Source organism: Thunnus albacares, chromosome 13, assembly GCF_914725855.1.
Source record: "Thunnus albacares chromosome 13, fThuAlb1.1, whole genome shotgun sequence".
Classification (NCBI taxonomy): Eukaryota; Metazoa; Chordata; class Actinopteri; order Scombriformes; family Scombridae; genus Thunnus; species Thunnus albacares.
The window spans coordinates 21,991,424-22,106,479 of record NC_058118.1 but is presented as its reverse complement, the minus strand read 5'-3'; the positions used below and the strand labels follow the sequence as shown (position 1 = coordinate 22,106,479).

General features: G+C 39.3%; 3 protein-coding genes across 7 annotated transcripts in view; 2 read left to right on the top strand and 1 right to left on the bottom strand.

The window, feature by feature from the left end:
• The first annotated feature begins 13,024 nt into the window (after window positions 1–13,024).
• larp1 (La ribonucleoprotein 1, translational regulator) lies at window positions 13,025–71,112 on the top strand. Of its 2 annotated transcripts, none has more exons than XM_044370049.1 (21): window positions 13,025–13,702; window positions 34,233–34,297; window positions 37,103–37,168; window positions 43,565–43,636; window positions 47,323–47,473; window positions 51,416–51,550; window positions 52,085–52,234; window positions 54,405–54,567; window positions 55,621–55,765; window positions 55,884–56,058; window positions 58,505–58,671; window positions 59,516–59,629; window positions 59,983–60,309; window positions 62,510–62,633; window positions 63,310–63,515; window positions 63,670–63,776; window positions 65,102–65,259; window positions 65,464–65,608; window positions 66,161–66,270; window positions 66,550–66,677; window positions 67,239–71,112. In XM_044370049.1, the coding sequence occupies exons 1-21, from the start codon at window positions 13,312–13,314 to the stop codon at window positions 67,461–67,463; spliced, it is 3,324 nt and encodes a 1,107-aa protein (XP_044225984.1). In that variant the 5' UTR covers window positions 13,025–13,311; the 3' UTR covers window positions 67,464–71,112. The 2 variants fall into 2 exon arrangements, with proteins under 2 accessions (XP_044225984.1, XP_044225983.1); XM_044370048.1 differs by having other exon boundaries at window positions 58,505–58,686.
• A 98-nt stretch (window positions 71,113–71,210) lies between these two features.
• Window positions 71,211–89,404, bottom strand: faxdc2 (fatty acid hydroxylase domain containing 2). Its single transcript, XM_044371539.1, has 9 exons — window positions 89,198–89,404; window positions 84,422–84,465; window positions 81,503–81,597; window positions 80,432–80,535; window positions 79,428–79,549; window positions 76,323–76,528; window positions 75,318–75,423; window positions 73,411–73,577; window positions 71,211–72,773 (listed from the first exon to the last, which is right to left on the bottom strand). Exons 1-9 carry the CDS (start codon window positions 89,220–89,222, stop codon window positions 72,617–72,619), a joined length of 1,026 nt encoding a protein of 341 aa, XP_044227474.1. The 5' UTR covers window positions 89,223–89,404; the 3' UTR covers window positions 71,211–72,616.
• Window positions 89,405–95,660: 6,256 nt separating this feature from the next.
• LOC122995204 (core histone macro-H2A.1) overlaps window positions 95,661–115,056 on the top strand; it is a 23,236-nt gene continuing 3,840 nt past the window's right edge. The window contains exons 1-8 of one of the 4 annotated variants that reach the window (XM_044370248.1): window positions 95,661–95,833; window positions 98,008–98,208; window positions 98,885–98,991; window positions 99,213–99,404; window positions 100,463–100,570; window positions 106,780–106,870; window positions 109,328–109,417; window positions 114,698–114,872. In XM_044370248.1, coding sequence (XP_044226183.1) covers window positions 98,037–98,208; window positions 98,885–98,991; window positions 99,213–99,404; window positions 100,463–100,570; window positions 106,780–106,870; window positions 109,328–109,417; window positions 114,698–114,872 — 935 coding nt within the window. In that variant the 5' untranslated portion in view covers window positions 95,661–95,833; window positions 98,008–98,036. Of the gene's footprint in view, window positions 95,834–95,858; window positions 96,001–96,986; window positions 97,054–98,007; window positions 98,209–98,884; window positions 98,992–99,212; window positions 99,405–100,462; window positions 100,571–104,963; window positions 105,064–106,779; window positions 106,871–109,327; window positions 109,418–114,697; window positions 114,873–115,056 lie in introns of those variants that run through there. The other 3 variants (XM_044370245.1, XM_044370247.1, XM_044370246.1) reach the window with 3 other exon arrangements.

The following is a 115,056-nucleotide window of genomic DNA, read 5'->3' as shown; positions in this document are numbered from 1 at the left end:
AACAACTTAAACAAGTACTTAAATGCAAAATCTGTGTGTGTGTGTGTGTGTGTGTGTGTGTGTGTGTGTGTGTGTGTGTGTGTGTGTGTGTGTGTCATAGGCTACTTTCAGGGTCATATTTCAGACTTAAGACCGGTTAATTGGAGATGGCATGTCCAACTGGGGGCAAAAGCCGTGTCCCCAATTTGGAAAAAAGCTGATTTTTGGGTCAGTGGTTAAGGTCAGGGTTAGGTTAAGGAACTTTTTTTTCTTTTCTCTCTTATTTCTTTTTCTTTGTCTTTTTTCTCTCTTTTCTTTCCTTCTTCAGTTTTCTTTTTATCTCTCTGATTCTCTCTCCTCTTCTTCTTCTTCTTCCTCTTTTTCTTTTCCTTTCTTTCTATTTCCTTTTCTTAGTAGCCTAGAGGTTGTTAAGGTAATTTCTAATAATTTGAGGACTTCCTTATCAGGGCGCCGAGGGTCCAGTGAGAGCTGGAACGCCTTAGTAACTGCTCTCAGGCCTAAAGTGGTGTCTATGTTGGTGTATAAAGAGTCTATATCGATAGAGAATAGAGGTTAGGGTTAGGGTTAGGGTTGGTCTCCAGAAAATTAATGTAAGTCAATGTAATGTCCCCAAAAGTGATCTAGGACAACATGCGTGTGTGCCATTGTCTGATCACTACATAGTGTTTTTTTTATTTTCTGTGGGGTGAGTGAGTGATCAACAGCACTATCAGCCGGTCTCAGCTTTGGCACACCCTGTCCTGATAGCCGAGCTTGCTCTGACTGGGACACACTGACAATAATCTGGTGTTCCACACTGGTTTTACTCAGATAATGTTTGGAGTTGAGCTTTGTGGACATGAAACGAGACGAGCAGAGCTGAGTCAAATACTATACATGACTTACGTTTAATTTGTTAATTTTGTTTGAGTATAAGTAAGTAATATTTAATAAAGCCCTCAAAAACCAGGGTTACAGTCCTTCACAATTATAAATATCTATTGAATCCATATCTAAATGACAAGCAAGACAAACAATAATTGTTTTATGAGTACAAATTGATGCATCAATAAAACACTTCTGATAATAAATGTCTTGATATGAGATTTAAACCTCCAGAGGGAGACTGTTCCATAACTTAGGAGCTGAAAGCTCAGCCACCGCAAGTCTTTAAACCTGCATTAACATTATTTTTTGGCCACTTGGAGGCAGCGGAAACAAGTTGTGACCACAACATGTCACATGACACCTTTTAGCTGATTTGTTGTACCTGTAGCAACCAGTAGCTTATTTCCACATCCAACAGTTACGGAGACACATTATCATTCATTTGGAGTCATGCTTCTATCCACCTTTGGACTGCGTTAAACCATCACCCACTACGACCTCAATAACAAACATAATGTAGAATTATCACCTTTTTGACAATGTCAACAGAAAAAGAAAATGTATAAGCTTCGTAAATGTAGAATTTATGGCAGAGCTGTTGTATTAGATTGCATCAGATTGCACAGGTGTTCCTAATAAAGTGCTCAGTGAGTGTATAAATATACATTTACAGTATATGGCACACTGTTTGAGGGAGAGGTTTTAACTGAGTGTACAGTATTTATACTTGTGGAAACAGAGGAGCACCTCCCCCCTCTCTAGGTACAGTAGCAACGTGTGTTGTAACTCTTCCACGCATGAAGTGTGTGTTCAGAACGACTGTTGCTTAAAGCGTTTTTGATAAGCATACTTGGCAAGACTGTGCATGCTGTTGTAACTTTAGAGCTTACTGAGGGAAATACGGTGTGGTAGTCTGGCCAGAGAGCTCTGTCACAACCACATGAAATGAGCCTCAAACTGTTGCAACTACTACTATTACAACATAGCTGATTAATTATGCAGATAATGCTGAATATTTGAAACATTATTAATTTTTTGTTCAGCCCCTTCAGCAGGAAGGTCAGAGGTCACCCTGGAAGTTACAAACACAAACTTAAACTGTATGTGGTAATGAGAGATTATGTTTATTCTACTGGTGCATTCATCTTAAAACAGTCTGGATAAGAATAAGTCACAACAATATAATGTTTTGTTCACCTGACCATGCCATGGAGAGGAGCTCTGTGTCCTGACCTGCCACTAGGTGGAGCGTAGAGTTACCACATGGTGGCATATTGCCTCTTTCACTGAGTCCATTACATCATATTTGCCCAGATGCATCAAGTTTAAACACATGGACAAAGAGAGGAAGTCCTTTTCCTCATGTGTGGGTGTTCTTCTTCTTCTTCTGCCCTTTGAACAGAAGCTGTAATGCGTTTGTGTACTTATTATATTCTTCCATGACTAGATCAGGTTTCTAATTTGTTTTGTCCACTCTTTCATGTTCATGATGCTGTTGCTTCCATGTTGCAGCCTGTGATGAAGCAGAGTAAAGTAATAGGAACAAAAATCATAAAAACAGCAACTTATGTAAACAAAACATAGATTTTTTTTTAATTATCAAAATATATTTTCTTGAAATTACAGGGTTTTTAACTGTATTGAATAAAGGTACAGATTTTTATGTAAAATCATATCACAACATATGAAAAGTTTCTGTTTGTTTTTACATTCATTCATATGTAGCAATAATATTTTGCATGTACCGTTAATTGTTTTATTTCTTATTCCTTCAATCTTGCATCCTTTTCAAAACATTTTGTAATACTTTTGCCACTGATTATGTTTTTTAAACACCCTTTAAAGTATGTCATATGAATAACTATTATTATTATAAAACTGTTATTCAATATTGCTGTTATAGCAATGATTACTAATGAAATAACATGTTTTACACTAAAAATCACCAGCTTCCAGCCAATACCAGCATAAAGGAAAAAAGGAAATCTAGGCTGTATATTTTAAATCCATCATTTTCATTGAAATGTACTTAAAAAACTACTTTTCCTAATCAGAATTGAACTTTTCTTAGATTTTAGAGGTACCTTAAACCAATTCTGGTAACAGTTTGGGGTGTGAGAACATGTCTGTGTCTGAGATTAATTACACATTTTAAAGTTTTGTCAAGTGAAATTAAATTCACACTGCACTCTGTTGATGAGATATACGGAAAGTTCAGAAGCTTGTTCTCACGAGCTATGAATCTAACCGATATCAGTGCTAATGAAAAAAGTCTCTCCTTCAAACTCTGTGCACTCATAGACCGGGTCCACAAAGGCCCCCCGAGCTCGTCTTGCTTACGGGGCAAATCCACCATTTAACGGCTTTCAACTGTGATTTGCTGACCAGCTGCTGACTTGTGTTTTCATCCCAGTGGCCCATTGCCATTTCACTGGTGATTACACTGCTAAAGAGCTCCAGAGAGCTGGACAATGCCAGAGAGCTTTACATGTCACCAGTGTCATCGGCCACAAAGAATAGGACGCCGCCATTGATCGAAATATCAGCCTGTTTACAGTGAGGGGCCGCGATGGGAGGCAGGCAGAGGGAGAATGTGTGTGTGTGGTGTATGCCTACAGGGCAATACCTACAAGAGACGATGTCTGTGAATGCAACAGCTTTAGTGTGTGTGTGTGTGTGTGTGTGTGTGTGTGTGTGTGTGCGGAGATTATGTGGTCTGAGGGTGTGTGACTAGTGATACAACTTAGCAGAGAAGGATGTTTGTTGGCAACAATAACGGTGATACACCTCTCTGCTCATACACTCAGACACGCTCATGGAGTTTCATTCAACTATACAAAAACAAACTTTGGTGTGTTGAAAAACCCACAAGACAACGAATAAAGCAACAGATACACAACAGACAATGTGTGTTATCAAGCCAAAACCACTATTGTGCTATTTAAGTGCTTCACTTGGTACATTCATGTCTGTTTAAATACTGTTAATGACAAAGGTCAAGTGTAACGCTTAAAGATCCCCTCCAGACATGCTTTTGGACACATGAAAATCATCAGCCTGCCATGTTTTTCCACAAAAAATGTTCAGGTACCCTGTTTAAAATCCTTAAAATTACATCTACTCCTCCCTCATTGAAAAATTCAGAAACCATGAATATGTAAATATTTTTAATTGCTGGACACAAGAGGTCTCCTACTTCACAAAAAAAGTCTATTCTCAGTGTATGTGCACTTTAAATTTCCACATCACACTTGTGTAAGTTAAATACTGGACCAGGATTGACTGTCATAAATCATGCTTATAGGCACACCCATGAAATTCAGATTAACTTTCCCTCTTCAGCAGATGAATGTGAAAACAGCTTTCAATGGTCAAACTCAGCACATGCATCATTCTGCACAGTGCAGCTCAAATATTCAACTGAAAGAACAAGAAGTAAAACATTTTTTGACTAGAGGGGGACTTGTCTAAGCCAAGAGTGTAGTTTCACTTTATAATAAGAGATGTACCAGAACAAAATCAAAACTCTCACAAAAATGATTTTTAAGCAATAAACAACCAAATTAATATCATATTTTTCAAGGCTTCAAAATCATTCACATAGTTTATCAATGCGGCGACTCTCAGATCTCAGATGTACACAAGCATTTGAATGCACCAATAAAGGAGAACTTTCAAACGATCCCTCTACTGCCACCGGCATCACCATGTAACAAAAAGTTTGTTGAAAAGTAAAGGTTATAAAATCTTTATGGTGATGAATCTCAGGCAAATATAAAGTCTGTAAAAGTACAAAATGCACTAAAATCGATTGCAGTCTGGATGTAGGAAAATACATCATCAACTCACAAACACAGAGCCAAGTTTGAAAAATCCTGCAGTTTGTTTTGATATCATTTACTGCCATTTGAAGACATGCACTTATTTATTTATTTGTAAAAGTTTTTTAGGACACGTACTTGGCATGGACAAATGCCACATACCAAAGCTAGTCTGCAACACCCGTTCCTAGATGGGCCTTTATACAAAATCACACAACTCAGTAGGAAATCACATAAGAGGCAATACAAAACACAAACATGAATATACCATACAAACGTAATGCAAAGCAGCTGAAGAATGCTACTGTGTCAAAGATGAAATCCAAGATACGATTTGATAAATACACATGAATGTTATGACAAACCTCAAAAGATTAGAGGAGAGTAAAGAGGCCATCACAAAAAACAATTTAAGCAATTCAAAATAAATGGAAAAAAATAAGTAAATGCATACAAAGACAGCATCTGGCAAAAACCAAAGTTTTAAAATAAATCTATTCTTACAGAGAATCACATCATATACAGTATTTGTATCTATACTGTATTTCATCCTCCTATCTTCAGCAGCAGCCTGTGAACACAGTCTGAATCAGTCAGCCTTATCCCTCAATGAACGAAGAAACTGATCCAGTGTGGGATCGCCTCAAGGTAACAGACATTTGCACCGCAGTTTGTGTACGTGTGTCTCGTCAGCGGTGTGTTGTGTCGATGTTGTTATGGACAGGGCCCAACAGTAGCCAGGCAGGTACAAAAGAGAGAGACACACACAGAAAGAAGGATGCAGAACAGTAGGATTAGAAGTTATTGTCACCCTGATCTGACACTGACGTGTCATGACTTGTTTTTGACCAAAAACACAAACACACCACTGCCATGCCAAAGCAAATTTTCAGCATTTTACTGTCCAAATATGACTTTTAAAATGGGGAAACAATAACATTTCTGCTATGAAAATAACAATCTTTAATTGGACAATAGCATTACTACTTCATATATTGCATTGTCTTTCTAAATATAAAGCAGGCACCTCTCCATTGTGTAATTGTTACAAAAAAATGTGGGGAGATGCCCACTGCGAAATGTGAAATCCATAATCATCTGGAAATTACATCCCCAGATCCTCCTGTCCACTACCTGAGGTGGTTTGAATCTTACCTCACAGGGCAATCGTTCAAAGTGGCATGGCAAGTGTCCACTTTCTTTCCACAGGAGTACCTCAAGGATCAATGCTTGGTCTGCTTCTCTTCTCAGTATACACCACTTCCAAAGATCCGATTATCCGCTCACATATTCTCTCTGTCCATTGCTATGCAGATGATAACCAGCTCTATCTTAAACCTCCAATGGTGTAATTTCTCACCTCTCTGCAGTGATGTATAGGTGAACTTGAGGACACAGTGGCATCACTTTTAGGTGTGGTTAAAAGTGCAATAAAGCATATTTCTTACCACACCCAACCAGCACCCACCTACTTGAACTCCTTCATTGAAGTTTATGCATCTGCTTGGAATCAAAATATCTTGAATCCAAACCTGAATCATTTCAAAACAACATAAACAGGAGGTCAAACAAGATAATGCTTATACATTTTTCCATTAAAGAGGAAAAAAGCAAATATTCTAAAAACAAAAAACGTTAAGCATTGCGGAGATTACGCACCTCTACATTCATGTTAAACCACATTTGTGTCAAATAGAAACTTAAGACTCCAGCAGGAGCAGGATGATGAAGCAAGTAATGACTGCCATGAGGTGTTGTTTTCCGCTGACAGTCACATTAATACTAAAAAAACATCTTTGAATGTGCAAACAAACCAACTTCCATCATCACTACAGTCAAAAGTGCACAGGCTGAAGATGTCAGTAGTTTAAGATTCCTATTGAACTGTGAAACTACATTTTGCCAGATTTTTTAAATTGACAAATACAACAGAAAATCAGACAGCACAGCAATAGTTTATATCTTATACAGACAACCAGTCAAACTATTCCAAAGAGCAAATACTGTCAGGTAAAAGCCCTAATAGTAATAAAAAAAAAAAGCAATAACAAAATGAAAATATACTCTGCAGGCCTTGAAAAACACAAGTCAGGAGTGAAACTTAAGATCAAAAACTGCAATATCTAACCTGGAGCCAGACTGATGCACCAGGCTAATACCATGTCAGGTTAAAGAAACAAACTCACTGACTGTAGATTAAATAAACAAAGGAAGAGGAACTGAAATACACGCTGTGTTTACTCACAGGGTATGAATGAAGTAAATAGCTTAAGATTTTAGTAGTTTGTTAGTCACACATGACAAGAAACACGTGTGCTCTCAACATACTTTCAGACACACAAACACACACAGCCTTTATAATTACACAAGGACAATTATTTGGCACAAAAAGTCTCCCCACAGACATTTTACACAAGTAATAAGGTGTGTACTCCTGCATAAACAGGATATCTTTAACACCAGGGATGCACCACTCTGATTATTTTCTCTTGATTTTGATACCTAAACTCAGGTATCTGCGGATACAGAGCATGATAGCAGTGCTCTCTCTTTCCTAAATTTAAAATCTGTATAATGCTATGTTACTCTTTCGAATCAGTCATTACATGATTGTAACGTCACATCGCTTCTTAATTATAACTGGAGACATCCACACGCCATCGTTATTTTTAGGCTTATTGTTTTCCCCAAGTATTTTTATTGATTTTTTAGAGTCTTAGAACAGTCAGTACAGTACAAACAGTATGAGGCAAGACAGAACATTTCCAGACCCTCATCCCTTCACCCCCCACCAGCACCCAACTCATGAAACATATAGAGGGAAGAGAGAGAGAGATAAATGAGGGGGTTGGAAGGGGGAGGGTTGTTCAATCCTCTTCCGTGTCTGGTGATGAATACATGCAATTTTGAAATTGATTTGGTGTCTCTTCTCCCACAGTGAGTTTGTCCAGATGTGAACACAAGAAAAAGAGATCATGTTTAAACATTCTGCACAAGGAAAAACATAACGTCAGTGGATCTCCAATGCATAAAATATTAAAGGAACATATTCTGACTTGCCGGATGCATTCAAAGACAAATCTTTTCATTAGAACATTAAATCTTTTACTGGATTATGTGGATATAAACATATCTGCTGTTGTAACCTGCAGCTTTTGGAAGAAATGGGTTGATGAGACTCTACTATAGCGTTACTGTTACCACTCTTGACTCCTAAAGTAACTATTTTGTAGATGCACCTTTACAGAATGGTTTCATAAATGTTGTGAATGCATTTAAGTTTTTTTTTTATCATGATTTAATCTGAACGTATAGCTGCCAACAAGCACTCATGCATTTGTGTTGTCTTTTTAATCTTTTCAGTTAAATGAAGAATTACAAAATTCAATGAACATTTTAATAACAATATAATGATAATAAACTTAATTTAGCACTTATAAAGTGTTTTACATGGTTTAAACATTTAAGTACTACAATTAGGCAGTACAATCAGACAATTAAAATGAAACAAAATAACATATAAGATACCCTAAAATACCCTAGTATAAGATTTAAAACAAACAAACAGTAAAAACAACAGTAATAATAAAACAGATAAGACATGTTGGAAATAAAACAGTGTGACATCATTAAATAAAGGCCTTTAAAAAAAAGTAATTTAAAAGACAGATGATCTTAAACCTACCAACATTTATTTTGCACAGATTCAACACCCGAACATTCCTTTTCATTACATTGTGTTCAGGCAGGAAAATGACATTTGACTGTTTGCTTTTCTCACTTGCAGCACTGATTTGTCTGACCGTCACGTGATTAAAATGTGAGTAACAGCCAGAGGCTTTACAGCAGCCAGAGGATGGCGGCTGGTCCGGTCTGGTCCACCACATCCATTCAGCTGGGGGACTTTGGCTCTAATATGTGAGGTTTTTAAGATTTTTGAGGTTTTCTCAGTTTCTGATGCTACTACAAGTTTTATGTTGTATTGAAATGTATGTCGTAACAGTTATTTTTAACTGTGTGTTTCATGTGGTGAACCATTGCCTGGAAACAGGAGAAATCAAATATCACATCTTGTGTGCCATGTTAGTGATTTGCAGATCAAATTTTCTACCTGTAGTTGAAAAATTAACTTTTTTTTAGACCTCTAAGTTACAAATAACTGTTGTTACAATGACAAGTGACCTGTTCTGCTTTGAAATATAATAATTATAGTAATTGTCCTTTCTTTTTACATTCTAGGAAAGTTCTCTTTTGCTTCTGCAAGGAATCGACATGTAATCACAGATTGATAAAGCTGCTCTGCCTCTGAATCATGGATCAGTTTATTAGTAGCATATTTATACACATTCATATACAGTGAAATCAAGTGTACAGGCAGAGTTCCAGTAATAATGAGTACTCCTTCTTTCTTTCTTTCTTTCTTTTTCCTTTCATTCTCAACACAATTTTCTCCTGCACACCCCCTGACACGCCCGTCATTCACACACAGAGTTGTGGCAGCGCCCTTCACAACCATTTACAGTGCATAGTGAGAAAACTACACACAGGTAATGATCAGTACCGACGGCATATTTTAAGCTTTAGTCATGAATACACGAGGAATCCTGCAAGATATGTGCAGCAGCGGGAGCTCCTGTGATGTTTGTCAGCATTTTTTGATACTTTAAGTCACATCTGGTATAATTCTCATTTGTCTGTCCTATGTCAAACTTTACAGTGGTGGAAAGGAACTAAGTACATTTACTACTAGTACTGTACTTTATTTAACTCTACTTAACTTATTGTACAATCTTGAGGTATTTGTACTTTACTTGAGTATTTCCATTTTATGCTACTTTATTCTTCCACTCCACGACATTTCAGAGAGAAATATTGTACTTTCTACTCCACTACATTTATTTGACAGCTTTAGTTACTTTTCAGATGAAGATTTGACATAATGGATAATATAACAAGCTTTTAAAATACACATTGTTAAAGATGAAACCAGTGGTTTCCAACCTTTTTGGCTTTTAATTTCATACAAAAAGCAGTGTGTAGTCGGGGTCACATTTCAGATGTCTATGAGTTGTTAACAGCTCCACCAAATAGTGATTTTTCCCTCTAAACTTCTCACATGGTTTCATTTAAATAAATATTCAAATGATCCAATATTTCACCAAAAATCAAAGATTAGAGAAAAAGTCCAAAAACTGAAAATGTATTTGTGTTTCAGAACTTTGTTTTTTCTTCTTTCCTCTCCCGTTAATCATCTCACAACCCCTCAGATTTCTCTTGTGACCCTTTGGAGGGGCCTGACCCCTAGGTTGGGAACCACTGGACTAAACTAGCTAACTGTATATAAAGTAGTTGAAACTAGCTCCACCTCCAACAGCTACAACTTGATGCTTACACACTGATATTATAATAATAATAATAATAATAATAATAATAATAATGTCATATATAAAAATATATCAGTCAGAGAGACCAAACCACTACTTTTACTGTAACATTTTGCAGGACTTACTTGTAATGGAGTATTTTTACATTGCTGTACTGGTACTTTTACTTAAGTTAAGGATCTGAATACTTCTTCCACCACTGTAGGCTGTAAAAGCAGAGTCAACTCATGTGGAGTCAAACTTTCTTTCTCAAACATAAATAGACCTTTTCTCTCTCAAACACACTCTCACAAACACACACACACACACACACACACACACACACACACACACACACACACACACACACACACACACACACACAGTATCAAATGGCAAGTCCGACGTGAACTCCTATGGCTATTATATAATCAACCACACAAACTAAAAAAGACCTTTTAATGGATGCCACTACAGACACAACACACACATTTTCTCTCTCACACACAAACAATCTCACACAACCGACATGGACTCAACACTGACACAAACTTAAACTCACAGTCTGTTATGGTAAAAGTGTGACGCTACAAGAAAAAAAAAAAAAAAAAAAAAAAAAAACTCGTTTGGTGAATTTCTCTGGAAAACTCCACTGAGGGCGTGAGCGCACACGTGCAGCTCCGGTATGGACACGTGTATAGCGTGTAGGAACAGTGCGGAGGGACTTTAAGTACATTTTCCCTCATTCTTTTACAGATAATTTAAAGCAGAGTAACATGAAATACGTGAATGAATGACAAACAAACGACATGTCATATCCATAAGGTTTTGTGGGCTGGTGGTTACGATAGAAACTGGTGTTTTCAACAGATGTTTAATGAGTTAACGGTGATTTGCGGAGTTCAGAGGGCGACACCGACGTCATGCAGGACTCCAGGCTGCGTTCAGGTGTTTTCCGGAAAAAAAATGATTTAAGCCTAGAAATACATTAAGTAAGAAAATAAATAAATAAACGCAGTGAAAGGACTAAAAAAGGACAAAATGTTTTGTTATTATTTGTTTTATTGATGTATGTCATCTATGTATACATGGTCCAGAATTTATGTTTAATATATTGAATGCATGGTCACTCACAAATTAATGGTATAAAAATAAAATAAAATAAAATTGAATAAAATAAAATTAGGTCGCTTAGAAAAATGCTGACTGATAAATTACATTGTTTAACTAGTTGCACACACTTGTTGTTGTGACTGGTAGTGGTAAAAAAAAAACAACAATTTTTTACTTAAACTTACTTAAAATGCCTATTTGTATTTCCACTATACACTATGCTATTCTGTACTTCAACTCCATTACATCTATTTGACAGCTATAGTTGCTATAGTTAGGATGTTTCCATTAAAACATATGATCAACCTATAAAATGTGATTCATTGTTATAGATTAATCTACACAGCAATTAAATAGTTAAAATTACCTCCAACTCAACCTGATAGATCATTAAAATGCTGCTTACATGTTAATGTATCACATAATGATAACCCAGTGATTTATGTAATAGCATGCTATCATGTTATGGTTGTACAACTTTTACTTAAGTAAAGGATCTGAATACCTTTTCCACCACTGCTGACTGATGTTAAGTTAAATGTTTTACTGAACAGGCAGCAAATACAATGAATGTGAGACTATCTCTTTGAGTTTGATATTGTGACTAATTGTCTTCCTGTCATGTGTTACTGTGAGAGGTTACTGTTCATGTTATGTAGGCCTATTTGTGTATCTCATTGGCTATAGAAAGCAATCAGCTCCTCTGGAACAAAGAAAGCTGTAATTTAATCAAGCCATACATAAAAGATATGACATGGTTCACTTACAACCAGTAAATTTTTGATTATCTGGTAACCAAGCAGGAAGCTGTGCTGCATGGAAAATTTTATATAAAATTTTGTTTGAAATGGTGTGTTTTATTGGAGTGCTATGTGGTAAATAAAATTATATGTTTTAATTCCATCTGTTGTTGATGGAGCTTTGGTTTTAAGTCAAATTATACTCTTGTTGAGGACAGTTATGTTTTTGTCCAGATCTACTGCTGCAGAATATTTACAAAAAAAAAAAAAACATACACAGTGAGCATTTTGCCCTTTACTGCCACACAAAACTGGGCCGATTCCACATACACACTCACTTAATACAAATATTTACCTGTGATGAATTTTGTCACTAAAAGCACTGGAAAGCGCCTGACAAAGTGGCACTTTATTATAATACCTGAAATTGGAAATTAAAGAATTTAAAACAAGCCCAAATGGAAACAGGTTTTTCTTGCCATAATCATTCCTTCTTTTCATATTGACTATTAGAAGATCCCTTCAAAATGCACTTACAATGTAAGTGATGGGGGACAAAATCCACAGTCCTTGTCCTGAGCCAAAATGTATTTAAAAGCTAATATGAAGCTTCAAGTAGATATCTTTCTACGTTACAGTTTTTTTAGTGCCAAAGTCCCTCTTTTTGTTACTATACTTCCACCGCAGCTCAACAGGGAAACACTGTCCGGGGAAACACAAAGAGGGAATTTGATGCTAAAAAGACTGTAAATGTGTCAGATATCCACTTGATATGACTAACTCACACTGCTGAAGCCTCATATAAACTTCAGATAAACTTTTAAATGTATTTTTGCACAAAATGAGTGTGTGGACACACTGTGGATTTTGGCCCCATCAAAGCACATTTTAAAGGGATCTTTTAATAGCCAGTATGAACGGGAGGAATGATTACAGCGAGAAAACCTCTTTCAGTGTTCATTTGGGCACCTGGCTGTTGTTTTAAGACAGACTTGAAAAGCTGTGAACCTATCCTTTAAAAGAGTTTTACGACGGGGATGCACTTGAAAGCAGCACCGGCTTGCTTTGACTCAAAAGCGCGCTCCCGGCTTTACGTCGCTACACACTGTACGTGCGCGCACCCCTCTATCGCGTGGTGGGGATCATCCATATTGCTGCTAGTGGTGGAGATAAGGTTGTAATCCTGAGAGGCCCTCGGACACGTTTCTTTATTTTTATATATGTTTTAATCCAGCGCGGACTGCTCTGCGTCTTAGACCGAAGCTCTTTTGGTCTGGGAGCGACAGAGGAGCGGCACACGACGCGGAATAACTTCACGTTTCCTTGAATTGAAGGCGAATTCGGGCCGGGGAGGGGGGGGAGAGAGGACTGGTAATCCTGAGGGGGGAAGAAAGACGGTGGTGGGAAATGGCCACTCAGGTGGAGGCTCTCCTGCCCGGCAACCCGCTTGCCAAAGCGGAGGAGCACGGCAAAGTGATCCGCGGCGAGCCGGAGGAAGAGGAGGGCGGCCGGGGCGACGGGGCCAAGCGGCAGACGGGTGTCGCCGAGCAAGGGAGCAGCGGCGGCGGCAGCCCTGGGCAGGGAGGGACCCCCGGCGACACGGCGGAGGAGCAGACCCCAAAACAGGCGACAGAGGGGAGCAAGGAGGGTTGTGACAGCGACGACAAGCAAAACGAGGAGGGTGTTAAAAGCAGCAGCAGAAAGGAGTTTACTGAAGCTCCCCCGCCCAAGGTGAACCCGTGGACAAGGAAAATGAATGCGGTGACCGTGGTCAGCGTGAATGGACAAGCACACCACGGTTTGTACCCTCCCTACATGTTTATTTTCTGGCTGTCAGTGTCCTGTTCTGTGTGTGTGTCCGTCCAGGTGTGGTCACACGGGATGACCGAGCAGCTGTCATCGGTATCGTGTAGCATTTGTTGAACCAAAAGAGCCAAGTGAGTGCATAATAAACAAGCCCTCTTGTTGCTCCCCTGCAAGCTGGATATATTTGGAGTGAAAGCCTCCCCTTCCTCCTCCTCTAAGTGAAGGCTATTCCTGGAGTTCAGGGTGGCAAAGTGGATGTATAGGTGGATGATTGCACAAGGGATCACACCCTTAAATTAGTTAAAATGATCCTTCATCACACCTTTTTTTTTGTTTTTATAACATTGAAAGGGCTGAATTGGCTCTTCTGCTTTAAGTGGTGATATTAACTTGACTTTCGGTCAATTTAAAGATGCAGTTCTGGTGTGTCTGTAGTTAGAGGCGTTATTAAGGGGAAGAAAATAGACATATGCTTGCTTGCTTGCTCTGCACGTTTATGGACACGTTGTGTTATCGTGCAGTGCTGGTGAACTTACTGTGCTTGTGTCATCACACCAGACAATCTGTGTGCATTTTAGAAGATGAGGTTTTGGTGTTTGTGGATGAATTTTTTTGGCTTTTTTGGGAGGGGGAGGGGAGGGAGAGCATCCTCCTTTTTAAAGTTAGGAGAGTGACTTCATCACCGTGTCCTTCTAGCATGACACACTCCCCGCACTTGCCAAAGGTTTAAACCAGTGTTTACTACTGTTTATAGGCTTGTTTTTGAGACGTGTTTCGACGTACAGTCAGGCCAGACACTAATGTGACATCCGCCCTTGTCTCGCATTGCATCAATTAGCAGAAAAGCCACGAACAGCTTGGCCGGCTGTGTGGCTGCTCAGCCAGCTAACAATAGCGCACACAGACAGACTCCTTTTTGGCCTAGTCCGTCGTCAAAGCCCTTCCCATTCAGATGGCAAGTTAGCTTAGCCTCTGGGATGCTACCGTCCGTATCCAGACACCCTGTGAGAAACATGTCAGCTTTTTTTAGCCTTTCTAGGATCAATTCTCGACACCGAAACACGACCAAACACGAAACATCTGCTCGTTTTAATCTGTTAAAACGAGCAGGTTTGTTGTGAGACGTCACGTGTTCACTCCACGTGTTCCCCGAGAGAGAGAAAAGGCATGGCCGCTGCTAGCAGGCTAGCTACACCGGATCAAACTCAAGAGACCTGGGATAATTTCAGGTTGTCCCGTGGAAGACAGTCTGGTTGTTCCGCGGTTAATAACCCGGTTGTCACATCGTGTATTTGTTGTCAGCTCAAACCCGGCGTCTGCCTGCTTATCCATCCAGCTAGTTAATGTTAGCATGGGAGCTAGCAGGCAGGCAGTGTGCAAGAGTCATCATGGCTCCTGCATGATCTCACACTGATCCACTAATTATGTTCTGTCATAAATAGAATAGAAAATACTTTACTGTCTACTTTTTGCATTCAAAAGGCAGAAATTTGTCTTTGACTTGAATGTGCAAAAATCTGCTATCAAGCGTTAATACATTAAAACATTATGTCACATCCAGACAAGACACATTAAAACACATTCACATAAAAACATGTCAAATACACATCTGACTCATCTCTAATTAAGGGGATGATTGCAACCAAAGCAAAGCCACAATAATCAATTGTGTGGTGTGAGACAACTGCTTGCTGTGTGAAGACAAGGTGGTTTCTTGTCTCTCAGCCATGTGTGTGTGTGTGTTTTTTGTCCTGTCTGTTTTACAGTTACACAGCCAGGTCATCATGAGTCTGTTCTGACAGCAGTCTGTCTGTATTTTGTGATGTCTTTTTGTTTGCCAGGCAGTTTGTTTGCTGTGCTGCAGCATGTGTAACTAACGCCCACATTCAGGGTACAGGTTGTACCCTGAATGTGGACCAGCCTGGGTGGATTTGGATAAATGTGCTCCTGAAGCTGTCAAATCAGCAAGTAACAATGGCTTGGAGCCAAAGGTTGAGATAACCAGGCAGTGCTGCTCTGTTTTCAAGCTGAATTCAAAGACGGATATTGGTTAAATGCTAATTGTAAGCTGGATAGTGAATTTGTGTGTTTAGAGTAGCAATTTCAAACTTTTTTTTTTTGCTTGTGACCCCATAATGCAACAAAATGTCTGCCTTGGACTCGTGGTTGAAAATCGTATGTCCATGACTTGTGAACAGTATAATCTAGGGCTGCAACTAACAGTTATTTTCATTATCGATTGATCTGTTTATTTTCTCATTTCATCTTGCTGTTTGATCTATAAAATGTCAGAAAATGGTGAAAAGTGTCGCTCACTGTCTCCCAAAACCAAAACTGACGTCCTCAAATGTCTTGTTTTGTCCTGACCAACAGTCAACAACAGTTTGAGTTTAATTTCATAGTTGGCAACTAATCAATCATCTGATTGTTGCAGCTCTAGTTCAAACAAAGAGTGACTTTTCCTTCCTCTGATTGGATCAATTGAATAATTTGTAGATCCCCAAAGAACAAACACCCCAAAACTCACCTTTTGTTAAATATCTTGAAGCCAATAATGTTGGACAAATGGGACTGTATCTTGAGGAAATCTGCCAGATGTTGATGTGCGAGTGTTGACTAAAGTGGAGCTGGAATGATTAGTCGTTGAATTGATAAGTCAATCGACAGAAAAAATAATCAGAAACTATTTTGATAATTGATTCATTGTTTCATTGTTTTTCAAGCAATAATAATGAAAAATACCAACCATTCTCTGGTTTCAGCTTCTCAAATGAGATTTCCTGCTTTTTGTTGTCATATATCGTAAACTAAAATCTTTTTTTTCTTTTGGTTGAACAAAACAATACTTTTAAAGATGTCTCTTTGGACTCGAGGAGGTTTTGATAGACACTTTTTTCACATTTCATAGATTGAATCATCAATCGATTTAACTGAAAAGAGAATTGGTAGATTAATGAACAATTAAAGTAGTCGTTACTTGCAGCCCCAGACTTAAGTGTAGCAATTCTCAAATGTTTTACTCTTTCAGTGTTATTTCTTGAAGATTGTGGCATCTTTAGCAAAACTGAAAGACCTGTATTTCTTTTTAGTTTGTTCACTAACCGAAAAGTGAGAACCTTTTGTCTTTTTAATAAGTAGATTGCGCTCTAATCAGCCGTGTGTGTGTGTGTGTGTGTGTGTGTGTACTCCCTGTGTGTCCTTGAACAAGAACCAGGATAAAAGCAACAGCTGAAAGACTGGGAATGTATTTCCATGGCTCAGACAGCTTGATTTAGGGTCACAGTGTGGTTGTATGTTACTGTAATGTGTCTTTAATTTGTGGCAAGAGAAAGATTTGGATTCAGAATAAGCAGCGCATTTTCAGTCACCTCAGACTTGCCTCTACTTTTGTTGGGGATAAATAATTTTAACTGACAGTGGTGGGCATGTCACCAGCTACAGTAGAGTACTGGAACTGGGTGGCTGAACCTGTCATTGTTGTTTTTTCCGCAAAGAGAAATACACAAACTTGAACATGACTCATAATGAAATACATACAATATGACAAAAACCTACTACACATGTATAATTAAAGTGAAACCTGGAGTACATCCAGCCATCACCATCCAACCTAGCCTTCAATGCTTAAACATCATTATCTTCACCACCCACGTCTTGTTATACGGACAAGTGATCATCAGCTGACTCATCATGAGCATTTAACAGTATGATGGAGTGAGAGATAAAAGAAAATTTCACCCCGTTAGACCTGGCCTTTGATACTCTGAATCTCCATCCAGAGGTTGGAGAGGACATTATCGGAAATTATTTGAATCACTTAAACTTTGTGATGCAGCCTGTTCTTGTCAGGAGATTACCAAACGCTGGTTAGGCTCGTTAGCTTCAGACAGTAGACTCATCAGTGTTTGGCTGCTAGTAATATTAGAAGTAAACATGGTTGTGATTTGTCTCATTTCAAGGGTGTGTGGCCGCATTCTTCATACTCTCACCAGAAACCACAATTGAGAATCTGGCAATGCAACAACAGTTTTCTATAGGCTGGTCTGCGGAAAGTACTGGCTACAGGCTTAAGGCTGCATTCAGACCAAATCCAGCACTAGGGTCGGGTAATCCTGCAGGTTGCATGTATGTGATTGGCCACTGCAGCATGACGTCGGGTCACGTTCTGGCAAAAGTTGATTCTGGTTCAACTTTTTGCTGGATGGCTGCTGCGTTTTTTTTTTTTTGTTTTTTTTTTGCTGAGTCCTATTTGGTCCCCACCCCGCAGCGTAAACGCACTGCCCCCATTCAAATGAATGGGAAGATTGCCATTTTTCACGCATTGCTGTATTTAGTCTGAACGCAGCCTAAAGGTGACCTGTGTGGAGTTTTCTTGAAAACAAACAAAAGCTATATTTACATTTAGTGGTGCTCGTTGAAACTTTGAGGTCTAACAGATACATGTTGAATGCATTTCCTTCCTCAATATTACACAGTTACAGAGCTGCACATTGCTATTTTTGTTTCTGTGTTACTGCCACCGACAAACTGATCAGTGGATTCGCGTGACGCGGGCACCAGGAATGTGTATCACATCGCTTACGTGCTCGTGCACAGTGAAGAAACTCTGCAGGATACCCTTTTTTAATGTGTGGTCACATCAGATTTCACTCAGAACAAGACATTTGCTTTTGGTTTTGAGTTGACCCCGCTTTCTTCAATTTGTGCCCAGTTCAGTCAGTTATAGTTAACTCTGACTAACAAAATCGTGAGGCTCTCCAAAGTCCTGCCAGTTAGAGAGATGAGATGAGACTGACTTCCCCCTTCAGGAAATGCTGATTGGTTATAGGACCGCACAGTGATTAATACAAGCAGCAGAGGTGGATGCTACTTAACGTCAGTGTCTTTGACAGAGGTTAATAACAGTGAAGTGTTTCATAAGTTGTGTCATTTACAAATTTATGGACTGTTGTTAACTTGCTATCCATGCTAGCCCCTTGCAGTTTATGCTTACAGCCTTACAGCCATGCTATTTTATGTCCTGCCTGTTTTTCACCACACCACACATTAAATTTCACCAGTTCAATCTGGTCTGACAGCACTATTACTGAGGCAGCTCTGACTCTAAGGTTGGTTTTTTTTTTTTAAGTTTTTGGTTTTTTGTGGACATTTTCACCTCTACTGGACAGTTTAGTATAGAGGCAGACAGGAAACCAGGGGGGGAGAAAGTATGACATGCATCTTAAGTCGCTCACTGGAATGGAGCCATGGACGTTTGCGGTTGTGTGGTATGCTCCATAAGCATTTGGCTACCAGGCTACCTCTGACTGTAGCGTTGAAGCTCGTCTGACATTTACATTTCAGGCATTTAGCTGACTCACTACTCCTGTTTGTGCAGCAGCGTGTTCAATGCGTCTGCAGTATGCTGTTTTGTATATTTTTCTGAATGTTGGATTTGCTAAAGATATGCCAACAAATGCAAAGTGGGGCAGTTGAACAAAAACAGGGAGTCAGTTGGACAGGTGTGAAAGAATTCATTTCTCTGATCTGATACAACCAAGATCCTTTTTTTTTTTTTTATTGTTTTGACTGTCTTGTTAATGTGTTTAAGTAAAGTTAAACTGGTTTCACAGCTTTCCAGTACATTTCACATGTGTATGGTCCAGAAAGACAAATCAGCTCAGTTCCTCTGAACACTTTTAATGTCCTGATTCATCATTGTATGTCAGCCCCTGAGGGAGTTTATGGTGAATTAGTGCTAAATGTTGGCAGTGGTGTCACCAACCTCCTTCTGATGTGTCACCACAGAACAAGAGTACTATTGTCTTATTATGAACATACCCTCTCTACTTAAAGTTTCTTCCAAGTTCTTAAACATTTTCAGTTTCTGGTGGGCAGCGAAATCCAATTTGCTGCAAACGAGAACATACAGAGTAAACATCTTCCAATTAATCAGACAGTCCGGTACAAAACATGAACTCTAACTGCCAACAAAATGCAGCCACTTTGGCTGGTAAACTGGTTAGTTTCAGGCCTGGTTGTGGCACCTGTTGCTGTTAACAGACAGTAAAGCTGTGGCCAATAATTTTGATGAGGAGCCCTGAAATGTTTCATTCCTCTTCTTTTTTTTAAATTTTGATTGTTATGCATGAAGGCAGCCGGCCTTTGTCTGATTCTGCTGAGACAAGAACATTATGTAATCATATACACAGTTTTCAATTTGAGGTATTAGAAATTGATACCCTCTATTTTAAGTCATTTTTTCCCCTCTTAGGATCAGGAGCTGTTGTGAGGAATGCAATCTGCTTTTTTTTTTGTAGATCAGGTGTGCTCTTTTGATCAAGGAATCAGGACTGACCAGCCCGGCTCGATTCATTAGCATTCCTTTAGCATATGCAGGAACCTTATTTAACACTTGCAAATGCAGCTCTGTTTGTTCCAAACTTTGGTTAGAATGGGACTGTTGAATGAAAGCCTCCTTCTCTTTGCACTTTTATATAACTTTGCAAATTAATACAGGAGCTTTCGGTCTGTGAAGGGTCATCTCAAACTTCAAATTGATTAATGAAAATCAGTAACACCCAGCCGCGGGGGGGTTATACATGCGGCTCTTTTTTTTGCCAGCTTTGAATTAAGTTGTGAATTTGAAGGACTCTGAAGTGTGTGTGTGAGATGTTTTGAAGCTGCTTGGCATTCCTGCAGCACAGTTTCACAGAGTCGGGGGTTGCAGTTTCAAAATTAGCATGGACACCTGACTAGTCTTCCCCATTTGTCCCTGCCTTGTGAATCTTGTCCTCTTTGTTTCGGGCCGTGAAGAGGCAGACCCCCACCTTCTGTCATCAGACACCCCGGGGCTGTTGGCAGTCGGGTTTTTACGAGGTGTTGGGACCCGACAAAGGTCGTGAACCTGGAAGGAGTGCTGATGCGTAAATGGGTAAAGTGGGTCTACAGTTGCAGGACTGACTGCTGCTTCTGAATGGGTGCTCACTTTGTTCATTCGAGCTCAGCTGATTGGTCGGCCTGTGGGAATGAGGTGTCTTCCTGTTTGGAGGTTTAGGCGAAAACTGATGCCTTTTGTTTGACCCACACCTTTTATAAACCAGATAAATGCTCCCACTCTTGCTACTGGTCCAATAGATCATGTTATTAAGTGTCTCTTTTCATTTTTGAGACATCCAACTCTTAAACCTCATTCTCAGTAATATCATGTAGCACAATTAGAGCTGCTACGATTGGTCGATCAACCAATTTTGATAATCTAATTTTAATAAAAGCTGTTTTGATAGTTGATTCATTTTTTTTGAGTCGTTTTTCAAAGAAAAACAATGAATATTTTCTGGTTTAGTCTTCTATGACAGTAAACTAAATATCTTTGAATTTTGGACTGTTGGTCTGGACAAAAGAAGACATTTGAGGTCTGCAGGCTTTGGGCTAATTGAGAAAATGCAGTACAGCAGCAGAAGCAGTACGAATTCATAATGTGCAGTCAAACAAAATCCAAACCCACAGATCTTTATTTTAACTTTATTTATTTCTCATGGAGATCCAAAGTGAATTTTGCAGAAATGTGCTTAAAATAGGCTAATGCACAAGGCATCTGTCCATTTGATGTGATTGTGCAGCCATAAAAAAAAATAATAACCTGGCGTCTTGGGTTTTAATATTTCACTCTCTGTTATTGTCAAAACCAAAACACACGTTAGTTTTACAGCAGTTACAGGATGTGTAAATGTTAAGTCACATTAACAAGTGCACAGGTGTGAATTATACCCACAAATTACTTTTGTGCTTGTTAGTGTTTGACTTGAAGCTTTATACTGGTATCAAAGTTGAGAACGTCAGAGCAGAGTAAACCGGGGGGTGGGTGGGTGGGAGGGTGTAGCAGCCTGAATTCTGTGGTATTTACTCTACTCCACCTTTAGCGCTACACATAACACACCCACCCGTCACGCACACACACACTCACTATGTCAGCTGTTTAAGATGAGCTCTTGTCTTAAAGTCTTCCAGCTCAAACCGCTTTTATCTATCTCAGGGTCGTGTCTGGACTCGGCGATAGTGGTCCATCCCTCCGTGCAGAATCGGCAGGGTGTGGACCGTTCAGGGTTGCATCAAGAGTGTGTGAAGATGATGGTGTGACTAGAGCTCCTGTAGCCAAAAGCGGGAGTTCAGTTTAGTTAGTGTCCGTGTTTGTAAAGCAGACAGAAAACTCCAAACAAAAGTATTTGGGGCGTTGGCTCGCTGCGACTCGGGGTTTGTTGCACTCTGAATGGAGTAACAGGCGATTCATTGTCAACCAGAAATAAAAAGGCTCCAGCTTGTTGAACAGGTGCATTGTTAGGAATATACAACAACCCTGATTATAAGACGACCCCCTCCTTTTTCCAAAAAAAAAAAAAAAAAAAAAAACCCAGCATTTTTGTTTTGCACATAAATTTTGATCTGAACGATAAATTTATATCCTGAGGAAACGTTCTATCAGTCGTAGTCATGACAGCAGTAAATATCTTGAATCATTAACATTAGACAGTTGTCATATCAAGCAGCTGTTCAGTCAAAACTCACAGCAACACACTGCAGCTGAAATTAGCTCCATGCAACCTGCAGAAAAGCATCAGATTTAGGAATTTTAGGAATTTTGGGTGCAGAGCCGAACAGTTTCGAGTTCAACATCAAGGCGTGAGACGTCAGGTGAGATTCGTTAAAGTCTGTGTCATGCTTTCCTTTTGTGACCTCTGCTTATTATGTTTATGTTTTCTGCGGCTCATTGTACGCAGGGAGACGCCTCCCGGCCCTCTGCTGTCTGAGCTTTTTACTCTGCAAGAGATGATGTCACCACACTAATCATGTGACGCCGGGGAGAGTCTTTGACGTGTGGGTGTGTGTGTGTGTGTGTGTGTGTGTGTGTGTGTGTGTGTGTGTGGGGCATGCAGGCAGGCGGTGTGCGCTCTGACTGTCGTTTCCTCCATATTTGGTTCTTGCAGACCGGCTTCCCTCCTCTGTCGTCACTCTGCTCTGCTGTGCATGTAAGACCATCAGACTGCATGTGGCCAGTAGATATTAAAGGTTGATAAAGTTTCACACTGATCAAATGTTACTTCAGATTTTGACTGTGAGAAATGACATTTTAAAGTGATTTTAAGGTGATATTCACATTCTTATTCCAGTTCCTGCTCCTGTAATGAGCACTTAAAGAATAAGACATGTTGGCGGTCTTCAGTGCCTTTTTGGGAACTGTGTTGAGTCTCGAATCCAGCGTTAAAAGACTTGCCAGTATTTTTTTTTTTTTATTCAGGGAGAAATTGAAATCCATCTTGAGATTTAACAAGTTTATAACAAGGATTTTCTCTGCTAGACGCTAGCTGCTGTGGGTGTTTGTGCTGCTTTTCTCCAACATAACTTTCCACGGTAATTGGGAAATCCCAGAATCCAACTTTTGAATCAAATAAGTAAATCTTTCAAATACGATGTAACCTCAGAATGATGATACAACGCATGTGGGAGTAGAAAAAACCTACTTTCCATAGCCAACAAAAAGTCCCAGCATCTGGCCGAGGACTGGGACGGTTTCCCAAAACTACCACTGTGTTTATCTAAGACTGCAGAGCCGACGTGGCACAAGGTTTATTTATAGGTTTCACCAGCGATACCCCGTGGGCTTTGGAGCAGGTATTGTCACTTGTGTGTGTGTGCTGCAGCACCCATGGGAATTTGTCTTTGGGCTCCACCTGAGGTGGTGTGTGTTCGGTTGTGTGTTTCTGAAAAGAGGAGGACTGTGTCTGGTGCAATTAGAGATAATAGTAAGTGGAAAGAAAGGGAGGCTGTCCAATGGTGGAGACGTTGGACAGTGATACAAAGTTTATGTAAAAGTTGCAGTAATTTACCCTTAAAATCCCTGCGGCTGCTGTTTTTGTTTTAATCAGTAAAGTGTTTTGAATTCATAAAACAATCAGATACAGAGCCCTACACAGCTGAATTAATTGAACTCACAATATTGGAGAGACAGCAGGAGAGATGATGTGAACTGGCGGGGGTTGGTGATAGTTAATGTTAATGGTTGCCTCTGGCAGTCTGGCGTGCACAGCAGGCTGCAACAACTGACTCCTGAGTGCTGTGAAGAAAGACGTCGGGGATAAACGCAGCGGACAGACAAAGTGAAATGTGAATGAATTGTGAGGAGAGGAGAGAGGGTGACGGTGGACTCGAGAGAGGTAGAGGAGTCACTACATGCTAATGTGTGTTGGGTAAAGTGATGATGAGGGGAAAAGCAGTTAATGGATGAATGCAGTGTTATGTTATGAGTCAGTCTTGTAAGCTCCTGAGTCACTGTTATGTTAATTATATAGTGTTATGATGTTGGATGTCTTTGCTAAACATGGTCAAAGTTCCAAAACTTGAGGTTAATGTATGTAGAGCTGCTCCCTGCAAGTCAAAATCCAGGGCTTCAACCCACTTTTCCACAAAGATGCCCACAAACAGCAGTCTGTTATGTAGCCTTTGTTGCTAAGGTTTTTCCATATTTTGTTCATGTTGTCCACTTGCAAATTTCTGATTGGATTCAGTTCAGTTCTATTTATATAGCGCCAAATCATAACAAAAGTTATCTCAGGGCACTTTTCACATAGAGCAGGTCAACACTGTATTTGAGAAGTTGACATTTCGAGTAAAGACTGAAGACAAAGTAGTGAAAACTTACCACATTATGATTTGTTTCATGGTTTGTTGATGTAGCCTCCTGAGTGGCTTGAAGTCTGCCGTGATGTAGCTTCTGGCAGTGGACCAATCAGAACAGAGTGGGCTCATCGGGGCCTTAAAGAGACAGGAGCTAAAACGGCCTGTTTCAGACAGAGGCTGAACTGAGGGGCTGCGTAAAGGGCCAGTGTAAGATAAACAAGGAGTTTTTTGAACTGAAAATCATGCAAAGACCTTCCAGTAGAGCAGCTCTGGAAGCACCTTCCAGAACAAAAATGTAGACCTGGAAATGTGCATGATATGTCCTCTTTAAAGTCAGCAGTTTTACAAGGTCTGTAACATTTCTAACGTTTCCAGGACTTTCAACTGTTTGCATTTGGTCCGGTTTGGTCCAAAACATGTTTAGCTTAGTTTAGCATAAAGACAGGAAGTAGGGGTCAACAGTTAGCTTAGCTCTTAGCCACTCTAGTCAAACCTGCTCTTCAAAAATGGACTTAATTGTATCTGTAAATACAAAATGAGACCTTGTGATTTATAAAGCGGTTAGCGTCCACTAGCTGTCAACAGTTGGACCTGGTGGCTACATGCTACATCTCAGAAGTCCTGTCCACATAGCTTTTGGACATTTAACTTACGCAAAAAAACAAACAAACAAAAAAACCCTGGTAATTCTTAGATATATATGAGGCTAGGCTAGCCTTTTGGCTAATACAATAAATTATATAAATAAAAGCTGTCGCAAACATATTTATTTCCTGGTTTGATTGACATTGACTGGCAATCTTTTGTTAAGCTAGGTTCAACATATCAAACAGCCCTCTACTGAATACACAGATTAAATTGATATCTGTCTTGTCATCTAACTCCTGGGAAGAATATAAGCAGGTGTATTTCCTAAAATGTGTAGAAATGTTCCTACAAAAAGTTCAGTATTCACTTCTTTGCCCCCCTCACTTTATAAGCTGGCTGTTCTTTTATCATCTGATCTTGTCATCGCTTGTTTGGTGAAGCAAACACAACACACCTCAAAATGTTGTGTTAGGACCATGTTTGTTATGTACACCGCTGTTGTGTCTGTGTGACAGATTGTATTTCAGGTACAGTTGATCCATCTCAATCCTGCTGTTTGTTTTGTTTATTCAAAATTGCTCGGGAGTGACACAGTTGCAGGTCAAACAAGAAGGTCACATTTGTCTGTGACTGGTGAACTGCAGCAAGTGTGGGGAAACTGTGTGTATTTTTTGACTTTTTTTGAAAGTTTAATTTAGAGCTGAATCATGTTCTCTCTGGTGATGTTTCAGGTGGTTGTATACCTTCGTAGCGTTACCCTGCAAAGCTTCAAATATGAAAAACAATTTTGATTTCATATGAGTGTTTGTGTCAGAAGGATTAATGAATTATCTCCCTTGATTCTGATTAATTTTGTTCTCATTTGCTGATGAAATTAAGGGATAAATTAGGAGCACTTGGTTTGATTAAACTGATCTTGCTATTGCAAATACAGCGAAATCATCAGCAATCCTGTCCCCGTTTGTCTTCGCTTATTCTTTCTCCTTTGTTTGTTTTATTATTCTGCCATCTGTCTTTAACACACACACACACACACACCTGACCCGACCTTGAGTTTTAGAGAGTATAACACTTTTATCAGCGCTCTTGTACAGTTGAGCACATAATGCTTAGATAACACCCAGCCCTCTCTCCCACCTGTCGAGTCAGACTGTTCTCAAGGTGCTTTCACGCTTGCAGTGCTGTTTTTTGAGCAAATAAAAAAACTCATGAAATGAAGATCTGGAGAGAAAATTTGTGATTTGGTTTGAGATGTAGTTTACTTTGTCATTTACTGATGTGCAATTGTGATGTTAGAATTTTGTCATCTCTGTAAAATAACTCGATTGGCTGTTTTTTCTATTTATCAGGATGAAATCGGTGAATTTTCAGTTTCTTGGACAGAGACTTGTTTGATTCTGGACAAAATGAGAATAACATCTGACTCCAAACTTCAATTAATAAGGAAATTCGTATTTCATGTCCTAGTATTCGTTATTAAAACTGATCAGGGCTTTTTTAAAGATTGAATTAATTAGCGCAGCAAAAATTCGACAATTAGATCGAAAGACAATTGGATCATCATTTTGATAATCGATTAAGGGTTTCAGTCATTTTTCAAGCAAAAATGCTAAATGCTCTTTGCTTCCAGCTTCTCAAATGTGACAATTTTCTGTTTTCCTTTGTAATATATGACAGTAAATTGAACATCTTAAGGTTTTGGACTGTTTGTCAGACAAAAGTGATAAATTGAAGATATCGCCGCGGCCTCTGAGAAACCGTGATTGCTTTTTTTTTCACTATAACAGTTGCAGCCCGTGGATGAATTCACTACACATGTTGTAGCAGTCTGGAAGTTTGGGTTTGACCAGTTGCTACTCCAGTATATCCTGGATCATCAGGAAGTTGAGCCCAGGGAGCAGGGACTTTTTTCGGGGGGCAGGAGTGACGTCCCAGTAACCCGAATCTAAAACTAGGCTCTTAGTTCCTGTAAGGCATTAAAACCCTAAAGAAGCAGACGTGTAGAAAAGAGCGTCTTGTCTGGATTCACTGCTGACAGTGTGACCGCCTGAGGAAGAGCGGCTTATAGTTCGGCAGACGCCCTGGCCCTGGGAGACTCTCCTCTGACCTTAAACTATCATCTGATATCACCTGATATGCGGTGAACACTGAGCAGCCCTGTGAGCAACTCTTGACTGATGCCCACATGCCTGTAGTAGAAGGATCGTAGCGCCCCTCGCTCAGCTGATCAGGAGGACGCGGCTCAGCTCGACAAACGTGCTGTTTTCAATGAATAGCCACAGTCTGTCCACTCGTTTTAGCGGATAATAAACAACAAAATTCAATTTCAAGCCAGATACAGTTTTAGGAAAAAGGAAACAAGTCAGGTTTGATGCACAAAGTTCTGTATTAGTTTCCCCGAATGCCTGAAGTGGTTTTAAAGGATCTGTCACCAGGTTAGTGAGCAGACTTTATTTGGTAACTAGTTGATTAATAAATGTACACAACAGTATATGCTGCCAATTAATTCATTATCTATTAATGTCAGAAAAAAGCTTTTGTTTTTATATTATTTCTGGTTACAAAACTCATTATCGATTTAATCTGCTGATATTTTCTCAATCGTTTTATCTATAAATGTCAGAAAATACTCAAATTATAGTAAAGTTATAATTTTTTAGAGCCCATGATGACGTCTTCAAATGTTTTGTGTGATAAATAGTCCAAAATCCAAAGATATTTTTTATAGTTTACTATCATGTTTGATACAGAAAAGCTGCAACCAGGAAATGTTTGGTGTTTCTGCTTAAAACATGACAAACTTATTATTATTAACTTATTTGATTATCAAAATAGTGGCCGATTAATTTTCTGTGGATGAACCGATTGTTCCAGCTCTGCACTTGCGTTCTCTACACAGTAAAATGCAGATTTTACTGTTAAAATGAATGCAGTATATGATGAAAAAGTGTTACTGCTGCATTCATGTGAGGAGACTCTTCTCAAGTCATATGAACATAATATAGAAACATTTTCCTCCTGAGAGTCACTCTAAAGCAGTTTGAGAGCTGGAGTCCTGAGTCATGGTGACGAGGCATTGAGACTCCTGAGGAAGTGTTTCATCAGTTGTCCCACTTCCTGTGATAAGCATTAAAAAAAAAAAAAAAAAAAAAAAAGAAAGAAAAGCTTCAGAGGAAATCCTGCAGTGATACTGACCAGAAAGTGCGTTTTAACACTTTGCTGGAAAGATCTGATGGTCTCATGTAAATCTGCATCCCAGTGTTTGTCTCTGCCTGTGAAACATGCTCTGTCATGCACAGTAAGCAGTGTGACTTTTTTTTTTTTTTTTTTTAAAGAGATCAACTTTCAGGCTACTGTTGCTCACACATTGAGTTCATACTAAGCAGATAAGAGCGGATAAATACTTGAGGAATTCACGCTGATTCCTTGACTTAGTTTAGCACAAAGTTGTTGCCCAGTTTCTAGAGCAAGCTGCTGAAAGGGGACAAGGAGTTTTTGTATGAAATGTACACACTGTACACTGATGTTAACAAATGCCTGATTAGCTCTTGCCTGTAATGCATAAGTTACTGGATGTATATCTCTGCCATGGAGGTTATTTTCTCTTTCATGTTTGTTTGTTAATGAGGACATATCATGCTATGTGGTTTTTCTGTTATTTACTGTTTTAATGCTGGATATCCATATTAAACAGGATCTAAGTTCCATAACATGAGGTGAATGTATGTAAATGCTTCCTGAAAGTCAAAAGCCAGGGCTTCAACCTGCTGTGAACGCTTCCTTTACATTGTTACCTCTACTTCCTCCTCGTGATGATGTCAGATTGTTCGCTAAAGGTTTTTCCACGGGTTGTTCACGTCTCACGTCACGTTTGCATACTTTGGCTTGAACATGCACAGATGTGTTTGGGAAGTTTCCATTTCGAGCAAAGAATGAGGAAAAAGAAATCCTACTACTACTACTTGTTCATGTAGCCTCCCGAGCCGGAGGAAGTCTCAGACAGGAAGAGACAGGAGCTGAAACGGCCTGTTTCAGACAGAGGCTGAACTGAGGGGCTGCATAAAACGCCAGATAAGATAAATAAAGAGGTTTTTTTTTAAACTGTTAATCATGCAAAGATATTCCAGTACAGCCCCAGAATAAAAATATAGATCTGGAAATGTGCTTAATACGCCCCCTTTAACTGAATGAAAAATCATAAAAATAACGGAGGCGGGTGGACCGAACACAAGCCAAAGAACAAATGGCCAGTTTTTTGCCACAAATCCTGTTTTTATTTTAAGGGATTTTATTAAATTGGTAATTTTTTTGAACATTTTTGTAGTTTTTGTGAACTATTGCTCTTATTCAGGCCAATCAGGCCATGATTCTCCGTTATATTATGTATTTTGATGCACATGTTGGAGATATTGTTGAGTATTGTACAGGTTCTGTCCTGTGGAGAACTTGTTGCTGGTTTGTTGTTAGTGAAACAAACCTTTTTTTTTTTTTTTTTTTTAAAAAAACACTGATGTACACTGATGTGATTCATATTCCTCTACAGGATTTTAACTGATAGACAGTCACCTATCCAGACGAGTTTATATTTATCTTAATCTAGCAGCTGATGTTTGGAATTAAAGTGAATGTTTGGGACTTTAAACAGGATCCTCATTCTGGGTTGAATCAGACTGACAATGTCTTTAATTTCAGTTTACTTCAGTTTGAGAAATCCTCGTGTTCCCGTCCGGCGTTACTAATTTTTTTTTTTTTTTTTTTTTTTTGGGCAGCTTCACGTGATGTCATCAGCCACGATTAGGATAAGCAGCAGACTGTTGAAGCAACATTACGCCTGTTGAATGTGAGATGTTGATTTACTACCGAAACAGCAGTTCTCCCCCATCACCCTCTGGATTTAAGAAGCTTTTATTTAACAGCAAAATGTAGGCATGTTTAGAAGTTAAGCTGCCAGCTTCACAAAGCAAACGTTCCTGTGTTGAATTAGCTCGCAGCGGCTTGTTTATGAAAATATCGTGTTGACCGACGACACACAGAGACAACTGCTCATGCTATAGATAAAGAGACATTTCTTCAAATCTACCTTTCTGGACTGACTGAAAGGCAAAATTTAATGCAAATTAGATTTAATGCACCACTTCATTCATTCTAATCATTTTATTACCTGTTAATATGACTCAGGCTGACTTTATAGACTGTTTTGACTCATGTTCATAGCTGCGGGGAGCCTAAATCTGCAACCTCGCTGCTCCGCTGTCACTGGAGAAAATCTATAAATAAGTTGTAAATGAATAAGTACAGTATGCATTTGTTTAAAGAAAGCATAAGGTACAAACATTTAACTGTTGCTGTCCATCTCAGCTGCTGTTTTGTTACATATTGTCTCGATTCCTTTCTGTTATTGTTACTACGGCATCATCTGAGGAACCGACATCTTGCTTTTTTCAGGTTTATGGTGTGTTTAGTGCTTCGGGGAAGACGCTGTGGTCTTGTCAAATGATTATGATACTGTATTATCCAATTTTTATGTCGAACAAACGTGTTAGTGGTGATAGAGGACACCACACCCTCGACCCATTGTGGGCTCAGGTTGCACGATCGTTGTCGGATTTGATTTCCTGTTTGATTCTTCTTCGCACCTCATACTGTGTACCATCGAACAGAGGATAAATTTCCCTCGAAATCATGTTTAGGCCACAAAGAGTCGGTTGTCCGCCGGAGGAGGACACATGGCTGTGACACAGTTTAGCAGACGAAATGAAACAAAGGTCATGATTGTAGCACCAGAAGCTGTCGGATCTCTTACACCATCTCTCAAAATCATGACTCCAAACTAAATAAACAGTTAAAGTTTAAAGTTCACACAATGTTTCAATATAAGAAAACACCCCATTTCACATTTCAGGGACATGAGACTACAGCTGCAACTGATAAATATTTTCATAATTCATTTTCATATTAATTAAACTGCTTTAGAGCTAATAGATAAATTGACAGAAACTTATTTGACAAGTTGTTTTTTTTTTTTTTTTTGAAGGAAAAATGCCAAATATTTGCTGGTTGCAGCTTCTCAAATGTGAGGATTTGAAACTTATATGTGTCGTACATGATAGTAAACTGAATATCTTTTGGGTTTTGGATTGTTGATCAGACAAATAAGATATTTGAAGACATCAACCTTTGGCTCTAAGACATTTATAACGGACATTTTTCACTGTTTTCTGACAATTTATAGACTTAAATGGTTCATTGAGAAAATAATCTGTTAAACATTTGGTGTATAACATCAGAAAACAGTTAGAAATCCAAAGTGATATCTTTAAATGTCTTGTTTTGTCCGACCAACAGTCCAAAACTACAAAATAAAAAATTTACTGTAATGTTAAATAGCAGCAAATTTTAACATTTCAGAAGTTTAAACAAGTGGAGGATTAATTGTCATTTTTTTTAGCTTTTTAAAAATATGAATATTTCAATATTAAAATTCAATTTCTGGTCAGTAGACTGTTGTTTTAGCAAGAGAAAGAGTCTGTATCCATTCTAGCATGTTTTTGCTTTGGGCGTATTTTTGTTCTTTTTCAAACACGTCTAAAATTACAACAAAAACTGAGATTCAAGACCAACCAGGATTAGAAGAGCAGCTGTCAGTGGGAGGAAAGCTCTCCTGCTGCTGTTAAGGTGACAGTTTGTGTCTCGTTAGGTTTTAATCAGTGACTCTGTGTACATTTCTACATCGGGACTGTACTGTGCATGTATGTGAAGGGGGGGGGGGGGGGGGGGGGGGGGGGGTTTACTCCCGCTTTAGAGCCTTATTTTCCGTACTCTTGTACAATGCTTCTTTTTTTCCTTCCTGACCTTTTGTGTGATTGTACAGTCATGCTCTCCGAAAACGTGACCTCCGGTCGGTCACAGTTTTTGCCTGAAGGGATTGTAAGTCTGTAAGTAAGAGCAACAATACAGTATAGATGCTGAATTTGCACTAATCTCCACACGTGGTCTTTTCATTACGCTCATTAACAGGGCAGAGAAGTAAAAAAGCCTTTGACCCATGTGCGCTTTATGTTGTTTCAAAGTAAATGTCATTACATCAGTTGGTCAAACTTTATCAGAAACGATTCTTACAGCATCAGCAGCAGTACGTAGCAATCAGCATCTTTACCCAGTCTGAGCGTTGTTATTTCCTTCTTAATGTCTAGTCTCAGGAATGTGAAGAATTGTTGTACCTCAACATAAGCTGATGAGGAAACTGCTGAGTCCTGCTCCACATAAACTGTTAAAAAAGTTGTGTTTCTGCAGTAGAGACACCTTTTTGCTTAACTGATACACATGCATAATATAGATATTAAACCGCTTATTTCACACCATTCAACATTCACCACGTTAGTAGACGTGTGTAGGACTCGAGCTGCAGCTAATGATGATTTTCATTAGCGATTAATCTGCTAATTATTTACCCGATTTAATTGTTTAGTCGATAAAATGTCAGGTAATAGTGAAAAATGCACGTTTATAATTTCCCACAATCCAAGTAAACTTCATCAAACGTCTTTTTATTTTTCGAACGACAGTTTAAAACCCCAAAATATTCAGTTTACAATGATACGAAACAGGAAAAAAAGCAGAAAATCTTTGCATGTGAGAAGCTGGAAACAGATGTTTGGCATGTTATTATCTTAATGACAATAAATGTAATAGTGAATAAAATACATGAGTGCAAGATATTTCTGTTTCACTGTTTCTGGCTTGATGGTTGTATCCACTCTACACGTGATCCGACAGGAAACAGACGTATTTAATAAGGATAATATTAGTAGATTTAGATTAGTAAGAGAATACGTTTGGTTTATTTCCATGTTCCTGGTTTGCTGTACAAATATATAAAATCTCTTGTCTTTTATTTCATGCTCATGAATACATTTTTAAACCAGAAACCCTGATACGCCGCTGCTCTCGGTGTCGTCAGCGACGTAGCCCACCAAAGGATTTTATTCCCTTCTCTCTGTCTCTTTCTGGCGTCGTCCCTCGACATGATCATCCTTAAGGAGCTTACTTAGATTTGCTCTTCGGTGTTAATGGCTCGGCGAAGTCCCCGTGAGCCGATTTCACTCCCATCTTATCACAGTGTGATGACACTGCAGCCAAAGACGGCAAGAGGCGAGATCTCTGACTTCAGGACTCGATGCCAGGTCGGCACGACGAAGTGAGCCTGGCTCCGCTGTCGGTATGTTTCTAGTGATGCTCCTGACCAGGCGAGAGTAAAAGGAAAAAAAAAAAACATCTGCCATGTTTGTGCAGAAATTATTACTTGATTCATATTTGTGATGATCTGCTTTTTGTTTATCATTGTAAGTTAAATATCTTTGGTTTTTGGAGCGTTTGTTGGACAAAAGAAGCAATTTGTTGACGTCACTTTGGACTCTCGGACTTTTCTGACATTTCATCGACGAGATAATCAATTTATTACTTGCTCTACATCATTCTTTAATCGGCTTGACTCAGTGACCAAACTGATAACTTCCTCTTTTGTCTGAACTGGTGTGTTTCTTCATGAGTTTCCCAGTTTTTTACTCTTGTCCAGCGTCCAATGTGGTGAAGCTGGTTGTCACACTCACTGACCCTGTTTAACCGTCTTTCCACTTCCTGTTTCCCCCCCCGTGTATTATGAATCAATGTGCTCCAGTTCTGATCATATATCCCAGCGGTTTGCAGTTTCTTTGTTTTGTTCTGTTGAAGCGACCTGTTGTTACTGCTGCTGCTCTACCTGGTTCACAACAATGACGAGGCAGAAAAATGATGGTATTGGTTTCTCGTTGCAGCTGTTTCGCTTTTAGTTGATCTAAAATTGATGCCAAAAGCAGCACATTAAGCAAAGGAGACCTGGGAAAACAGCCAAAGAAAGCCAGATGATTTATTGAGAACCTACCTGCCAAAGGTAGATAAGGCAAGTAATGGAGGAGTTAACGAAACCACAGAAAACAGGCCAATTAAAGTGAAACAAGTGAGTACCAGCAAGAGATGAGACACTGAGACAGAAAAACCAGCTCTTCTGCGTTTGATCTAGTGCTAGTTTTGTCTGTTCTGATTTTTTTTTTTTTTTTGTCCACAAGCTTTTCATCTTTTCTTAAGACAAAAATTAAATTAATTTCAAATGAGTATCTGTTGTTTTTCTGTCTTTCCTCTTCACACATTTCTGCTGCTGCTGCTGCCAAATGGTTTTTTAGTCGATCTGTGTTCATGTGAGCAGAGCCGGTTGTAACGTCAACCATCTTAACATGTTTCCACAGAGTCTACCGGCCCCGCCAAGGTGGTGAGAGCAGGGAACCCACCCAAATCCAGACGTGGAGGAAAGGTAATATTCTGTGTGTGTGTGTGTGTGTGTCTGTACACCTGTATGAGAAAGTGCTTTGCATCTGTGCAGAGATCACAGCGAGACAAAAAGCCCAAAATATCATCTCATTGTTTTTACAAACTACTGGATATCAAGCAAATACAAGTGTAACTGTAGAGGCTGAAAACTGAAGACAGAATAAACTAGAAAGAAAAAAAAAAGTGATGAACAGTTCAGCAGCAACCCAATTAAGAGTTTAAAAGTAAGGAGGATTTAAAGTAATACTAGTAGTACTTCAGCAGCTTCAGAGTAGAGCTGCAATGATCAGTCGATATAAGATATTCAGTTATTATCATGTGTGACGCAGAAAAGCCTCAAATCCCCACGTTTGAGAAGCTGCAACCAGCAAATGTTAAAATAACTTCAACGATTACTGAATTATCAAAATAGTTGTCATTTAATTTTTTGTTGATCGACTAATCATCACAACTCTTTATCTTTTGGGTTGTGGACTGTTGGACTGGACAGAACAAGACATTTTAGGTTGCATCTTGGACTCTGGGAAACAGTGATCGACATTTTTCAACAATTTACTGCCATTTTTATAGATCAAAAAGTTAATTAGTTGCAGCCCTACGTCACCTTCAAATGTGTTTTAAGATCACTGTGATAAAGAATTTGTTTAGAGACAGTAACATATGTAAAAAAAAAAAAAAAAATTAACATTTAATAGGCAATTAACAAGAGATTAACAGTTTCATTGAGGAACTGTTTGGTCCTTTATGAGATGTTTTATTCATTAAAGATGTGAAGGTTTAGCTTAAAGTCTGTTGGTTGATGCACAAATATGTCAAGGGTTCTTAAACAACAACAAAACTGAATGTTTTTTTCTATTTATTCATATTAAGCTTGAATATAATAACGTTTAATTTGAGCATCTTTTTAGAAGAATGTAAATAATTTTTTTTACCTGAAGACAGGCAGAGGAGGTTGTAGTAGTAGAGTAGAGTAGTTTTCTCCACCCTGTTAGTGTCTGCAGGGCTTCCTTTGGGCAGCGTGAAGCCCCGACAGGCTCGACCAATCAGAGGCAGCCGAATCCCAGGACAACAAAATATCACTCAACACACTGTAATAAGTGAAGGCTGCACAGATGAGCGTAGCTGCATTTTGATCAACTCCTTCTTTTTCTTAGAGGACGACACTCGTAGAGATTTTAAAGAGTCAAACTGAAACTGTTTTTATTGTCTTTTTTTATTGAGACATCTGTTAACGGAGAAGACTTTGTTTGCTTTCCTGCACATATCCATTGATACGTCTTTTAACAATGATGCTTTATTTGACCAAAGTGGGCTGATGCAAGAAGGAATTTGTCCTCAGTGGAAATTATGCCTTTGCTCTGCATATTTGTAAAATCGATAGGTGAACTAGGACTTCCTGTGTTTTTTGGCTGAGTCACGGTTCCTGACTCTCCTCACTAATGTGTTGATTTTTCAGATGAGCAGATAATCAATGTTGATCTCTGTCTGTAGGTTTTTTTTTAAAAGAACAAACTGATGTTCAGCTTTAAAGTTTCTGTGCTGGATTTATCACCATGTGGACTATTTTTTTTTTTTTTTTTTTTAAACAACTTTAGAAATTATGAATGGATCACATTGCGGCTAATATACCAATTGAGCAAATGAGCCTTTATTTGATGTAATTATAGACATCCTAGGCAAACAGAACATCTCCATTAGAGAGCTTCGGTGCAGGCATGTGTGGTCAGAGCTCTGGTATTTATCTGTCATGCCTGAAGCTGTGTGTAGTAACCTCCCTTCACACTTCCTGGAATGCAAATGTGAGTTCGTGGTGAGCCAATGGCGAGGCAGATAAAACAGACAAACTCTCCTCAAAGCGTTTCATTCACAACTTCCCACCTTTTTTAATGGCAGACACTCCTACAGTCCAGTACACCACGGCTGTTAACGACACTTTGGCCACAAACTTTTATAACACCCTTTTGCGTAAAGTGCAGTGTTGCAGAAATAAAAAGACAGAAATTGACAAATTACGGGCAACATATGGTTAAAGATGAAGAAGAGCAGGTAGTTTGTTCACGGAAGGAAAGTTACAAAAGCAATAAAAGAAAAGAAATTGTCTTTTTTTTTTTTTTTAAGCTTTCGTCACAGGATCTTACAGCTGCGACAAGCGGTTGAAATTGAGGAAAAGTACTCGAGAGCAGTGCAGATGTGCCCAGTTGTTTGTGTACTTATGTTAAGTATATTTAATCTTTTTGACAACATGGACAGAGCAGCTCACCTTCTGTTTGTTTCTAACAGTTAAAAGGTTTTTACCCTGCAGGTGTTTATAAATGTTAGCAGTGTCACTGCATGAGAGGAAGAAAGGTCAACACTAAGACGTCACACAAACATTTGAAGTTGATTTTTACAGGATGTTTGTTATTGATTTGAGTACATGGTGTAGTTGATCAACAGATTAAGATTGATCTCCAACTATTTTGATCATTGATTAAGTGTTTTGAGTTTTTTTTTTTAAGAAAAAGAAATTTTCTCTGGTTCCAGCTTCTTAAATGTTAATATTTATAATTTATTTTAATCCTCTATGAAAGTAAACTGTATATATTTGGGTTGTGGACTGTTTGTCAGGACAAAACAAGACATTTTTCACCATTTCAGACATTTTATGGACCAAATGACTAATCAATTGTTCAAAAAAGATAATTGAGATTACTTGATAATGAAAATAATCGTTAGTTGCAGCCCTAGAGTTATACTTACACATAATCTGCTTATTCAGCTGTTTTTATTTTATTTATTTGTTGCTCAGGTTGGAGATTTTGGCGACGCCAACAGCTGGCCGACTCCAGGGGAGATTGCAACTAAAGACATGCAGGTAGGTGTTTTCTTACTCGTTTGAAAAACATGTCAAAAGAGTCACAGGTTGGTGGACGTATAGAGGACACACTGATGAGATCAGGGTGGTGTCTTTCATCCAGAACTCTGTTAGGGACTTGGACCACTGTCAGACTTGCATTTTTATCTTTCTATTAGCTGGTCAGGCTACACCTGCTAACAACAAGTTCATTACACAACAATGTAACTGTCTATAACAGTAAATGTTGGCTGCAGAAAGATGGTACAGTGATGTCATTCTAACCAGACACTTTGATAAATGTAGGAATCAATTCTTTCTACTAGAATAGTTGAGATCTGACCATGTCGGCAACTCGATAGAACCTCTGGACCTGGTAGTGAGTCATTATTTTGCTCATAGTCGAGGTGTGAGTGTAAATGCCTCGCTCTCAGTACGAAGACTTTGTGGCTCAAAAAACAATCCTTTAACAATCCTTGTTTGGCTCATTTTCTTGCAGGTGTCTGTACTACTTCTGCTTGTTTCTTTTTGGAAGAACAATTACCACAATGTATTATTTTTGAAAATTAGCGAGTGGTTAAGTGTCTTTTTGCTTACATAAACCATGTGAGAGCTCGCCTCACGTCAGCTTGGTTGCTGTTGAATGTAAATGACAGAGTTGTCTGAATGTCCCAGTTAAATTTTTTACAGATTTTAAACAGATCATATAATTGTTTTTAAGCTTATCACCGTAAACAGTCTGAAACTAGACCCCCAGGGTTTTTGGGGGCTGTGAAGCAGCTCATCCTGTCTGTGAAGCTAACGTTAGCTTAATCAGCTTAAATGTAGAGATCTCAGCAGTGAGTAACACCAACTTAATGCTAACTTGACTCAATTAGATGTTAGAAGTCGAATCAAAACATCGTCAGACATGACTCACAAGCAGTTTTATGGGTAATCATTAAATAAATGAGCCAAAAATTCTGTTTTAAAACAGAGAACTGACTGATTCTGTTTGTTTAGAATAAATTTGAGATAATGTTAACACTGTTTACACCTTAAGTACCAGCATCTAGTTTAATATAGAAATCTCCATATTGGTCAGAAAAATTACAATTCATTCTTTTTATCCTCAAATTTTCAGCCCTACCAATAAAATGTGACAGTGTTATATGTAGGATTTGGTGTTTTCATGCATTATTGTGTTAAAACAAGAGCTGTGGCGGTATGATATCAGTAAAAAATCATAAGTAATAACTCCAAGCAGGTAGAGGCAGACAGGAATATGTTTCCATCCGAGGCGGTACTCAGATATCAGTGAACAGAAAGGTTTAAAAGGCTTAATTTTTATAAAAAGAGCACCTTAGCTTCAAGTTACAACTTATAATATACATCAACCGATCAGGACGAGCAGCTCAGCCCGACCGTGTTGAATGAAGATGTTTCAGTTCGGTCGTGAATCTGATTGGATGAGCGGACGGGGGCACCTCCCTCTCTGCCACACTCTGCTGCAGTTGGTTGTGTGTAGTTTTCTACAATAGGTATTTATTTTAGTGGTTGTGGCTGTAATTACACAGCAGCTAAACAGCACGTCCAGACAGAGCAGTCTGTTGCTCCTGGCCCGACTTTGTGTCCTCAGGACTGCGTGTTTCCTTTTTTTTTTTTTTTTTTTTCCCCTCTACGGTTAGTGTTAGTCCAGGCTCACCACCATGGCAGGACCTCTTAGACACTGTGGAGACGAAAAAGATAGCTGGCCTTAAAACTTTCTTACTCTGAAATCAATCCTGTCTCTTCAGTAGCCATGAAAAATTTGAGTAAGACGATCAGAAACAGGGGAGGAAGAAATATCCTTTCTCAGAGCTGTAGGATTATAACTGTAAGAATAATTTCTGTTTAACTGAGACCCAATTAAATACCTTCAAAACTTGATAACATATATTTTTTTATCAGCTCTTGTTGTGAATCAAATCTATGTATGAGAATTAATAAATCAATTTATCTCTCTGCCATTGATAATTATAGATAAATTAGCAACAAGTCCAACCTCAACTTCATCTTAGTTGTCTATGGAACCATTAACCTCAAATAATTAGACAATTAATTAGTTGAGTGACAGAAAACCAATCGGCAACCATTTTAATAATTGATTAATCGCTTAAAACATTTAGATGAAACGATTTTCTGGTTCCATCTTCTCAAATTTGAGGATTTTCAGCTTTTCTCGATTCGGTGTCATTGCAAACTGATTATATTTGAGGTTTTGGTTTGTTAGACAGGCAAATAAAATTGTTATGGACATTTGTTGGTACATTGAGATGGATATTTGTCCCTTTTTCTGACTTTTTATGGAGAAGGAACCTTATTCTTATGTAATAAGATGTAACATTAAAGAACTTGAGATTGAGTTATATAATGTCTCCGCCTTAAACACCAACACCTGTCGCATACAAGCAACAAACTCCGCTCAAGTGTCCATACAACATTTAACTATGCATCCAGCATACTGACACCCGCCTCCCCACCCCAATACTTAAACTCTGGTCCCCTATAGCTATTGGTACCACAGTGGATGCATCTAATTCGTGTCGTCTTACAGTAGCAGCCAGTAGTCAATCACCCCTCAGAGCCAATTTCTATTTCTGATCTCTGGACGATAGTTGGTCCCCTGCAAAGCGACCCCGGTAACCTCCCCTAATTTAGGCAGCCAGGTATGCGTGAACATGAGGGAGAGTGTGTGCGTGTCCCCGAGTAGGAAAATGTGGGTCACATCATCAGAGCCAGGAATAACCGGAGTGTCTGGTGGCAGAAATCGAGGGCAGGAGGGGTCAAGTTTGGAGAAGACGGCCAAACCCTGGGAAGGGATGTCCTTTTAGGGATCCCCCTTTTATAAACCACCCCTGGATCTGTGCTGCTGCTATTCTTAGGGGGGCTGGAGTTCACTATCCATCACGTAACATTTAAAGCTGTAAATCACTCACTGAATGCCGCAGATGATGCACGCTGGGAACCGAATACTGAAATTTGATAAAGGAGGGGTTTTTGATTGCAGGGTTGTGCTTTTAGTTTTACGGTGCTGCGGTAAAAGTTCAACCTGAGGTTTCATGCAGCAAACTTGTCCCGTCGACGACGGTTTTTTTACAGTTTAGCCACAAAACATTGAAATTAAAAATTCCACTTTGAGTGAGGACGTTTTTTCGAAGGTGATGATTCTGTAGTTTGAATGAATTTGCTCTTTGTGGGGTTTTTTTTTTTTCTCTTGAAGATGTGAAAATGAAAATTTCAGAGTATGATTATCTTGGTCAAAATTTCTCAGAATACCATGTTATCGCTCGCTCTTCCTGCAGCATAAAACACACTTCAGTGGCATATTGGTGCGACAGGTGTGTCCTTTTTTAAGAACCACTAACAGAATTTCACTCAAACCTGTTGTTTTGAATTGACAGCAGAAATTAAACTAATATCTCAACAGCATGACACACAAAGCCAGAACATTTACTTGTCAGATAAAACGTGCAATTTGAAGAAGTCGGCTCGGTCGCTGGGAGCTTGTGACTGACATTTTTTTTTATAAAAATCTGTTTCACATGGACAAGAGGAGTGATTACAGGGACCCGGTCTCCGTCAACATACTGTGTAGCCATATGAGTAATGTGATAATCATAGTTATGTCATCACCTTTTCAGCGTTTACAATGAAAATGTTGCCTTGTCCACCGACTGACATGATCAAAGTTATTTAGTGACAGCAGGTTTAAGGAGGAAAAGCCACGTGTCCGCCCATAATTACTGCACACAGGTGCCCCTCTTCCCCCCTATAGTACTTAGAAAAGGCATCACATACCAGCATATGTCTGTGTTCAGTCTAGTGTATGGCGTCGTATAGGCTCTCATGAAGGTAGCAAAAACCAAACCTTACATAAGTAACTATTTGTCTTATCCATTATCACCCCATTATGTCATCTGTTTTGTGTCCAGAGTGAATTCATTCAGTTGATTTCTCACCTTTTTAAAGAACCGTCAGACTTCAAGTCTGTCTTAAAACAACAGTCAGGAGCCCAAATGAACATTGAAATAGGTTTTGCTCGCTGTAATCGTTCTTCCTGTTCATACTGACTATTAGAAGATCCCCTCCAAATGCACTTGCAATGTAAGCGATGGGGAAATTTTGAAAAAAAAAAAAAGTACTTAAACGTTTACCTGAAGATGATATAAGGATTCAGCCTTCTGAATTAGTCAAATAAAGTAATAATAAAATAGCAGTTATAGTCTTTTTTAGTAAAAGATTCCCTCTTTGTGTTTCGAAGGACAGTGTTCTCCTGTTCAGCTGCAGTGGAACGATCTTAACAAAAAGAAGGACTTTAGCACTAAAGAGACTGTAATGTTGAAAGATATCTACTTGATTTGACTCATTTGGATGCTGAAGCTTCATATTAGCTTCAGATAAACTTTTAAATACATTTTTTGCATGAAAGGAAGGCTGTGGACTTTGTCTCCCATCACTTACATTTAAAATGCATTATGAGCGGATCTTTTAATGGTCAATATGAACAGGAGTTCACAAGGGTTGAGCTGCACCATTTTAAAAAAAAAAAAAAAACCAAACAAAACTGTCCTTTATTAGTCTTATTCTCTGGTGTGGTAGTCAGGGAAACCGTTTCAGTACAGCAAAGAAGGACTCGCACACAGACAACAAGAAAAAAAGAATTCAGACTGGGGTTTGGATTTTAATTATTTCTATTATTTACATTGCAGGGCTGCACAGACTTGTTGGACTTTCATGAGTGCAAAACGAGGCATATGTGATGAGTCACCCTATGTGTGGGTTACTCTACAGGTTCACCCAATCAATACCTTAGGACTTGATTGAACACCATGAAGCCAGTTGCCTGCAGATCAAGTCATTATAAACATATTAGGATAATATAATTCTGTAGCATCAACACATTCTCATACATATACACACAGATAGATATACACATCAATGTTCATTTGTGTACCTGACTATTGTTTTAGGACAGACTTAAAGAAATTGTGAACCCGTCGTTAAACCATCATCACGCCTACCTGACAGATATTGAAACAACTCAGTGTAGTGTTCATTTGGTTGGTGGTTTATACTCTGAACTGCAGTCATGCTCAGGATTCTTAATTTCCGCTTCTGACTGTAACAGAAGCTCCATCGGTACCTTCATGTGGTGGAAGACGAAGAATGAATCAGCATCCTACTGATCTCAGCATTACTGTCGACATGTTCACAGACGTTACACCACATGTCTTCATTGATTTTTAGAAAAATGCTCACCACCACTCACACCTGAGCTTTTGAACACATCGGTCTATTTTAATGGTTCCATTATTTCACACATCTAAAAATAATCGACTCTTCTTTCATCTGTGCAGAATCCAGTGCTATTAAACAAAACACAAGACTAGTTCAAAATCTGCCTCTCGGAGGCTGCGGTGGAAATTGTAAATGAAAAATGAAAAGACGGCGTTTTGGGTGCAAAGTCAGGAGGCTTATCTCCACCCAGTTACTGCAGTTAGTCAAATCAAGCGCACCTCTAGAGTAGCCGCGCCACACTAAGCTGATAAAACAACTACATGAGTCACGTTTTACTTGCAAGACTCTGCAGCTGAGAGCGCCAGAGTTCGGAGCAGGAAACACAGTCACTCTACATCTCTGCTGTCTTTGCTTCCATCATCTCGTGCCGATTCATTTTGAAAAAGCGACGGCCAACGGGGAAAGTCCAACACATGGCCGGCTGACCGATAGCGTAACTCCATCACTCACTCACTCATGGACAGCAGCGGTCATATGGGCTGGTCCCGTGGCCGGTCCGGCCAAAAATGCCTGTCTTGATGTAATGACACAGCAGCAGCCATTTAGATGATATTGGATGTACTTTATAAAAACCCAGAGGGAGCTCAGTCGACTGTAAACACAGCAGATGCTTCTTATTATCCACAGATTGTGCAGCATTCGTTTGGCATTTTCAGTGTGTTTGATGGCAACAGGAAGAAGCGTAATGCCCTCATGTTGTCGGAGAAGAGCAACAAAACACAAGAGAGCTTTTAAAGGGGCAATAATTAAGATTTTTTATACTGCCTTCCAAGCAAAAAAATGACCAAGTTGTAAAAGCAGGGGCTTCTTGATCAATACTACTGACTCACTGATGCCTCGGTCAGGCACCGAGACTTTCTGAATTCACTTTAGAGCCCTAAAACACCCCCCCGAACATTCTCATGTCCATTTTAACTGCTTAGCAATAGAGCATCATCTTACAAGCAAGCTTAGTGTTTGTAAACCCATTTCTACATTTTTTTGTACATACAGAGTGGATGTGTTTTTTTGTGTGTGTGTGTGTGCGTGTTTGTGTGTGTATACATCATGGTCCACCTCATTGTCTTCTCTAAACTCCTCTTCCCTCCCTCTGTTCAGATTGAGGCAGTGACACGGACCGTGTCCTGCCCGCCGACTGTCAGGCAGGTCAGAGACTCATGGAGATTCACTGTAAGTTCAACCTGAAGCCCATGAAACCTGCCTACCTGCTGACATTCAGTCACTATATCTGATTATGATACCAGTAATATGTTAAACATCTTTTTAAAAAAAATTACACCACACAAAGAAGAAATATTTCATAATGTCACTTAAAAACAGTTACTGATTTCCTTCACCTCTTTTTTTTTTTGTGTAAGAAAACACATTTTACATTTTGTCATTTGGCTTTTCCTTTCCATTTCATGTCATTTAGTTAAGCTGGACTTGGGCTCAGTTCATGACCTGTGCTCTATTTGAAGCTCCAAACATATTTTTAGCAGCTTGACTCAGTTGAACTTTTTTTTTTTTTTTTTTTTGTCGAATGGTGAAGCCCGTTATCCAAAGTCTGACTGCAGCTCATTCTGTTGAATCCTCCTCCTTTTTTACTCCTAATGAAGGCTCAAGGCATTTGAAAAATTCAATTTAGAATTAAAAAAAAATGCAGAACATGCTTTGGCTGCTCACAGAAGTTTGCTGTATTCATTTAAAAAAAAAATTAAAGCTAACAAACAAGTTTTAAAAACAAAAAAAGTTTTAAAATCCATCACACTTCAGCTGTGACAGCATTCCCTCATGTACATCAGCAGGTGCCAAATATTGATCATTGTGGCTCTTTCCGTTGCATTTCTATCATGTTTGAATAAAGCCACAATGAATGAACATTTACATAACTGATAGCTACAGCACCAGTTAAAAGTTTGAACACACTTCCTCATTCCTGAGAGAGCCAAACTTTTGACTGGTACTGTATGTCTGAATGAGGAAAAAGCCAAAACTTTAACAGATAAGTAGTCTGAAAGGGGTTTAACACGTATCCTGAGTGTAAGTGAACTTTATCCCGAGTATTGGGAATAATATAAATAAATTGTAAAATTGAATTATTGTAATTATAGGTTCCCCAGACAGTTTTATGTTCGGTGTGGGTGGACCCACCTTCACATCTTAGGTGGAAAGTATTAAAGAACGTTAAATTAAAAGCTTTAACATGTCATTACAAACTCGTTTATGTCTTCATCTGAGAGCAACCAAAAGTAATGAGGGCAGCCTGTGAAGTAAAAATACTTGAGTTCGACTTGAAATATGTTCCTTTAGCTTTCTATAACCATTTAAAACTGTTACATTTTATAAAGGTTTTAGTGTGCAACAGGTTTTCAAGTTTAACAGAATTGTTGTTTTTGGTGAGATTCACTGCTAATGTTGTCGAGAACTACAGCGCGTGTTTGAAAAGGGTCTTTGAGTTCAGTGTGATTATGTTAGTCGGCGATAGTGTCAAAGAGTGTGTTTGTGTGAACAGAATTGTTGGGAAAAGTTTCTTACCTCTAGCTACTTACTCGATATGAGACAAATGATTTGCATGACTCTTGTATAAATCCCTCAGGAGTGTCAAATTTTGCAGATACCGTGTGTGTGTGTGTGTTGCTGATAGCCGAGCTGCGGTAGCACAGAGGCTGAACTCTGTTTGATTTGAAGTAGGGATGCAAATTTTAAGCAGGTAGTAGCTTGTGTTAATACGCTGGATGTTTTTCCATCATAAAACCTTGTTAACGACTGACGTTACCTACGGTCGACACAAAATTGGAGTAGGCTACGTTAGTAATTAGTTCAAAGAACAGATAAAGTAAACACCGAAGCCCCTTTCACACACACGCACTGAAACCCTGAAATTTTCCAGACATTATCCGGAGGAGCTGTATATGTGAACGCAATTGTCCGAATCAGTCGGACTGGACGTTAAACGGACATTACTTTGCCTGCTCCCTAGTACAGGCAGAGTCCATGTAACGTCCAACTGAGCCCATGTGTAAGTGCAACAAAATCCGACAGCAAGGGAGACAGTACGAGCAATTTATCAAACAACCGTTGAAGCAGAACATAAACTTAAGTGCAGCCACCTAAGCTGTATAGTTTTGACTGGGCCTGAACGCTCTGCTGTGAAGCTAGCACTACTGGGAGAGAACACCATTTTATTTCTCATGAAAAGCTTAAAAATGCAGAATCACAATCGCAGTGTACTTTTTGCGTCATGTCCTGCTCCCTGCATCCTTCACCTAAACCATATGGAGTATTTGCAGTAGGTGAGAATGTGTCTGACACAGATAATCTCCTGCTGTGTGCTACATGTGTGAAAGGGCAACTCCAGAAAATGTGCAGACCCGATTCTCTAGACATTGTGTGGAGTTCATATATGAAAACAGCTCAAGATACTTGAAATATTAATTAAATAACACAAAATAATGACTTTATGTAAAATTACTGAGCTCCCACGCTGGTCTGTCGCCGTCTATTCAACAACCAGCCCGATAATATCCAAAATATTTAACAGCAACAACTTCAAGCTTCATTAGAGCACATAATTAGATCAGACTTAATGTGTTTGACATATCTAACAATTAAAATTTAATCAAAATTTCTGCAAACTTTAATAGTAAATAAGCTGTAATGTTATCGTATAAATATAAAACAGGTTACCTGAGGACAGACTGCAGACTGATGGGTTTTATATAACATAATCTGCAATAATACTTGATCTACATGAAGGAGTGATATGTTTATTCACTGTAGTTAATGTTAGTCTAGCTACAACAGACACACAAATACTGTCGCTCCAACTTTAACTTTATCAGTCTGTTTGCTGCCACCACTAAAATGCATTTATACTCAGAGCAGGGGAGTGTTGCTTAGACAGTTCATCACTTTTGTGTTGACTTGTTGGAAGCGTGTGTAATTAAGAGCTAGCTAGCTAATTAAGCTGATATTAAATTTGTGAGTTGTTGGAAAACTTGGTCTCAGGTTGACGTGTTTTAGACAAGAAGCCTGCAAAAGGGTCTCAAATATGGATTTGATAGCTACTTAAATTAACCTGACACACCAGATGGTTTGTTACACAGAACCATCTGAGAAGTCGTCCTTGGAAATTGTTCGGAAAAGGGCAGGCGCTTTCAAAAACTACTTGGCAGGTGATTGGATGAACCATCTGTCTCACCTCGCAAGGCAGCTGGATTCGCGAGATCACGTGAGAATCCTCAAAGGACGCCGATTGGTCCGAATCACCGGTGGTTCGGACACAAGCGCTTATCTTGAAACCTGACAGGATGGATTCTCATATGATCTTGTGAATCAAGCTGCCTCGCAAGATAATACTTACACGATATCATGCTTAAAGGCTAAAGCTACATCTCTCAGCTAAGAAGTCTTTGAAAAGGCTAAAAGTAAAGACACCACCCTTCAAAGTCTTTGGATATCAAGTATCTCTCTTACCAGAAGCCCATTCCCACCACTCTGGCGTAAAGAGAAATCCTGAGCTTGACATACGTAGCATAGATCAACGGTCTGTTACCTGCTAGTTAAGGATGCTAAGCTATGATTGGACATCGCTGATCAGGAGAGGGGAATGAACGGTCAGATCCCTGAATCTCGTGCATGTTTAACCAAAAAAAATCAATAGATTATGTTTAAGCTTTGATTTCACTTTGCTAAATCTGAAAATAACGTGTACATGTTAGCATTGTATTTGTGCCACTAACCTCAGCTTTCTTGTCCTGTAAAAATCTCCTATAATTCTTTTTTCTTGTTTGAATAGGCCTCCTTTGCTGAATGTGCATGTTTCTACTACTCTCTTCTAAATGTTTGTCTGTATGAACCTGTTTCCTCTTCAGGGTCCCAAGAGGACGACAGTCAAGAAGGAGTCAAAGGAGAAGAGAGAGAGCAACGAGGAGAGCAAGGAGAACCTGAAGGCCAAGTCAGACGACTCCGGAGAGGAGAAGAACGGCGATGACGACTCCCAGAAGAACGGACCGAAGAAAAAAGGTGAATATGGATCTAAAGATTTAACATGTTAGCATGCTAAAAAAACTAAATGTTACATACTAAACATTGTAAACCAGCTCACATGTTTCATATTAAACCTCAGTATGTTAACATCCATCAATAATTAACATGCTAAATATAGGAATTACAAGTATGCCGCACCATAAAATGGCCACCATACAGAGGATTTTTGATCGAAAGGAACAAATGTCCACTGGCTCCATCTTTAGGACAGTTTTTACCCAAATAGTTACAACGATCTTTGAATAGCAAAGCTCTACATTTTGCATCCATGCAACTTTTTTTTTTTTTTTCTAGAGACCAAAACAGCCTCAACCAAAATAGATTCACATAGATAGACACATTCTTGTCCAATTTTTATGGACCACATCCTTATTGGTCCATTTAGTACTATTGTCCACATATTTTTAGCCTTTTCAAGCATTTTTATGATACTTGCTGATGAGACAATGGAAATTGCTGAAGTGTGTAATCTAATGTACTGATTTCACTCACTTGTTCACTATGGGGCATCCCCCTAGTATTGTTTCCTACATCAGCTTTCTAGTCAGGTAGTCACAAAAAAGTCCAGTTCTTGTAGTGATACCTTGTTTCTAATGACTGGATATAAACCCCTAAAGCTAAAAAGCTGTTTTAATAACAGGCATGTTGACATGGTGGTGCTGTATTTAAATGCTTCTGGAAATAAAAGGAAATAAAGGATTTGAGGACTGTAAATTAGTTGTAGTGTATGTCAAACACACGTTTTGTCATATACAGCACATTTAAAATTGGGATTAGTTAACTCCAAGTGTTATATACCAGTGCAAAATGATGTCAAGGTGTTTTTTCATGACAGTTGAAAGTACCGGTGTTTTCACTTGAAGTAAAACACAACTTCCTTTTTTTTTTTTTTAAATTCGAGCCTGAACAAATGACAAAGTAGCAGTTTGTGAAGGCTGGTTGCAGTTTTGGCAGCAATAAAAGGTTTTTCTGACCTTCCCAAACATGGTTACTGTTGGTGAAGAGTGTTAGGTTCGGTTTGTTGCTGTGGGACTTTACTGCTCTCTGGCGCTACTTTCCCTTTCTTTTTTATGCCTCTGCACCAGTGACAGCCTTGGCTAGAGGCAATATGTTTTTGGGTCGTCTCATTGAACGTGATATCTCAGGAACGCCGTGAGGGAATTTCTTCAAATTTGGCACCAATGTCCACTTGGACTCAAGGATGAACTGATTAGATTTTGGTGGTCAAAGGTCAAGTTCACTGTGACCTCACAAAACACGTTTTTAGCCATAACTGAAGAATTACATTAAAACACTAATTATGACCAAGTTTTACACAAATGTCTAATAGCATAAAATGAAGTGCTGACATTTTATATCCAAAAGGTCAAAGGTCAGCTTCACTGTGACGTCATAATGTTCTGCAAAAACACTTTTCTGGCCATTATTCAATGCCGTAACTCAAGAACAGAAGGGGATATTCAATCAATCAATCAATCAATCTTTATTTATATAGCGCCATATCACAACAGAAGTCATCTCAAGGCACTTTTCACATAGAGCAGGTCTCTTTAATTTACAGAGACCCAACAATTCCCCCATGAGCAAGCACTTGGCGACAGCGGTAAGGAAAAACTCCCCTTTAACGGGTAGAAACCTCAAGCAGACCCCGGCTCTTGGTGGGCGGCCATCTGTGACCATATTTATCATTTGGTCGGATAATGAAATGGTGACACTTATCTTTGGTGCCCACCTTGAAACTGTGGTGATTGTATAGATCTTCTGTGCTGCCGTGTTGAAGATGTGTTTGAAGCGTCCACGTTTTAGAATCTGCTGTTTCTTTGCATTTTGCTTTCCCAAGGTACTTGTATGAGTCCACCCTCTTCACTTCCTGGATGACAACCAGGACGGGGGCCTCATGTTCCTCTGGTAGTCCATCCAGAAGCTCATTGGTTTTGCTGATATTGAGCTTCAGGTGATGATTGTTGCACCATGTGACGAAGCTCTCTATCTGTAAAAAATAGTCTCCAAGTGAAGACAGCATGTTTCTCACTGGAAATTATTCACTGGAATCATACATGTCGATGTAGTGATAACTTCCATTTTGCCAAAAAATACACTTAATACCTTTTTTTATTAAGTTACTTCAAAGTTATCACTACAAATATTATGCGAGTGTGGACAGACATGGATGTAAACTGCAACTTCACTGGTTGGTGGAGGCATACAACCACGAGGTGGTAGTTCTTGCTCTTTAATTCTCACCCTCCCCCTCTTTCTCCTTCCCTTTACACACACAGAGATAAACGCAGGCCACGTCACTTAAAAGTGTCTGTCATTTTCTCTCCCATTGCGTGTGGTATCTGTCACGCTCAACCACACATCCACACATGCACACACAGAGGATGCTGAAGACAGCAGGTCACTGATGCGGCCTGGTGGCCAGCAGAGGTACTGCAGCTGATTTTATGCTGTTTCACCAATGAAGGACTCAGCAGTAATGATCACAGTTTTTTTAAATCTACCGGTTTGACGTCACCTGCAGGCAAAACTGGCTTCCTTTCCTGCTGCACGGGTAGCGATGCAGAAGTGTATTTTCAGGATTTATTCATTTGTTGACAAACAATTAAACAGTAATCACTGGATTATTTCTGACTTTGGTGACACGGTGCCATCGACTGTGCAATAAATGTTTGAATGAGCGACCCTGAAGTAGTTTTTAATGCCTACAAAACATCTGTCTTTACATGTTAGAATGCTGATTCAAGAGCTGTGTAAAAGTTTTAAATAAGTTTTATTAATCTCTTTTAATATCTTATATTTATACCCTGGTTGTTTGCATGTTATGAAGGAGTCAGAAAATAGATAACAACCTTTTAAGGTATATATATTTCTAATCTGGGGCTCTACCGGAATATCTTTGCATGATTTATAATTCAAAAAGCTCCTTCTTTGTCTTATACTGCCCATCAGTTCAGCCTCTCAGTTCAGACTATTTTAACTGTCTCTTTAAGGCCCCCCTCCCGATGAACCCACTCTGTTCTGATTGGCCAGCTTCTGAGCTCCAGAAGCTATGCAGACAAACAGTAGCAATAGGATTTCACTTTTTCTTATCTTTTACTCAAAATGAAAACTTCTCAAATACATCTGTACACCTTCGAGTTGAAATATGCGTTTAGACAACAGAAATAGCCTCAGCAGCAACTTTAGCAACAAGGGCTACAGAGTGGACAGTCATGTGTGGGCATGTGCCAACAATCTGACATCAGTTTGATGGGGAGGTTGAGGTAACTTTGAAAACGAAGAGTTCAGGGCAGGCTAAAGCCCTGGTTTCTGACTTGAAGGGAGCATTTTTACATATGTTCACCTCAAGTTTTGGAACTTTGACCATGTTTAACATAGATATCCTACATCATAACGGTATAAAAATAACAGAAAATCACAAAAAGCTTGATATGTTCCTTTTACCACAATAAAACCAAATCTTCGTGTTGCATGAGTCAGATGTGACCTGCAGACGTGCTGTAGAAGTGATGAGCTCTTCATGTCTCTTCTCTGACCAAACATCAATGAAGAGGACTTTTCACAACTCTGATCTCAGCATTGAAGCAAAAAAACAAAAAAAAAAAGCACAAATCACTCAGTGGTCTTTGGTCTTCATTTGCAGCCATAAATGTTTAGCTTTAAATAGCTTTAAGTATGAGAATGTTGACAAAAATGCCCAAAATATACAAAGTTTAAGTGCTTTTAAGGCTGAAAATAAACCTTCTGTTTAAACACCCGTTAATTTATTTTCAGTACATTTAGAAGGAGCATTTTAAAGTCAATTTATGAAAAAGTACATTTTATGAAAAGTGATTCCTTCAGAGTTCTGGACCGAATGAATTGATGTTTTTCCTCACTTAACTCTGCGTCTCATCCCCATGTGTTCACAAACAGGAAACAAGCAGAAGTGGGTTCCCCTGATGATCGAGGTGAAGTCCGAGGGTCCTCGGGAACGCTCGGCCTCCAGGAACAACAGCAGACAAAACGAAAACCCCCGCCTGCCTCCCAACGCCAGGAACGACCTCAGAGGTCAGTCTGTGACATCATCACCCAGCATTAAGAGTCGCTGTGAGCCAAATTAAGGCAGTTCGTGCTCAGGTCGCTCACTGTAGGTGACATGTAGAGAATGTTAAGGGCCACAGAGTTTGGAGAGAACCAGTATGAAATGAGTCCCACCCAGCTGGTTTTATATGAAGCTTTAAATTCTGGGAGTTATTAGCTAGAGCTGCTAACTGAGGGCAGAAACATGTGACAGCATATGTTAATTTTGTGGAACTACAGTGTCTCTTTAACTCTGTTTTAAATGTACACAATATGAGTAACTTAGTTTCTTATGTTCACTGAGGAAATAAAATGTGTTACCGGATAAGAAGACACTCAGTCATTGGTGTGCATAAAATTTTGAATATTCAGTTTCAGTTCCTTTTGCCACAAGATGTTGAGAATTGATTAGCTTTCAAAATTGTGTTTGCATCAACATTTTTTTTTCTTCCTGCTAGTCCGTTGTGTTCTGCTGTTTTTATATTTGTGCTGACGGAAAGGTTGTCCTTGGTATTTCTGCAGACTGGCACAGTCAAAAGTACGAGCGGGAGTGGCGTGACGACCACGACGAGGTGTCCAGCGTGAAGAGCGAGGGGGCGCCGTTCCGCGGAGGGTTCAGAGGTCGCGGACGCGGTAGAGGAAGAGGTCGGGGACGAGGCAGAGGCGGGAGAGGTATGTTTATTTTCACCTGTAAATAGAAACACACACACACACGAACGGATGTACTGTAAAAACATACACGGTCTTCTATCCTCCAAAAAATGTCTTTTCTTGGCCTTATGTGGTCATCAACCTATTTTTGTTTCCTGAAACAATACTGCACAAAGGCGGTGGCAAGAATTTCACCAGTGTGCTGCTTGTGCGTCTGTCACCACAAGGAACTTTTTTTTTTAGCACCAATTCATTGCCATTACCACTGCAACAAATGTACAAGAATGTGTCTCTGTAGCATTGATACTCAGACACATAAACACACACTGAAATATAAGATAATAATAACTAATGAGCTCATATGTTGTGCATAAGCATGAACCTTCTCTATATTTCAAATATGAAGTTTAAGGCTGGTTTGTTTTTACACAATAAAACCAAAACTTAGTGTTACTCGGACCGGACGTGTTGAATCAGTCAGATGTGACCTGCAGACGTGCTGTAGAAGTGATGAGCTCTTCATGTCTCTTCTCTGACTAAACATCAATGAAGAGGACTTTTCACAACTCTGATCTCAGCATCGAAGCAAAAAAAAGTGACGAGCTCCCCGTCGAGACGATTTCCCCACACAGCAGCTTTCAAAAGCTCCGTTCTGAACGGCTCTGAGCTCATTCATGATCTAAATGAAACTGAACTCGTAAAACAGACGAGAGCCTATTGTCACCTGCAGATCCATATTCTAGTTTTTCTCAAAAAACTGATCGATATTACGTGTTAATGTTCAGTGTGAGCAAAGATCCCCTCCAGACATGTTTTAAGATAGATATAAAATCTCTAGTTTGACAAATAATTTGTGTCTAATACTGTTTTTCCACCAAAAAATTTGAGTTAACTAGTTAAAAATTCTTAAAATTACATCTCCTCCCTCTCACTCATTAAAAAATCCAGAATCTAAGGATATGTACATTACTTTTTTCTAGTTTTAAAAGTTAAGTAACTACTGGATACAACTTACCTACTTCCCTGAAAAGTCCATCATTGCTTTATGTGCACTGGAGGCTTCATGTTTCCACATCACATGTGTGTAAGTTGCATACTGGACCACAGTTTAAACCCTTTTAAAGACAGATTTTTGGTGAGCGCAGAGAAACTTTCCCCCCTTCAGCAGATGAATGTGAAAACAGCCTTTCAGTGTCAAACTCTGAACACACATCATTCTGCACAGTGAAGCTCAAACATCCAACTGAAAGAACAAGAAGAAAAACCACATTTTTGAGCGGAGCGGGACTTTAAAATATTCTCTATCCTCTTCTTGCTACAAAGTAGAGATGCTACAGTTTGCTTGACAAAATCAAGCATGTTTTGGGGAAAAAATAGTGTCACTTCTGTCTGACAGAACTGGAACGCTTTGTGTCCTGTGTGGCTCGGTGTTTGGGCTGTCTCTGCTCTCAAACTGGGTGGTTTGTGACCCTGATCGGGGCCCCACTGGGGCTACAGTAAAAACAAAAAAATGTGCAATAACAACGAGAGAGTGTTGGAATGAGGAAAGGCCTTGGATCCAGCAGGAGAAGCAGGTTTCCCTGAAGGCATGTTGGTGTTGGCAGTTTCTCCTTCTCTCCTCTCTGTTGTTCGCTCTCTTTCCATACACACGGTCTTCCCTTACGTTCTCCCCTCCTCTTTCAATAACTATCCCTTTTGTTTCTGCTTCCTCCCCTCCCTACACTGAGGTAGATAAAGTAGTGGTAGCTTTTAAAAAATTTTGTAAGAGTGAGGTAAGAAAAGTGTGAAAGAAAACAAAGACCACACACAACTGGGAGGAAGAAATAAGTAGCGATCATCCCGGTGTACTTGTACGTCCAGTTTTATGTCCCTTCTGTCTCCTTGAGGACACGTTGTTGACTTTCAGCAGCGCTTAAGAAACGGTCAGAGTTATTACTGCTGAGCAGAAGACCTTTTTGTCTTTGTGTATTTACTCAGCTTGCGTGTGTGTGCTCCCACACACTTGGGTACATTCAAACACACTGGTATTACACTCTGTATTTGTCAGAAGCTTTCAGTGACTACATCCACTCCTTAAGCTCTTTTTATGTCATTTTCTGAATGGAACCACATTTAACATCATACAGTAAAGAGCGTGAGACTTAACATCTCAGAAAGCTAAATTAAACCGATTTATTTCTGTCCTCTCCAGGCCACTATGACTATCACTACGGCTACAAGTCCTACGACATGAAAGACGCACCCTACGGCCAGAAGTTCAGCAACTCGGTGACCTACTACTACGACAACATGAGCAGCAGCGACCTTTACTCCGTCGATCAGGACCTGCTGAAGGACTACATCAAGAGGCAGATGTAAGTTTACAGGAAGGAGACGACTACGAGAGTCCGAGTTTAGGTCGTAACCTGCAGACGTGCTGTAGAAGTGATGAGCTCTTCATGTCTCTTCTCTGAATAAACATCAATGGAGAGAACTTTCACAACTCTGATCTCAGCATTGAAAGCAAGAAGAAAGACAAAACAATACACGCTGTTACTTTGACACATTTTGCCTGATGGTTTTGGAATTTGCTTTGGCCCACGTACTGAGAGAAAAGACAACAGACACGTTCACATTCACATATTCTGGGTTTTTATCGCATCCTGGTTTCAATTTTTGCAAGCAAGAAAAGAAACCAGAATCTAGGCCACCATAAAGAGTCAACTGACATACATGTTGAGATATTTTGTGATTCTTATTGATTAGAAGATAAAATAAAGGCAAATATTCTGTCTTGTTTTGCTACACGGTGGAGAAACCACAGTTTGCTTGACTCAGCCTGTAAATTAAAGTTTAACGAAATGTGTCAGATGAGTCAGAGTTTGAGTTCTCGGGTTTGTTTGAACAACAAAAAAAAAGGCTGCGACAGTTTTGACAGTAGTGCGCTTCACTTTTTGTGTTAGTGGTTTAACAGATAAAAATAAAAAAAAACCTTTTATATACAAGCACATTTATGGGGAGTTATACAACTCTGACTACAATATTTTACGCCTTGCCCAATCACAACAACTCCGCAGTTTGAAGTTTGGCAGAAGTCGTCTCTGTGTGTGTTGAGACGGTAGTTTTTTTGGCACCTAACTGAAGGAGCATAACAGCTTCCTTGTGTGCACCCAGTGCTCCCTTCAGTTTAAATCTGTATTAAGTTACTCAGAGACTTTGAAATCCCGTCAAATATTCTGTTTTAAATTAGCGGTTCCTTGGAAGGTATTTGGTTACACGTGACACAGCAGTGTTTTCACTAAATGGCTCATGAACGCAGTCATGTCCGGGCTGTTTTCCACCTCGATGGAACAGCGGAGCTGATTCGTCGGTGTATATACTGGATGATGTTGATGGTGTGTTTTCCCTGCTGCTCTGACCCCTTGTAGCGAGTACTACTTCAGCCTGGACAACTTGGAGCGTGACTTCTTCCTGCGGAGGAAGATGGATCAGGAGGGCTTCCTGCCCGTCGGACTCATCGCCAGCTTCCACCGAGTGCAGGCCCTCACCACCGACGTCAACCTCATCCTGGATGTAAGCATGTTTCTCTCACTTCTTACTGGTCCTGGCCAAGAGCTAGTTGGTGAATTTTTTAAATTTTTTTTCAAGGGGGAGACACAGACTAACTGATCCTTTTTGTTTCTCCTGTCAGGCTTTGAAGGACAGTAAGGAAGTGGAAGTGATCGATATGAAGATCCGTAGGAAGGTGGAGCCGGAGAAGTGGCCTCTGCCGGGCCTGACCATGCCTAACCACACCCACACCGACTTCTCTCAACTCATAAACTGCCCAGAGTTTGTCCCGAGACAGATAATGGAGGAGCCCAGAGGTGAACACTGCGATCTGCTGTTGATGAAGCTGAACTATGAAAATGAAGCGTCCTTATTGTGTCGCCTTTAAAGATTATAGACACATATATTTCTAGAAATATATGTAAACATACAGCCCTTACATTTTTTCAAGGACTCACCGGAAATGATGCTCTCCCCTTATTCTCCTCTGTAGCGACCTGCATGTCACCGCCCCAATATGAAGGGCCACCCTAGAGACTTAGGATTGTTTCTGCAATGCTGTTTGTAACTCTTGAATTGTTTCCACCCAGTTTTAACAATGAAACCTGGGAGATTGTCCCCAGTCTCCATGAGCAAAGCATTTAGAGGCTGACTTGTAAGTCTAGTGCAGTCCCTCTTTCAGGACCTGTAGGTCGCCATCTAGTTAACTGGAATCTCTATTCCTCAGTAGACACACACACACACACATAGTTACATTCACACACTTATCACTATAGGTTATATCCAACTTCTAACTCTTAGCGTGAAATATCACTATTACAAGTACAACCTGTAATTCAAATCATATTTTCAATTGGCTCTTGTACAACAAATATATTTTCCAAATCTCAAATTCAGTGTAACATTACTTAAAATACTCCATAACCAAAAATAACCTTGATTTAAGGTTTAGAATTACACCCTTCAAACCCTTATTACATATGGCACATAAGAACTTTATACACTGTGAACCACTGAAGCTTCATAGAAAACGCAAATGCACAGATTAAAATAAACTGTGCAGCAGAGTGTGTTTTTAAAATGATACCAAAAATCTACACAACCCATGGCTTAAAGGATTAGTTTGGATTTTTTGAAGAGGGCAGGCAGGAGCACCGGCACAGAAGCTACGCAATGTACTGCTGTGTGGACGGGGATCATGGTTGTATAAAGAGAACTCTTTTATACATCCGTGACGGGGACAGCAGCATAATCAATCATTTTTATTTTCTTGTATTTGTTGTCTCTTCCGTACACTGCTGGGACCCAAACAGCTGATCTGCGGAGTAATACATTGCGCGCATGCGTAGGAATATGAAAGTTCTACGGTTGAGAGAATGTAGTGCCAAAGCAAAGGGCTGTCTGACGGCAAGGTAAAACGGTGAAAAATATTCTAAATATAGCGTATACTTAACTGATATTGATTAGGTGGCTAAAATAGGTTTTGCTGCTGCCCCCGTCCACAGCAGTAAGTTACCTTATCTGTTTCACGTGCCGGTGACGTTACTCCTGCCCGCTACTCTTAATTGGGGGCGTGCCGACCGCCATCTAATTACCGTAGATAATACACTGATTATTGATATACAGCTCATACAACCCCCACTTCACAAAATCCAAACTAACAATTTCGCAGCACTAACATTTAGCATTCACCAAACTCACATGGTTCACAGACAGTAGAATTGTGATTTGCTGGCGTTACCGCTCCTTGCTTTTCGACAGATCACATGTTTATTTATAAAATCCAACAGACGACTTCTTACTCGAGTCACTGCATCCCCCGACAGACCAGAACTGTTAAATCCCAGCCTTTATGTACGCTTTCAGCCAACAAAGAGTTTGAAACAGAGCTGCTAATATTATTAGCACAGCGAGAGCGACAAGATGGCGGTCTGATGCGTATCAACAGCCTGTTGTACCAGCTGTGTAAGTTCAAACTTAGCCTGGTTATAACGTACATTATTACTAAGTTGTGATTTATGCATTACTAAAATAAAAGCAGTTACACCATGGAGATATAGTAATTGTTACACATGCCCCCAAGGTAGGTGTGAATTATAAATGTCACTGAATTATAACGTTAAGTTAGTCACTAAGATAAGATAGACTTTTATTGTCTCAAAGGAAGTTTTGTAATGGTAAAATAACAGTTTTTCTACCACATAGCATCATTTATTGCTCAATTGCATTACATTTTGTAAAACAGTGATCCAATAGAGACATAATTTATTGATATATTTCAGTATGGATTTAGCTTATAGCCAGGTGGATAATTCGCTCGGTAACCATGACGATGGTTACCGAGCGAATCGATTGGCCACTTGCCTTAGTTATGACTTTACATCCAAAGTAAGTTAGTTAAATTATGCCCCAAGTAATTTCGGTGCAAACTATTTTAGTAGCTGATTTAGTTACAAACTAATTAGTAGTTACTAAGCCTCCAGTGTCGACTTTTCAACTTGGGAGTGAATTTACACACAGCTGGTGCAACCCTGTGCAGTCCCCCATTAAACTATCAAGGGCTGCTGGGAGTCTCCACTGGTTGGCTACTCAGCACTAGAGTAGGCCACCTGATTGGCTCACTTTAGTGTCAAACATGGGAACGGCCTAAACTCTATATACCACTTACAGTATTGCCACTTCTGATAACTTTGCTAGCATTGGATACAGGAAACCTTTGGTGCTAGTAAACATATAAAATGTGGCTCTCTGTGTCTGCTGCAGGTTCTCCCAGGTCCTCCACACCCGTGAAACACCAGACCAAGACTGAATCAGACATCTCCAACCTCAAGACAATGCCCAAGGGCCTCTCCGCCAGCCTCCCAGACCTTGACTCGGAGTCCTGGATTGAGGTCAAGAAGAGGCCCAGACCTTCCCCAGCCAGACCCAAGGTCAGCGCAGAGAAGGTGAAATTCATTGCGAACCGATCGTAAACTTTTAGAAAGGCAGTGAAGAGACACTGTGAGCTTTAGCAGCAGTTCTGTTTTGTAGCTATGAAGTCCTTCAACGTATCGGTGATCATTTATGTCATTCACCCCCTTGATTGATATTGATCATTATGTTTTCCATCCAGTGGTTTTACATAGACCACGATGCCTTGTGGCCACCTGCCAGCTGAACTCCGTAATATTCCTTAATAACTTAGTCCTTGTTTTTTGAAAAACATTATTAAATATAAAGAAAATGGATTCCCCAAAAATGCTCTTTTCCGCTATTTTTAATTTTAAAATGCCAAATATATTCAGGTACCAGCTTTTTCCAGTGTGAGGGTTTGCTGCTTTTCAGTTTTATACAAGTGTAAACTGAATATTTTTAAATTTTTGGACTGTTGTTTGGACAAAATAAGCTTTGGGATTCATATTTTTCACTATTTTCTGTAATGACTGAACACATAATTGACAGATAAATCAATAATGAAATTTAGCAATGCACATGTAAGCTGGCAAGTAGTCATCAGGCATCGTTTATATAGAACCAATAAATTTCATCATCTTCACAGCCACATGCACCAGTCTTTTTCTTTTAATTTCAGTATTGAACATTTTACACATCTGTCCTTTTGATGAGGTGCATTAGAAAACTGTAAAAAAATCAGTTTGCCTTCTCCTCATCTTATTTTTAACTCTTCACCTCAGTATCCATTCTTCCATTCATTCATATTTATCCATATCCTCCACCTCCCCCCCTTCCTCCTCCTCCTCCTCCTGTGTGGTCGTCGTTGGTTGACTGATGTAGGCCCCCTCGTTGCAGCAGCAGCAGCAGCAGCAGCAGAAGGAAAAGGACGACTTGACTCGCTCTCCGGTGCCCCAGTCTGGCTCCTTGTCCTCCGCTGCTGTCCCAGGAAATAAGGTGAGAAAGGAAATGTGTTTGAACTATTTCTTATTTGTTAAAGAAAACTTAAGACTGTAAGTATTTCTGTGTTCTTTTTAGAGCTGCAACTAGTTATTTTCATCTTTATCATTTTGTTTAATAGTCATTTAGTCTATTAAATGTTAGAGAATTTCTCTAAATTGCTCGTTTTCAAGCCAACTGCCAGAACTGATGCGATGATGTGTGTCTTTTTGATACACTTCATACAGTTGGTTATAATTTCCCCAAAAGAAATAAATAGTGATCCGATATACAACATATATGATCAGCTGACAATTTCTAACCATTTGTCTTTTTTTGTTTTTTCTTTTTATGAATTTATCTCTGATCAGGACGGAGCGGAACAGGACGAACCGGAGGAGCTCGACTTCATGTTCGACGAGGAGATGGAGCAGATGGACGGACGTCGCAACACCTTCACCGACTGGTCGGACGAGGAGACGGACGGTGAGATCGATGACCACGACGTCAACAAGATCCTGATCGTGACACAGACGCCACCTTACCTGAGGAAGCACCCGGGGGGCGACCGCACTGGACACCACACATCGCGCGCCAAGCTGACCAACGAACTGGTCAAGGTGATCAACGACGGGCTCTTCTACTACGAGCAAGACCTGTGGGACGACACGTATGAGCCTGAGTACGCCACCATCAAGGTGAGGTCGTTTTTCCTGCTTGACCTTTGAGTGATTTAAATCAACATGAGGCTGTTCTGTTCGTGAACCAGATGTGGGACCTGTGAGACCTGTCAGTCAAACAAAGCACAACCTTAAAGATACTTTTCCCCAAGCGTAAAAATCTTCATAAATTTTCCAATTTCTAAAATTGTAGAAAGTGATTATTAATATGGACATTGTTTTAGGTTTACTTACATGAGCAAGATATAAAATCAGACACTAGACCATATAGACAAACATGAAGAAAAGATATTTTGTGATCCTAACGGTTCTACACGCAGCTTGTATTTGTGTTTGAATTCTAAAATGCTGCTTTGGCTGCTTTTTCAGCCAGTGAACCTTTTGTAATCTTATTGTAATTGTCCTTAGGAGCCACCAATCAAAACTTGAAGGCAGACAAAGCTCAGATGTGATCAAAACACATCTCGCTGTTTTCGTTTTTTTTATTGATTCTCTTTTTTTGAAGGAGCACATGAGACGTTGACACCGATCACTATGTTTACAGCAGTAGACAAGGCCCTCTTGTGATGTTAACAGATCAGAAAATGCTTCTGGCAGTAGAAAGTAAAGAACAAATGTGCTGCAGAGTATTATGTTAAAGGACCAGTGTGTAGGATTTAGTGGCATCTAGTGGTGAGGTTGCAGAATTCAACAAACTGATTACACCCACTCCTCCCTTTCCGAGTGTGTAGGAGAACCTATGGTGGCCACGAAACTCGCAAAAAACATGAAAGACCCTCTCTAGAGCCGGTGTCGTCCGTTCTGAGCTGCTGCAGAAACATGGCGGGCTCCGTAGAAGAGGATCTGCTCCCCTGTGTAGATATAAAGGGCTCATTCTAAGATAATGAAAACACGACAATTCTAATTTTCACGTGATTATACACTAATTAAAACATACTTTATATATTATATTCCATTTTTGCAGGTCCGTTCAGCAAGATGCCACTAAATTCTACACACTGCACCTTTAAATAAAAGAAAAGGTTAAACTACAGCATGTTTTTTTACTGATATTGTTGACATTTTTTCTGTTTTTGAATAATCCAAACGAACACATACATTTTTTTGGGGGCAGTTTTTCGTAAAAAATAACAAAAATGATGAGGACTCAACCAGAATGTCTACCTGTGTCAGTGGAGAGTTTAAGGATCATGTGATCTGCTTGTTGCTTTCTAACCTGCCTGGAAACATTTCTGAGAGCATCGCAGTCAAACAACCTGTAGCTGATACATAAATCAAGGCCGACTCTTCTGACTGCTTCCACTTTATGTCACCGTCATATTGGAGGTGTTTCTGCCCAAGGCCAGAGGACGAGTAGATTTATTCTTCTTCAGTTAGAGCTTTTTCTGGATTTGGAAACGCAACACAGAACAGAAAGTTTTGTATTGTTTTTCGTTGTCATTATGCTGCCCATTGTAGCATTGTTGAACTCTTTGTGGGACCTTCACGTGCTCGCAGGCACACATCCAGCGGCGTGTGGAATAGAGGACGCTTGTTTATAAATAAACCCCGCACACACAAGGCTCTGGCCTGAGGGGTCGAGTTGACGGGCTGCAGGGGGAGGTGAAGATGGACGCTCAAAGATCTGAGGATACTTGGTGCAATGAAGGCGCAAGTGTGAGTCGCACTTGGTGAAATAATCGGAAGGATTGGTGCACGTTTATAGTACGATTTTGAAATTGAGTTGTCGTTGTTGTTGTTGTAGGAGGAGCATGTGTTATTTGGAGGACTTCCCTTGTGGAAAATTCAGGGTTTTTTGTGTGTTGATGTAACCCAGCTGGTTAGTGTAGAGTCAGAACAGAAAGAGACATCACCATGAAGGTGAAAAGAGTGTTTTTGGCAGCCATGTTTTGCTGCTGCATCTCAATCTCCAGACTCCTGCAGAAAAGGTCTGTTGATGATCCGGGTGTTAACATTTCACTTGATCTTCCAGGTTACTTTTATTGTTGTTGTTTTTTCCCCATATTTTGGTAAAGATCTCAAGTTTCTATTGAGAAATTTGTATTGGAAATGACATATTCTGTAAAAATGAATCCGTATGTGGCGTTTGCCAAATATATTTTGTCATTCAGCCGAAATAAATGGATAATCTAGAGATCGTCTTTCCTGTCAGAGTTGTAGGAAGAGGTTTTCCCACCTGTCCTCACATTAACATTGGATCTTCTCCTTTGTTTTACAGCAAGAGGTGGAGAACTTCAAGAAGGTCCACCTGATCAGCCGCGAACAGTTTGACTGCCTGACTCCCGAACCCCCTGTCGACCCCAACCAGGAAGTCCCCCCAGGACCCCCAAAACCTCATCAGAGTAAGGAAGTTAAAAAAAAAACTAAGAAAAACACACATGATGTGACTCCACATTAATAAATATTCAGAGACATCAAAGTTTTAAGTAGTAAAATGGTAAATGGGACATATATTGTCTCATAAAGGTTTTAACTCAGTATTAAGAAGTCCTACTATTTCAGAAACAGGCTTTAAATAGTGTTGAGTATGATTGAAACAAACTCTTTGGCTATTCTTCTTCTAACTTCTAACTCCACCAATATGTCAATATTTTCTCTCATTTATTAAGTTTATTCAGTGATGAAAGTGGTCCTATTTTTCATTCTAACTGGTATTATATAGGTCTTAAAGTCATAAATTCATGTTGATGAACTTGTAGACAGCGTGCTTCTTCATCTTTGTCATTCTGCTCAAGTGGTAACCGTGGTTTTACTGCTCACTAGAGTATCATCAATCATCAGCCCTCTGTTGCACACTGAAATAAATGACACTATTAGATCGCTGAGGTTGTGACATTAGATTGTCTCGTTTTATGACTTTCAAGTGTTTAATTTCAAGATTAAATATATTTTAATGTACCAAACATCTGAAGGCAGTTAGGTAGAAAAATGTTCCTGTTTAAGGAGACATGTAACATGTGAACACAGTTTTCTTTTTCGCTGCTCCGTCGTAACAAATCTCTCCCCTCACATCCTCAGTCCCCACAGACGCTTTGGCGAACAAACTCTTCGGTGCCCCCGAGCCCTCCTCGATAGCACGCTCGCTCCCAACTACCGTGCCTGACTCGCCCAACTACCGCAGTGCCCGCACGCCCCGCACGCCTCGTACCCCTCACCGGAAGGACGCCACCATGACACCGCGCTTCTACCCAGTGGTGAAGGAAGGTCGACCTGTCGATGCCAAGGTAAGATGGCTGACGTGTGAGGGTGAAATCAAACTTTTTTTTTTGCCTTTGGTGGTAGTCCAAAACCTGACAAAGATTTCGTGGGTTAAAAAATACTGACAGTTGCTGTGAACTCACCTTTTTAAACATCTTTATTTTCTCTGTAACCTTTCAGACGCCCAGGAAGAGGAAGACCCGACACAGCTCCAACCCGCCCATGGAGTGTCACGTTGGCTGGGTGATGGACTCCAGAGAGCATCGCTCCCGTACCGCCTCTGTCAGGTGAGACTTGCTGCTCTTAAATCCTTTTCGACACTGCCAGAACTGATTTCAGTTGTAAAGCATTACAAGATGTCACTGGTTTGTCAAAAAGAACCCAACAAAAAAAACCAAACATAAATAGACCAAATGGGTTGTACAGTAAATATTGTACATGGTCTGCACTCAAGGCCTGCTTGACTGTTGAGGGGTGCAGCTTAATGTTTGCCCCACACACACACACACACACACACACACACACACACACACACACACACACACACAGTGAACCAGTATCAAGTTTATTAATCAATTGTAATTATTTTGTTTCCATAAAACTCTTCGTTACATGACTGGTTAGATAATACAACCCGAATAATAAGTGTATAGTATGCAACAAGGACTCTGACTGCATCCATGTAGTTGTAGGTTATTTATCTAAGCAACAGTAAATATGCATATCAGAAAATGGATCTGCTCTCCTCCAGTAGTTAATTCAAGACAAGATGCAAGTTAAGAAGGAGATGATGTACAGGCAGACATCAAACTCACACAGCGTTGCCTGTGCGTGCGCCGTGTTCCACAGAAATGAATGGAGAGGCCGTGAAGCAAAAGCTGATCTATTAGGTTCTTACAGCACTGAAGGCTATGCCTAATATCCTCGCAATGAAATTTGCCCTTCAGTGCCTTTATTGCTATGTATGAGCGTTTATCATCCACTGTCTAGATGACTAAAGATGACCGCAGACCACGATAGAAATGCCGGCAACTGACGATGTTCAGTGGCTTTGGCTGTGGAAACAACACATATTGTTGAAGTTAAAACAAAGTAAATAGCACAAAGGACTATTAGAAAAGACTGATAATCTAACAAAAAGGACTGGAAAGAGTGTTAATTAACACTAAACATCTTCCTAAAGACTGTTATTTGACCATGAAAGGGAGAGAAAGGGGGCAGTAGTGTTACCTGAGTTGTGTTATGGTACATCACTGCCACCTGGTGGACAGATATAGTTATTATCCTGCAAATGTACTTTAAATTAACTGAATAAACCCTTTAATTATGAATGTTAAAGAGTAGATGGAGGATCAAAGGTGACATTTAGGGCTTTACTTTGATCTATAAAGGATTGCATTTTGTTGCTTTAACAGTTAAATTTAGCAATATTACGCCCATCCCGTCCTAATGTTTGGCTTTTTAAACTTTAAAACGAGGAGCTTATTTTCTTGAATGTGAAGTGAAACAGCTGTAAAGGGGGGTAAAGTTCTCATCAGAACTAACTAGCAGTTATAATATACGATGTGGTTTCATCGACTCTCTGTTCTCCACCTCTCTCTCTCCCTCGCAGCTCTAACGCCAGCCCATCAGAGGGCACCCCTGCCCTGGGTAACATTGGCTGCACGCCGCAGTCCCTCCCCAAGTTCCAGCATCCATCCCATGAGCTGCTCAAGGAGAACGGCTTCACGCAACACGTTTACCACAAGTACCGCCGGCGCTGCCTAAATGGTACGTTTTCTTTTTTCTTTTCTACTTCATTATTTATTCATCAAATGGTATTGAAATCTTCAGAGACCATTCAGCAGCAGTTATTAGCAGTAAAGTGATTCTGAATGTTAAGGGTGGAAAAAAATCTCTGTTCATCTTTTCTTTTCTTTTTTAAAAAAAAAAAATAACCTTGAGCATTATCTCTTTCCTTTCAACCAATCACAGAGCGAAAGCGGCTGGGAATCGGCCAATCGCAGGAGATGAACACACTGTTCCGCTTTTGGTCGTTTTTCCTGCGAGATCACTTCAACAGGAAGATGTATGAGGAATTCAGACAGCTGGTGGTCGAGGACGGGAAAGAAGGATACAGGTAAGAGCCGTGACCAGTGATGGATAGATAAATGCAGTATTTTGATGCAGTCTATGTAGCACTACCACCACCACCACCTGAAATTTAGGTACTTCAGTTATAGGGATGGAAATTATTTAAGGATAAGTTGATGTTTCTTCAGCTTCATTATAGTTTGAGATTCTTTCAGGATCATTTGATCTGATATTTATCACCATTGTTCTCTATTCTAAACATTTTTACAGAAAACTCCTGCACAGGAGACCCTTCAAAAGCCATCATTTTCCTCATGTCTGTTATTCTTGAAGTTAGAACCACTACTCCAAAATCTGAATACACTACTACTACTCCTCGTTTTAAAAGTGCCTCAAACACTAAAAAAACCTCACCAGTTGTGTCATTTGTAATGGATCAGCTGATATAATTATGCAACCTGTGGATCGGAGCGGGCCTCATTTTTCAAATTTAACCTTCTCTCATTATAGTAATCGATAGTAGGAGTGTTGCTTTGTATCAAAGCCGTGTCCAAAACCGATTTGCTAAACACTTTATTTTCCTGTGTTCACTTCTCAGGTACGGTTTGGAGTGCCTGTTCAGGTACTACAGCTACGGTCTAGAGAAGAAGTTCAGGCCAGACATCTTTAAGGACTTCCAGGAGGAGACAATGAAAGACTACGAAGCTGGTGAGGAAACTTACAAAAACAGCATGCAGTGTGTACAGATCAGAGGAGACGAAATGTATTCATTCAAATGTATTATTCCAAATCTGATTAAGTTTTCCGCTGTTATGGAAAAAGGGACACTTGCTGCGTTTCCACGGCCGCTGAGACGGTCCATTTTAATCATGCTGAGCAGTCTCCACTGTGTTCTCACAGCGGGAGATAACTGCATCGTGCCAGTGATGGACCCAAACCTTTTTTTTTCACTTGTCCAACATGCATTTCTCTGCCTCCTGTTCACAGGCCAGCTGTATGGACTGGAGAAGTTCTGGGCCTTCCTTAAGTACTCCAAAATCAAGACCCTGGAGATCGACCCCAAGCTGCAGGAGTGCCTGAGCAAGTTTAAACGTCTGGAAGATTTCAGAATTGACGTAAGTTGATGGATGAGTCTGTTTGTCTCTACACTGGTCGAGTTGTAGAAGCAGAAAAGCAGCGGCTTTGTCAGTGTCTGAACATGATGCGTTCAGGCACAGGACTGCGAGTAGGTCATCTGTGTTTTGACAGAGCTTAGAGCTCAACACAATCATTTTTATATGCATAAAACGGAAGAGAGAAAGATAGAACAACAACACAGATTAAACAGTAATAGTTACAATTGTTAATAGGGGATAATTTGAATTTTTAAATTAGATTGTCCCCAAGATTGATCGGTATCAAACATCCTACATCAGCTCACCTGATGTCCTGTCTGGGTCCCATTTGATCAATAGGTTGAAGCTGCTTGCATGCTCTTGACAACACAAGATATAAAAGTGTATAATGCTCAAATTTACATCAGTGTCACACATTGCTGAGGTCATGAGAGTTTTGAGTCCTAAAAACGTCACCGGCTAAAGTATTTTGATAAACCTATATATACCTGCGTATCATGAGATGTACAGAGATTTAAAAATGACCTGCCATCTAATCTGTACCCTCATTTCTGGTTCCAGCCGCCTATGGAGGACGGAGGCCGCAGAAGACACTCATCCAGCGGGGACGGTCGTCGCCGGCACCCCTCTCAGCCCTCCAGCCGGCCCCACAGCCAGGCCAGCTCAGGCCCCAGCCCCGCCCTCACCGCACAGGGCCCCGCAGCCAAGGATGATGCCAAACCCACCAGCCAGAGAGCCCACGCCCCCGCCGCTGACCTCGCACCAGATGCCAAGACACTGAAGTAACTCCACGAACATGCTGCCACACACGGATCAACTCAAAACACGTCTGCAAGTCGCCGGTTCTCTCCGCGCCACAGGAGGAGGGAGGGGGGCGTTCTACCTTTCAATCAAGCATGAGAAGTTTTTCTTTTTTTCTTGAGAAATAAGGAAGAAAAATAACTAAAATGGTGCATTTTATTAATTTGTTTTAAGTTTTTGAGAAAACGTTTTTTTTTTTTTTTTTTGTCTTAATGAGGCAAGGAATGGATGAGGTGTCAAACACATTTTTTATTTTTTTACAAACCATTGCCAGTGGTTTAGTGGTTATTTACTACCCTGGATTTTTTTTTTTTTTTCATGTTCTCCCCCCTCTCTGTCACTGGGACCCCTCTTCGATCGTACCTGTCCTGCTGGCTGAAAGATATCTGATTCCTCGCCCAGATCTCAGATTTATGATTATTATTTCTTCGGCGTGTGGCGGGATTGGAGACTTGGGAAATAATTTGAACAAGACTGAGCATCTGAAAGCCCTGCTAGCAGCCCGCTGGAGGCCGTGCTGCTCCTGACATCCAACCGGACCAAAGTGGTTTGAACCGAGCGACTGACATTTCCATCCGCAGAGCCCCCGAGTGCTCTCAGCTCTCAGGCTAAAAATAACAACTATTTGATTTACTTTATGGCTGGACTTTAAGGGGGAAAATATCAAAGAACCAAATGATAAAAGAGGAAAAAAAAAAAGACTTGTACCAATCCCTCAGTATGGACACGATCATTGAAAGTTGCCTTATTTTAATGGTTTTACTGCTTCTAACTTGTGCCCGCCACCTTATTGTCGATTGTACAGCATTGAAATCACCCATATATCCAGTCACCGTTTCCAGCAGAGGCCACTAGGTGGTGCTGTGTCTGCCAAATCCCCCCCCCCCCTCACCCTCCTCCGTCACCTTTTCTGAACTGTCTTCCAGGTGTCACTCGGTCTGTTACAAGTCCTGTAATTCTTCCCTGTGTTTGCAAGTCGTGGCTTTTTGTGCTGAAACACATCAACCTCTTGGAACCCCCCTCCCCCACCCCCCCCAAAAAAACAACAAAAACAAAAAACACTTCAGTGGGGTGGAGAGTTGGGACCGGAGGGTCCTTAAGCTCTCCTCCATGATCTCCCTTTGGGTGCTTCCTGACTTTTTTTGTCACGCTCCGCCTCCCTGTCACACGAGCTGCATCCATTCGTTCATCCATCCGTCTGACATCCATCCATCAGTCGACCATCAGTGATGCTACAGGACTGGAATCATCAATCTGGATTACTTGAAGAACCGATGGTTACGAGGAGGGCCGTCGTGCTCTGTCGCAGGTGCTCTGGGTGGAGACGCTGGCCGGGCCTTAATGGGGCTCAGACATTTGGCCTCCGGCTTCGCTTGTTAAAAAGAAGTTCGCTCGGCCGACCCGCTGCTCAAACGAGGCTGATTTGGCCTCTGGCGCTCCCCACCTCTTCCTGTTTGACACACACACACACACACATATACACACACACACACACACACACACATCAGCTTACAGGCATGAACACTGACAAGTGCACTCATACACAGGTACTGATGTAGCAGCGTGGGCAAGCTGAATACGAAACACACACACACACACACAGCTCGATGTCTTGCCTCGCTGTGGACAAATAAATTCGAGACTGGATTGTTTGTTCACACTGTTCAGTCGTCACTCTTCCTACAGTCAACTGAACTCTAATAATCTGGTGTGGATAATTAAATCTTTATCCGAATCTATGATATCAAATAGAAGAGTAATCTTTTTTTTTTTTTCTCCTCCACTAATGTAAATGTGAATTTGACAGATGAAGAGAAGTGATCACAGCTCCCTGCTACTTGTGTTATTGTTTATAGAACAGATTATATATTTGCCTTACACGTGTACGTACTCTTTAACGTTTTTTTTTTTTTTTTTTTTTTTTTTAATGGTCTCATAATTATCATATTATGCTTTTTAATTTCAATTTGCAGTGTTTCTAGCGTTGTTGTTATGATGGAGGCGGGGTTTGTGTCAGGCTGTTTAAAACATCTGTGGATTTCAGAAATGGGAACATAGTTCACACCACAAAAGGGAAAGTTGACATCAGGGCGTCAACAGGTATTCAGTACGAAGACAAAATCTGTAATCTTATAGTATTTCATGTTGAAATCAGTTAATTTTGCTCTTTTTTTTTTTTAGTAAAGATGTTTGGCAAGATAGATGAAAGCAGCGTCTCCAACAAGAAACTAATTAATGAATCTGCAGCCTCCAGGTTTTTTTGCAAACAGTATATCTGCAAAGTTTAGAAACATGAAAATGATTTGATTTTGAGGTTTGAATTGCACAAGAAGTTCATAAAAAAAAAAATCTAGAGTCTTAATACATATATTGATATGCAGATGCTCAGTGAAATTACCTGTTTTTCGCTGACATGCTGCAATTTTTGTTACAAACCTTTAGCTTAGTCAAACGTCAGAGTCATACGCGTGAAAATGCATCTGGAAAGAGTTGCGTTTGGAAAATGCCTGAAATTTTCAAATCAGACTGAACACCTGTGCCTGTTTTTGTTTTTTGTATTCTATTATTAAGTCTCAGTCCTTTTCTGTAATGATCATTTGGCCGGTTGGTTGATGTTCCAGCAGAGTGGAGAAGATTGTTGTCACTTTGTCCTGTCAGTGTTTGTTTTTTTTTTTCAGTTTCTTCCTCTAAATCCAGATTTGTTGGAAACATGAAAATGCAAACTGTACTGCTTTATTTTTTCCCCCCTTTAATGTCTTGTTGGTTTATCTTCAGGGAGATTTGGATCAGTTTTTAGAGGCTTACAGTTGATGCGTCAAAGTGTTTACTGGAGGTTTAAAGACAAAAAAAATTAGAGCTACGAAATATTCAGAAAAGGAAACACATTTCCCAAAACCAGCTAATCCTTTGATGTGTGAGCTGGTGTGTGGCTGCAGACATGGCGGACTGCAATTAGGGGAGGGCCTTCTTCCCGGGACAGTCACATGATCCCTCCCTCTAATGTGATCACCTGCCATCACCTGTCACTGGACATTTGTGGGGGGGGGGAGAGGGGTGTTTCAGGTGGTGTGGGAGTTTTCAGCCTTTCTCTATCAGCATAGAACTGCTGCTAGCTGTCCAAACAAACTCTAGAGGGCGCTGACTGCTGCTCGTCAGTTTTACATGGACTTGGCCAGACGGCCGGACACTGAAGAGATGAACGATGGACGTGGGACGGGAGGGAGGAGCAGAAAAAGAGGAAAGAAAGAAAGAGCCCGACTGGGGTTTGTGACGTTGCTGAGAGGAATATGGCTGGTTATGATGTCTGGAGACTGAAAAAAAAAGGACAAAATTCCATAAAGCCATATGAATATGAAATAACTGTATATGAACCATTAAAATAGTTCATTACATTACAATATCTTAGGCTTGTCATGAGGAAAAAAAGATGAAAACATGGAAAAAAGGAACAAAAAAATATATAAAATGGAAAAATGTAAAATACTTGAATGAGATCTTGTATTATAACATTTAATATTCATAATATCTGCTTTGTAGGCTGATGTGATTCGCTTAGTGTCATTTGTAATTTGTAGTAATTATGCTTTTCCTTTAATAAAGAAAAAAAACACAAAACGGACAAAAAAACCTCAAACACTGCCTGTCGAGTGATTATTTCTTGTGTGTGTGTGAGATGTTATTTTGTGTCCTGACACCACAGCAAAATAGAGAAAAAAATTACATGAATATGAATATCTTTTCAAAATATTTTAATATTAAACAGTACAGCTAAAACTTGAACATTATATCAAAGTAGAAGCTGTTTTTTTAATTAAACATTTTTTTTCAACACTCATTTCTTATACAATCATTACTGAGGCCTTCTGTAATACATATACACATTCAACGGGTAGGTGCCATGGAAAGAAAAGTGCAAATGTTTGTTCTGTCTTTTGGTGTCGAAGACAGATTCTCTTCTGTCTGAGCAGCAATTGAACGCAGCAGAAGGATCTGGACTGGTGAACTGGAAGTGCTATTACTAAACTCTACATATAATACAAAATTTGTGTCTAATAATTAATACATAACTACATTATTCATGTGTTTATAATACAGCATTTACGCTTAAGATTCATGTAAAGACAGTGTTGTTTAGTGGCTGTTGTCCTAACAATCGTGTTAAACAAGTTAGTGCAATCTGGGTGTTTCCTCCTACGTTTTAGTTTAATCAGGTGGAGACGGACAGAATAAGAACTGTCATGTGTTTGAATACAAGTGAAAATGAATCAGCTCAGCAAACAACCCCCGAAGACACAGCTGCTCATGTTTGGAAATGTGAGAAAAACAACATTAACTGAAGTTAACGTCGGAGGTTATGGCAGAGTGCAGTCTAGTAGAGCTGACTATTATTTTCACTATCGGATTAATCATTTTGTTTATATTATATTTACAGATATTCAGTTTACTATCATGTATGACAGTAAAAGCATCAAATCCTCACATTGGAGAACCTGCATCCAGCACATTTTTAGCGTTTTTGCTTAAAAAAATACAAATGATTGATTATCAAAATAGCTGCTGGTTAATTTTCTGTTGATTAATCGATTAATCGACAGCTAATTGACAGCTCTACTGTTGAGTCTATCATACTTTGCTAAAGTGTGAGTATTTGTGACTTGTTTTAAGACTTAATTATCCTTTGATTTTGAATAAAATCAAATTATGCACCAAAGGAAAACTACTCCACTTCTCCAAACTACAGGTAAAACTGACACTGTAGCCACATTTACACTTTCGTATGTTACTTGTTCCCACAAATTATGAGCTATAATAACAGTTTGATGAGGTCACATCAGATGAAATGATGGGAGGAGACAGGTTAAAAATAACCACAGTTTCAGGCGACTTCACATCGACAGTGAACAGACGCCAAACTTATAAAACTGCATGAAACCTGCATGTCTGATAATGTCCAACAGAAACATTTCTGCTTGGAAAAAATAAAAAGTGACCAGTGTCTGAAACTGGCCAACAGGTTTTCTGGATTAAAACAACAATCATTGAAGATTGATTGGGCATTTTGTCTACACATATCACAGTGATGATCCCAAACTCGGCGAGGCCTGGGCCTCAAGTTAAAGGTCAGAGGTCGCAGGGCATCACTGGCCCTTCTTGGGAGTGTCGGGGATGCTCTCAGTCAGCGGGGTGAGGTTGGTGAGCAGGACGTGGCGTTCATACTGCTTGGTCTGCCTGAATTTGGTGTCGGTACTGTGGAGTCTGTCCAGCACTCCCAAGACCCCGAAGCACTGGTTGAACCTGGAACCAGGAAGGACATGTGAGCACAACTGTGAAGGGGAAAGATTATCTACAAACAAGACTGAAATGAAGAAACTGTCACATGGGATCCCTATGCTATAACCTTAAAGGAAAAGGTGGTTTGGTAATATTCCACTTTTTTTTAGTGTCAACAAATCCCATAAAAAACCAATAAGGAATTGATCTTAATAAATACTGTCTGTGTGTCCCGCCACCATCCTGCTGCTGTAAATACTCACTAGAGCATCAAATGTGTATTAATCCGCTGCTGAAAATAGTTCCCAACAAATACACTATTTACTCCTGTTGAGTGACGTTTGCTAAAAACTACAGTGCCCAGCTGTTTTGGAGAATGATTTAGCCTTTTTTTAAAAAAAATGAAAGTATATATTTCTTTATCTACTTAGAGATTATTCAGTAGGAACCAATCTGCTAAGGGTTTAGGAAATTCAGATCGTATGGAGGGACAGACTAACACACTCTTGGTTTTGGTTGTTTTATGACAATTGTTGACAATAACAAAAATAAATAAATGTCATCAGCCTTTTCACTCAGTTTTTTAATATTCAACACTAATAAATGATTGGATTTCCTTTTAAATAAAATAGACTAAGTTCAAAAGATGAGGTGGACTCACTTGAGGTGGTGGTAGTCATGGAACTCGGGTGAGGGCAGGAATGGGAGGTGGTATCCGCAGTGGGAGATGGTGGTGCTGACCAGAGCCAAGCAGTACCACAAGGAGGTGGTGGTTATGTGGGAGCCCAGGATCACAGGCCCGATAATTACTGGCAGTGTGTTGGAGAGCTAACAGCAAAGAAGAAGAACATTCAGGTTTTAATGTCCAAGGAAGATTTTAAAATCCAACAAATTTATAAAAACTAGGAACACACAGGAAGACTTTAAAAATCCTAACCAGTGGTGAAAAACACTTCCAACAACTGATTCAAGTCGTAGACGAGCACAATGAGTTCAGATTTCTACATTTGCTTTTGGGATCAGGTTTGTCCAGATTCAAGGATTCAAGGAAACTTTATTGCATTTTCAGTATCAAATGCTGCCTATGAAGAAATGAAATTGCGTTTTCCGAGCTTGGTGAAAAAGTAGCATAAATGCACATTAAAACTTTGGAAGAATTAAAAATTAAGGTTTAAAAAAAATAGAAAAAGGATAATAAATAGAGAATGTAAAGAATCTAGTGTGCAAGGTTGATAAATATAAATAAAGCTGGTTAATGTTCTACAATACAGAAATGCAGAATAGACAGAGTGCAGTTCTGCAAGAGGGTCAGGTGATCCAGTAATTTGTTGTTGAGGTAGTGGAGTTGTATTTTGTGTGTGTGTGTGTGTGAGAGTGTGTGTAGGGGGGCATTAGGGGGCATCAGGTAGTTGTGTGTGGGGCAGAGAGTCTCTCAAAGTGTCTGTCGGGTGCTGGAGGGTAGCAGGGTGTTGAGGAGTCTCACAGCCTGTTGGAAACAGCTGTTTCTCATGCGAGAGGTTCTGGCTTTCAGGCTGCGTGACCTCTTTTTATAGGGGAGGGGTATGAATTATCCAGTATAATACTTCTGGCACTGTCCTGGATGGCAGGAAGAGGGGCTCAAATGATGCACTCAGCAGTTTTTAAGACCCTCTCCACTGTCCTGCGGTCCACAGAGGTGCGTGACTCGAACCATGTGGAGATGCAGCTTGTAAACACGCTCTCAGTAGTGCTTCGGTAGAAGGTGGTGAGGATGGGGTGGGGGAGACCTGCTCGCTTCAGGTGTCACAGGAAGTAGAGGCGCTGTTGTGCCTTCTTGGCCATGGATGTGACAAGGCAGCCCCACATGAGGTCCTCAATGAGGTTTACACTGAGAAATTTGGTCCCAGCCAAGGGTTGGTGGAGTTGTTGATGTGTAGAGGGGGAGGGACGTCACTGGATCGCCACTATTTCTTTGGTTTTGGCAACACCCTGCTAGGTTATTCAAGCCACACCAGCTGTTCCACCTCAGCTCTGTACGCAGACACGCCATTCTGACTGATAAGACCCACCAAAGTTGTGTTATCAGCAAATTTAATTAAGGTAATTGAGCTGGCACAGCAGTTGCAGGTCATCAGAGTGAACAGTAAGGAGCTAAGCACGCAGCCCCGAGGGGAGCCGGTGCTCGGTCTGATGATGCCAGCTGTTGTTGTGAACCTTCACAACCTGTAGTCTATCAGTCGGAACGTCCAGAGTCCAATTATAGAGGAGGGTATTGAAGCCAAGCAGGTTCAGCTTTTCAACCAGCTTATGCAGGATGATTCCAGATGTAAAAATGAATCATGTTTGATTTATTGATGACAGCTCCAGCTGGTTTGAGGCCCAATTAGGAGAGAAGAGACTTAGGTCCTGAAACTAATTATTTTCTATTTACAAACTACTGCAGACTCTCCACAATCCTCCACTATCCTTTAAATCATTTAATATATCCTCACCTTAAAGTACGTATTAGTTTAAAGACCGATGTTTTTCTTGCACAGCAAAACAAGTCTGACAATTAAAATGAAATGAAAGGAAGGAGGGTTCATTCACCATATGCTCCAGAGGATGAGCGTAGATGGCGATGATTCCGATGGGAGCAGTCCACTCATGGTGCTGTTTGTGGAAATGCTTGTAGAGGCTGGGATGGTGGAACAGTCTGACAGAAAAGGAGATGAGGATCAAAATACAAACAGACAACACCCAGTTATCCACTGATAGATTTTTAGGCTCTGATGTCCATCAATCAAGTGCACATTATCTAACGCCCCAATGAGAAGGATTTGAAATTTTCTGACTTTGAGCTATTAATAAAAAACACACTGTTCACAATGACAACATTGACATGCTGATGTTTAGGAGGCATGATGTTTACCATGGCACCATCTTAGATTAGCAAGTCAGCATGCTAACATTTGCTAATCAAATTTCATGACAATCCATTCAATAGTTGTCAAGACATGTTGCTCAAAACCAACAATGTCAACCTCATGGTGGTGCTGGAGGAGAAGTCAGGGGTTCCCTAAAATTCAGTAGGATTCATCCTCTGGGAAACACAAATATCTGTACCAGATTTCATGCTAATCCATCCGATAATTGAGATATTTCCATCTGGACCAAAGTGGTGGACTGACAGATCAACATTGCCATCCTTAAAGCCACACTGCTAACGTAGCTAAAAATTGCTATTAAAATATTTGACACATAGAAGCTTTTATGCCAGTTTTGTAAGTGCATATTATTTTTGGCCTCCTACGATCAACACGGTCCATCAACTGTAGCTCAGCAGTACACAAAATACTCACTGAGTGTCTCAGATACACCTCTTATTAGTCGATTAACATCTGGACCTGTCTGCTGTCTGAATGCTTGAGTTGATTGACTGTTCTGCTACCTAATGAATCTTGATTTATTCCATAATAGACCTCATGTCAAAGTAGGAGAAGCAGAGGTGTAAATAATAAAATGAATGGTTGTTGAATTTCATTTAGCTGCTTCAGTTTCAAGGTCCTGATATTGTGCAGAAACCTCAGTTTTGTCTTTTGACCCTGTCCCTACCTGTGAGAATAGTAAAACAGAAGTTCCTCCAGGATGGAGAAGACAGCCAGCTCTGTCAGGGCCCAGTGGAAGGTGGGCAGCTCAGGGCCACATGGGTTCGCTCTCCAGGTCGTCAAGTGGTAAGCCGCCACTACCATGGGCCCAGAGATGCATATCCAGTTGAAGAAGACAGTCTTCACTGCATTGCGCAGCTTAACGGGATCCACCTGGATGGAGGGAGGTTTGAACAGCAGAGGGATGAGAAGATGTCAAAACTGGATATAATATCAAAAATTATGCAAACTGTATTTTTGTGGCAATATTTATTTTACATGACACTCATTTGGGGACATGCATTCAAACTCGATAGAAATAGGAGCGATCTTGCTGCTTGGATCTTTTTTTAAAGAAATGAGACAACAGGGAGTTGGTGTAGTAGTAGTATGTTTACATCAATACTAGAACTGAACAAGTTTCTAACTGATCATCTTCACTAAAATGCAAATAAGTAGATGGACGCTTCTTTTATCAGATAAAAACAGCTCCGGTTTGTGTGTAAATATAAGTCGACTTGACTTTTTACCCACTAAACTTTGGACCCTGGCAATAAACACATGGACGTATCATGACTATTGTGTGTGAGGACATGTATGTGTCTGATACACAGATGAACTTTTACACAGTTACAGTACAGTACTCTTGTGTATGTATACATGTGTCTACCAAGAACAAACGTAATAACCTCAGAAAAAAATCCTTTTTCACAGCAGACCAATTTGACCTAAACCATGACGGTGTGACAGTGAGCCGGCATTTAAATTACCATGACACTGAAACTGAAGCAGCTAAATGAAATTCAAGCCATTATTGATTTTATTATTTACACCTGTATTTTTCCTACTGTGACAAAATGTCTTCAGTGAAAAGCGTGTATTCAGTTGTTGTGTATCTAATTTGGTAAACACATGTAATTACAAAACCATATTATGTTGTAACTGTGCAAAAGTTCATCTGTGTGCACATACATGTGTTCAAACAAACATGTGGCATGAGAAAATGGCTTGTAGACGTACAGTATGAGTGTGTGTCCTATCTCCAGTCTGTATGATGAGTGTACTACTCTGCTCTCAGCTGCATCAACACAACACTAACTTTGACACTAACATGACAAATACATGTTGTACTGCTTATTGTGAGGAGTTACCAGCAAGTTTCAGGTCTCTGATAGTGTTTTTTTTTTTACTTTGCTCATACTGAAATTGACAGAAACCATTGGCTGCCTCTAAAATACGTGAAAATTATATTAATCAGTGTAAAACCTTCAGTTGAATTAGTAAAAGACGACCAAGAGTGTGTTCAAACATTTAGGTCTTCTTTTCTGACATGACTAGACTTGAAAAAGCCATCAACACATTGGATACACTTTCTGTCTGGTTGGTTTTATACTAACTCATTGTGTGTTGTCAGCCCACCGTGACTTTGTTTATGACTGGTAGGTTCAGACACAGAGCTTCAGTGTCTCTTCTCAGAGGGACAGACTATGGAAATCCAACATGAAACACTTGATAACTCCGAATATTGTCAAGATTAGATTATTTTAGGTGATTAAAATTTTATGACTGATATCAGATTATTATTATAATATATATAAAGTTATATATAAAAGTTCTATGGTTTGACCATTGACTGGTTTGAGATTAACCTCCAGCCTTGATTATCAGTCTTTATCTGTCTGTCTTTATCTGTGCAGCATCCGACAATATCTGTTAATCAAACACAGCGAGAAGACTTTGGTCAGATCGATGTGTGGACACGTCAGATCAGCAACACTGAGGGCGATGCACTTAGAAACCTTTATTGTCCTCCGAGAGGTGAGTTGTGGTACAACAGAACATATAAATATCATAACAGTCCAGGCGTGCGTTTATGTTCATGTACAGATGTGTTCATTCACACATACACACTACAAAAAATTTGGCCCGACCTTGACAGAAGAAAGTTTTGGTCAACTCATAATCTTTAGATTTATGTGACTATTTTAAAAGTTGTTTTAATATATATTTTTTAAAAATCTGTCACATTATGTCTCCAGTGTTATTGTCATGGGAAACATAAATAAGTGAATAAATATATTAATAAATAAACACAGAAATAAATAAGAAAATACCTATCTAAGTTCATATAAATGTGAAAATAAATTAATAAATATGTACACAAATGGAAATATATAAATACAGGCATAAATAATATTCATTTATTGTATTTATTAATAATTAATACATACAGAAAATATTCTGTATTTATTATCCATTTATCAAAATTAAATGTATTCATTTATTTTTAATTTTTAACAATTATTTTATTGATTTGTTGATTTATTATCTTGTGACTTTGGCCCCGATAATTACTGTGATGTTAGTGATGTCATTGTGTAATGTATTTTACGATAATGCCTTACAGCTTTTTTTCAATTAAGTGACCATTAAAAAACAAGCTTTATTAAAATGTCTTAGGGCAACCAAAACTCTAACAACAATAAAGCTAATATTTGCATTATTTTGTTGTCACAGTAGTGATTCATTTATGTAATTATTCATTTATTCTATACATACATTCATCCATTCATTCAGGCTCATTATCAAAGCAGGTTAACTCTATCAAGCCAATATAATGTTGAGGACATAAAGTTTAGATGCATTTATCAGCCTTCACTACCGGAGATGTCATAAAATTATTTTGATTCTGATTACTCAGCACTGGCTGCAGATTACAGCAGCTATCACAGGTTAAACCGGGTCATAAGGTAATGTAGAGGTGGAAGCAGTGTTGGTGTCACAGTGGTGTCAAATATAGGATTCTTATTAGTAGTAATAGCAGTACAGACACCAGTGTTAGTAGTATGAGTAGTGGTGTAAGTAATGGAATGGCAGCAGGTTGCTAAAAATCACTTGCATATAAATACTTGTAGATAAATTTAAAAAGAAGAACAATAACTAAAGCTTAAAACCCTCATGAGGTGAAACTGGAGCAAATACTCAAACAGATTCAATGCAGGAAACAAAAATCAAAGCAAGATATAGACAAAACGACTGATAACAACATTAACAGTGTGAGACTGGAGCCTACCGGGTTATTCTTGTCCACTTGGATACGGTAGCGAGTGATGAAGGAGGGTTTGCCAGTAGTATCCACCAATAGCAGCAGACTATTTGACCCCCAGTACGCCAGAGTGGGGAGTAACATGGTTCCTGTTGAGAAAAACAAGCCAACTGTCAGAGCAGGACAACTTGACAGCCTCTGACCTGAGCCTAAAAGGTTTCAGCGAACGGCTCCATACTTGCTGATATTTATAAGAAAAGCCTGAGAGTGAGCATTTTATTTTTAACATAATTCCAAGTTCATGAGGGATTATTTTTACTGTATGTAATGTAATAAAGGGTAACTGACATTATTACACAGACAGAATTATCAGTACAAACAGGATTGCACCTTGTGAAGTATTTTTTATTGCACTTCCTCGTGTTTTATTGGTTTACCTTATGTAATTACATTTGAGAAATGCCTTACCTGTTACACTGAAAAAACTTGTAATACACATTATCTAGGCTTGCACATAATGTCCTACATGGATAATATCTGATCATGGAATACATAAACAACAACAACATGATTGCTGCATTATTGACACATGACTTTATATGCAGAACTTGAACACATGCTGTATTTGTGGTTGGTACCCTTTTCTGCAGCCCCAGAATCCTCTAGACAAAGCTCTGTTTTTGCATCTCAAAGAGCGATGAAATCATGCGTGTAATCTAATTTTAAACTACATTAGTAAAAATTAATAGAACTACTGTGAAAATCTCCTCTGGCTGTGATAACCCAGATTCTAATATGTTAGAACAGAAAGATCTATATTCACAATGATACAAAGATTGTATTGATGCAAAGAAAGTTGTTATAATCTGAGCACACTGATTAACTTGCAGCCTTTCATTGTGCAAACAGACTAACGTTTCGACAGTACTGTGTCTGACTCTGATGAGTCAGGGTCACCCTGTCAGGGTTGCAACGTGTTCGTCAACAGATAATTTTTTTGGAAACAAAACTGACAGGTTGTCTTTACTTACCCATGTAGAACAGAGCTGCATCATGACCCTCGAACATCAAGTACAACTTGGTCCACAGGTTCTGCCAGAAATCTCCTGAAGCTCCCCAGAATTTCTGAAAATGCCTGGAGGAGGAATTAGTGTTAAGTGTCAAGTTCACAAGACTGTATTCTCACATGGTTAAAAATTCTTCTTCTTCTTCCTTACGCTTTTTTTGCTATAAAACAAACATCAAAAACACTAGGTGTAGAAGGCTTAATTAAAGGATATGGCTAGCAATTTTCTATATTTTCCTTATTGTCAACAAATCTTATGTACAGAGCCAAACCATCAATAAATCATCCTACTTACAAGTATTGTGTGTCTATCCATATATCTTCCTCTGTGCCATAGACACAGAGGAATTTAATTAGTTTTTGTCAGCCAAAAACTAATTAAACACACAATGAGTCACACCACTGCAATGGGTCACATGTTCCTTTACTACAAAGAGTTATGGCAAGTTAGTTTGTTTAGAAATAGTTCCAAAGACTTATCCTTTAAGTCTGGCTGCATGTCTCAACACGGGCCCAGTCTCAATGCCCATTCTCTCAGGCTCTTGGGCTTTGACACCTGATTCACATTAAGTTTGCAAGGGCTCAGAGCTGTCCTGCTAATCACCTAGCAACCATCTAATAATGCCCAAACAACTGCCCGGTAACACTGCAGCAACCACCTAGAAAGAATCTTGAAATGCACTAGCAGCCATACTTAACACCTTATCAAATACCCAGCTATACTCTACTAAACAAAACACCCAGAACACCATAGCAACCACCTAGTGAAAACCTAGTGACACCCTATTGTACTTTCAAATACACAATAAGCCCTCTTCTGCAATGTCTTGACATCTCATGTCTTATTCAACCCTGTGTTTTCCTGTTATCTTGTGCTCTGTCCTGTCCAGTCCTATTTGGCCCAGTCCCACTCTGTCCTGCTCGACCCTTCCCATCCATCCTAATCTAACAATCTATGGCACTGCTACTCCTCAGGGTTCATCTGAGGACAAGCTTTTGGTTTGTTGTATGGTAATAACTTGTAAGGAGATCCTACCATGTCAGTGAGTTGCCGAATGCAGCCAAGAGTAAGATTCCAGATCCGATGACAAACACAGCTTTCTTCACAGAGTCCCACAGTCCTCCTGGGCCCTCCAGGACAAAGAAAAAGCAACAATTGTGTATGAAGCGCTCTCTGTTACTCTGATGATACTGTGCAATCCCATGATGTTGAGCTACATCCCACAGAAACATCTTATGGTGTTAGAAATGTCTCTAAAACAACACTGAGACTGTTACTGTTACCAGTGAGTGTCTTGTGTCAAAAAGATGACAGCAGGTCTAAGGTACTGTACTACAATACTCTGGATGGCTTATGTTTTCATAAGTGAGAAGCATTTAGCACCATGGGACTGCAAAGGTAATGCACTGTGATGGAGAAGGTGTGACTGAATAGCAAAATAAATCAAGCAGCAGGACAGCAACAAAAACATACCTCTAAATCCTTCATGTGTATCTTAAATGTATTTTTGTTGGAGAACCACAATAAAAAAATAAATCATTTGGCTTTACTGTTTTTTATTATTTATATAATTCAAACTGCTGCATTGCAGAGTTAAAGTGTATATTTCAAATCTTTATTTCCATACTTTATTCAATAATACCATTTTTAACTATAAATATAAACGAAGTGAGAAAGGCATACAAATATGTTGAGGTTTAAATGTATTAGACTAATAAATGTACAAATACTAGAAATAAGAAAGAAGTGCTTTTGATCTATATCAAAAGCAATTCAAAGAATCAACACTATGACATTTATCTGGATCATCTGCAGCAGAAGATGATCCAGATACAAGTGTCTTAAATACTATGTGTAAATTGTACAAATGTCTGTGTGGACAGTGCATTTAGTAAAGGTAGACGTTCTTATCCAGAGACTGATACCTATTTGTTCAATGGCTGGACTCTCTGTAACTCAACACACTATGAAAGAAGAGTTTGTTTGGCATTTGTTCCTGTAGATTTGAATAATTTGCATTTACAGCCTCTATGTGCCATGTCAGAAGAACTGCATCATCATGAAATTGTAAATCTGGGTTTGCAGGTTATAGTGTGCTTGTATATTCAAGTTTATTCATGTATATTCTCAGATGGGCTTATTGGATATATAAGAGGATTGTGTTTTTGCTTTTCTGTTTGCGCTGTGTTTTTCCTCCTGCGTCCCCAGCCTGCTTTTCTCTCCACACTTCCCTCTGCACCTGCCCTGCATCAGTCTCGTTAGCCCCGCCTTGCTCCCTGTGTCTTCCCCAGTCTATCAGCGCCTTTCCTGTTCCACCTGCACCTCACTCCCTCATCAGTTTAGTTTGTATTTAAGCTCTGGTTTTCAGTTAAGTGTTGTTGGATCGTTTGTTCGGTATTGTTCAGTTCAGTTTCACTTTGCCTGCACTCCTGTGTTCTGCTCCCCGAGTTGAGTAAATAAATATTGATTCTTCAGTTCCCACTGCCTGCTGTCTCCTGCATTTGGATCCACCTGCTCCGCTACTCCTAACACGGATCAGTTCACTCAGCAGGAATTAAGCCCAGGGATTGATGTCACATTCATCAGACGTTCTAAAAAGCCAGCTTTTACCCTGGCTGCCAGTACTCAGTACTCAGCTGTCTATTCTTTCTTTTTTAGAGCCACAAACACATCTTACAGATGCAAATACACAGATGTGTACATTTATACAAGGAAGGATATTTTATTTACTACTTTTATAACTCCTGCATTCACTCATTCTACTTTTCTTACATGCCATAACAGAGCAGTCGCCTCACTGTCAATTATCAAACCACTCCTCCACATTTTGTACGATCATGTGCACAATACATTATTTGCCATCTACTCTTTACCCATGCAGGGCTCCCTAAATTTGCCCGGGGGAAAAATGCAACTTGGCAGGTCGAGCCTGTCTCAAAGAACAGCATGGTAAAGAGGATAGGTCTCCCTGAACTATAGCTAAAACAAAGCAGTCAGGAGAAAACTTTCTTGGTTTCAAGACAAGTTAAGTCAACTTCATCTAGAAACTGTTTTCAACAGAAACTAAATGTGTTACAAAGTGCTTTACAGTGAGGCAACATAGATAAATCTGAGAAATCAGACACTATTAAAAGAGTAAAAAGGTTTTTTTAGAGTCTCAATCTCCGATTTGGATTCAGACTTTAGGATAGATATGAGATTGTGAGATTTTCTTAAAGGATCATTTAAATTCTACTCTCTAACTTGACAGATGACACACAGTAGGTTTATGTGAGTGGAAAACAGTTAACCACATGAACACAAGCTATGTAAGAACATCAGCCCTCATTCACACACAAATGCACTTTTTGATGAGCCGAATCTAAGCCTCTAATGTGAACAGTACTTTGGCCGAACATCATAGTAACTGTGTTGACTTAATGTCTTCAGACACTGGAACACTCAGTTGAATGACAAACTAGTTAATTAAATTTGTAGGATTCGCAGCTCCTTGAAGCATTGTTTTAACTGCAGATTTTACACACCTGAAGGTATCTTCAATATGAATAAATATAATATAATAAGAATGTATTACCTAGTGGTGGTGAGGAAGGAACTTCAATCATACTGTCAGTGGACAACATAGAAAGCTTAAAATCTGATTTTTAAGGCAATAAACACAGGTACAGTACCTACGTTAATGGACTAGGACAAATATTATTCTTTTTCCATTTTTCTAAACTTCCACCCAAAGCAGAAGGATCAGTGATCCAACAGATCAAACCAGACATGCAAGAAAATTAAACAACTAGACACATAAGATCATCTTGATGACTCGTTAGATCATCTAAAGGGTTAAGCCTGTGTCGTGCTGTTGTGTTGCTGCTGCTGACCTGCCTGCTTTTGATCATCTATCTGCACCATTGTATTATGGTAATAGCAGAGTGTGCTGTTAAAAAGGTGTCATGTTCTTACTTGTCTGCTGTTGCTGCTTCCTGCTGCGGCAGCTCCGCTCGTATCTGTAAATACAACAACAAATACACTGTGAACAATGTACTTTTATTTTTCAGGTAGAATTAGATCAGGTTCATAACTACAGTATGTATTGGATGGGGTACGGCAAGGCAAGTTTGTTTATACAGTGCATTTCAGCAACAAGGCAATTCAAGGTGCTTTACATAAAATATTAAAAACATTGAGATGAAGTGCAAAAGAAACACAGCATTAAAGGACATTTAAATACTATTAAAAATAGTCATTAAAGTGCTAAGAGAATAGAAAATAAAAACAAGCTAAAATAGAATAAGACAGGTGAGGTAAGAATAAAAGTTACAGTGCAGTGTAAGAAATTAATAATTATTTGATTTAATAAAAGGCAGCGGCAAAAAGAAAAGTCTTCAGCCTTTATTTAAAAGAACTGAAAGTTGCAGCAGACCTGCAGTTTTCTGGGAATTTGTTCCAGATATGTGGAGCATAAAAACTGAACGCTACTTCTCCAGTTTTAGTTTGGAGCAGACCTGTCCCAGATGACCTGAGAGGTCCAGCTGGTTCATTATGTAGCGGCAGATCATAAGTATATTTTGGCCCTAAACCATTCAGTGCTTTACAAACTAACAGCAGTATTTTAAAATCAATTCTTTGACAGACAGGAAGTCGGTGTAAAGATCTGAGAACTGAAGTGATATGATCCATTTTTTTGGTATTAGTGAGGACTCGAGCAGCAGCATTTTGAATCAGCAGCAGATGTCTTGTTGATTTTTTATGGAGACCTGTAAAGACACTGTCAATTCTACTGAAGATAAATGCATGGACATGTTTTTCCAAATGCTTTAGTCCTTGATATATTCTTCAGGTGATAGTAGGCTGATTGTGTAACTGTCTTAATGTGGCTGTTGAAATTTAGGTCTGAGTCCATAACTACACCAAGATTTCTGGCTTGGTTTGTGGTTTTTAACTTTATTGATTGAAGTTGAGCGCTGACTTTTAATCGTTCTTACTTGGCTCTAAAAACAATTACTTCGGTTTTATCTTTGTTTAATTGAAGAAAATTCTGGCACATCCAATTTTTTCAGTGCACTTACTCAGTGCTTGTATTGGACCATAGTCCCCTGGTGATATGGTTATGTAAATCTGTGCGTCATCTGCATTTTTATGGTAATATATTTTGTTGTTTTCCATAATCTGAGCCACTGGGAGCATGTAGATGTTGAACAGAAGAGGCCCCAGAATGGAGCCTTGGGGAACTCCGCAAGTAATTTTTGTCCGCTCAGATATGTAATTACGTATAGGCACAAAGTAGTCCCTGTCCTTGAAGTAGAATTCAAACCAGTTTAATACTGTGCAGACAGTCCCACACAGTTTTCCAGTCAGCCTAGTAATATTTTGTGGTTGACCGTGTAAGAACTGAGATCCAGTGATACTAAGACTGAAATTCTGCCACTGTCTGTGTTTAAGTGGATGTCAGTGAAGACCTTAACAAGAGCAGTCTCAGTGCTGTGGTGTGGTTGAAATCCTGAGTGGAAGACATCAAAACAGTTGTTTAGTGCCAAGAAGTTGTTCAGCTGTTGAAAAACAGCTTTTTCAATGATTTTACTTGAAAATGTGAGGTCTGATATGGGCCTATAGTTGTTCATTAGTGACGTTTCTAGATTGTTCTTTTTTAAGAGTGGCTTGATGAGGATCTGAGGCCATGCAATTTGAAACATGTTTGAAAAACCCTGTTGGCAGAATATCAAGGCAGCAGGAGGAGGATTTCAGATGTTATATAATGTCCTCCAGGTTTTTATGGTTGATCAGATAAAATTGTGTCACGGTATTTGAATTGAATTTAATGGGACACAGGGACAACACATATCCTGTACCTGATATGGAGGCACCAACTGCTTGTCTAATTGTCTGAATTTTGTTAGTGAAGAAGGAGGCAAATTAATTTCAGGCCTTGGTGGATAGAAGTTCAGAGGCTACTGACACAGGAGGGTTTGTTAGCGTGTCAACAAACGAGGCACGTGCATTATTATTGTTTTTGGTGATGATTTCAGAGAAGAAGGACCGCCTTGCATTTCTCAGTTCCAAATTATAAATGCAAAGTCTCTTTTTATAGATGTCATAATGAAACACATCAGTTCAGCAAAGTCATCAAAAAGTATTTACACACAGTATTTAGGTGGCCTGTAGATGTTTAGGAACAAGAGCCACATATTTAAAAGAATCAAAATTTTTGTACAGTACCTGTTTGCATTTAAGGGAATCATTAAACAAAATGGCAACTCCACCTCCTTTCTTATGCACTCTAACTTCACTCATAAAACTGAAGTTGGGTGAGGCTGACTCGATAAGAATAGCTGGACTGTTATCTCGGTCTAACCAAGTTTAATTTAAAAACATAAAATCAACGTGCTTGGGGATTAAATCATTGATTAAAAATATTTTTCCTGCCAAAGACCTGACGTTTAATAAAGGTAGATTTAGTGTGTTAAAAGCTTTATCTGCTCAATGTTTTGCAACATGCTGTAGCTGACAAGGAATAGATGCTGAAGTTGATAAGACAGAACCGGTTGAGTGTTTCCTGTTTCTTAGCAGATTCACCATTCTTTTTCTATTACCGATCAAGACAGGAATTGAGGACGCTACCAACACACTGGGCCCCTGCTTTTCCTGGGAAGAGTCATGAGTGCCATCAGCCTCGCAGCCTGGACCCAGCACATATCAGTTAGAGCTTGCTGCATTTTGCACACAGAGAGCTGGATGTGCTGTGCTTTTCTCTTTAGGCTGAGGATGACTCTGATTCTGTCATGGAGGGGAGGGGGTGGAGGGTGGGGTCGAGTGCTGTAACTGGGACATTTGTGTCAAAACTGGTGGAGGTGGATACCAAGGGGGGTTTAGGGGAGAGAAAATGGGAGTAGGGCAGGGGGTAAGTTTGGTCCCAGCAGTGACCAGCTCTTTCGTCATCGATTTTAAAACGAAGCTGGCTTGCAAAACAACAGTGTTTTTAAAAAAAAAGTATTTTGTTTTTATTTCATAATGAAGATCAGAGTTTTTTTCCTGGAGTTTAAGAAAATCTATCTTTAATTTCAATAATTTAGAGTGAGTTTTGTCAATCATACAAACAAGTTGTAACACACTTTTGTTTGTCACAATTGTTTTTGAAAGATTTATTCATCAGTAATACATTTATATCAACTGCAGTATATGACTAAAACTTGCTTACTCAGACTTGGTCTCATACTGAACCTCCACTGACTGATAAAGGCTACTTTACCACAAAAATGTGGTAACTTTCTGTAAAATGTAGCACAATGAATGTATTCTGTTTTAACATCTCTAACTGCTTTTTTTATCTTTCCGTAGTACATTATTCGTCTGAGTGCCATGTAGCCTGGTGCAAAATTTACAGCTGGAGGATTATACATAATCCTATTATAATCCATCCTTACAGTGTGCACTTTTTCAGTTAAATTCTTGGGGATAATAACCTGCCCTATATCCACTCCAAAAGAGAGTTTACAGGAAAAAAATAACAAAAATGTACTCAGACTGAAGCTGGCAAAACAAGAGATACAGACAGCAGAGATGTTTGAACTGCAGTGGTGGAAAAAGTATTTAGATCCTTTACTCAAGTATCAATGCCACACTGTAAAAATAAACACTAAAAATACTTCTGTACTAAGTATTATCACTATAATATATTTAAAGTATTAGTAAAAGTACTGTAAAAAGTACGACTAGGAATGTTATACCATTATATATTACATAATTGTATTATTATTAATGATGCATTAATGTGTATTCAGCATTTTACTGTTGTAGTTGCTCAAGGTAGTACTCATTTTAATTATTTTATATAGGGCTGCAACTAATGATGATTTTGAATGAATATCGATTATTTTCTCTATTAACTGATCATTTGGTAGCAAAATTGCAAAAAAAATGTCCATCAAAAGTTCCCAGAGCCCATGGTGGCTTGTTTTGTGTGAGCAAAAGTTCAAAACCCAAAGACATTTTCCTTTATTATCAAGGAAGAGCATGAAAACCACAAAATGTTCACATCTTTAAGCTACAACCAGTGAATCTTTGCTTTAAATATTGCTTTAATGATTATCTAATTATCAAAATTGTTGCAGATCAATTTTTTTGTTGATCAAATCATCAATTAATCAACTCATCTTTGCAGCTATACCTATTTTAGAAGAAGACATGACCAAAATTATACTAACATCTTTATAGGAGTATCACAGTTCATGCTTCAACATAACTGGTTCTTTCAAATGTGTGTGAATCACATACCCCACTTTATTTATTTGTTCATTTATTATTCATTTAGGCTGCTGATCAGTCTAAATAAGAAAAACTGAGTAACAGTTTGGGCTTTTACATTGTAATTTCAGTTTGTCATTTTAAGCGCTAAATTATTTGTTTTATGACATTTTAATTACATCAATTGAAAAAGGACCAAAAAAATCTATTATACAAGAGATAGCTTAGGTTTACTATTGACTACCATAGAGAAAATATAGGTATAACTCACTGGAATATTATGGAGAATTTATACTTTAATGAAAGACAATACAACACTACAGCAATACAAAGCACTTATATGCAAATTTTGCTGTGTGCTGACTTTAACTCCTCAGGTGCCCAAATGTATAATATTGTTGTTGGATCATACAGGCAGCTGTACACTGCTACAGCTTTTTAATGAACAAAAAACGACTCCATCGACATGTTAACAGTTCAGATAAAACACTAACTTACCGCTGGGTTCCGTCTTTGCCGTCATGTCTCTGCTCTGCTTCTGTCCGTCGCTGCTGCAGCTTTTTCACATGCGTTTATTTACAACGGCGTACGACTTCTGATTGGTTCGTTCTTGGTCAGCTGACTTGAGCCGTACTCGGAAGTAGCGCTCCTTGTCTTTGATGGTTACCTTAGATTTGCGAAACTCTCGCGAGATTTGTACGCGTCGTTTCTTCATTGTACGCGTTGCACAAAATAATGATGTTTTATTATGTGACAACACTATGGTCAAAGTCTAGTTAGGTTTAGGCAGGGAAAACCCCTACTTGGTTAGGGTAAGGGAAAGATCATAGTTTGGGTTAAAATGATCACTCTCGCGAGATCTTTTGCAAATCTAGGGTTACCATCTAGACAGGAGCCTTTTGATCTGAGGATGTGCTCTTTTTCCTGCACTCCACCACATGTTTTCAGGTGAAGGTTGAAACTCAGCGTGGAGGGTGGTCACTGCGCTGGTATTCAAAGGCAGGTTTACAGGGGAAAAGTCAAGCCAAGTCAAGTACATTTATTTATAGAGCACAATTGAAAACAACCAAAGTGTTGTACAGAAGAAAATCAGGCAATAAAAACAGAATGAAAGACTAAAAACAAAACCACATAACATATAGCACAAATCAACAAACATTGTTGAGGCATAGAATAAAAACCGTTTCAAGTGGATCCAAACTCGAAACAATAAGAGTGTGTTTTGAGCCTGGACTTGAAGAAATCAATGGAGGGGGCAGATCTGATAGAGAGGGGGGTGCTGTTCCACAGTCTAGGGGCTGCAAGAGCAGAGGCATGGTCCCCCTTGAGCATAAGATTTGTTTGTGGGACAGTCAGGAGCCCCAGGTTTGATGACCTGAGAGTTCTGGAGGGGGAATAAGACGTTAACAGGTCAGAAATATAGGAGGAGGCCCGTCCATGAACCTTGAAATCGATCCTGAACTGCACTGGAAGCCAGTAGAGAGAGGCCAGAATAGGGCTAATATGGTCTCTCTTCCAGGCACCCGTAAGGAGTCTGACAACAGCGTTCTGGACCAATTACAGGCTGGATAGGGACAACTGACAAATCTCCATGTACAAGGAATTGCAGTAGTCTAAGTGGGAGGAAATTAAGGCATGGATGACTGTTTCAAGGTCTCTGAATGAGAGGAAACACTTGATTTTAGCATAGTGCTTTTACTACTGTATTGACTTGCTTGTCAAACTGTAGGGTAAAGTCAAACATCACATGAGGTTTTTAACATGGGGTTTGACACAGGTGGACAGGATGCCTGGACTGTTGGAAGTTGAAAAAAAAAGTATAACTTACTAACAAGTTGGAAGAGAATACAGTAGCCTACAGTTCACAAGGCTGGTGTAAATTCCAATGGATATAAACTTGTTTCATCTAATCCTGCCCCCACACCAGGAGAGGCATTAAAACCATGGTTGCACTGTGCTGTTTGAACAGTACATGCTGCTGAAAATAAGTCTAATACACCAGAAATAACTTTTTAATGTGTGAATTCTAACACTGTTTAACTTTGGTCTATTTGACCAGAACAGATTTGTTCTTCACAAATGGGTAGCAGTTGACAACAACAGACTTTCAGTCAACCGTAAATGAAGCAGGCTGCTATTTACTGTGTATGGATAACCAATAAAATGTGTCTCTAGTCTCCATTTGCGACACAGAACATATATAAGTCATGTTTAGCTGAATGACGATTAAAATAAAAAAATAGATATAAACTGGGGCTGGAAAATCTGGACATCTGTCCCAATGAAACATCCTGAAAAAACTATCTGATGGTTGAACCCAATTGCCGTCACACAATTAAAATCATAGAACTACAGTAATCTAATTATAGAAAAATTATGGGCAAAATGTGAATTAAAAATATGAGTGTTTATGATTTCTTGTTTTTATTTATTCATAACCATTTTTTAACTATGTCAATAATCTATATAACATGTTTACCTCTTTCTTACTTTATTTTATTTTAAATTCAGAGATTGCAAAGAAACCAAATATGTCAGGCTGAATTTTGGGGAAATGTGTATCGCTTCTTTTTTGCAGGAGCACCCACATCTTTAGATGTACAAGGCGCCTAATTACTTAATGTGATGGAACAATGTAGCCATGAGAAAAAACATGCATATATGATACTGTCAGACAGTGTGGATGAAGATGATTTTTCCCACCTTAAAGCTACTTAAGGGGAAATTAAAATTGAAAACTAGGGTTTTAGGGCTTAACTAACCACTAACAATAGGCTAGTGTCATCTATATATCTAAAGAAAGAGCATCTTTTATCTGGAAGCAGAGCAACAGGTTTCATATTATTAGCTTTCTCCTAACCTCATGATTTTCTCTACATTTAACTCTAGTTAGAGGAGCAGTTTTTCACCTGAGAAATGTTCAAACATCACCATCAACGTGATGTTCAGAAATATTTACAACCGCTGCAGCTTTGCACAATCAGAATGTTGATGACTGTGAGACTATACAGGCTGTACACACACACACACACACACACACACACACACACCCTGTCGTTTCCCATCTCCTTGTCGATGACCTCTCCTTCACCTCCCAGATAACCTGTTGGCCTGTCTGCTGCTGCAATATGTGGCTCCACTATCAGTCATTATTACTGTACAGAGGGTCAGTCCACTGTAGTCATTATGTAAAATTAGTTTAACTTTTAACACCCACTGAGGGTTAAATGAAGTGTGCATCAGACCTTCTTTAATAAATGTGGAGAGATTATTAAAGTATTTATCATTATCTACATAGAGGTTTATGAGAGAATATACATATACTAACGTCTTTATTGTCTGAAACTCTAAATTGTTGCTATAATTATTCCATTTATGACACCTTTTATGACATGTGCTGCACTTCATTATCAAGGCACCTTTGGATGGTCATTTTATATTATGAAAGACAGACTGTGTTATGTCATACTCACTAAATATCACGGTGCGCCACATGTTGTTTAACCAAAGAGGTGACAGGTCATTATTTATGCTGTAAGATGGTTGTTATGGTCTATTTCACACTTTAAGTTACACACAAGTGAATGTAGTTCACATGAAAGCTGGACCTCTTGTATCTGTAACTATATGTTTCAGTCTGCTGTGACAAAGTATTTCTGAATAGACAGTGTTTTATTTTGGCATTACTTGCCATGTCATCAGGGGTCTTGACCCTCGAATCCATTCCAAGATCTTCCAGTAGGGGGAGGCCAGAGGAAAAATAAAACCCTGACAGCTCATTCTGTGGACAGAAGTTATGAAATTTATCACACACACATGGTAAATGTGACTAAATATGTTTCTAGTCATACAATTTGCAGGTGACTGGTCTGCAAGTTTGTGGTCTATCATATAATTAGCTAAACATAATTTTATTTTAAAGTTTACTGTATATGCATAGTGATTTTTTATGTGTTATCCATTTATATACTATTATATCCACTATATACCACTCCAGTTTATTCTGTTTGATCTATATATCTTGTTTTTGTTAACTTTTATCTTTTTATGGATGGCAATGGGAGAAGTCAGCACTTTAAATGTTTTTACATACTCAGTAAAGCTGATGAAACAGCAGGTGTATTATCAATATAACTCTTATATTCTCTGTTAAACTTGTTATGATCAAAAACATTTCTACTTTGCATAGTTATATATGATTTGATGAATTTATTATATTTCCCTTCAACCCCAGAATATCTACCTTTAATTTGATTTTTATTTTATGCTGCATTACATGGAATATGAGTCCTTGGATCTAATCAGATAGAAATGGCTGCATGTTTCCACAGAGGCACAAACATGTGTAGTCTACATGACGACTAGAGGCTGCAAAAAGAAGAGATGTCATTCATAGCAGGAAGGTTCCTCCTGCAGAAAACTCTGTTTTGATGCTCAGCTCAGGTCTGACCTCTGGTGTAAAGCTTCTGCCACTGCATCTGCAGGATGATCTTGGGTTTTGGCACATATCTGTCACACACAGTATCATTTGCTTTACAGACACACTGAAGGGTACAAAGCCTCAACAGTCTTTGGATTTAAATATATATCACGACCCATTTAATAATTTGGGTGCTTGTTTGTGGCGCTTTAGGACTCATATTTGTGTTCACAGCAAGAGCTGTACAATAACATAAGAAATTTAATTTTACCTTTTTTTTTTTTTAGTGATTTAATGAGAGAGATGTACTTCACCTTTACTTGACCTCTATGTCTATTGTTAATTGATTTGCTGAACGTGTGGGACCTCATGAGAATTAAAGGATAAGGCTGGCATCCTTGTATATCTTTAACTCTACCTTTTCACTGTGGGCTCTGTAATCAGGTCTGCATCATTAGATCCTCTAAGTAGTGAGTGACTGAGTTGCGGGAGGGAGATAAAACTGTCCTGCAGTAAATAACATTTTGTTAAGGTTGGTGCACTCATCTGTGTGTGTGTGTGTGTGTGTGTGTGTGTGTGTGTGTGTGTGTGTATGTCACTTTTTTCATCTGTGGTTTTTGATTTCTGTTTCCCCCTTTTCCCCTTAAGTTTAAGTTAGTTTTATTGGATTTCTTCATTTCATTTTTGCCTCCATTTCATTCATTTTTTAAAAATAAATGCCACATTTTTTGCATACACTTCTGCCTACAGATCTGCCTCTTCAACAACCCCTGCAGTGCCACACAACATCTACTGCTAGTTGTTATTAAACTTTAGCTTTTGGTAGTTGAATTCCCTGAGGACATTTGAACATGTCGCAGTAGGGAAATCACAGGTTTAAGTAATAAAATGAATGATGGCTGAATTCTGTTTAACTGCTTCAGTTTCATGTTCCTGGTATTGTGCATGCTGGTTCATCATCACACTGTCATCGTTTATACTGGAACACTTAAATAGCAAGGGTGGCCATCTTTAATGTCATTAGTAACACCTGTGCTTTTCCAGATACATCTTGTGACTATTGTCAAACGGAAGAGTCAGTGGAACGTGTGATATGTCCGTGCCAAATATACTCAGATGCAGAAAGAGACACACTCAAGAGGCACAAGAGGCAACTCAGAAATAATTGATTTGAAAAAACGATTAACCTTGAGTTGAGGAGTTAAACTGTTTATTTGATTACTGGGGACAAACTGAGCTAATATTATCTATATTATTTCTTTTTTTATAAATTTATTTTAATTAAGCAGTAAGTAACTGGTCTGACTTTGGTGATCCTCTGACTTTCCTCTAGCACCACCACAAGGTTATGTGTGTGTGTTTTTTTAATGTCTCAGATATCCATGGTGCCCAGGGGATGAATTTTAATGACTGGACATCCCCTGACTTTTTCCTCTAGCACCACCATGTGGTTCACATTTGTGGTTTTCAGTAAAATGTCTCATCAACTACAGTACTGGATTATGGACTGACATGAGTTTTGGTACAACCCTCTCATGGGGAATTGTAATCAGTTTGTTGATCCCATGACCATAGCGCCATCATCAGGTCAAAAAATCAATCATTTTTTAAATACTTGAAAAACTAATGATGTTCCAAATCAATTTCAGCCGGTCTGTAGTTTGTGTTTAGTGCTAATTAGCAAATGATAGCATGCTAAACTAATTAACAAACTAAAATACAAAAACTCAGACATCACAGCTTGACAATAAATTAAAATAAATATAATAGCATAAATGCAATAAGGGGAAATTGCTTATCATAATTCACAAAAAATAAATAGATGAATAAGATGCTATTGCAGGCACTTTTTTTTCTTTTTTTACAGGTAATTGATTTCAATGTATCTTTATAATAAGATAATTTAAACAAAAAAACTAAATTTTGATTTAGGCGTGTGAAATGTGACAATCGCTCACCATCAGTGTGTTAGCATTGCTGTTATGTTACTAGGTTATCAATTTTTTATTTATTTATTTTTTCTACCGGTAAAACAAAATTAAGGCAGTAGTACTAGGGCGTTGGGGGACAGAGAGAAGGAATATTTCTACAAGGTTTACGGAATTTGTCGTGACACCCCTACTTAAAGAGTCATAATTTATACAGTAAATATTTATCATGTGACTGTAGGAAAGCTTAAATGTGAGCGAAGCATCGATCCGCTCGGGTAATGGTCGACATTTCGAGTCAAAACACGTATTTTCTCAGACAAATTAAAGGCGTAAAGAGCATAGGTAAAGAGTTACAGAGCATCTCGGCAGCTGGTCATGTCTAGATGGTAACCCTAGATTTGCGAGAGATCTCGCGAGAGTGACCATTTTAACCCAAACTATGACCTCTCTATAAACCCACCCAAGTGTTTTTTTTTGTGCATAAACCTATATAGACCATAATCACAGCGTTATAACATCATACAAATGTATTATTTTGAACAACGCGCACAATGAAAAATATTGCGTACAAATCTCGCGATAGTTTCGCAAATCTAGGGTAACCATCTAGACACGACCCAGCTTTAAGATTCAGCAGGTTTGCTCTCTGCTCTCCAGTAGTTGCTTTGCTCGGCGGGCAGCGCTGGCTCTCGCCGATATTTCCAGCACGCTGTGGATTGTGGGAGACGAGGACACTGCCCGAGCTTGTTACCGGAGACATTTTTTTCCGCCGTGCCCTGCTATGTAAGTACTCCACCTGGGTTTTCACACCGCCGTGCCGGGTCGGGTATGGTCGCTTCTTGTCGGCCGAGCCGCTCTCCGTTCACCGGGCTGAGTCGTTAACGTTGCCATTTCGTGTTTTTTCTGGCATTGGAGGCCGAGAGCGGAGACCGAGCCGCTGGAGCTGACAGGCAGGCGGGGAGGGGAGGGAAGGAGGAACGGGCAGCTGCTGCCGCTCTGCCGGGGTTATTTCAATCTGAAAGCTCGCTGACATAAACAGGAAAATGTCCTCAGGCCGTTTGTTTGTTTGTTAGGACAGTATGTAGATTGAAAAAAAAGATAAAAAAAAAAAGATATCGGGCTCTTGACATGCAGAAATATGTCTTGTCAGTGGCCAGCAGGAATAAATGCCCAGTGTGGCGGTTAAACCCACCTGCACCTGGCCGGAGTGGAGAAATGTCGCAGATGTTGTAGGAAAAAAAAAAAGATCTGTTTCTGTTTTCTGCTGGTCAATAAGGTTATGTTTGATATGATTAAGCGTGTGAAATCCATGCATTTGACCAGGTTAAAGAAATAGCCTGGCCTATGGTAGGGGGCTAATTGATTACCAGTACAAACAGCTAATTGGTGTCTGCATCTGGCTCACTAACAGATGACATTAATTCACAATCATTTTTGACATGATGACATAATCTACAGGATTGACTTGAGATATTTTATATTGTTTTATAATATATGAGTTTAACCACCTAAATCATTACCATATGCATATTTACATATAATAATTGAACAGTCCCAGGATGTTAGGATTTTAATGTTAATATGTTAATAATAAAATATCTGTTTGCAGCACTGCTTTTATGATAATCCTTGTTTTCCTTCAGTTGATGTGACATTCAGGCTGCTCTTTGGCCTGAGGCTAATTGAAAGAAAACACATAGAAAGCCTGATGTGAATCTTTGGTAATTACTGCACCAACATGCTTAATGAATGAGAGTCATGAGGCTAAGCAGCATATTGTGTCCTAAATCACCTTGGGTTAGTCAGCGACAAAAACACTTTGTCTTATGTTTGACAAGGAGAGTTTCTTGTTTCTTGTGGCTCATTTCTTTCTGGTATTTAATGGCCGTTACCAGAGGCGACGACAAGTCTTTATTCATGTGTTTCTAGAGAAATCACAGACTACAAAACCAGGAGACTGAACCCATTCACACTTTGATGCTCCAGTAAGAAAGTTATATTCAGTAAGTAGTTGCATTCAGGGCCAAATCTAAGCTGCACATTACCATGAGAGACATGAGCTGTCGTTCTTATGGATGCATTCAGGGGATTAATAGTCAATAAGTTTATGTGAACAAAGCATAACTTACTGAAAGTCTTAAACGAGGGAGTTTCATATGACAGCAACAAAAATATTTTTATTTATTATAAGGGGTTAGATGTGGACGTTGGAATGCATTTCCTGCTATAAAAGCTTTTATGTATCAGTTTTAAGACGTCAAAATGTGTTAGATCTTCAGAACACTTTTTAAATATTTACAAGAATTGCATTTAGTTTGTTGTAACATTATTTAGAAAACAGATTGAATGCATTTGTGTCATACTGAGAAGAATGTTCCCTGTCAGTGTTTTCTCTCTGCAAAGACAGACATCACAAAAGTATAATTTTAGTATGTTTTTAAAGTGTCAGAATTTATGCTTTTAAATTATTCAGTGATTCCCAGCCAGTCCCAGGAACAGGAGTGATCAGTTCCCGTTAGGCCCAAATACACTGAAAGCATCTGACGCTCATGTTTTGCAGTACACCTATTGTTTTAAATGGCCGAATGCACAACAAAAGCGTTATGAGGCGCGACAAACTGCCTTGACGCCCCTACTCTGACCTTGTTTTGATTTTGGAGTGTCAAATGAGGCGCGTCATTTATTGCTTTCAGTGTGTTTGGGCCTTTAGTTTAACTGCTTTATTGGGAGACGGTTTATAGTCTCTTTACTCAAGAGGAGAATTTGATGTGTGCAAATAGGATGAATCTGCAGAATTTAAGTTTGGGAAGATCGGAGGGGGTGTTTTGCCTCTGTTTGAGATGAGTTTGTATTTACAAATGTTGTCTAATGTATTTATTTCACCTTTTAAAATGAGAAGAAAGAAAATCAGTAATATTCATATGTGTTAATGGATTATCGCTGATGTGTCCCTGCAGAGCCTGACACTGGTAGCGATCTCAGAACCATGTCGAGCCGAGGAGGAAAGAAGAAGTCGACTAAGACGTCCCGGTCCACCAAGGCCGGGGTCATCTTCCCTGTGGGGCGCATGCTGCGCTACATCAAGAGGGGCCTGCCAAAATACCGCATCGGGGTGGGAGCGCCCGTCTACCTGGCTGCTGTCCTTGAGTATCTCACTGGTGAGTTAACAACATACAGTATGTACATAATACACGTTGTTTTAGGCGTTTATTGCTCCAGGTAATACTGAATATTAATACTGCAGCTACAACTGCAGCACTCTGTGAGAGTGGATGTGAAGGAATCTGAGTGCAGTAGTCACTTTACTGTAATTTATTACTGTACTCTCAAGTGAAAGTTTTTTAAATGTGTAATTGTTTTGGCACAAATGACTCTTTTTTTATATTTATTGATATCAAAAAGAAAGTAATGCAACCAAAGAGGCAACTGCTACATGTAGAAATTAGGAAGCTTTCCCACACAAACTTGCCGACATCAGCTTCAGCGTAGAGATATGACAGTTTGTGATTACTGATGAGGAGGCACTTTAAAGCTGTATATTCAGGGATTTCACAGTTCAGAAATCACCTAATCTCCTGGTATTTGCTAAAAAAAAAAAAAAAAAAAAGTTGATGGGTTACATTTGGAGGCATGCTTGCACTTTGAGTGTAGTTGTCGCCATTTTGTTCTGTTCTCGTGTATACTGATTAATTTTTACACTACACTAATTTTATAAAACATAACAACATTCGGTTCACCTAAGCGTTCAGAGACATGAACTGATTTTTCTATACTCCTCATGCTCTACGATGTTGATTGATGAACTCTCTTGATATTTTTTCTTTACATTTGTAGCGGAAATCCTGGAATTGGCGGGGAATGCAGCCAGAGACAATAAGAAAGGTCGCGTCACACCACGACACATCCTGCTGGCCATCGCCAACGATGAGGAGTTAAACCAGGTCAGCAGCTACTTGAAAATTGATATTATGTCACATTTATTTTCATATTTGATCCGCCACTTTTCAGGCTTTACCCCATTTACAAAAAAAACGTGTATGATTAATATCATTGTCAGTATTTTCTAACGCCCACCACACATTTTTAGATTGATTTCTTACCTTCCAGTCAGCACGGGACCATGTGAACTCCACATGTCTTTTGCTTTGTCTTGCCGTCTCAGTTGCTGAAAGGTGTGACCATCGCAGCAGGTGGAGTCCTGCCTAACATCCATCCAGAGCTGCTGGCTAAGAAGAGAGGCGCAAAGGGCAAACTGGAAACACCCGTCTCACCCGCCCCAGAGAAGAAACCCAAGTCGGTCAAGAAAACAGCGGCTAACAAAATGAGTGGGAAAAAGGCAGGAGGGAAGGCTAAGGTATGGCATGATATTAGCAGGCTACGTAATTAATGCTGAACGTGGGTAAAGTTTCATTACTCAACACCTGTGATTAAATATTTATTTGGCTGCTTAAGAGCACCACTTAATGTTTTGGGATGCTGATTGTTATAAACATGTTCAAATTAAACAAAAAAAAAAAGTTTATGAAGAAATACAGATTTTTTTTTTTAAAAAGAAACATGTTTACAAAGCAATAACCTGAGCTGGATCTCTGAATTAAAGGGGTGAAAATGCCAAGCTTTGTCTTATAATCGAGCACAGTTTCATAAACACGTCAAACATGTCAAACCTCACCAGTCATGTCTGGAGCAAGCTGTCGGGTCTTGTTCATCTTCAGTCCTGTAGTTTGATTAGTTTGGATAACTGAGAGTCATTCAAACATGTGATTTTTTTGTATAAATAAGAACATGAGACCCAGGAGAGTAAAATGAGAAATAAATAGATAAATGTTGACGTCTTATTGCCAGCGTTTCTTCATACTTGGAAATCAGAATTTATCGAAATGAGATCTGGACTGATGCACGTATTTAATTATTTCCTGATGTGTTTTTAACTGATTTCACATTTTGACAAAGTTGGGACAAGTCCAAAAGTTATTGGTTAAATTTTAGGGACTACAATCAGATTTGTTTTATTTTGGGGGCAGGTTTGTCTGTTTGTATATGTATGTACACTAAATGGCTTAAACTAGTGCTGCAACTAAGTATTTTCATTATCATTTAATCTACCGATTATTTTCTCGATAATCGTTTGGTCTATAAAACGTCAACATCTTCAAATGTCTTGTTTTGGCCAACCAACAATACAAAACCTATTCAGTTTACTGTCATATGCAGCAAAGAAAAGCATTAAATTTTCACATTGAAGAGTCTGAAAACAGCAAACTTTTGGCATATTTGCTTAAAAAATTACTAAAAAGGGCGATGCTCTGTAGCTGATCCTGACCTCTGACCTCCCAATAGAGGGAGACAGAAAAGAATATTGGTATATTTAGAGTCACGTAGTATCAACATTGTGTACTCTGTCCTCAACAGAAACAGGGTGAGGTGAGCAAGGCGGCGTCGGCAGACAGCACCACAGAGGGATCTCCAGCCGACAGCTTCACCGTGCTCTCCACCAAGAGCCTTTTCCTGGGTCAGAAGGTCAGTTTTCTGTCAAATCACAGATACACGAACCCAAGATCAGTGCTCAGTATAAACAGTTTTCTTAGGAACTTTTTAATTATCCTTTTTATGTCCTTAAAGGTATACTATGCAGGATTTGTCAGTTGGTGTTTGTAAACACAACATTCAAAGTTTGCCCCTCCTCCCCGGCTCAGCGACACCAGAGCGAGTGAGAGAGAGAGAGAGAGAGAGAGAGAACAGTGGTGGTCGAGCGAGCTAGAGAGTGAATGAAGAGAGGGAGCGGTGGTAGAGAGAACAAAGCAGTAAATCAGATAAATGAAACATAATTTTCTGATTGTGTCACGGTGGTTACGTTCTAAAGCACAAATAAACGCAGCCTCTGCACAACCCTGCAGAAAGGTGCCACGTTGTCGGATTTGGAGTGAATGCAGCCAAAGCGCAGCTTCATCGTGTCCGCTTTGTCCTCTCTGCTCTGCGTGTGTGTAGCTCAGCCCTGCCCTCGGCCAAACAGACACAGACCTGTTCTCTTCATACATCCATGACACAGACAGAGAGCAGTGCAGAGAGACAGAGACAGTGATGTAACCTGGTCGCGACGCTACGAGTCCCGACCTCACACTCTGCATGCTGTTAATGGCTGGGGGATAAACACCCACCGCCCAAACGTTGACAGCCAGAAACATCCCAAACACAGCAAAATGATAAGAAAATACAGGTAGAGGGCAGGGTGTCTGTAGATAAATACACTGTCATACACTTCTAGTGGTTCATAAGTGATGATTGAGAGGATTTTTGTATGCGTCCATACATTGTTTTGTAGAAAAATCCTGCATAGTATACCTTTTTATAAGAATTTTACTGATAAGAAAATTATTCTTATTCGATTTAAGATTACAAACTGTTAGATGTAGAGCTCCATAATATATTCACCTGTTTCTTATTCAGTCTTTTATTTATACTTCCTCCTTGTAATTGAACCAGATTTGAGAGGTGATATCAATCGAAGATGATGTGATAATGTTTTCTTCATTAATCATCTGGTCTGTCTCGTAGAAGGACGGCTGTTTGTGATATTTTGCTCATTAATTGCTGCACCTTCTTAACAATAGACCTCATATTAGGGCTTATAGTGCTGCGCAACAGAGTAGTGACACTGAGCTTGAACTATAATAGTAGCAATCATGAATGCCGTGTTAACTGTGTGTCTATCTCAGATCTGTAAACCATAGCCCCCCCCCCTCGCCCACCCCTCACTTTAATCCTTTTTAACCTTTATTATAGAGCTGAAACATGGAAGTAAATTTGTCTGAAAGTTCCATCTAAGCCCTATCAAAGTTTTTTTTTTTTTAATGTTGAAGTTTCAAGATCATAAGATCAGCAAGATCAGAAGCTTTCAAAAATAGATTTGAGTATGAAAGAGATAAAAAAAAGGCAGGGGAACGACACTGTGTGTAAGAGAATGAATTACTCAAGAATGATGCAAGAAGTGTCACTGATCCCTCTTCTTGATTTTAAAGAGTGATAATAAATGTTAATAATTACTGATTTTATTATGATTTTTGCTAGAAATATGACAAGAAATATGCACGCTCAGTTTGGGCAATAAACTGGACATGTTTAAAGCACTCTCACTGTTGTATGACATAAGAATAAAACCCTCTATTACCCTCTTGAAATGCAAAAAGTCAAATCTCCTGTGGCTAAAAACAAATATGGGAATTTACTTCTTGTTTCAGCTCAGGTGTGACTTTGGCACTGCATGCTTTGGTCTACCATGCATACGCTGATACTAATATATAGCTGATATATTAACAGTAACAGATGTACAGTAGGAGCACACACATTTAATTGTTTAACTGCGTGTGTCATTTGTCTGCTGTCTTAGTGTTTTAGCAACTATGGCAGGATACTGCTGCCACCATGACAAAAAAAATTGCTCAGTTTCTGAATATCAGGAGAAAACCTTCTTGTAATAACGAGAGCACCTTTTTGATACTTTACTTGTTATAACAAGATGTTTTTTTTCTCATTATAAGAGGAAAAACAACTCATCATAAGCAAATTATGATATTATTAGTCAAAACTATATCTGGACTTGTATCATGTTATGAATAATGACAGACAGGTGGAAACAGGATGGTACTGTAATATTCCAGAGGAGATAATTACTGTGTGGCCACATTTCATTCACTGTTAATGAAGAACTGCTAAAATTCACAGACTGACACAAGAACTGCAAAGTGCTGTTTTAACTGCCTTTCACTTTCTGGTTGTGGATCATCCATGTAAATGACTTGCCTATGCAAATGCGTGTTACCATGGTTGCATATATATATATATATATATATATATATACCGCTTATACAAATCACTTCCTTGGCGGTTCATGTCCAGAAGGTGGATTAATAGTAGTCCAGATTTAATTCTAAAAAACTAATATCTGTTATTAAAAAATCCTGTGGTTGGTCTGTTTGTCACAGTAAAAAACATTATTATAACAAATTTTGTAATAAAGAAATACACTTTATCATTATAACACAAAAACATATATTTTTTTGTCATGGTGACAGCAAAACCCTGCTGTAAGTAACACCTGTAGTGTTTAAAAATATATTATTATTTCATTAATTTGTGAATTGCTCAGGCTAAAATATGAGTCGAAACACATTCTGTCCGGGCATGATAGTGTTGACTTATTTCTACATGTATTGCATTGATTTGAAATTCAACTCGAACTAATTGAATTGAATTGAACGAGTAGGAGCAGCATTTGTCTGCTGTCATATACTCTCTTTATTAGTAAAATGGCTCCGTACACGACTGTGTGCTGACCGCAGATTGCAGCAGCTGTTGAAATCAGAAGAAGGTAATTAATCAAATGAACACAGTTAGCCTCCCACTGATTAAGGTAATGAACCCACAAATAGAAAAGCTAGTCTGTTTCTGTTTTTATAGACTTAATTATTGTAGCTGCACATTTCCTGCCTGAGCATTTCCTTCAGTGTTTTATTCAGTCTCAGTCTCACACACTGTTCTGTCGTCACTGCTTTCTCTGTCACTGCTTTTTGGGGGGGGATGATCTGGGCCTTTATTATCCTTTAGAGGTGAAATTAGGTGTTTGTATAATAGATGACTTGTGAATCTTAAACTCTGAGGTACTAACATGGAGTCTGTCCATTGGAGATTCTTAGCATTTAAAAGGATACCTTGACATTTTGACTTCAGTTTTACACTGTTTTCACTTTGCTAAGTCACAGACTGTTAGTAACTGTTTGCACTCGTCCTTCAGTTTTCTGCCCCTAAAACTATGAGACACAGGTAGTCATACATCAATGAAATTTGGACCTAAAAACCAAATTCACAGCAAGCAGTATAAATGTCTTGAAATGTTTTTTTTCATAGCGCAACATAAATAGTAAGACAACCGACTGACTACATGGGAACACTAAAGGGACATTGCAAGATACAGTATGCAGGAGGTAGACAAAATAATAAACACTTAATGATTATTATAATTACAAACACAGCTTCTGAATTGGGTCACATGAATTTGCATACCTTTTTAGCAGCACTACTTTCACCTTGTGGCCACTGTCTGTCTCGTTGATGTTGCGTGCCCGTGTTTCGCAGGTGAGGTCAGGCTGTGTTCCTTGACGTATTGAAAATTAATCAGCGGCGATTCATCGTTTCAGTCGTTTTTCATGCAAAAATTCCCAAACAGTTCTCTGGTTCCAACTTCATAAATGTGAGACTTTGCTGTTTTTCTTCAACAGTCAGTTGAGTATCTTCAATTTCTGGACTGTTGGTTGGACAAAATAAGCAAATTGAAGGCATCACCACAGGCCAGAGGAAATTGTGGTCGACCAAACCATTAATCGAGGAAATAATCTGCAGATAAATCAATAATGAAAATAATTGTTAGTTGCGGCCCTACAGCTGAAGTTTGAGCAGAGATCATTTGGCCTCCTTGCTCCTCTGTTTTTCTTAAAACTTGCACAACAAGGTTCTGACCCTGAGATGCATTTCATTGCTGATAAATGCTAAAATCTTGCTCAAACCTGATGTTAGTCATCTTTGTAGCAGACTAGCGGTGTTGTAATTGTTACTGAGTATTTTTTCATAAGGAAATTATTTTCTCTACTTCTTGTGTACCCTGTACTCAAGTTCTTAAGCTGTTACTCATTAAACAAACATACAGTACATGTAGTGTTCATTGACTTAAAGCAGATATGTTGAATGTCTCGTTTCCCCAATCATCAAAAAGTGAAGGTATCCCTTTAAGCTGCGGTGTGAATCTGATTTTAATGGCTTTGCTTCCTCCCCTCTTCCTTCTTGCCCTCCCCCCTCCTCTGCATGCCTCCTCTTCGCTTCCCCCCCCCTCCACCCCTCGCCTCCTCCTCCTCCTCCGCAGCTCAACCTTATCCACAGTGAGGTCAGTAACTTGGCTGGCTTTGACGTGGAGGGGGTCATCAACCCCACCAATGCTGAACTTGAACTTAAAGATGATCTAGGTGAGCTCCCCCTCCCACCTTCTCAAGGTCCCAGTGGGGTTTTGAGATTCTTAAAATCCTTGAATGTTCAACGGCTTGATAACTTCTCCTAAAATAAATCCTCAGTGAATCAGAACTATAAGATTAAAGTTTCAGGCTGGTTGACTGGATAGAAGAAACCGTCTTCCACCAGATCTGTTCAATTCACACTGCGGGTAACTTGGTTGTTGTCTTGCTTGGCTTAACTGGCTTAACTGTGGCTCATCATTTTATAAGTTGCCATTTTTTTTAAGAAATCAGAAATGTATCTGTTAATTTTGATTTATTAAAAAGCAGTTGAAGATCTGATTATAAAAAAAAATCCAGGTAACCAGTTATTGCTTATTTTTTGTACACTTAAAGGGAATCTAGTGCATAATCAGCAGGTCATTGCTGTTTTCTCTGCATTTTTCTTTACACTTTCTATAACTATATTATTACATTTTCCTCTTAAAGCAGGGAATACATATTTTAGACTAATGGAGATATGAAGTGGTTGAAAATCAATATGAAAAGTCTGCTCCTTATAGTTGGTGAAAATTTATTTTAGGTTTAATACAGCTACACGACTTTTAATGGACAAATGATGTTTTTGGCTGCTTTGATATTGGCCTTAAATGGAAGCTCAGTCAAATTACTTAAAGATAGCAGTCGACCCCGGTGAAAGATGCAGCCATTCCCCAAGTACTGTTATTTACTCGTTTATTGCTGCAGTGTTTTGTTTTTTTTGTTTTTTTTTAAAAAGATTCTTTGAACAGCTGTAACTAACTTCTCATTTTTGCGTGTGCTTATTGAAATGCTGGTAAATGCAGCAGATGTGCTTGGTAATGATTTGAGACCAGTCAGCTCTGCAGGAAATAAAACACCTTGTTGATGGTGTTGCTCGCAGTGTGAATACATGATGAGGGTTTTCACTTTGATCCTCTGTGACCTCGAGTAACATGCAGATCAATAGAACATCATAAATAAAATACAATTCCCATAAGCAATAAATGCATTTCTGTGGAGACATTCAATGATTTTTTTTATATCAAAGCCCCTCAGAGCAGTGATCCCGCTCGCTCTTCCTATCGTGTAGATGTGTGAAAGTTCATTCCAGGTTATCTTCCTTTCAGGTGGCTGACAGACATTTTGTTATGCTTAATAATCACTGTAATCCTAGGAGAAAAAAAAAAACTATCGGACTGAAATAAAGCAACAATTAACAGATGAAAAACTGACATGAAACTCTGTTAGCCTGACTGTTAGGTGGCTCGCCTGGAGTGTGATCATTAAATTCTTGACTCATCTTAATGAGGCAAGAAATTAGGACGACACAATTAGTCAGAGAACTGATTTAAAAAAAAAAAAAAAAGAATTTGAATATTTTAAAATACACTCTTCCATCAGACTTGTTTATTGGGTGATTTATTGTAGTTCAGTGTTGTTTCTTAAAGTAAATCTGACTAAATGTGCAGCCCTGCTTCCTAATTACATTATGTGACCCACCGTGTTTTCAGTTGGCTCCTTGTTTCCTGTGATGTCATCAGCCAATAAGGAGCGCGCTCACTTCTTTCTCTTCTCTTCCTGTTCTTCTCTTTCATCCTTTTTTTCTCTCTACTTCCTTGTCCCATCTTGTTATTCCTGATCACTCTGTGTTTTTACCACCATGTTTTTTTGCCTGTTTGTTTGTTTGTTTGTTGTCGTTGTCATCTGTAGTTGCAAGTTGTCCAAGCCGACATTTCCATCGTGGAGAGCGACGCTGTCGTTCACCCGACCAACACCTCCCTCTATACAGGTGGTGAAGTAGGTAAAGGAACCATTGATGCCACCGAGACCACGACCGCCTGTCTGCTCTCTCTCTGCATATTCCAGATAGTCTGCACTGCAGTCTGTGGACAAACATCACAGCAGCATCACAATTTATATCCTGCAGTGTTTATTTAGCCGGCGTTCTTCTGCATACAGCATACAGACCTGCACTATAGAAGAACCTCTAACCCAGAACCCAACATCTCCCTTTTTATAGTATTTATGTAATTTGGTGAAACACTGACTGAAAGACCTACACTGTATCATGAGTGAAAATGAACTTGCAGAGGCTTGAATTGAGCAATCAGGGACTGTTTTGAAAAATTAAAAAAAAAACGTTTATTTATGCAATGGTGTGCGTGTGGGAAACCGCAGTTTCCAGGATTTGAAAGTCAGCTGCCAAAGAGTGTTGCATTCACACGCTATGTTTTCAATTATCCTAACCCAGAAGACAAACTAAATGTGGACACTGTGAAGAGGATAATTTGAATCTGGTAGTTTACTAAAAACAGGATGAAACCTTTCAAATCTGAACTGAAACCGGCTCAACAGAGGTGCCGTCGCACATAAACGCAGGGTCGTCCGGTGAAAGGCTCGACTTTTCCCACAATGCACTGTCATCCCACAGCAGCAGCCATGTTGCCGTTCGATGCGAAAATATATTTCTGGAAGATTACGTTGTAACGAGAACGCCGCATTTCTACTAATGATGGTTTCTGTTTTATCTTTCCAGGGTTGTAACATCATGTCACACAGTATTATAAATCACCGTGCTGTGTTTTGGTGTCTGATAAAAGTTCAAACACATGAATCTTACTCAAACTGGCCCCCTCCTGGATCAAATTAAATTTTCTCCTGAAGCACCATGCTCTCACCATCACAGCACCTCGGGTTGTTTTCACGCAGCGTCGTATTCGGTCTGAACGCCTGATAACTCGGTGATCTGTACCCAACTTTCCTAATATTGAGTAGACCAGAGGAAATGTTCACTGTCTCATGAATCTTTAAAATCTCTGCAAGTTTATTTTCACAATTTACAGCCATGAGAAGAACTCCAGCCTGCAAATCACACAAAATGTGTAAAGCAGGGATATATGGATGGCCCACGTGTTGCTGTTTTCCCCCTACTGACGATGCACAAGTGCTTCACCTTGTAGAGCTCCAATACTTCAATGTATAACCATCAGTAGTTATGACATATCCAAATGCTGTTAGTCATGTAAGAGATGCAGTGTTACCAGAAATGTGAGCAGTCGAGTGCATCATGTAAAGCCTACACGACTATATATCTCTGTTGGTGTAATCGTGAAACCATGCTGCTGCTGCTGCTGCTGCTGCTTGTATTTTATGTTCCACTTGACTGAAAACGCAGGCTGTCTGGGACTCGCTTCATTTCCTGTAACCTCCATCCCCTCGACTGTGCTGTCAGTTCAGTTTCTGATTGAAACATTTATTTCCTGAGGCCTCAAATTCAAAATCCTGATGTTGAATTAATGAATGAGGGAATGTTTAACTAGTAACCGTCCTTTATCTGCTTGCTTTTATTGGCTGTTTTTAAATAATTTTATTTTAAAACTTGTCTTAAAAAGGCTGACATTAACCATATGGTGTTCTTTTCTCCCGCCTGTTTTAATGATATCGCAGCCAGAACATTCATATCTCTGGCTCTGGTGGACTTGAATCACCTCCCTTCTCTCTGGTGTCCTTTTGTGGCTTCTCTCCTTTTAGCTCGGACTAAATCTGAAAGAGTGTGATCGATGTGGAATTACTTCCTTTAGCTGTCAAAATAAATAGGAAAAAAAACAGCTTCCCCGATGCCCTCGTGAATTCTGGATGTGTGTTCTTCTTCTTCTTCTTCTTCAGAGTTGAACTTGAATAACTCTCTGGACTGTTTTACCTGACATGTTTGTGCAAACAAGATCAACAAAGCTTTTACATTTTCATCTGGAACACACTTTTTTTTTTTTTTTAAATAAAAAAAAATAAACACTTGTTCAGTGTTTAATTTGAGGGTGAAAGAAAATACCTTCAGTCTTCTGCAAATAAGCCAGTATGTGAAGACAGAGGGAAGTAATTAGGGACTGGGACTTTAATAGATTAGTTTAACTGACTCAGAATGAGTCATGTGGAAAATAGCAGCCTTTGAATCTTTGCACTTCATTTGTGAAACTTTTCCTGAGTCTTACAAATAAAGTAACAGAGCTTCAGTGAGCTGCACGTGAGCTTAGAGATTCAGAGAGAGGCCAGGTGAAATGATTGACAGCATTGTTCTCAGCCTGCTTACCTGTCTGTTTACCTGTCTCCATGTCTGCCTGCTTGCCTGTCTGTCTGTCTGTCTGTCTGCATGACCATCACCTCTTCTCTTTCCTGCTGTCTGTCTATCTGATTGTCCTTCTGTCTGCTTGTCTGCGATACATGAGGATGTGATCACCACAGTCCTGTCTTCTACTCACAGGCTCTGCTCTGGAAAAGAAGGGAGGGAAGGAGTTCACTGAAGCGCTGCAGGAGCTGAGGAAGAAAAACGGCCCTCTGGAGGTGGCTGGCGGTAAGTGTTCAGTGCAAAAGCGGTCTAGATTTGGGAATCAGTACCTGCTACTTACCCTGTATTTATACAGAAACTCAGACCATCTTATCAGCACAGTTTCTATTTTGTGCCTGAGTGTTTGGTCAGCGACATTCAAGGACTCTTATTTCATCTCTTGCATGTACCTTTGATCTTTGTTGAGTTCCTGCTGTCTGTCACAGATTCATAGTAGGTTAAGATTTTAATTACCTTTTGTTATTATGAATTTGCGCCTCTCTTTTTGTTGCGAAACTGCTCAAAATATGATTTATTTTTTGTAAACTGAAGTTCAGTATCATTCTAAGGAGACAACCTCTGCTGTGCAGTTGTGCTCAGGCAGTGTTTTGTCTGTTTTTATATTTTAGCCTGACAGAATTTCCACTTCTTGAGCGAGAATTATATAGAATACAAATAGTTATTAGATGTTAATGCATTTTATTTGGTAGCCAAATATGCAGCATGTTGTTGTATTTCCTCATCTTTCATCCTGTATGGTAAAGCCAGTGGGGAGCCATCAGGGCCCTCTAGGCTCTCACAGGGGGCCTAAGATGAATCAAAATGTACTTGTAAAAAACATTTCTTCTCATTTTATTTTATTTATTTTATAATATATTCTCAAAGTCATTTACCATTACAATCTATATGTTTCTAAGCCAAAATTAACCTTCCTAACACCACTAAAAATGGTCTTAATTGGAAAAATCAAGCACAGACAGGAAAATAAATCCCTGTTTCCCACCCAATCAGGATCTTATAGTTTTGCTAGTTACTAGGTAGAAAATATGTCAAGGAGCTCTGTGATTGGTGGTCCCACTGTAAATTTGACATTAAAACTAACCAATCAGATTGCATCTCTAAGAGGGAGGGTTTGTTTATCCATAAAATGGTGACAACAACTAAGAAGGCGGATGCTGACGTTTCAGCGGCTATTTTAAACTGAGGAAAGTGGAGATGTTTATGAATTGGTGCTAATGTTAGCTTGTTGATAATACTGTTTTCACAGCTGAATGTGAATAAAAATTACAACTTGCGAAGCACTGAAGATATTATTTATGGGCATTATTTATGGATTTAGCTGACTGGTGAAGTTTTGGAGTTTTAGTGCTTGTGAACTTCAAACATTTCTGCGTTAACATGAAATGACTGTTGAAATCTGAGGTGACGACAAGACAAAGCAACAGGTCCAGAGCTGATGTTTAATACTAATTTGAGTTGACATGTTTCCTTGACTCTGTTTTTAAAACGCCACTTTTCCTTCTGTTTTAAATCCAAAACAGGAAGAGAAATTCTTCTTCAACCTGCTCGACTTTTCTGCATCTGGTACTTTTCCTGCTGCAGTTAAAAACATTCAACATGAACCTCAGTTTACCACAAAGTGAAACAAAAAAGTGATGATGTCTGTTAACACTCTGCTTTATATTTTAGAGGTGCAACGGTTAGTCCATTGACAGAAAATTAACCACAGATTATTTTGATAATCAGTTAATCATTTTAATCACCTTTTTTAAGGAAAAACTCAAATATTTGCCGTTTGCAGCTTCTAAAATGCATTTTTCACTATTTTCTGACATTTTAGAGACAAAACAATTAATTGATTAATCGATAATGAAAATACCAGTAGTTATAGTTGCAGTATGGTGTTTGTTCTTCTGATCTCTGTTTTTTTTTTTTTTTCTCACCGCCTCGGCTTTGGGTTTGGAACAACTGAGGGTGACACTGAAGTTTCACAATCTAACTTTCAATGTCGCCATTGAAGGCTTTGTGAAGTGCATATTGATCCACTTGAGCACCACCCAGCTCCTATGACAGTGATGTCATTGTGTCCTGCAAATCTCTCTTCACACACACACACACACCAAGAAAAACAGGGCTGGGTCCTTTTGGCTTCCACATTCAGAAAATGATGTCAGGGCACGGCAGTAAAGATCGGTCCTTTGGATATGAACACACACACGTTTCACACACTCGGACTCATTAATTGTTCCCTTAAAGACTAAATGTCGTCAGAGCTTCCTTTATTATTGAAGTGCCGCAGAGTTTAGAAGTTTTGATGTCAGATGCTCTAAATGCTGTATGCCACAAATTCACTTTTTATAGAAACAGTGACTACTTGGATATTTTTTGTCATGAAATGATCAAAGGACTTTAGTATTGGCACGTAATATCTGTCCTTGGCGACTTCAGTCTTAAACTAAAGACATCCGTCTTCAGAGAGCCATATTGTTTGAACCCTTACAGATTATTTTATCTTTCAGTCCATTTGTCTCCCACTTTCTGCCCGTCTCTTATTCTTTCTCCATCTGTCTCTCTCATTATCCATCACTAACACTCACTTTTTCAAGCACTCTCCACCTTCGCCACTTCTCTCTCTCTCACATTCAGCCAAGTTAGCTCAGCATCCTAATCCCGGTCTGTGTGGAGCTCATAAATAGATTACCAGGTGACTGAACAGCGAGCCAACAGAGCCTGTCAGGGATTCTGGGAATCTGGATCAGCCAAACGGTCATCCTGACCAGATCTGGTTCACGAACATCCGTCAAACAAGTTCTTTAGGATGTTTAAAATGTATGTTTTTAAGTATTTGTTCATCTGGATTTAGCGAGTAAATATAGCAATTTCAAGGCCGGGCAGGTACCAGAGTTACTCACAGTCATTCCAACAGAAGTTTAATTCATTTTGTTTAATAGTCCAAAGTTTTTTTTCTTTATGATGAATGGTTCATTCATAATTCATCTCCTGTATAGATGGCAAGTAAAAATTTATGAGAAGTGTTAGATGACAAATGGGAGCTCAGTAAGTTTCTATGTTTACTAGTTATGAACTATCCGTTATCTTTAGAAAGGTAGATGATAACTTGTTAAACGTGGCATAGCAAAATTCATTTGTGTGTTTTTACATAATAGTTGATGATATAGTGAGTACTTGCAGGTTGTGCTAGTGGTTTTTGGTCCTGGTTAAAGAAAGATATAAGAGGAAAGTTCTATATGCCGTGCTTCTCATTCAGACACGGCTAATATAATAATAACTTCCTTCATTTTGTTCAGGTTCTTCTCATTCCATTGAATGTCAGCACTGTCTGCCGCTGGTTTACAAACTGGTCAGTGGCACTAATTTGTATCCAAGAGTCTGCCAAAGTTGAACTCTGTGAAATCTCAGAGCATTTTTACTTCACTACGAATCCACTGACTGCAGTGATTCCATTTAGGGATTTGGCTTTTAGAAACGGTAGCGTGACCAAGTCCTAACCTGCCTGCCAATATTTATTTTGTTGTTGCTTCGTAAGCAAAGTTATTCAGGAGTTTGACAACTAAATAAATTTTCACATATTTGTGTTTAGGAGTAGAACTGCAACGATTACTCGAGTGCCTGATTTAATAAGCTAATAATTGTTTTGGTAATTTTTTTAGACAAAAACCCAGAAATTTGCTGGCTTTTCTTTTCATACATGATATTAAACTGAATATCTTTGAGTTTTGGACTGTTGATCAGAAAAAACGAGACATTTGAAGACGTCGCCTTTGACTCTGGGAAATTATAAAAGGAACTTTTTTACTATTCCCTGAAAACAAAAGTTTCGACAGGTTAATTTCTAATTAAAATAACTGTTAGTTGCAGAAATAAATATAAAAAAGATAACAAATAAGTGTATTGATCTTTATCATATTTGTTGCCACAATCAAAAACTAGTTGGTAGTAGTATGGTAGTAGCTTTGACTACATGTGGTAGTAGTATAAATGCAAACCTGACCTAGCCGACTGGAAAAAAAAAAGGAGACAAAGCCTAAACACAAACAATTTCAGAATCACTACATTATGGATTCACATGTGCTTCCAGTACAGCCACTGTGTTTTCTCTGCAGTGAAGTAGTATTGAATAATTTCCATCTATCAAAGGAGTATGACAAAGGGCCACTCAAGAAAGTATTAAGTCTTTTGTCTCAGTGTCATTTATTGACTTTTAAGAAGAGTATAAAGTAAAGCCTGGCAGATCTTTTCCAGAAAAAAAAAACAACATTTGCACGCAGGAAGTAATGTGATTCATATGTCTGGCAGCAACATTAGCGTTGATTTTAGTGTTTTGGGTTGGATAAAAGAATTTGGTCGTTAGCATGTAATTGACAGAAAAGAGGGCCACCTACAGAAGCTCAAGCACATCAACAGAAAATCTACATAAATCTGGCAGTTCTGTCCACATACTGTAGTTTGATTGACAGGTAATCTCCAGATGTGCAATACACAAACACCACCGCACACTGTTCTACCTTCCCAAACCATAAAACAAGTTGAACTTTAGCCGTAATCATCATCATCATCATCATCCACAGACTTTTCCCCACGAGCGGATCACACATGCAGTGTGATTGGCTCTCGCTCTGCTGTGTGAAGTTCCTCCATCTCTGTGTGCCATCTGGAAATGAGCTCGTCCTCAGCTTTGACTCCAGTCCAGTCACACGCTCGCTGCGGGCTAATAAACTCTGACTGGAGGCTTTCTCACTTCACAGCATCAGGGGCTTTGGCTGAGTTACACTGTCTACAGCTGCTGGTTTGATGGAAGACTAAACTAAACATTTAAACTCCAGAGAACAGACTCTTTTTCTTGTCTTCTTTTCTCTTGTCTTCTCCGTTTCTGTTCTTCTCTTCCCCGTTCTTCCTCTCCTCCTTTTCTCTCCTCCTCTCTATTTGTCTGGTGAAGTGATTTATCCAGCCCACCAGGTCAAACCCTTTTAAGCTCTCTGAGATTTGCCACACACTTTTTTCCACAAAGCAAAGTATTCTTTTAGCATCTCCGGCCTCCAAACTCAACTTTTGGGGTTTGACTTCTGACAAAACAGGTTAATAGAACTGATTTTGACTGTAGACGGTGGATGTGATATGCAGAAATCAGGCAAGTAGCAGCACGCTAGAGGTGAACAAGTTCACTCACCGATAGATATAATCAGATATCAGATATATGTTATGGTACTGATTTCACAAAATAAAGCAGGCGGCATCTGTGGGTGACTGCAGGCATTAACTTTCATTTTGTTTCATTATGTTTTCAGTGTTGTAAACATTTAAACATTCATTCAACAGCATTATATTTGCAGGGATTTGGAGAAGTGACACCACATGTCTCCACTCTGTCTTTCAGAACAAACGTACTTCTACCAGAAGTATGTTTCCTTTTCTGCTCTCCTTCCTCCTCTACTGTCTCCATCTTTATTTCCTTTTCTCTCATCACCTCACTAACCATTCGTCCTCCTCTTCTCTTCCATCCTTCAGCTGTGTTGACTGGCGGCTTTGGTCTGCCCGCTAAGTACGTCATCCACTGTAACAGTCCAGGCTGGGGCTCCGACAAGTGTGAGGAGTTGCTGGACAAGACAGTGAAGAACTGCCTGGCTCTTGCTGATGAGAAGAAACTCAAGTCTGTGGCGTTCCCCTCTATTGGTAGCGGAAGGTAGGAACACACACACACACACACACACACACACACACAGGAAGAAAGAAACACACCTGACATACTAGGCATCATGTAATCATTAGTTTCAAGTATTTTCATATTTACCTTCGACTGATTAATACTCATTTTTGGCTTTTTTTGCTGAAGAGTAAAAGTCACATTTGGGATATTTGTTAGAATC

Excerpts from the sequence above, each read along its gene's own strand:
- larp1 (XM_044370048.1), top strand. The coding sequence starts at position 13,312 with ATGGCCACTCAGGTGGAGGCTCTCCTGCCCGGCAACCCGCTTGCCAAA. Across the intron at positions 51,551-52,084 it reads CGCCAGGAACGACCTCAGAG|ACTGGCACAGTCAAAAGTAC; the intron begins GTCAGTCTGTGA and ends GTATTTCTGCAG. Across the intron at positions 55,766-55,883 it reads ACGTCAACCTCATCCTGGAT|GCTTTGAAGGACAGTAAGGA; the intron begins GTAAGCATGTTT and ends TTCTCCTGTCAG.
- faxdc2 (XM_044371539.1), bottom strand. The coding sequence starts at position 89,222 with ATGACGGCAAAGACGGAACCCAGCG. Across the intron at positions 79,550-80,431 it reads TGCAGCTCTGTTCTACATGG|GAACCATGTTACTCCCCACT; the intron begins GTAAGTAAAGAC and ends TTTTCTCAACAG. Across the intron at positions 73,578-75,317 it reads CTCATCCTCTGGAGCATATG|CTCTCCAACACACTGCCAGT; the intron begins GTGAATGAACCC and ends CTTTGCTGTTAG.